General features: G+C 44.8%; 2 protein-coding genes across 4 annotated transcripts; one reads left to right on the forward strand and one right to left on the reverse strand.

Annotated features, from left to right (window-relative positions):
• Positions 1-677: 677 nt before the first annotated feature.
• Positions 678-13,990, reverse strand: ZAR1L (zygote arrest 1 like). The gene is made up of 4 exons (XM_068265024.1): positions 13,299-13,990; positions 10,705-10,797; positions 4,688-4,762; positions 678-906 (listed from the first exon to the last, which is right to left on the reverse strand). The coding sequence occupies exons 1-4, from the start codon at positions 13,854-13,856 to the stop codon at positions 763-765; spliced, it is 870 nt and encodes a 289-aa protein (XP_068121125.1). The 5' UTR covers positions 13,857-13,990; the 3' UTR covers positions 678-762.
• An 8,906-nt stretch (positions 13,991-22,896) lies between these two features.
• Positions 22,897-113,755, forward strand: BRCA2 (BRCA2 DNA repair associated). 3 transcript variants are annotated; one of them, XM_068267048.1, is made up of 27 exons: positions 22,991-23,079; positions 27,062-27,257; positions 30,991-31,242; positions 37,409-37,508; positions 55,717-55,802; positions 55,886-55,926; positions 59,520-59,625; positions 61,111-61,166; positions 62,381-62,498; positions 67,249-68,385; positions 71,382-76,523; positions 79,925-80,023; positions 83,200-83,269; positions 84,017-84,303; positions 85,997-86,187; positions 87,272-87,459; positions 91,325-91,495; positions 91,869-92,208; positions 95,257-95,412; positions 96,920-97,064; positions 100,150-100,274; positions 103,876-104,077; positions 105,704-105,870; positions 108,195-108,333; positions 108,417-108,673; positions 110,809-110,946; positions 113,125-113,755. In XM_068267048.1, exons 2-27 carry the CDS (start codon positions 27,122-27,124, stop codon positions 113,656-113,658), a joined length of 10,383 nt encoding a protein of 3,460 aa, XP_068123149.1. In that variant the 5' UTR covers positions 22,991-23,079; positions 27,062-27,121; the 3' UTR covers positions 113,659-113,755. The 3 variants fall into 3 exon arrangements, with proteins under 3 accessions (XP_068123151.1, XP_068123149.1, XP_068123150.1); XM_068267049.1 differs by having other exon boundaries at positions 37,412-37,508; XM_068267050.1 differs by lacking the exon at positions 27,062-27,257 and having other exon boundaries at positions 22,897-23,079.
• The last annotated feature ends 4,264 nt before the right edge of the window (positions 113,756-118,019 follow it).

The following is a 118,019-nucleotide window of genomic DNA, read 5'->3' on the forward strand; positions in this document are numbered from 1 at the left end:
AAGCTTCTTAAAAACGAAAGATTGGTATTCAAAGTTTTCCAGTGAAAAAAAATGATAATGGAGTCTGCCCCCTACTGGGAGTCAGACTTTTGGGGGGAGGGGGGGGGGGTCTTACCCACTCCAAATGGATGCAGATGAACTGAGGGATTGGCTTTTAATCTTGTTTCCAAAAAGGGAAATATCCAGATATTCTCCAGTTGTCCTCCATGATGCCTGGAGAAATACTGTATGAATGAGGCACGCAGTTCTTTGATCACCATAATTTACATTTCAGCCAAATCTCTGAAAAACTATAGTATGCAGCCCAATGCACACCACATCGGAAACAAGACACTTGTCCAGTGGACAATGCTAAAGGCTACAAGCATTTGGCAAAAAAAAAAAAAAAAAAAAAAAAAGGGGGGGGGGGATTGGGGAAGGGGCCATGAAAGTGAAGTTACTTAAAAAATGTTATGGCCAGGGTTGAGTGGTGGGCAGGCATCATGAGAGGTCTATAGGACCAATTAATAGGCATTATTGAGGTCCATTGTTCTCACTAAGCACTATCCAGACTTTTTAAATGGAATCTTTAGCTGGGTGAAAAAGTACTGTCCTTTTGAGTAAACTGTCAAAGAATCTTTATTTACAATGTACACAAAAAATTGCAACAGTACAAAAACAGATACAAAAACATTCCAGAAGCCAGTGCCAGGTCATAAGCCAGATTTCAACGCCGAGTAACTCCAAAGTGCAACGTGTTTAGTTATGAAGCAGTGCTCCACATCAGACAATATACTTAAAGCTGTAGGAATTGTCACATGCCAGCCGTTTGTCTTTGCAGCGGCCACACAGTTCCTGGCGGTGGGGCCTCTTCAGATCTATGTGCCTTTTCTTTTGTGGACAGGAGCAGCGAGTCTTTGCACAAACCTGTAAAAATAAATGCAGGATGAGAAGGAATAACTCTGTAGCATAACATTCTGTAGCAGAGACTGTGCATGCAATTAAGTTACTTCCCAAAGTGGACAAAAAAAAAAAAAAAAAAAAAAAGACTGAATACTGAAATCAAGTGGTGCAAGTGTTGACGTAAACTTGAGGTAGATGCTAATAAAAATAAAGAAGTTTTCCAATAAAAAAAAAAAAAAAAAAAGGGGAGGGGCAGCCTCCAAATCCTCCAAGGCCACCACTGCAGCCTGGGACCCTCTGGAAGTTTGGAATCAGGCGTTGCACCAGTACACCAGCCAATAAGTTCAGTGGATAAGTTCCAGGGGTCCGTGCACAGCAATGATGGGGCAACAAGGACATGGGAAGTCTCTGGAAGATCCAGAAGCTTCCCTTTTCATACACGATTTTTGTTTCAATCTCTTGGCTAGACGTTAAAGACACTGAAGCGAAAAAAAAAAATGATGATATGATTTGTATGTGTAGTATAGCTAAGAAAAAAAACATTAAGATCAGATACATCAGTCTAATTGTTTCCAGTACAGGAAGAGTTGAGAAACTCGAGTTATCTCTATGCAAAAAAGCTATTAAGCTCTCCGACTAACTTAGTCGTGGAGAGGGCTGTTATCTGACTTTTATTATCTCAACTGTAATTGAACTGTTTACTTTTCCTCTGCTAGAGGAGAGTTTATTACTTCACAGACTGCTCTGAAAGACTCATTTTGAATGCTGAGTGTTGTGTAATCTGCACATATTATAGAATGCAATGTTAGAAAAAACACTATAATAATATTTTCTTTGCTGCTAATCTTCTAGTAATTATTCATAGTACACAACCAATTCATTATAGCATATTTTTCTCCGCTTCAGTGTCTCTTTAAAGAGGAACTTTAATGAACGTCATTCCAATAAGTAGCTGATACCCCTTTTCTCAAACAGATGAGACATCTGTATGGCTGATATTGTGGCAAAAAACCCTCCCACAGTAGTTGTCTATGAACTTTGTTGCATTGTAGGAAATAGCCATTTCCAACAGCACAACAGTGTCCAAAAGCATAGTTCACTCCAGGGCCAGTTTTAGCCTTTTTACTGCCTGAAGCCAGGGCCAGATTTGTACTCTGCCACACAAGGTCACTGTCACCAACCGCCCCCCCTTCAGTATAGGTAGCAAGATGAACCCCTCCCCCAGTATAGGTAGACGGATGCCCCCCCCCCCCCTTTGCTCTAGTATAGGTAGCTAGATTACCCCTCCCCCCCTCTTTCCCTCCTGTATAGGTAGCCAGATAACTCCCTTAATCCCTCCTTTTTCGACTCATCCTTTCAGTATGGGTAGCCAGCTCACCTTCACACCGCAGCAGCCATCAGCTCATCTCTAGCGTAGAAGCTTCCTCTTTCTGTCTCCAATGCTCCATAGTCGTGGCCAAAATGCAAACGTGCACAGATAGCAAGGTGGTGGCTAGCAGCAGAGTACCATGGTCAGGCACTCGCCTGATTTCCCTGCATTGCAGCATTTGCAAGCTTGCAAATGCTGCACCAGTTAATCTGCTCCTGTGGTGCCCTAGGCCATGGCCTAGGTGGCCTTGGCCTAAATCCAGCCCTGCCTGAAGCAAACTTGTAATGAAGTGCGCACACCGTTTTAGATTGCTCAGCACCTGACAATTTGCACCGTGTGTTATAGCTGCAGTGTGAAAGCAAAATCCCTCGGTACAGGTAGCTAGGTATAGGTGCCCCCAGTTTATCTTGACAGCAGTTTGTCAGAAACATCTGCATGCTTGTTCAGAGTCTATGGCTATACAAGTATGCTGGGAATACACAATGGGCTCTATTCACAAAACTCATACCACCCAGTTAATAAAAACAAATCTTTCAGCACATTTACAAGCTAAATACACAAAGCAAGTTGTTCCTGGTTAACTTTCAATATTACTTTTACCTTAATTATATTTTTGCTCTTTGGGAGCTTTAACATGTAACAAATAAGGTGAAAACAGGTGAAAAAGCTTTGTGAATCAAGCCCAATGAGTGTTTCCGGCAGATTTACTGGACGATCAATTTGCATTCGCTTATGAGAAAATTTATCTTAAAACGATCTAAATCAGATTGGACCTCTTGGATATCAAGCCATCTATCTGCCAAGAAAAAAAACTCAGTGTATTCGCAGCATTAGAGGCAGAGGAACAGCAGCACAGCAAGACAATGTGCATGGTTTAAAATAAAATAAGTTATGTCTGCCCCATAGGTCTTGCCACAGGTTCCCTTTACACCAACAGGTTCTAAAAAACTTCAGGATAGAGAATTTCCATAATTGCAGTTGTTGACCAAGAACTTATCAGTTTTGTCATTTGTGAGAAAATTCTCTCAACAAGTCTCAAGAGAGCAATACACGATAAAATCCAAACACTAATTTGGGGTGGAGGTGGAGTCTTCCAAATGTTAGAAATCCCAACCAATGGAAGCTGTGCAGTAGTTTAATAAATGTAAAGTGTACTTGAGGTGACATGGCAGGATTAGACAGAAGTGAATCTACTGTACCAAGCATATTAATACAAGGCTGGACAACCGCTGGCAGGACATGCAAGAGCCTTGCTACCAATACCCAGGGGAGAATTTCAATAGATTTTGCATTTAGTGTGTGGGCAGCTATAGATATGATCAGATAGGGATCTGATGGTCAATCTGGTGACCATCTTAAGGTTGCCATACACTAGGCAACCAACTTTATTATTACAATCGAATTGGATGAAAATTAGTGCTGCAGAGTCCACGCTCTAACAATAAAGTGACCAATTTCGGGACAGAAATTTGCCGCACGGTCGATCACACATGGTCGGAAAATTTTGGGCCGTGGTTGGTCAGGTGCACGGCAGTATGGCGCCCAAATTGCTAACGAGCGACAAGACAACGAAACCCGATGCTGCCGCAGTGTATTAAATGTAGTGCATTTATACATTACTTGTCTGGTGTCTGCCTCCTCGCAGTTTCCCTGCATATCCGGGTTTCTGCATACACGCAGGCGCTATGTCTGACGTCACGAAGGAGCATAGTGGCTGACGTCAGACACTATGCGCCGCTAGCGTGTATGTGGCTTACCCAGCGAGATGGATGGATCTGGCGAGCTGCTACAGGACAGGTAATGTATAAATGCACTACACTACATATATTTATACATTTTGGGGGCCGTGGCAGGGCGGACAGCGGCGGCTCGGACGATTCCCTGATTTCATGTGGGAATCGGCCTGTAGTGTATGGGCAGATTCGATTAGAGACAAATTTATCTAATCAGATTCGATCAGAGATAATTTTGTCTCGGTCAAATCTGCCCATATTCGTTCTAATGTATGGGCACCTTTAAAGGCCCATACACAACGAGATTTTTCTCAAAAAAAAAAAAATTTGCAACAAAATTTTCTTCTGCAATATCATGCAACATTGTTTAATTAAAATTCATGAAAACGTTTCACAATGCATGCCACCAGCAGCAATCGTTCATTTTGAACGACTGCCTTATTGTATTAAATCTCATTGACCTGGGTTTTGCCGTGATCCTTTTCGCTCATGACGGCACAAATGCTGCTTGCAGGATTTGGCCAGGTGGCTCAGGGAAGGATTGTTCGTTGGTTGAGATCCCTCATCCATCTGGCTGTGATCTACCCGTGGGCACTTCACAACATTCTGCAGCTTTAGAATTCAGCACCTCAAAGTGTTACGCATCACAAGAGACCATCAAACACTACAAACCCAGCATGCAAAGCATGGAGGAGATAGTTACCTGGCATTGGATTGCTTCCACTCTGTACGGATTGAATTCTTTTTGGCATTTGCGGCAAAGCTGTTTAAAATAAACCTGAAGATTTAATGGCAACAATGTCAGTACAGTGACTAAACTGCACAATCCTTATTAACCACTTGAGGACCGCGGTGTTAAACTCCCCTAGTGACCAGGTAATTTTGTACTAATTGCACCACTGCAGCTTTAAGGCCTAGCTGCAGGGCCGCACAACTCACACAAGTGATTTCCTCCTCCCCCTCCCCATTTCTACCCACCAACAGAGCTCTGTTGGTGGGGTCTGATCGCTCCCCAGTTTTTATAAACATTAATTTTTGAATACATTTTACCATTTTATATCCCTCTCCCTGCCAGCTGATCACTTTTGTGCCTGCCAGGGGGACAGCCGAGTCACATGGTTGTCCCCAGTAGAGCACTGCTGTAGATCGCAGCACTGTACAATGTTTATAGATGGCGGTTTCACCATCTAACAGTCTCCGAGCGGCGATCGCCACTGGGAAACTGAAGGTGGAGTGGAGCTCTGCCTCCCAAGGAGAGATGCATGCGCAATCTCCTGCTAGCCCCATTCCCAGTCATTTTTGCCAATTGGCGTGGAGTGGTCCTGGGGCTGCCACTGCATTCACACCAATTGGCATGGCGCAGGCAGCAAGTAATTAAAGGAATTCTGAGGTGAAAAACTTGAGGATTTGAATGTGTAGTACAGCTAAGAAATAGAACATTAGGAGTAGACACATGTCTAATACTGTTTCCAGTACAGGAAGAGTTAAGAAACTCCAGTTATCGATGCAAAAGCCATTGAGCTCCACGCTTTCAAAGTCGCAGTAAGCTCTGTCTGAAGCTTGTTATCTCAACTGTTGCAATTTATTTTTCTCTGCAGAGGACAGTTCTAAAGTTCACTAGCCGGCTTTGTAAAATCATTCAGAATGCTGAGTAGTGTGTAAACTGCAAATATTGGAGAATGATGCAATGTTATTCAAAAAAAAAAAAAAAACTAACTGAAAATGAGAATATTTTCTTTGCTACTAATGTAGTAATTATCTGTACTACACAACGAATTTGTTACATCAATTTTTCACTTAAGTGTTTTTAAAGTAATAGTTCTGGTGCCACAAGAATTCCATCCACAGAGATGAAGTTTCCTTGTGGTCCTGGCCCTATTGAACAGAACACCCGAAGTGAGATGTATATGGAGGCTGCCATATTTCCTTTAAAACAATACCAGTTGCCTGGCAGTCTTGCATGCATTAGGTGTCTAGGGGCCCGTTTACACTATCGCGAATCTGCATGCGTTTCCTGCATGCAGATTCGCACAGCCAATACAAGTGGATGGGCCTGTTTCCACTTGTCAGTTTTCCTGAGCATTTTCTGTGCAGGATTTTTCTGCACGGCAGAGCCCTCAGAATTCGCCTGCGTGTGGAATGCATGCGAATCGCCGATATGTATTTAATAGGGAAATCGCCTGCGGCTTTGGTATGCAAATTTTCATGCGAATACGCATGGAGATCAATGGAAATGCACACCAGCACTGCCATGGTTAAATTTGCATACAGCATCATTCACGAAAATTCGCATACACCCGCATGCGAAATTCGCACCCGCATGCGAATTTTTACCACGGCAATTCGCACGGCACAAGTGGAAACGGGCCCTGAATCACACCTGAAACAAGCATGCAGCTAATCTAGTCAAACCTCTGATCTGCATGCTTGTTCAGGGTCTATGGCTCCGGATATTAGAGGCAGAGGATCAGCAGGACAGCCAGGCAATCATGTATAAGGAAATGGGTATGTCAGTCTCCATATCCCTCAGTTCATGTGTGCTTCAATCTTTTGATGCTACAGTAGAATCTCCTTGCATTGAAAGACATCCATAGTTATAATTACAGTAGGATCTCATAGTAAACCTCTGGATATAGTAAACTCAGTCCTCAGCAACTGCATTTGTATAAATATACAAATGTATGACCAACTCTGATATAGTAAACTACTTTGCCTGATCCCTTGGAGTTTCCCGATAAAGGGATTCTACTGTAAAGCTGTGTACACGTCCAACTTTATGATTGTCAGTTAAACTGGTCGTTTGAACGACTTGAAGTGCAAACCAGTCATTCAGATGTCATGTACACACTGAACACCACAGCGGCTGATATGCTAATTTACATGTCATTTAACCAATTTGATAACGGACAATGAACTGGATAGAACAATGGACTAGATTAAACGACTGATCAAACAACTGTTTGAATGTCTATTAGTTGGACAAACGATTAGAAGTCGTTTGACTGTCAGGTCCATAAATGTGTACAAACAGTTGGTCCAACAGATCTGCTGAGAGGATCGGGCAAACCGGCTGTTCTCAATCGCTCGACTGCGCGTGCTCATGTCCAACTTGCTGTTCAAACGACAAGTCGGAAGACAAGTTGGTTAAAAAAAAAAAAAAAAAAAAAAAAAAAAAAAAAAAAAAAGTTGGATGTACAGGATCTTCTCAAAAATTAGCATATTGTGATAAAGTTCATTATTTTCTGTAATGTACTGATAGACTTATATTTTAGATTCAAATACACACAACTGAAGTAGTTCAAGCCTTTTATTGTTTTAATATTGATGATTTTGACATACAGCTCATGAAAACCCAAATTTCCTATCTCAAAAAATTAGCATATTTCAGCCGACCAATAAAAGAAAAGGGTTTTTAAAACAAAAAAAGAAGGTCAACCTTCAAATAATTATGTTCAGTTATGCACTCAATACTTGGTCGGTAATCCTTTTGCAGAAATGACTGCTTCAATGTGGCGTGGCATGGAGGCAATCAGTCTGTGGCACTGCTCAGGTGTTATCGAAGCATCCTGGGCCTTCATAGCAGCCTTAAGCTCATCCAGAGTGTTGGCTCTTGCGCCTCAACTTTCTCTTCACAATATTCCACAGATTCTCTATGGGGTTCAGGTCAGGAGAGTTGGCAGGCCAATAGAGCACAGTAATACCATGGTCAGTAAACCATTTACCAGTGGTTTTGGCACTGTGAGTAGGTGCCAGGTCGTGTTGAAAAATGAAATCTTCATCTCCATAAAGCTTTTCAGCAGATGGAAGCATGAACCCACTTTTGAACCAGAAACAGCAGCAGAAGCACCTGACCTGGGATACAGAGAAGCAGCACTGGACTGTTGCTCAGTGGTCCAAAGTACTTTTTTCGGAAGAAAGCAACTTTTACATGTCATTCAGAAATCAAGGTGCCAGAGTCTGGAGGAAGACTGGGGAGAGGGAAATGCCAAAATGCCTGAAGTCCAGTGTCAAGTACCCACAGTCAGTGATGGTCTGGGGTGCCATGTCAGCTGCTGGTGTTGGTCCACTGTGTTTTATCAAGGGTAGGGTCAATGCAGCTAGCTATCAGGAGATTTGGGAGCACTTCATGCTTCCTACTGCTGAAAAGCTTTATGGAGATGAAGATTTCATTTTTCAGCACGGCCTGGCACCTGCTCACAGTGCCAAAACCACTGGTAAATGGTTTACTGACCATGGTATTACTGTGCTCAATTAGCCTGCCAACTCTCCTGACCTAACCCCCATAGAGAATCTGTGGGATATTGTGAAGAGAAAGTTGAAAGACGCAAGACCCAACACTCTGGATGAGGGGAGGAGGGGGGGGGGGGGGGGGGGGGGGGTCGGGGGAAAATGAGTTAAACTTACCAGGGGCTTCTAATGGTCCCCCGCAGACATCCTGTGCCCGCGCGGCCACTCACCGATGCTTCAGCCCCACCTCCAGTTCACTTCTAGAATTTCAGACTTAAGGTCTGAAAACCACTGTGCCTGCGTTGCCCTGTCCTCGCTCCCACTGACATCACCAGGAGTGTAGAGCACAAGCCCAGTATGGTCTGTGCCTGTGTAGTACGCTCCCGATTACATCAGTGGGAGCGAGGACATGGCAACGCAGGCGCAGTGGTTTTCGGACTTTAAAGTCTGAAATCCTAGAAGTGAACCGGAGGCGGGGACCGGAACATCAGTGAGTGGCTGTGTGGGCACAGGACGTCTGCAGGGGACCCTTAGAAGCCCCGGGTAAGTTCAACTCATTTTCCCCCGACCCCCCCCCCCCCCCCTACAGTACTCCTTTAAGGCCGCTATCGAAGCATCCTAGGCCTCAACACCTAAGCAGTGCCACAGGCTGATTGCCTCCATGCCACGCCGCATTGAAGCAGTCATTTCTGCAAAATAATTCCTGACCAAGTATTGAGTGCATAACTGAACATAATTTGAAGGTTGACTTTTTTTAAAAACATTTGTATTGGTCGGATGAAATATGCTAATTTTTTGAGATTGGTAATTTGGGTTTTTTATGAGCTGTATGCCAAAATCATCAATATTAAAACAATAAAAGGCTTGAACTACTTCAGTTGTGTGTATTTGAATCTAAAATATATGAAAGTCTAATGTTTATCAGTACATTACAGAAAAAAAATGAACTTTATCACAATATGCTAATTTTTTAAGATCCTGTATGTACGTACCTTAAAACTAAATTTTGTTGACAGAAGTATGACACTAATCTGAATTATGACACTACACTTCTCACCTATTAATTCTTTATGGTATGCATGACTAGGTGTATATAGGGGTGCCGCTGAGGCATGGAGGACCTAGCTTAAAAGTCTCCCTCTTATCGAAAAGTTGGGAGGTATGGGAACAAAGTCTAAAGGTTCGTATACACGTCCGATAAAGATCGTTCGTTACGAACGATTCGTGACGTTTACACGATATTCAAATTAGACTGAAAAGATCGTTCGTAATGAACGATTGTGTACACACGTGAACGATATAAGTATAAAGTACTGAACGACGAACGATAAAAAAATGCGTGCGCAAACGGAAGTGACGTTATGACAGGCAATAAGAACATGCGTTATCGGACGATCTTTGTACACACTGCAACGATTGAACGATTATCTTTCGAAAAAATCCGCCGGGTTGGATCGGTCCGATTGAACGATAACGATCGTTATCGTTCACAAAAACGATCGTTCACACTTTTTGAACGCACGATTATCGTTCCGATTGTCATCGTTCGTTTTTGAACGATCGTTATCGTACGTGTGTACTCAGCTTAATACTATGGAGGCCTGTGTTAGATTTGGACAGATTGGGCAAAACTTCTGTGAAGCTGTCCCTGCCAATGGGGACACAGTGCTAGTTTGGTGGGCTGGGGAACAATCACATCTAACCCTGACAGCCAATCCCCCTGCCTACCTTACTAGGGATGGGCATGCAGATCTTACAACGGGCTCTATTCACAATGGGCAGTTTGGTAAAATAATTTTGGACGGTAATATACCTCATTCGGTATTTTACACTTTCAATTCACTATTTTTAGCTTTTTCCGCATGAGGCAGAAGTTCGGTAATTTATCGAACAAACCTGCCTCAATTCACTAAGCCCTGGTAGGTAAGTATCACTTACCAGCCTTCTAGCAGGGCAGTAGGCAGGGAGCTTTAGATATGCTGCATCCCGGTCGCATCCAATCTGAGAAGCAGGCTGTGTGGCTCTCCCTAAAGGCTGTCAAATCTACCACACAGACAGCATGGGGAGAGCGAGTTATCAGCTGCTGTGAGCTGGAGAAAATTACCAAACACTTTTTGCTGTTAAATGAAGTGCGGAAATCTTTGTGAATTGAGATTTGACATTTCCTGAGGTAATTACTGCACAAGTCGGTAATTTACCTCACTAGTTGGAAACTGATTGTGTGCGGTGATAGGTTAAGTGAATTGTAACTTGGAAGGAGTTTGGTAAAATCAGCTGTTTTCAGCATTACCGAATGCGGTAACACTTTGTGAATAGAGCCCAATGACTGCCTTATCAAGCTGTGTTCAAAGAGTCATATGAGTACCTCAGGGAGATGTGGCAGACCTAGTTACACCGTCCATGTACAGTTATCTCAGGGAGATGCAGCAGACCCAGTTGGTGCATGCTGCATCTGACATGATTTTTCTACTGCATACATTCTTGTTTCCTCACCTTATTGCTCCCGGAAATACACCAGACATAAGCACTCTCCCATCGGGTTTTACATTCTTTGCAGTGGAAGTAACCATATTTCTGTTCTAGGAACTGAAAGAAAATGGATGCAAAATGTTTACCACCAGTAACTGGAATGCATTCTAAAGGTGCATATGCATTCAATTTGGATTGGCCAATTACTGCCCAATTTTACCACCATGTAGTATGAGAGAGTTTGCCTAGTATTCAAAATCTATTGGTCCTACTTCATGGAAATTGTAAAAGTAGTCAAAATTAGATGTGTGTACATATCCTATAACTATTCAAGTCAGACCCTGCATGCTTTTGTGGGCGGAGCATATTCTACCATGTACAAACCACACAGTTGTAAAGTACCACCCAAAGCTTTTTTTCCTCATAGCCCGAGTAACTTGTGCTCAGAGGAAGGGAGGGGCCCAGCAGCCAGAATAGGCATCCTGAGAAATTTTCCCAGTTTGACTCAAAGCAGTGACCCTGCCAACAGCTCCAGCTTGGAGATAAAATACCAAGCAGCTCACTTGTTTTAACGCATGCTCTATTCAAAAATTTACATTTATGAGGCATTCATCTCAGGAGTCAGTAATTTTAGTTTTCAAATGTGGTAAAAATCTTTGTGAATTGACATTCACAAAGGCCATCATTCAGAAAAGTATGTTCTGTGAAAAAAAAAAAATCCGGGCGGGAAAATACCACATTCTGTATTTTAGACTGTGCTAATTGATAAAAAATTTTACAGTTGCAATAGAAGTTCGGTGATTTCCCAAACTAAGCTGGCGGTAAGATGAGAAGCTGCCTGAGTTGATACATTTTCTCCGTGCAGAGACAGCATTACAATAAAAGAAACATCCCCAACTTCCCTTTAGATGTGCATTTTTTTAAACTGCCCGTTTGCCCTGAATCTCCGCTGAACCTGTCTATTAGTCTTTCTAAACAATCTATTTAATTGCCACAGCTTGGAAGAATTTCTAGAAATGTTACACATGCAGGCTTTTTGATGTATAAAAAAAAATATATATGAAAACATGTATCCAAGAGGTTAAAAACAGCCTGGGGTATTCTGGAAAGCCTTTTTATTCTGCTCTTGCTGCTGCCGCCTGGGAGATCTGTCCCCATTAACTTTGCTGTTATCCACACCCTTATCACTTGTTCAAAGCAAGCAGTATTCTCCGTCCCAATACCACCTGCTTTAATCTATGAATTGACATTTAGTGACATGTGTTGAGATAATCACCGCACAAGGTGGCAATTTACCTCACTGCTCAGGAATTTCAGCTTTTCCTGTGGTAACAGCTTTTATGAATTGACACTTTGCTAATTGTTTGGTAAAGTCAGCTGGTTTCAGGCAGGGAACACACTTGACTTTCAGTTTTCCGCGCGCGTTTTTCTGCATAGTTTATCTGCGCACCAAGTGTGTTTCCATGCAGGAAAACGCGCACGTTTTTTCACAGCAACTGATATAAATGATAGAGGAAACTGCCAAAATGTGCAGAATCAGGATGCAGAATGTCATTTTTTTTCTGCGTGCGAACAACACAGTAAGTGTGGACTAGCCCATTGATTAACATGAGTTCTCAGTTTTTCTGTGCAGAAAACGCGCACGAAAACAGTCAAGTGTGTTCCCTGCCTCAGCATTACCTCATGCAGGAATGCTTTATGAATGATAGCCAATGTGTATGGCTTTCAAAGGTGCATATAATTTGCATTGTGCAAGACTGAATTAGCACCTCATTAACCATTATAGTCTCATGCAAAAGTCAATGGTTGGATACACACCAATTTTAGTACTTCCATATAGTATGAGAGATTACCTACACAATGTAAATATGTAAAAGTTTGTCTTTCTAAAGTCCCACAAACAGCTGAAAAGGCTCCATACTACAAGTAATTTTTTCATCATGAATTACTTTTTTTGTAGAATGTACACTATTGCATTCTTTACACAAGCTAAATTAAAAAAATAAAAAAATAGTGAATGTTAACAGTCTTTCCGCAATTGATAGTTTACTGATATATGGCCATTCTGTTAATATTCAAACTATTTGCCCGCATACTGCACAGAAGTGGTAAAATGTGCTAGTCAGCAGAGCTAGGACAAGGTCCTCCAGCACCCAAGGCTGAGACACCAAAGTGCGCCCCTCCATCCCTCCCCCCCAGCCATCACACACTGATTGCTACTAGACTAAGAGGCGCCCCATGGCCCCCAACCTCCCTAATACCTTAATCTCTAGTTATCTGACTTGCAGTCACTGCCATGTATCCCCTTTTCTTATTTATTTCTGCTTCAAACACAATTGGGAATGACAACTGAATGAATTGTGCGCCCCCTCCTACACTGCGCCCTGAGGTTGGAGCCTCTCCAGCCTCGGCCCGGCCCTGCTAGTCAGAATTGGATGTGTGTATGTACCCTATTGCATATATCTTAACATTAACAGCCTCTGCCTAATGGATCCACCAATGAGCAGGTCTGCACAGCAGCTTCCCAAACTGGCACCCAGAACAATTCCAAACAGCTGTTTCAGGTGAGATTTATTTGGAACATGGCTAGGCACTATTACTGTTCTTTGAAGTCATACCTGGAAGGCAGCTTTCTTGAGATCCTCCCTGCTGTTTTCTTGGTCTAGGGCATCTTCACAGTTCCCCACAGTCATCGCTTTCCTACTTCCCCGGTCCTGGCTCGTCTCCCGAGTCTGGCCACTTCTGAAGCCAGGGTTGCCTGGAGGGGCACCTTGTGGCAAGGATAGGAGGCGGCGTTCCACCACTGGGGAATAGACAGTCAGTGGGCGGCCAAAGCGCACAGACTCTGGCTTGACTGGACTGGATACAGAAGAAGGGGGTCTGCGCAGGATTCTGGGTCCTAAGGAACACTGCACCCCAGAGTCCACCCGTGGGTTCACCTGGACTCCAATATCCTTGGTATTGGCTTTACGCAGGCGTGGGGTGAGATTGGGATTCACCTGGGACAGGATGGCCTTCAGCTGGGCTCGCTGCAGATTATCCAAGTACTCTGCAGGTTCAGATTTCTTCCCAGACTTCCAGGCAGCCTGCTTTGTCCTACTGGGAGGCTGTGGAGCCAAAGAAGTCTGCCCATAGTTCTGATATGTGTTGTAGGGAGAATACATAAACCCAGCCATATCTAAATGTATCTAGCTGCAGGAGAAGGGTGGAGACTCAGCTTTATCCACTCCAGCAGCATGGAACTGGGCCAATCAATTGCATTTCCTGGCAATTAAGAGTGTCCCAATTCTAATCAGCATTTATTAGGCCTCTTTTCCACGAGCTGTTGAGCTGTGTGCTCAGCAAGCAGTTGCCAGGCAGCAGCAAGCAGTTGCCAGGCAGCAGCAAGCAGTTGCCAGGCAGCAGCAAGCAGTTGCCAGGCAGCAGCAAGCAGTTGCCAGGCAGCAGCAAGCAGTTACCAGGCAGCAGCAAGCAGTTACCAGGCAGCAGCAAGCAGTTACCAGGCAGCAGCAAGCAGTTACCAGGCAGCAGCAAGCAGTTGTGAGAGTTTTAGAGGCATTTCACTGCCTGTAAACAGTTCATGGAAAAGAGGCCTTAGAATCTCATTGACCATGTCTAGTGCTGACCAGAGTTGATCAAAGAGATGCAAATTTTCCTGAGTTTATGCAAATATATGTAATTTTTGTATGCAAATATATGCAGCTTTCAAATGGACCAATGTATTTAAACCCAGATTTAGGCCCAGTGCACACCAAAAGCCTCTAGCAGATCTGCAAAACACTAGAGGTTTTTGAAGCAGATTTTCAGAGCGACTCTAGGCATGTGTAGAGTCCAAAACACGCCTAGCGGTTTTTCCAGTGTTTTTGGGTATCATTCATAAAAGTGTTGTCGGTAATGAGAATCAGTGCGGGAAAACACCGCTGTCAGTATTTTAGACTTCTGTGTGGTCATTCATGAAAAAGTGCAATGTTGCGATAGCATTGCGGAGATTTCCCGAACTAGGCAGGCGGTAGGCAGTCGGTAGGCTTGCGGAAACACAGGAAGCTGCCGAGTTGATACATTTCTCCGTGTTCCGCTCTACTGCAGCTGCCTGGGAGGTCTGTGTCTCCATGAACTCAGCATGGTTATCCAAGGGAGCGGTATTTCCCGTCCTCATACCGCTTGCGATAATATTTATGAATTGACATTTTGTTACATTTTTTTACGATTATCACCGCACAAGGCGGTGATTTATCGCTCTGCTCGGTAATGTCAGCTTTTCATGCGGAAAGAGCCTTTATGAATGGAGATTTTGCTATGTGCTCGGTAAAGTTGGCTGTTTGCATTTCCGCATGCAGAAATGCTTTATGAATGATAGCCTTTGTGTAGCAGATTACAAATATTGTTACAGTAAAGCTGTTACTGAACAGCTTCTGTAACAAAAACGCCTGGAAAACCGCTGTGATCTAGCCTTTTTCAGAGACGTTTGAGCTTTTCCTATACTTTACATCAGGCATGTCAAACCGGTCCTGCGAGAGCCGAGGTCCTCACACATTTTTGACACAGCTCACATAAATTGATGGGTCTGAATCAGGAAAGGTGTGGTCCATTAGGTAGAACATGTTACTCTCTTTCTCGGTCCATCCTAAACACTGGCATGGATCTGGCCCTCTAGGCCTGGAGTTCGACACCTGTGCTTTACATTGAGGCATAAACTTAGAATTTGCATCTCTTTGATCATCCGTAGTGCTGACTAGAGATTAGGGATGATTAATGAGATGCAAATTCTTCTAAAACTATGCACATGTTTATGCAAATGTAGGTTTAAATTGAGTGTTCCATTTTCAAGCCGCATATATTTGTATAAAAATTTGCATAAATTTGCATCAACTCTGAGAAAATTGCATCTCTTTGTTCATCCCTAGTGCTGACTAGAGATGATCTAAAGTGATGGTGATATAATTCCAAAATGATACAGGATTATGCAAATTTTGTATGCAAATATATGCAGATTCAAAATGGACCAATGGAATCCTGCTGAGGTGGGTTTCAATAGGTCTTTTTTTGAAGATGCAGAAACAATTTGCATAATCCAGTTTCAACTCATATTTATTTGAATCTCATTGACCGTTGCTAATGATCAAGAGAGATGACCAATGACATGTTCATTTTCTGAGTTTGTTGCAACTTGCATGAAAGTTGAAACTGAGCCAATCAAAATCAGGTTTGATTATATGGTGTGTGTATATATAGTAGACATGTATAGTGTAAAATTGCATATACATATCCACTTCCATGAAGTATGAGAGTTTACCTTCACTATCTTTTCATAGTATTCAAAGGGCTCTATTCATAAAAGGTTACCGCAAGTTTTCCGCTCAAAACAGCGGATTTTCCCGTCCATTTAGCAAAGTGGGCATTCATAAAAGCTGTTCCCGCATGAAAATCTACAATCCCCCAGCAGAGCGAGAAATTTCCGCCCTCTCCAGTGTTTTTCTAGATTTATCTAGAAAAAAGTAACAAAATGGCCATTCATGAAGTTTAGAGGAAGCGGTATGTGGACGGGAAATACCGCTTCCTCTGATTTTGCGGATTACATACAAGTGAATGGGACAGACCTCCCAGAGAGAGCAGTGCACGGAGGGACTCTGCCGGCTGAAGTGTTTCCGCATGTCTTCCGACAGCTTACCGCCAGCCTTCAGCGGGAGATCTCCGCACTTGCATCGCAGCTGGCAACATTTTTTTGAATGACCACCCAGAAGTGTAAAATACCGCTGCGGTATTTTCCCTCCAGGAGTTTTTTCGCCACAACTTTTTTATGAATAGAGCCCAAAGTCTTAGTCCTCATAACACATAAGGCTACTTGCACACTAAGACGTTGCGTTAGGTGCCACGTTAAGGTCGCATAACGTGCACCTAACGCGACGCCTGGTGCTCTTCCTTGTGGACGTCAGAGTGAGCCGTGTTGTGCAGCTCACTCTGGCGTCCGTGATGCGTACTCTTGTGCGCATGCGGCATCACGTGGTCCCGCCGGCCAATCACCGCACAGAGCGGCCGCTCCAGGAAGTAAATACTGCACGTCACAACGTGCAGTGAATATTAATTAGCCATGTGCCTGGCCGCTCTCCGCTCCTCCCCAACATGACTGCGCATGTGCAGATAGTCTAACGCGGCTTAAGCCGCTCTAATGCCGTAGCATGCTGCACTTTCGGGAGAACGTGCAGCGTTACCTGTGTGAACAGCCCACTTGTGTTACATTGCTGTGCGTTGGGGGAGCGTTACAGGCGCACTAACGTGCGCCTGTAACGTCCCTGTGTGTAAGCAGCCTAAAAGTAATAAAATTCACCAATCAAGATTGGATGTGTGTGCCAGGCTTTAGAATAGTCAATGGCTATCATTCATAAAGCGTTCCCGCATGCGGAAATGCTAAAAACAGCCGACTTTACCGACCACTGAGCAAAATGTGTATTCATAAAGGCTGTTTCCGCATGCGGAGCTGACTTTCCCGAGCAGAGCGATAAATTACCGCATTGTGCTGTGATTCTATGCCGAAATGTAACAAAATGTAAATTCATAAAAAGTAACGCAAGCGGTATGCGGACGGGGATTACCGCTCCCCTGGATGTAGCGATAGGCATGCGGAGTATATGTAAGTGAATGGGACAGACCTCCCAAGCAGCAGCAGAGAGAACACCGCATGGAGGGACTCGGCCAGCTTCTCCTGTTTCCGCATGCCTACCGACAGCCTAACGCTAGCCTACAGCGGGATATCTCCGCACTCCTATCACAACTAGAAACATTTTTATGAATGACCACCCAGAAGGCTGAAATACCAGCAGCGGTGTTTCCCCGCACGGATTTAATTTACCGACAGCACTTTTATGAATGATAGCCAATAAGAGTTGATGCAGAATGTTGCAATTTTTATGCAAATATATGCAGCTTGAGCACTGACAAATCAAATGAAGCCAAGGGGGGTTTATGTTGGTCTATTTTCAAGCTGCATATATGTGTACAAATCTTGCATTGTTCTGCATCAACTCCTAGCACAGTACAGTATATATAGTACTAGTACAGTATATATAGTAGACATGTATAGTCTAGTACAGTACAGTGAGCAGATGAGCTCATACTACAGTGAGCAGATATGACTAGCACAGTATAGTATAAATATGTACGAGTTACCACATTCGGTAAACATATGTCGGTAAATTATTTTGGTACTTATCCGTTAGCCGGGCGCATCCGGCAGGTGGCGCTAATTACTATTCCCCCTCCAGGCCGACATGGATAGTAGGGAAAGATGTAACTCTGGTGGAGTTTTGTCGCCACCTGCCGGATGCGCCCGGCTAACGGATAAGTACCATTATTTTTATTATTTTAGAATTTATATAGCACCGACATTTTCCGCAGCGCTGTACAGAGTATATCGTCTTGTCACTTAAAGGACATCTGAGGTGAAAATAAACTGTTGAGAAAAACAATTGTATCTATCCTTCTTCTCCTAAAAATGACTTTTTTTTTTTTTTAGATATCCCACAGTTTTATTTTATATTTAAAATAAAATATTTCAATCTAGTTTTTACTGTTTCATTGTCTCTGCTCAATGACACCTTGAGGGCTCGTTTCCACTAGTGCGGCGTGCGTCTCGTAGACGCACGCCGGCACTGAGCGGGTGGGCGGGATCGCAGGCGATTCCCATCAGCCGTGCCATGCACGGCTATGGGAATCGCAGCCTCCGCCGCGAATTCTGTGGGGGTTTCCGGCCGAATCGCTACTGCAAGCGATTCGGCCGGCGGCGCCGTTGTCCCCTATGGCAGAGTTTCCCCGCGCGATTTGCCTGCGGGGAAACTCTGCGGATTCGCGGCCGTTTCCGCGAGAGTGGAAACGGGCCCTCACAGAAGTATGCCAGAGCTCAAATCAATAAATGATTGACCCTTTTTCTTTCCTGCTCTCAGAAGCCATTTACTGACAGGAAAGTGTTTTATGGCTGTAATTACTTAGCAGTGAAGGTTATGCTACAGTTTGACCCAGTCCGACCCGGTCCCGACACAGGCAGAATCTGTCACTTGCATACCTGATGTTTAACTCTTTCAGGCAGAGAAAGAAAAAAAGGAACACGGCCTATAGCGGAGCTGAAATCTCCAGTGCTGTTTTTGACTGGTCCGTGGAGCATAGGCGTCCCAAGTGGTAACTGATGTGTTTCTCCACCCTCTTACATTCAATATCATTCATAAACCTGTTGTCAGTAAGGAGAATCAGTGCGGGAAAACCCCGCTGTCGGTATTTTAGACTTCTGGGTGAGCATTCATGAAAAAGTGTTCACATGCGATAGTAGTGCAGAGATTTCCCGAACTAGGCTCTCGGTAGGGAGGCGGTAGGCTTGCGGAAGCACAGTAAGCTGCCAAGTTGATACATTTCTCTGTGTTCCGCTCTACTGCAGCTGCCTGGGAGGTCTGTGTGTCTCCATTCACTTACATTGTTATCGCCACATCAGAGGGAGCGGTACTTCCCGACCTCACACCGCTTGCTGTGATCTTTATGAATTAACATTTTGCTACATTTTTTACAATAATCACCGCACAAGGCGGTGATTTATCGCTCTGCTTGGTAAGGTCAGCTTTTCATGCGGAAGGAGCCTTTTATGAATGCTGAATTTGCTACGTGGTCGGTAAAGTCAGCTGTTTTAAGCATTTCCGCATGCAGAAATGCTTTATGAATGATACCCCAAGTCTAAAATACCAGCAGCAGTGTTTTTCCGCACTGAGTCTCATCACCGACAACACCTTTATGAATGATACTCACTGGGCTCTATTCTCAATGAGTTACCGCATGAGTTAAATTAGGTAGTGATAAACACCGACCAAAATATCTCCATTTTGAAATTCACCATTTTTTTTACCTCATGCGGTAAAAGTGAGGTAAAAGTGTGGTAATTACCTCAACATTTATCTCCAATTTGAGATTCTCAACTGAAAAGTTGGTGTTAATTAAGGATTTTTTTATCACCTACAAATGGTAGGTGATAATTATCACTTCTCTGCTTTTGGCCTTCAGGATGGAGCCTTTTGAGCTTTGTTTGCTCAAGTTTATGTCAATTTTACATAGAAGGCAGAAAAGACGAGTGTGTCTAATTTCAGACCTTGTACAGTCTTTTAGATGATTTAATAGATGCCGAGGAGAAAATTCTTCTCTGTTCTAAAAGATAAGCAACAGCATAATTACCTTTAAAGAAAAACATTTCTTTGTTACAGCTGATACAAATCCAGCAAAAAATCTCCAGTGTATGTACTTTCTGCTTTCATGGAAGCAGACATAGGGCTTGATTCACAAAAGAGTGCTAACTGTTAGCACGGCCGTTTTTGTGCAAATTTTCACATTGCGCGCGATTGTGAATTTTCGTGCGAAACTATAACGGATTTTGCGTGCAAACGCGAATTTTCGCACAAAATCGATATCGTTTTCACGCACAAATTCGCGTTTGCACGCAAATGCAAAAATTCGCGCAAAAAACGGCCGTGCTAACAGTTAGCACTCTTTTGTGAATCAAGCCCATAGGGCTCTATTCTCAAAGACTTCCCGCATGCGGTAAAGTACATGCGGGAAGTTTGCACCCAAAATACCGGCAAGTTGGGATTCTCAAAATGTTCCGCATGTTTTTTCCGCATGCGGAAAAAGTGTGATAAAAGTGCGGGATTCATGCGGTAAAATTTCCGCAAAAGTCGGTATTTTCCGCAATAAAAGATCAATTCTCAAAGATGTTCAGGCGCATCATTTCTTCGTTAATTACCGAATTTTTATCACCTACAAGTAGTAGGTGATATATTCCGCATCCCATTGACTTTAATGAAGTGTGGAGGCTTAAGGGCTGTGCTTGGTGGACTTTAACTTTTTTTTTTTTTTTTAAACACTTTTTCATGCAACCTTTTTACCGCATGATTCCCGCATGAATAATGCCTGTTTCCGCATCTTTTTTCTCGCATGCGGAAAACATGCGGAAAATATTAGTGAATGTGGAAAAAATGCGGAGTTTACCGCTGGCGGGAATATAGCGGTAACATTTTGCGGAAAATTTGGCTCTTTGAGAATAGAGCCCATAGTGTTAACCTCCTGTGTTTACACATTGGCTGCTCTGCTGAGGCAGCAAGCTGGCACAGCTGAGAGCTAAAATTACAGTTGTGATTATTCACAGATGAGGGGGAATTAGACAGGCTAAATTATATACACACAGGGTGCATTTCTATATGTTTTCCTTCTGTCCTGTGCAAGACTTGAGGTCCCACTTTAAATGTGACAGGCTTTCCTGGGTCGTCTCTGTGTAATAAGTGGCAAGTATATGGGCTGCCCTACAGGGCTCTATTCATAAAACCTTACCGCAAGTTTTCCGCTCAAAACAGCGGATTTTCCCGTCCATTTAGCAAAGTGGGCATTCATAAAAGCTGTTCCCGCATGAAAATCTACAATCCCCCAGCAGAGCGAGAAATTTCCGCCTTCTCCAGTGTTTTTCTAGATTTATCTAGAAAAAAGTAACAAAATGGCCATTCATAAAGATTAGAGGAAGCGGTATGTGGACGGGAAATACCGCTTCCTCTGATTTTGCGGATTACATACAAGTGAATGGGACAGACCTCCCAAAGAGAGCAGCGCATGGAGGGACTCTGCCGGCTGAAGTGTTTCCGCATGCCTTCCGACAGCTTACCGCCAGCTTTCAGCGGGAGATCTCCGCTCTTGCATCGCAGCTTTCAAGATTTCTTTGAATGACCACCCAGAAGTGTAAAATACCGCTGCGGTATTTTCCCTCCAGGAGTTTTCTCGCAACAACTTTTTTATGAATAGAGCCCCCAGTGGTCAAAAAAGCTTTATTTCCTTACATATTACTGACAGTTTTATCACCTGTTTTACCGCAGTTTTATCAAACATTTATCACACTTGGTACATTTTTAGTGAATACTCACTATTTTCACTATTTTTAGTGAATTATCACTGGAGGTAATTTTTCACCCAAAAGAGTTACCACACATGGTTTTGTGAATAGAGCCCAATATCTCAGACTGTGGGCTCTATTCATAAAACCTTACCGCAAGTTTTCCGCTCAAAACTGCGGATTTTCCCGTCCATTTAGCAAAGTGGGCATTCATAAAAGCTGTTCCCGCATGAAAATCTACAATCCCCCAGCAGAGCGAGAAATTTCCGCCTTCTCCAGTGTTTTTCTAGATTTATCTAGAAAAAAGTAACAAAATAGCCATTCATAAAGATTAGAGGAAGCGGTATGTGGACGGGAAATACCGCTTCCTCTGATTTTGCGGATTACATACAAGTGAATGGGACAGACCTCCCAGAGAGAGCAGTGCACGGAGGGACTCTGCCGGCTGAAGTGTTTCCGCATGCCTTCCGACAGCTTACCGCCAGCTTTCAGCGGGAGATCTCCGCTCTTGCATCGCAGCTTTCAAGATTTCTTTGAATGACCACCCAGAAGTGTAAAATACCGCTGCGGTATTTTCCCTCCAGGAGTTTTCTCGCAACAACTTTTTTTATGAATAGAGCCCTGAGTGGCGTAGCTAGAGAGCTGTGGGCCCTAATGCAAGTTTTACATTGGGGCCCCCTAAGCACTCTATACATTACAACTGATATGGTGCACCAAAACCTGCCAATGGCAACTACAGTGTCAGAGGTGCAAGAAGGGGATGGGGAGCAGTTTGTTAATGATTACCACTATTCAAAGTATCTATAGAAGTGATTATTACCAGCACAGGACCAATAGAGAGCTAATATAGCAGTTGAGGAAGGGCCCAGGGCCCTCTAGCCCAATGCGGTTGCAACCTCTGCACCCCCTATTGCTAGCCCCTGCTCAGACTGTTTGCAGTTTACACTGCAGAGGAATGTTCATCACCCTGTAAACTCATATCCCATAGGGTAGGGGCAGGTGGCATTGCTCAAGAGTGCCTAGGTCTGATGGCACCATCAACATTCTGCTATAGGGTCCCAGAATCTCTAGCTACGCCTCCAAGTAGACATGCATAGCCCCGTACAGTACACGTTGTAGCCATACATAGTACACTATAGTACTGTACATTATTATTACTCGTATAGCATACACAGCAACTGCGCCTAACTTTTTGCTAGTCAGACGTCAGACAGCCAATGACAGTTCACGTGTCATCTGCGGCACGGTAGCTGTTGGATGTGAGACGCGCAGTGATTGGTTGCTGTGTGTGTTGGGCGGGGCTGGGGACGGGAGCTCTGGGAGTCGCGGGAAGTTGAACAGTTCAGGCAGCTGTGGCGATGCCTGGGCTTCCAGCAATAGGTGGAGGATAGGAGTCTGTGTGATCCCGGAGGTGACAGGAGCGATGGCCTCCGTACAGCTGGAGGGAAGCTCGGTGTTCCTGCAGCTGCTCCGCCGCACACCCGGCGCGTACACAGGTACTGATCCCGCCTGCCTGTGGCTACAGAGGGGTACTGATCTGGCCTGCCTGTGTGTGCAGAGGGGTACTGATCTGGCCTGCCTATGTGTGCAGAGAGGTACTGATCTTGCCTGCCTGTGTGTGCAGTGGGGTGCTGATCTTGCCTGCCTGTGCTTGCAAAGGAGTGGTGATCTTGCACGCCTATGCATGCGGAGGGGTGCTGATCTTGCCTGTCTATGCATGCAAAGGAGTGCTGATCTTGCCTGCTTGTGCATGCAGAGGGGTGCTGATCTTGCCTGCCTGTGCATACAGTGGGGTGCTGATCTTGCCTGCCTGCGTGTGCGTACCGGTGCTGCGCCCCGCCTGCCCATGCGGAGGGGTGCTGCGGCACGCCTGCCCATGCGGAGGGGTGCTGCGGCACGCCTGCCCGTGCGGAGCGGCGCTGCGGCACGCCTGCCCGTGCGGAGCGGCGCTGCGGCACGCCTGCCCGTGCGGAGCGGCGCTGCGGCACGCCTGCCCGTGCGGAGCGGCGCTGCGGCACGCCTGCCCGTGCGGAGCGGCGCTGCGGCACGCCTGCCCGTGCGGAGCGGCGCTGCGGCACGCCTGCCCGTGCGGAGCATCGCTGCGGCACGCCTGCCCGTGCGGAGCGGCGCTGCGGCACGCCTGCCCGTGCGGAGCGGCGCTGCGGCACGCCTGCCCGTGCGGAGCATCGCTGCGGCACGCCTGCCCGTGCGGAGCGGCGCTGCGGCACGCCTGCCCGTGCGGAGGAGTGCTGCTCCCTGTCTGCGCGTGCGGAGGGGTGCTGTTTCACACGTGGGTGTGCGGAAGGGGGCTGCACCCCGCCTGGGTGTGAGGAAGGGGACTGCACCCCGCCTGCGTGTGCATAGGGGTTGCTGCACCCCGCCTGCCCGCGCGGAGGGGTGCTGCTCCCCGCCTGGGTGTGAGGAAGGGGACTGCACCCCGCCTGGGTGTGAGGAAGGGGACTGCACCCCGCCTGGGTGTGAGGAAGGGGACTGCACCCCGCCTGGGTGTGAGGAAGGGGACTGCACCCCGCCTGGGTGTGAGGAAGGGGACTGCACCCCGCCTGCGTGTGAGGAAGGGGACTGCACCCCGCCTGCGTGTGCGGAGGGGGGTTGGTGAGCCACGCGTGCGGAGGGGGGGGGGGGGGGGTTGCTGAGCTGTGCGTGCGGAGGGTGTTGCTGAGCCGCGGAGGGGGGGAGGAGGTGTGGCCTGCCGAGCCGTGTGTGTGTGTGTGTGTGTGTGTGTGGGGGGGGGGGGGGGGGGGAGGAGGTGTGGCCTGCTGAGCTGTGTGTGTGGGTGTGTGTGTGGGTGGGGGTGGGTTGCTGACCTGTGCGGGGGGGTTGCTGACCTGCACGTGCGGAGGGGATTGCTGACACGCGCGCGCGTGGAGAGAGGGAGAGTTGCAGCGCGCGCGGAGAGGGGGGGGGGGGGGGGTTGCAGCGCCGCGAGGGTTGCAGAGCCGTGCGTGTGCGAAAAGGGGGTTGCAGAGCCCTGTGTGTGGGGCGGGGTTGCTGAGCTGCACGTGTGGGGGTGTTTCTGAGCCCCGCCTGCATGTGCGGAGGGGTTGCTGCTCCTCGCTTGCATGTGTGGAGGGGTTGCTGAGCCCTGCCTGCGCGTGCGGAGGGGTAGCCTGGGGGGGTTGCTGAGCCCTGCCTGTGCGTGCGGTGGGGTTGCCTGGGGGGGGGGGGGGGGGGGTTGCTGAGCCCCACCTGCGGATGTGCTTTTCCTCTGAACCAATCAGAGCCTTCCAACTAGTGAGGTAAGTATCTAACTTTTCATCTTCCTTAGTTTTCACATGTACTTTAATCATTCATTCCCCAATCAGTTGAGATCTGATATCTTAACAGGGAACTATGGCAAGTGATCAACTGCTATATACTGCTCCTTTGAGCTGGATCTAAAAAACTACTTGCGTATCAGCCTGTAGACCTAATGCTGGGCATACACGGCTCGTTTTTGCGCCGGTATCGAACCAGCGGCTCGATGCCGCTCGTCTGCTGTTCTCGTCTGAGCCGGGAATCGATCCCCCGTGTGATCGGACATGTCGGAAATTATCAATCGAGCCATCAGCGGCTTGATTGATAAGAAGAATCTGGGCCGTGTATGCCCAGCATAACAGCTTATTTGATGCAGATAACAAACAGGTGTCGAATTCCAGACCTGGAGGGCCAGATCCATGCCAGTGTTTATGATGGACTAATGCTGGGTTTACACCATACAATTTTCTGTTAGATTTAAGGTCCGTACACACGCCGGACTGCAGGCAACGACGGGTCTGTCGTCACCTCCCGCTGGGCGGGTTTTCAGCAGACAGTCCGGCGTGTGTACAGTCTGTCGGCGGACTGATACGGCTGTTTCTGAGCGATCTGCCGGGCGCCCACCCAGCGGGAGGTGACGACAGACCCGTCGTTGCCTGCAGTCCGGCGTGTGTACGGACCTTTACCTGCCAGATAAATTTCAACATTTATTTATCTATCTTACGATCTATCTGCCGAGCAATTAGGCATTGTCCTACTCAGCAGGAGATAAACAGAAGACAATGTCCATTGACCATTCTCTACAGAAAATAATCTAATTATGCATTCTTATGCTGGGCATACACGGAGCATTCCGGCAGCTCGATTAGCCGCCGGATCGACTCCCGCGCGTCCCCGCGGGTGCTTCCTTATCTTCCGCTCGATTCTGTCCATTGTCCGCCCGCGGGGATTGAGCGGCGAATCGATCCGCGCGATGATCGGACCTGTCGGAAACTATCAATCGAGCCATCAGCGGCTCGATTGATAAGGAAAAACTGACCGTGTATGCCCAGCATAACAGAAAATCAGAAAAATCTAACAGAAAATTGTATGGTGTAAACCCAGCATTAGAAAGGGCCAGTGCACACCAAAAACCTCTAGCTGTTTTTCAGAGCGATTCTAGGCATGTTTAGAGCGACTTTCTAAAGATGCCTAGTGTTTTGTTTTTTTGGGGGTTTTTTGGAGCGTATTTGTGTAGTGTTTTTATATTCTGTTACAGTACAGCTGTAACTGAAGAGCAGCTAACAAAAATGCTTCCACTTTACTATACTTAAAATTGAGGCAGAATCGCCTCAGAAATGAGCAAAAACAATGCAGAACCCAAGTTTGCGTTTGGGGAAAAAAAAAACGAACCGCTCTGGTGTGCACCCGCCCATTGCAATAAATTAGCCAAGTGGTTTTCCCCCCACAAGCGTTTAAAAAAAACAAACAAACAAAAAAAACGCTTAGAACTGCTCTTGGTGTGCACTGGCCCAAAGAGAGGTTATTGCTCTTCTGATTTAGTTCTTTAGTCAATCAGCTGTTAGGTGGATGGACAAATACTTAAAGAGACACTGAAGCGAGAATAAATCTCGCTTCAGTGCTTATATTCAGCAGGGGCATGTGTGCCCCTGCTAAAACGCCGCTATTCCGCGGCTAAACAGGGGTCCCTTACCTCCCAAATCCCCTCCGTGCATTGGGGGATCACTTCCGCATTGAGGCATGGCTAATGGCCGCAGCCCTGCCTCACGCGCGTCTGTCAGCGCGTATCTCCGCCTCTCCCCCGCCCCTCTGTCTTCCTTCGCTGAGTGGGGCGGGGGAGAGGCGGCGATGCGCCGCTGATAGATGGCACTGAAAGGCAGGGCTGCAGCCGTTAGCCCTGCCTCAACAGCAGCAAAATCTACGACCAAGTTGGTCGTAGATTTTGCAGGGGGGGATTTGGGGGGTAAGGGACCCCCGTTTAGCCGCGGGATAGCGGCGTTTTAGCAGGGGCACACATGCCCCTGCTGAATATAGGCACTGAAGCGAGTTTTATTCTCGCTTCAGTGTCTCTTTAAAGGATACAAAGAGGTGAACGTATCGGATACCACACCAAAATTCCGCTGTTCTCCAGGCTGCCACTGTCCCCTCCATAAGATCCCGACCTGCGGCTAGGATGTGATTTTCTGCGCATGCTCACCACGCATCTCCCATGCACTTTCACAGTTATCAAAGACTTCAACTGCGTAGAGCGCCCCCAGCTATTGGAGCACAGTCACAAGAAGCATGCACAGAAGATCACATCCCAGTCTCAGGATCTTATGGAGGGGACAGCGGCAGCCAGAAGCACAGCAGAAACCTTTGGCGCTGGACAGAGAGACTTCTAAGGACTGGAAGAAGCAAATGAAGTTTTCTTTTGCAGGTTTGCCTCATGTATCCTTTAAGTACCAAAAAGTGTCTGGCCACCCCTAAGCTACATATACACCGTCAATCTCTGCTGCCTGGAGGGATAGGAACTTGATCACTCATGTGACAGTACAGGGCCTAATGTTGTACAGGCCTGGTCTTCCCAGGGCCCTTAAGGTACATACTCACGGGGGACCTTTGTGGCTACCCGCTAGCGCACAGGGGACGCGCGCGCGACAGCCCGGCGACAGCTCCGCCCGTGCGACAGCAGTCCACACGTCTCTGCCCAAAGGCAGAGACACGGCGGAAGCTGTCGCCGAAGGAAACTCCCCCCCCCCCCCCCCCCAAACCCCATCCCCCATGCCAAACCCCCCCCCCCCCCCCCCGCGCGCCGGAAGCTCCGCTCATTGTGTGCGTGTTGCTGTCGCTAGTCCGCATTCACACGGCGGACTAGCAACAGTTGCGGCGACAGCTGTAGCAGGCGAATCGCCTGGCGACCGCTCTATGTAGCGACGGTTCGGGGCGCGTGCAACATACACACGGGCGACCTGTCGCCGCAACACGCGCGTGCCACGTGGTTGCGGCGACAGTTGTAGCCCGTGTGTATGGGCCATTACAGCCATAGTTCTCTTGTGATGATAGAAAGGACTAAGGCCTGGAACCCACTTGAGCTTTTTTTGAGCCTTTAGGGAGCGCTTTCAATCGCTAGAGATTCCCCTAAACGCTCTGCCATTGTAAATGGATGGGACAGATTCCATTAGAGCAATTGCGATTAAGGAGATCGCAGGACATGCAGCATTTTGGGAGCGTTTCCATCCTAATGAATTGTACAGGAGCAGGGAAATCGCTTGCAAACGCTATTACAAATCGCTAGCAATAGCGTTTTGCGTTTTTCTTTTCGGTTCCAGGCCTCAAGATGATTAGGAGGGGGATACTCTTTCGAAGTGATGCACATTTTGTTGCAGTTCTTATGCAGGTTGATATCAGCCAATCAAATCAATTTGCTGCCTATTTGGATTGGCTCTGTTCCAAGCTGCATACAAGTTGCAATATCATTATTTTTACTGTATCCAGGTAGTCCCTGATAAACGAGATGGGGACTGTATGTTTGATTTTAACCTGAATCTGTCCATAAGTCAAAAGGCTGTACCACCTTGTGCCTCCAGTGTCCCCTCTGTGCTTCATCTGCCCCCCCCCCAACCCACTGTCACCTCTGTTCTCCTGTGCCAGTGATCTGCAAACTTGGCTCTCCAGCTGTTAAAGGGAACCTAAACTTAGAAGCATATGGATTTTTCCTTATCAAATAATACCAGTTGCCCGACTCTCCTGCTGATCCTGTGTTTCTAAAGGTGCATACACACATCAGACCATAGTCTTTGGAAAATGAAAGATCACAGACCAATCTTACCACCCTTAATGTAGTATGAGAGCCATACCTGCACAGTCTTTTCTATGGAGCTGAACTCCCCATCAGACAGAAATCATTGCAAGATGCTGCACACACAGATGCTGTACAGACACAAAAGATCTGTAGCTGCAAAAGATCTGTTCCTGCCAAAAATCCATTCCTGCAAATTGCATTCATAGTCTATGAGATCTGCAGATCGTCATACACACATGATTTCACTGACATTCATCTGCAGATCAGATCCACCAGGATGGATTTTCAGATCTGCGGATGATTGCTTGATCTGCAGATGAATGTCAGTTAAATCATGTGTGTATGATGATCTGCAGATCTCATAGACTATTATTGCAATTTGCAGGAATGGATTTTTGGCAGGAACAGATCTTTTGCAGCTACAGATCTTTTGTGTCTGTACAGCATCTGTGTGTGCAGCATCTTGCCAAGATTTCTGTCTGATGGGGAGTTCAGCTCCATAGAATAGACTGTGTAGGTATGGCTCTCATACTACATGAAGGGTGGTAAGATTGGTCTGTGATCTTTCAGTTTCCAAAGACTATAGTCTGATGTGTGTATGAGCCTTAATACTTTTAGCCACAGCCCCTCAACAAGCATGCAGATCAGGTGCTCTAACTGAAGTCAGACTGGATTAGCTGCATGCCTGTTTCAGGTGTGAGATGCAGATACTACTGCAGCAAATTCATCAGCAGGAGAGTCAGGCAACTGGTATTGTTTAAAAGGAAACCTCCATATCCCTCTCAGTTTAGGTTCCCTTTAAGGAACTACAAGTCCCACAATCCATTTGCCTTTATGAATCACGACTGTGGCTGTCAGATTCCCACAATGCGTTGTGGGACTTGTAGTTCCTTAACAGCTGGAGAGCCAAGTTTGCAGATCACTGCCCTGTGCCCTCAGCGGCCCTCTCTGCACACCCCACCATGTCACCTCAGCCCCCTGTGCCCTCAGCATTCTTTAATAAAAATGTAATTTTACCAGTTTAAAAAAACATGTTTTTCTTAGATTTTTTTTTTTTAAATAGATTTTCTCAACTTTTCAAAAACCTTTTTTTCACTTGTTTCCACAATCAAATTTTACGTTTTCGGGTTTTTTGTATCAGTGCGTCGTTTGTAAGTCGGGGGGATTACCTGTACTTACACAGTGCAACATGCTTTAACTTACAGGCATGCAGTAAATATGATGAACAAAAAAGGATCCGCAAACCAGGCCGGATTGAAGTAAAAGGCTGATATATTTATTGCAAAAATCCAGACAGTGCAATAAAATCACAGGATTGATTGAGTTGATCCTGTGATTTTATTGCACTGTCTGTGGATTTTTTCAATAAATATATCAGCCTTTTCTACTTCAATCCGGCCTGGTTTGCGGATCCTTTTTTTGTTCATCTACTTCGTTATGGCTTGGCTGACCTGATCCTGCACCGACTGGTATGATGCCTGGGGGTATAGAGCATTTATGAACTTTCCTTGTTGCATGTAGTAAATATATAGTACCGCTCAGCCAACTCCACAATACTTATTGCATTTTACATTTGCCCTGCCCCATCCCCCACCACCACCGGTCTGCGCAGTCCATTCCAGCAGCCGTGACAGTGAATATCCTGGGCCTGCACAGTTTGGAAAGAATCAGGATGCTTCCTGTGTAGGATGCTATGCACAGGGGTGCGGGGATGACCACAGAGAGGGCGCGGATGAACAGTGCATGAGCCTTGGAGAACCCACCAGCACCCCAAAGCGGGGAGCACAGCGGCAAGTTGGAGGGGAGGCCAGACGCAATAAGGAGCCTGGAGGCTCTAGATCAGCAAGGAAAGTGTGTTTAAACACTTCTCCTTGTTCTAATAAAAACTATTTCTCCCAGTGTTCTCCCCAGGATTTTTTTCCAGCCGGGTGGCATGAAATGGTAGCCGGGTGGCCTGAAAAAGCAGCCGGGTGGGGCGAGATGAAAATGCAGGGCAACTCTGCTTACAGCATAGGAGGAGGTGAGCCGATGACAGCCGGGTGGTCACCAAATCTAGCCGGGTGGAGCACCCAGCTAAAAGAGCCTGGGGAGAACACTGTCTCCATCAAACAGGAGTTTAGCATGATACTTTGCCATCAGAAGCCACCTCATTTATCATTTTACTGTTGTTTTAAACTCTGTTTTATAAACCCCGGGGTGCTTCTTTATCCTCAATGTGGTCAGACAGAATTGTGGGACACATGGTAGAACACACACTACTCTATCTATTTTAATAATTAATTATATTTATTTTTGAAATATTCATAAGTCGGTGTTTCTGCTGGTCTCTGCTTGGATTGTCATCTTGTTGGTGTGATCATCTTTCCAGATTTAGGGCCCATTAGTGTGAACTGGTTTGAGGAGCTCAGTGCAGAAGCTGTAAGAGCGCAGCCCAGTCTGGGGGAAGATGAAGAGAAGAAAGTGGGTGGCCAGGATGACTTTGTCTTCAAGACCCCCAAATGCAAGCAGCCAAACTACAGTCAGCTGGACTCCACACCATCTATATTCAGAGAACAAAGTCTGTGCTCACCGCTCTTCCTTCCTCCAAATGTGGAGGTGTGCAGGAATCAGCCTGGGTCAGGTATGATGCTCATGCTCTCTACTTCCTATACTGAACACCCAGAGAAGTGCAGATACAAGAGAGTCTTGGTTATCCGGCACTGACTGGGATCGGCTGATGCAAGATAAGTGTGCTTTCTGGTTGCCTGAGACTCAATGTTAATAATGGGCCTAGCTAATACAGTACTATACCCCACTCTATATACATACCATTAACTCTGTAGTAAATGCTAAAATGCAGTCAGGACTGGCGCACACCAAGCGTGTTTGATAGCATTTTCAAAACTGCTGCTGCCTGTGAAAACGCTTGGCTAATGTATCTCAATGGGATGGTGCACACCAGCAGTTTGAGGTTTTTAGCAAACGTGGGTCCTGCAGCATTTTTGCGGTTTGCAGAGGCGTTTCTGCCTCAATATAAAGTAAAGGAAAAGCTCAAACCGCTCTGAAAAACGCTAGATCAGAGCGGTTTTCCAGGCGTTTTTTTTTTTTTACAGAAGCTGTTTAGTAACAGATTTACTGTAACTATTTGTAATCTGATACACAAAAACGCTCCAAAAAATGCTAGGCATGTTTAGAAAACCTCTCTATACATGCCTAGAATCGCTCTGAAATCTGCTCCAAAAACATCTAGTGGTTTTTGGTGTGCACTGGGCCTAAATGAAAGTACCGTATTTTCCGCCATATAATACGCACTTTTTCTCCCCAAAAAGTGGGGAGAAAAAGTCCCTGCGTCTTATACGGCAAAGGCAAGGAATCCCGGACTTACGAGCGCCCGACGATACGAACCGCCGACCTGCTGCCATCGGGGATTCCCTGCCTTTGTCCCCGCTGTGCCTGGCTTCCCCCTGCCTGCGTCTCCTCCCTTCCCCTTGTGTCTCGCCGACCCTAGAAGCCCGACACTAGAGGGAGAAGCCGGATGTCTTCAATCGCCGCGGGCATGGTGGAGGAGGTAAGCTACTGCCGCTGCTCGCACAGGGGGGCCCGAGACACGAGGGAGGGAGGAGACACAGGCAGGGGGAAGCCAGGCACAGTGAGGACACGGGGGCTGACAGGAGAACGCACGGGGACTGCCAGGAGGATGCAGGGGACTGACAAGAAGACAGGGGGCTGACGAGGGAGTCCAGGACATGGGAGGACAAGGGGGTCACACCAGAGGACACGGGGGAGACATATGGCATACAGGGGGGGGCATGGGGCATACAGGAGGACACATGAGGAACATAGGAGGGCACCATTTGGGGGAGGACATGTACAAGACGCTCCTGATGTATGGACGCTCCAGACCAGGTTTCGTTTATTTTTTTTCCTGATTTTTGCCTTCTAAACCTGAGTGCGTCTTACATGCCGGAGCGTCTTATACGGCGAAAAATACAGTATATTAACCTTGGGGGAGTTGTGGAAGCCAGTCTTTAACCACTTCGCCATATCTGGACGCATATATCCGTCCAGATAGGCAGTGGTGCTGCAGCCGTGTGGTGCGCGCGATCGGGCGCGTGCCCGCGCGCGCCCCCGCTGCCTCCCGCTGCCCCCCCGATCAGTGAATGGGAATATAATTCCCATTCACCGATCCAAGTCCCCGGCAGAAATACCGACGCTTTCTCATCAGAGAGCGTGGTATTTCTGCCCCCAGGAAACAACTTCTCTTCATTTTAGTTCCTAGATGCGACATCGTTCGCATCTAGGAACTTTTTGAATGTGGCCATCTTGTGGCCAAATAATAAACTGCACCCACATACCTGTATTAAATAAAAAATACATTATTTTACATCTAAAATTGGCTATTTACCTCCCAAACTAAAATTACCCAAATACATTTTTGTATTAAAAAAAATAATAAAAAAAATTACAATTAAAAAAAAAAAAACTACATAAATAGTTACCTAAGGGTCTGAACTTTTTAAATATACATGTCAAGAGAGTATCTTATTACATTTTTTAAAATTATAAGCTTGTAAATAGTGATCGACGCAAATTGAAAAAATGCACCTTTATTTCTAAATAAAATATCGACGCCATAAATTGTGATAGGGACGTAATTTAAATGGTGTAATAAGCGGGACAAATGGGCACATAAAATGCATGGGTTTTAATTACTGTAGCATGTATTAATTTTAAACTATAATGGCTAAAAACTGAGAAATAATGTTTTTTTTCCATTTCTATCTTAATCTTCCTGTTAAAATGTATTTACAGTAAAGTGGCTCTTAGCAAAATGTACTACCTAAAGAAAGCCTAATTAGTGGCGGAAAAAACGAGATATAGATCAATTAATTTTGATAAGTAGCGATAAAGTTATTAGCGAATGAATGGGAGGTGAACATTGCTTGGATGCATAAGATTTTCGAAGCTGTAGGCTGAAGTGGTTAAAGGGAAGGTTCAGGGAGGGTGGGTAAAAAATAAAAATCAATTTCCACTTACCTGGGGCTTCCTCCAGCCCGTGGCAGGCAGGAGGTGCCCTCGCCGCCGCTCCGCAGGCTCCCCGTGGTCTCCGGTGGCCGACCCGACCTGGCCAGGCCGGTTGCCAGGTCGGGCTCTTCTGCGATCCAAGGCCCGGAACTTCTGCGTCCCACGCCGGCGCTCTGACGTCATCGGACGTCCTCCGGGCTCTACTGGGTCCTATAGAGCCTTCCCGGTCTCCTCACAGTGCCCGCATTCTCCCACAGGCTCCCCCATTAGCAGTCCACGACCCATGGGTTGTAGACTGCTCTCTTCCGCTTCTGGGGTGCTTCGGGAGACTTCAGAAGCACACGGGCTTCTGAAGACTGTCCGCTCTGTACTGCGCATTTGCACGTGCGCACTACAGAGCCGCCTGTCTTCAGGAGCCCAAGTGCTTCCGATCACTGCTGAAGTCTCCCGCGGCTGGAGATTTGAACCGGGATCCAGCGTTAAAACGCAGAGACTGTAAGACCAGGAAGGCTCTGTAGGGCCCAGAGCTCCCTCCCTGTTTTTTTTAATAACGCTTCAGACTTGCTTTAAACAATATTTGGCTGCAGTAGTGTCTGAATTAAGCCAGAAACAAGCATGCAGCTAATCTTGTCAGATCTGACAATAACGTCAGATATACCTTTATCTGCAGCATGCTTGTTCAGGGTCTATAGATGAAAGTATTAGAGGCAGAGGATCAGCAGGCCCGCCAGGCAACTGGTATTGCTTAAAGGACACATCCGAGGACTTCAAAAATAAAAAATCCACTTACCTGGGGCTTCCTCTAGCCCCTGCCAGCCGTCCTATGCCCACGCAGCAGCTCCTCTCCACGCTGGTGGTCCTGGGAACCCTCTGGTGCAAGATGCTGACTGTGCCTGTGCAAGCGGCTCTCGGTGTTGCACTGACATCATCCGGACTGTACTGCTCAGGCACAGTAGTTCTGCCGGATGACGTCAGTGCGACTCAGTGAGGCGCACAGTGGAACGCAGGAACATGCCAACCTGGCGAGGTCGGCATCTGCACCGGAGGGGACTGGGGGCCAACGGAGCTGCGGCGAGGGCACAGGATAGCTGCCAGTGGCTGGAGGAAGCCCCAAGTAAGTGGATTTCTTTTTTTTTGTATTTTCTCGGACCTTCCCTTTTAAAAGGAAATAAATATGGCAGCCTCCATATTACTCTCACCTCGGGTTCACTTTATAGGGAACCTAAACTGAGAGGGATATGGATGTTTTCTTTTAAACAATACCAGTTGCCTGACTCACCTGCTGATCAATTTTCTGCAGTAGTATCTGGATCTCACACCTGAAACAAGCATGCAGCTAATCCAGTCTGACTTCAGTCAGAGCACCTGATCTGCATGTTGAGAGTCAGGCAACTGGTATTATTTTAAAAGGAAAACTCCATATCCTTCTCAGTTTAGGTTCCGACAATAAGCCTAAGAAGTTGGCCTTCACCGCTATGAGTACTGCCGACGATTTATGCTGGATGGTTGAGACTGCTAAGTACTTGAGCTCCAGATAACCGGGACTGTAATACTGTAACTGTATTGTCATTGCCTAAGATATAATTGTTTGTTTAGAAGTCGCCACAAATTTTTATTTCAGTTTCCTACACTGTATCTCCTCTTTGATTATGATAAAGGTCAAGGCCAGAAGTGCACCATGGGCCCGGATTCACCAAAGTGCAGTAAGATTGCCATGCACAGACAGCACACGCAATGTTACCCGTACTAGCTCTGGGGAAACACAGTGTGCTACCTTATTACTCTTCGACGTTCCCGGGATAATGTGCTAATGCGTTAACAGGGCTGTGCTGCCACGGGGATAATACGGGTAAAATTGCCATGTGCTCCCTGCTTACGGCACTCTTACCGCAATATGGTGAATCAGGGCCATGGTCATTAAACAATTCAAATACCTCTAAAGCCAAAAACTGTATTGTTACTAAAGCCCATGGTGAACTGAATTACCTGCGATTAACCATCCTACAGCACTTGACTTTGGGGTCTCTTCTGTTCCCCATTCTCAAACTGTTCGACTACCCACTCCCCCCCCCCCCCCCCCCCCCAGTTCTGCACACAAACTCCTTTGAACTCATGCATGCCCAGTATTGAATCGCTTGTTCACCGCATGGTGAACATACAGGAGCCCGTGGGGGTTCCTAGAACGGGAGGGGCCCCTAAAGATGACACGCAGAAGGAGGACGGTCAGTAGTGCATACTCTAGCCCACCATGGTTCTAAGTTCTAGCACACTTCAGGCATGATTTAACTACTTACTGAATCGTGTGCAGTATATTCATGGCCCAACAAAACTTCAATTGAAGTACCAGGGCCGCGAAAAAGTCTTCAGCGGCGGGCGGCCGTCGTGCGTTCCTGTCGTCGCCCATTAGCGGAGAGATGAATGAATGGGAACGCAGCTCCCATTCATTAATCTAAGTTCCTGGTGTAATGAACGCCGGCGTCTGAGATGCCTGCATTCATTGTATCTTACTGTTGTTACACTGCTACGCATTACTTCCGATTCACGTACTTGCGTAGGTGAATCGGAAATAATGACTGATGGTAAATTACCGCAAAATCCACTTTTATTTAAAGGACTTACGAGGTGAAAAAAAAAAAAGTTCAGTACCTGCATCAATTTAGAATCCACGGAGGACGCCACCCGCGCCCTCCTTGTAGTTCCGCCGGGTCCGTGCTGTTTAATTTCCCCCCGGGCTGGCTCCCGACCCCACAGCCCGGGTCGGGCTCTCATGCCGCCAGTAAAAGGGTTGCCGCGGCTGCGCAGTCCGCATAGACATGAGTGTGGCTGCGCAGCTCTAGGGCTCCTCCCGCCGCATCCTTGCTACAGGCTGTGTTCTGTGCGTGGATCAGGGGGGAGGCCCTAGTGCTGCGCAGCCGCACTTGCGTCTATGCGGACTGTGCAGCCGCGGCAAGGTCCGGCGGCCATTTTACTGGAGGCATAAGAGCCCGATCCGGGCTGTGAGGTCGGAAGCCAACCCAGAGGGAGATTAAACAGCGGGCACCCGGCGTAACTACACGGAGGGCGCGGGTGGCTTTTTTTTTGTGTGTGTGTATAGAAAATAAAATTTACATTAAAAAAATATACTTAAGTAATTTCCTTAGGGACTCAACTTTTTTAAAATTTATGTCAAGAAGGTATATTACTGTTAATTTTTAATTTACTGGCTTGTAATTAGTGATGGATGCAAAACTGAAAAAAATGCACCTTTATTTCGAAATAAAATATTGGTGCCATACTGTGTACTAGGAAAATGTTTTAAACGTTGCAATAACCGGGACAAATGGGCAAATAAAATGTGTGGCTTTTATCCACAGTAGAACTTTTTATTTTAACACTATAATGGCCAAAAACTCAGAAATTTTTTTTTCTTATTATTCCAATTAAAATGCATTTAGAATCAAATAATTGTTAGCATAACCAAAGAAAGCCTAGTTATTGGCGAAAGAATGGGAGGAGCACTGACAGGTGAAAATTTCTCTGGTCCTAATGGGGTAAAAACCCCTCAGTGGTCAAGTGTTTAATCCAAGTGAAATTCCATTTTTGTTAAAAATTGCTGTGTAATATTTGCCAGGGCCGTCCTAATCTTTTTCTGTAATTTTAAAGCAGATCTGTACTTTCCAGTACAGCACAGTATATTATTAGTCCATGATCATTAATAATGCTTTTACTCATACCTCACATGATTCACTCCCTCCATCCCTCTCTATTGTAAACCTGTTTTATAAGTATTTGTCTTTGTATAGCAGAGCACTACAGAAGCATTAATAAGCCAGAAAGAAGCCCTGGAGACACAACACCGACTCCCCGAAATGAAGTTTTTGGCTCTTTGTACCTCCATGACAGGTACACTTACTGTTTACGTGAATTGAGTCACTGCTCTCTGTGGGTATGAATTGCTATAGGAAAGGATCAGTAAAGTGACCCTGGCCTCACTCCCAACATCCAATCATGTGCAAAGCAATTGCTATTTTTTTCAGTTTCAATCTTCACAGTTGGATGTTTTGACATGAATACTGCTACAAAAAAATTCAAGTTAAAAAAAAATCTTTATTGGCTGGACAAAGTACGTTTAGCGTTGCCAAAGCAAAACAGAGTAATGCATTTCCTTGTCTGTATCCTTTGATCTAGTTTTGGTTCAGAGGTCAGTATTGCCCCGTGCAATGGGCAGTTTGCCTGAGGCAAACTTGTGAGAATGTGCTTCTCCCCCCCCCCCCCCCCTCCCCATTTGGAGTTATCACACAGCACCTGACCATTAACTCTGCTTCATTTAATGTTCTCACATGACATGCTGCAGCTCAATACAATAGAACACTGGCTGGCTGTGGGTCTGAGACAAACTGCCCTTCCTCAGCCAGTCGGCCATCCTCCATTCCTCCTAATTCAGGACAGCAGTGCCACTTCCTCCCTTCTGCTGTGCAAGTCAGATCAAACACTGCTCTCCTGTTTGCCTCCTCATCACGCACTATCAGACTCCTCACACAGCACAAGCTGCTTTTCACCAATGATGACATCTTCACCTCGCTCTCCTCTCACTTTTCCTCCTACTCTGACTGCATGCTATTAGTGTAAACACAGTACAAACATGCTGCCCCTGTAACCTCTGTGCCTAATGCAAATGTTTCACCTTGCTTCATGAGAGAACCGGCCCTGACCGGCAGGATGCCGAGGGAGCTAACAAACCACCTGGGGCTGTAGGAAGCACCAGGTAAGTATAAATCCTTTTGCTTGTATTATCTCAGTTACACCTTAAAGGGAACCTAAAATGACAGGGCTATGGATGTTTCCTTTTAAACAGTACCAGTTGTCTGGCAGTCCTGCTGATCTCTTTGGCTGCAGTAGTGGCTGACTCACACACCTGAAACGCATGCAGCTAATCCAGTCTGACTTCAGTCAGAGCACCTGATCCATATGCTTGTTGAGGGTGTGTGGCTGAAAGTATTAGAAACACAGGATCAACAGGAGAGTCAGACAACTGGTATTATTTTAAAAGGAAAATCCCTATCCTTCTCAGTTTAGGTTCCCTTTTAAAAAAAAAATGATTCTAGTGATTTTTCTATAGTAAAAAACAGTGAAAATCCTTCGTAGGATTCTCCATTTTAACTGTGTCTATCTTGAAGCAAATCCTGATGTAATTTCCTCCCTTAGGTTTCATTTACAGTTGGTACGAGTTTTTTTTTTCTTCTCCATAGCAGTGCATCATGAAAAGTTTTTCAGTTAAAATGTGTATAGTGGGAATTGAGCCATCGAAAAACATGGGCATTACTTTGTAAATCAGTTGGCCTTTCAGTTATAACTGAGAGCAACTGATTGAGCGCAAATGGGGCCTTTCTTTCCTGCCTGATTGTGTATTTATTACCTGCCCTCCTACCAGTCTTCAGGCACTCCCACACAGTTCTGCAGTAGAAAGTACATTGTCTCAGCGTGAGAAATATTTGCCAGTCAAAGAGGAACAGAGGTGTGGCAGGGGAATACGGGTGGAAGAGGCTTCAGCCAATCAGTCTGCATTAGTTCAGTCTTGAGAGCAAAGTAAAGAAGCAAAAAAAAAAAAAGACAACCCAGCATGCCCTGCAACTTCCTTTGTGTGGCAATGTACCAAATAAGAGTCAGGTAAACTGAGGAATGATCATTTATCAACAAGAAAAGTAATAGTGATTGTAGCCTTCCTGGCGGTATGGTGAAAGTGGTATTGATGAGCTGAGCTCGTCAATACTGCAAGGGAGATTTCCTGTTTGTCTGCCCCGCCGGCTTCACTTTTCCCTCATCAGAGACTGGATGCCTGACTGCACGCTGTGGGTAGCGATCTGTGCTACCCCCAGTGTTCAGAACTAGCATCCAGCCACCTTGCTGAATCCCTGGGCAGCGGGGCAGAGTTCTGCAGGGCTGGCGGGGGCTCCCCCTTCTATGCGGTGGGCGGGGGGGTCCCTTTCTGTATGGGAGTTGTCACCCTTCTGTGCGGGCTGATGGCCGGGCGGGGGCTCCCCCTCTATGTGGTGGGCGGGGGGTCCCTTCTGTACGGGCTGGTGGCCGGGCGGGGACTCCCCTTCTATGCGTGCGGGCTGTGGGTGGCCTCTCTCCCTCCCTCGTACCATCCCCTCTCCCTCCCGATCCCCTCTTCTTCAAACCCCCCCCCCCCCCCCCCCCCCCCCCCTGATCTGAAGCCTTTTGAGGTCTACTCACCCGAGGGCTCCCTCCAGCGGCGGCAGCAGCACTTCCTCCTCCATCGCCGAAGTCCCGGTCTGTGTAGTTACAGTACGAGGCTTGGTGACGTCACCAAGCCTCGTACTGTAATTACACAGAGAACGAGACTTTGGCGATGGATGAGGATGTGCTGCTGCCGCCGTTGGAGGGAGCCCTCGGGTGAGTAGACCTCAAAGGGCTTCAGATCGGGGTGGTTTGAAGAAGAGATGGTACGAGGGAAGGAGAGAGGCCACCCCATAGAGGGGGGAGTCCCCGCCCGGCCACCAGTCCATACAGAAGGGACCCCTCCGCCCACCGCATAGAGGGAGAGCCCCCCATAGAGGGGCTTCAGACGGGGGAGCAGGGAATCGGGGGGGGGGGGGGGGGGGGGGAAGCGACGACGACACATCTGGCTACCAATAACTGGCTACACACCTGACTACCCTTACATCTGGCTCCCTATACATCTGGCTATACATCTGACTACCCTTACATCTGGCTCCCTATACATCTGGCTATACATCTGACTACCCTGACATCTGGCTCCCTATACATCTGGCTATACATCTGACTACCCTTACATCTGGCTCCCTATACATCTGGCTATACATCTGACTACCCTTACATCTGGCTCCCTATACATCTGGCTATACACCTGACTACCCTTACATCTGGCTCCCTATACATCTGGCTATACACCTGACTACCCTTACATCTGACTCCCTATACATCTGGCTATACACCTGACTACCCTTACATCTGGCTCCCTATACATCTGGCTATACATCTGACTACCCTTACATCTGACTACCCTTACATCTGGCTCCCTATACATCTGGCTATACACCTGACTACCCTTACATCTGGCTCCCTATACATCTGGCTATACACCTGACTACCCTTACATCTGACTCCCTATACATCTGGCTACCTATATACCTGGCTACACATCTGGGTCTTATACTCACCATTGGCGTGCTGATCCCTCGTCGCGTACCTCTGATTGCTTACCCAGTGCCTTCTTCCATGTCCCTTGGCGGATTTTGCTTCTCCCTCGGCGATGACATGTCCCCCACCGATCGGCGTTGATGACACCAGGGTCACACAGTGTCATCAACTTCTTGCATCAAACTCCTTTTTTTTTTTTTTTTTTTTTTTTTTATTGAATTCAATACAATAACCTGTATTGCATTCAATATTAAAAAAATAATAATTTTGATTTAAAAAAAAATGGTTGAAAATTATTGGAAATTAATTGAAACAATTTTTGCACGGAATCCTGGGGAAATTGAACGCCAGGGTGGTTAACTTTTGGAATGCCTGCTTAGCATCCTTATTACTTGTTTACCAGATAAAAGTAAAGAATTTATTTTATGCCCGACAGTTACACTTTAAAAAAGGAAAAGGCAATAACAAGTAAACTTTCCCCTTTTTCAAACTCAAAAGGGTGACATAGTTCAATAGAAACATTGCTGGCTGTTGTGTTTTTTGTCTTGTTTTATTTTTATGGTTCTCTTTTACTAATGAAGTTGGCATTGCATGCCCCCTAGTGCTGTTTTTTGTTTTGTATTTAAATTTTTATTCAATAAAGAATAAGTTGCATATAAAATATACATACTGTTCAATAACCAAAAACAATCCGCTGGGCAAGTATATTCTATGGAGTACTCCAAGAAGTCATGCACATACTTATACTACATCCACACTCAGCTGGATCGGCCGATCCTAAATCTTTGTGTGTAGCTGTTAAAGGATACCCGAGGTGACATGTGACATGATGAGATAGACATGTGTATGTACAGTGCCTAGCACACAAATAACTATGCTGTGTTCCTTTTTTTCTTTCTATGCCTGAAAATGTTAAATATCAGGTATGTAAGTGGCTGACTCAGTCCTGACAGGAAGTGACTACAGTGTGACCCTCACTGATAAGAAATTCCCCTTTTACCTCTTTCTTGCTCTCAGAAGCCATTTTCTGCTAGGAAAGTGGTTTATAGTTGGAATTTCTCATCAGCGGGGGTCACACTGTAGTCACTTCCTGTCTGAGTCAGGACTGAGTCAGCCACTTGCATACCTGATATTTCACGCTTTCAGGCAGAGAAAGTAAAAAAGGAACACAGCATAGTTATTTGTGTGCTAGGCACTGCACATACACGTCTATCTCATCATGTCACATGTCACTTCGGGTATCCTTTAAGTGCACTATGCTGGACATTGAAGCACTAATCATTTTAAGTATTAACTGGTTAGATCTAGCGGTCCAGGGAACTCTCAGTAGCTTTCTCCATACCTACACCTTAAAAGCATCAGTTTTTCTGCGCATTACCTTATTTATAGTCCAACTTTGACAGCCATATGTTACTGGGAAGCCAATAGCTTCAACTATCCTGATCTTTGTTGGTAAAGTGACATCTCTATCTTGTAGTATTGTGTCCAAATTTGCAATAGTTTCCTCTCTACACAATTTGGGCCCTGGATACACGAAGGACTCGCTGAAACGACTCCACACCTCTCACAACCTCAGATGAGAAGGTTCCATAAACTCAGTCAATTCCAGAGTGCACTTTAAAAACTTTTGGAGGCAGAGCTTTCTGTCGTGCTGTCATGATACCCTTTGGAACACCCTACCACAACCAGTAAAGACAGCCCTATGCCAATATGGCTGCAGCTACTATCTGCAGAGATCTTCGATCCCAGGAAGATTAAATCTTTTACAACTTCTACTTTTTTCTCCATATATTTCTAGATGGTTAATTGGAGCAGATGACATTCAAGTTCAAGCACTGTATTGTCATTGTGTGACGCCACGAAATTACTTTTCATGACAGTCCCACAGTGCATAAAAGGAACATAGTGATAGTAACAAAGGTAGAAATAGAAGAATTATACAAGTATGCCAGGTATTTCAAATATTTAAACTATGTGTACACAGTGTTAAAGCGGATCCGAGATGAAAAACTAAGTATAACAATAACGTGTGTGTGTGTGTATGTATATCTCTATCTCATCTAAAGTTAGGATAGTTTACACAGCAAATCTAACTGCAAACGGCTTCAACATTATGGCCTGGTGCACACCAAAACACGCTAGCAGATCCGCAAAATGCTAGCAGATTTTGAAACGCTTTTTCTTATTTTTCTGTAGCGTTTCAGCTAGCGTTTTGCGGTTTTGTGTAGCGGTTTTGGTGTAGTAGATTTCATATATTGTTACAGTAAAGCTGTTACTGAACAGCTTCTGTAACAAAAAACGCCGGCAAAACCGCTCTGAACAGGCGTTTTTCAGAGCGGTTTGCTTTTTTCCTATACTTAACATTGAGGCAGAAACGCATCCGCAATCCAAAAAAATGCCTCACCCCGGGAGGATTCGTTTCTGCAAAACGCCTCCCGCTCTGGTGTGAACCACCCCATTGAGATACATTGACCAAGCATATCCGCAGCCGCAAGCGGCTGCAGAAACGCTGAAAAAGCCGCTCGGAGTGCACCAGCCCTTAATGATGATTTCTTCCTGTGATACAATGAGAACGGCCATGTGCTGTTTGTCATCATTACACAGGTAATCTGCAACTGCATCTCCACCCCTCAGCCTGGGAAAGATTCACTCCCCCCGCCCCTTTGCCTCTGAAATCTCTGGCTAGTAACCTCCTCCTGCCCAGACTGAGCTCCCATAAGCCCTTGCTGCATGTGTCTGAGTGCCTTGGCATTTTGAAGAAGCAGTGGGCGAGGCTTGTTTAGTTTATAGGGAATTTAGAGTATTAAAACAAAACAAAAAAAGTATTTGGCTTGAGGAATGCCCTATAAACTATATGTAAGGAACAAAATTATGCAATGAATAAAAGTTCATCTCTGATCCACTTTAATTATTTCAGGTAGGATTCAGAGTTTATCATTTTTATGGCAGAAGGGAGTCTGGTTGTTTGTATGCGGATTGATCTAAAATGTTTGTCATAGAGAACAGAAAGCGTGCATCTTCCATCCAGCCATTCGGTTTATTGCAAGTGAATATCAACAATTGTGGTACAGTGAATGATACAATCCGTATATATATCTACCTTAATTTGTAAAGATGTACAGAGGCTCCAAAAGTATAAAATGCGCTAAAAACGCTTAACGTTCAGGGGGCGGTGGTGGACCAGCCACTCCAAAACAGACTCGATCGATGCTGTCAATTGAGGTAGTAACAATTTATTTACATACTCCTAGAAACAACTGGCAACGCGTTTCGCAGGCATAGTCCCGCTTCTTCAGGCAATAAACAGGAGTATCGCACTGAAATTGACAAAGATAAGAAGCAAAATCAGATCGCTGTGTGTGGCATTATTGTAACATATACGTGTGGTTGTGTAGTGAAAGTTTAGTACTGAGGGACACGACTGAAAGGAATTGGACCTCTACCAGTCACCCAGACATAGTCACCGTGGTTCACCCAAGAGTGGCAGATGCATCTGGAGACAACTCTTTGTAGAAATGACACGCACACACAAGGAGTATCAAAGAATTGTCTGAAAGCTTTAATGGACACAGGGTTTATATAGCCAAAATTAGGTGAGGTAACCATGATTCTACTGCGCAAGTGCAAAATGGTTATACAAGTATAAGCATACATATATGGTAGTATATTTCCTGTAGACCAGGTGCTATATTTAAGGAAAAGACAACTTTCTACTAATTGCTCATTAGCAGAGAGTATTCATGATAAATGAGCATGTTTATAATAAACAAAACTAAAATACATTCTGCGGTTTGGGACGTTTAGGGCGTCATGACATTTTATGCTGCTAGATATCAAAACATAGGCCACTGAAAGTCAAAACATCAAGAGGGGAATTTCCACAGAGTCTGAGAATAAAACTAGTATTAAACCATGTATATTAGACATTGAATATAGACCATTTAACTAACACAAATGAATGAAGAGACAAAATGGATGCCGTGTAACTAGATGGGCAGACAAAATGGATCTCACATACCCTTCAATCCCCTCTTAAGTCATGGAACATTCATGACTTCATATAACTGATCTGCTTTGTCCATTTTGTCACTCAACTCCCTCATTCCAATCATTTCAGGTGTTCCCTTTAATCTTGCTTCAGAGTGCAAAGTCAAGTATTTAGTGTAATCCTGAATTCTTACAGAAGTTGATACTCGGGACACACAACATAGGATGAGTTTTACCACTATGTATATAACCAAGCCTAGAAGTAATAGCATGACAATAGTCAATACTGCATCTTTTAACCAACTAAACATCCAGGTAAAGTATTGGTCCCATGGATGTTCCACACCTGAATTCCTCTTTAACTCTATGGATAAATCTTCAAGTTTCTGAATGGCAACAGTGACTTTCCCAGTAGGGCCCGTATTATCAGGGATGTAAGTACAACAACTACCAGTATTCCCTAAGAATTTACAGACTCCGCCTTTTTCTGCAAGCATCATGTCTAAGGACATACGGTTTTGGAAGGACATGGATGCAGTAGGGGCTAGTTGTTCAGCAAGTCCCTGCAAGGCATCTCTTGTGTAATTTACAAAACGTTGCTGATTGTAAAATATGTAATTTATCCAATCCACATTTTTATTGATCGTAATGATGGGAATGAGTGATTCAAAACCTGCTTTTACCTGGTCCCTGGCTTTAAACTCATCTGGGACCCCTCTTGGGACCCCTATGGCATCTAAATATACATGTGGGTCAAAACTTCCAGGTACTGTTGACCTTTTTGTCCTCTTATACATTGAGGTACTTTTACCAGTATCCTCTGGGATAATATGTAATGGCATTATGACCTTTGCTAGGGCACACTCCCCAGTCCATACACCTGAGAGTCTTGTACGTATCTTTAAATCCGCACAAATCCAAAAAATGTCTCCCAGTGCACGTGTGTGGTTTTGTAAAAGATTGAGAGGAACTTTGTGATATGATGAACAATAGCCTTCAGTAAAATTTCCCATTGGTTTTCCAGGACCATTATAATTAGTGTAACAAGTATAATTTCCTGGATATATAGTGATCAATTCAGTAGGTTTGATCCCTTTATTCAATATTGGGTATTCCCTTTTCCAATCTTCACACAGACTATGATTAGTGGAGGAGTTAACAAAAAGACTTAATAAACACTGTTCCACATTTTGGGGAAGATTTAGGGGAACAGTACCCAAATGGGGTCTTGCTCCACCACACACATAGCAATTTGACATATTGTGTTTATTGGCACTATACTTCATCCATTCTAACCATAGGTTAGTGTCAGAGTACCCAGTCTCTATGGCCATGGTGTCTTCAAAGGATGGGTTGGATACTGCTAACATGTCCTTCAAGGTACTAGAATGTGGAATCAGAGGGTTATTGGAAGGGGGTGAGTCTATGTTCTGTTGGTATTCTGGATTATTGAACATATCTTTAATAGTAAAGGTTCTAAGCCAGGAAGAGTAGCCCTTTCCCCAGTACAATCCAAATATATAATGTCCACTATCACCAGGGCTTGGGTTTTCAATATTCAGAACATAATTGGCTTGTCCCTTGCATGTTAATGTCATCCTAGTAATTAAAGATTTCCCATTTGTATCTTTCCTAGCTAAGGCACTCTGTGGTTTGTAACCCCAATCATCTCCAGTGTTCCATCCCACAGCACCCCAATAGCTACATTCATTTCCCCAATAGCTGTCAACAACACATATATATCCAGTCCCATAACAACTCTGAAACCATTGCCATCTATTGTGTCTGGTGGGACACTTTATGATTTGACATATTTGAAAAGAGTAGGTAGCCACCTGAGTGCTGGAAGAGTTAAACCAGAAAGTAATGCCTTTGTAATCATTGGCTTCTGTGATGTCTACCTGTCCCCTTTTTCCCCCGTACCTATTGTCAGATCTCTTCGCGACCTAATCTTTACCTCATGAGGATTTGTCATGCCCGTGACAGGAATGGAGCTCCGGGCCCTCACGGGCAGAGGGGAACCTTTTACTTTGTCATTACTTTCATTTGTACCGCAGATACCTTGGAGGAAACCTAAATCAGCAGGGGAATACACACAGTTCACCACTATCCATATCGGAGAAAAGATTACTGCATTAATCATTGCAAGTAGGCAAAACATTTTTCCAGAATGCAGAAAAGAAAACAGCTGCATTTTCAGTCTTCTTTTCTTCAGGCCTTGGCATGCCACTCTTCGAGGACTTACCACCTGCTTCACCTCTGTTCAGGGCCTGGCTACCCTCTTTCTTGAGACAGTCAACAGGAAGTAGGTTATCCTGGTGGACCTTTTTCACTCTGCTGGCATGGATCCAAGTTGGGGTCTCCTCGGTAAGGACAGCCGTCCTGGTTACCGCCACGACCTTGGTTGGAGGTCCAAAAGGGAAGTCAGGTTGCTTCTTTCCCTTGGTCAGTCGCTGGACAACCACCACATCTCCTGGCTGGAACAGGTGCGTAGGATCCTGTGAAGAAGAAGGAGAGGCACGAGCAACGTTTCTTTCAATCTTATCAAGAGTCTCAATCAGTTTCTTTACATATTCTGCCTGTATAACCTCCAAGTCTCCTTGTTCTAAACATGGGGTTCTAGGACCCCAAGGGGTTGGAAAGGGTCTTCCCATTAAGATCTCAAACGGTGAGTAACCAGTACTCTTATTTGGCTGCATCCTAATCTCAGCTAGCACTATGGGCAGGAACTTTCTCCAATTGGTGAACGAGCCACCCGTGATCTTTTTCATCTTTTCCTTTATGGTCCTGTTCATCCTTTCCACCACTCCTGAACTTTGGGGGTGATATGGGAGATGGAATCTCCACTGGATCTTAAGAGCATGTGCTAGTTCCTTACAAACTTTGGATGCAAAAGCCAGTCCATTATCTGAATTGATCTGGACAGGACATCCCCACCTAGGGATGATCTCTTGTAGCAGTATTTTTACCACTACCTGCGTGGTCTCATTGGTTGTGGGAAACACTTCTGGCCACCTTGAAAACATATCAACAATGACAAGGGCATATTCCTGTTTAATTCCTGTCTTTGGTATGTGTGTGAAATCAACTTTCAAATGAGTGAAAGGAGATGTTGGGTAGTCCAGGTGTTCATGTTGGGCTTTCTTTGGGTTATTAGGATTGCTCCTAAGGCATATAATACACCTTGAGACATACCTTTGGACACTGGACCTCAGTCCAGGAATGAAGAAATCTTTCCTAATCAATTCATGTGTGGCTGATGTACCCCTATGACTGAGACCATGGTATTGGGCAATGAGGATTGGGGCGCTTGCTGCAGGTACACATGGTTTCCCCTCTTTGCACACCAGACCCGTGATAGGGTCTTGTTGTGCACCTGCATCTATCCAACACTGACGATCGTCATCAGTGGCAGTCTGCTGAAGACTTAACAAAAGATTTTCAGTAAGGGTAATTTCAGGGGCTAGGACAGGCATTTGGTAAAGTGCTTCTCTTCTGAGGGCAGCCTCTTTTGCTACTCTGTCTGCTAGAGCATTCCCCCTAGCTATGTCTGTCTGAGCACCCGTGTGAGCTCTACAATGTAAGATAGCAACTTTACTAGGGACCTGGATGGCAGCTAACAGATCCTGGACAAGGGTAGAATGTGAGATCTGTTTTCCGTCTGCAGCAATGAAACCCCGCCTCTGCCATATGACCCCGTGATCATGGACAATCCCAAAGGCATATTTAGAATCCGTGTAAATATTTACCTGCTTTCCCGCGAAGAGTCGGCAGGCTCTGGTTAGAGCAATCAGTTCAGCAGCCTGGGCTGATTGAAAGGGGATAGGATTGGCCTCTAGAACAGTATCAGGCAACTGTACAACTGCATAGCCCGCATGGTACGTGTTGTCATTGGGACGGGAGCATGAGCCATCGACAAAAACATCTGGGGCTCCTTCAATGGGCGTGGTCTGCATGTCGGGCCTAGGAGAAGTGTGCTCATGAATGAGCTCAGTACACTCATGGGGAGGAGCCAAATCATCCTGTTCACCCTTCAGGCCAAGCAGAGCATTCAGGATGCTGGCTGGGCCAAAAGTTAGAGCTGAGTATTTGATCTTAAGCTGAGGATTGGATAGGAGGAGTACCTCATAACCACTCAGTCTTTGGGCTGACATATGTTGAGTGTGAATGTTCCTGAGAAGTGCTTGAACATTATGTGATGTATGAAGGGTAGTGGGATGTCCCAAGGTAATTGGGGTGGCCATCTCTACAACCATAGCACACGCTGCTAAACTCCTGAGACACGCAGGCATGCCTTGCACCTGTACTGGAACCACTTTCGAAAAAAAAGCTACAGGGCGAAATTTGCCTCCGTGCTCCTGTGCTAGGACTCCTGCCAAGGTTTTACAATTGTCCCTGGCAAATAAGTGAAACATCACGCCATAGTCAGGAAGGCCTAGGCCAGGGCTTGTTACCATTGCACATTTTAAGTGATTAAATGCTTGCAACATCTCATCTGTCCATTTAACAAAGTCTGGCATATCTGTCAAAGTGGCTTGTCTCAGTATATTGTCATAAAAAGAGCAGTCTGCTATCCATTGGCGGCAGTAACCAATCATACCAAGGAAGGTTAGCATGTCCTTCTTGGTTTATGGGCGGGGCAGACCCACTAGGGCAGTGATGCGAGCATGACTGATCTTTCTCTCTCCCTTACTGAGAACAAAACCCAAGTACTCAACACTTTTTGTACACCATTGTAATTTTTTCTTTGACACTTTGTGACCACAGTTATGTAACCATTGCAAGAGACTCACAGTATCTGCCTGGCAGGCCTGCTGAGTATCACTACAAATCAACAGATCATCACAATATTGTAGTAGGACTGATCCAAGAGCAGGAGTCCAGGGGCGCAGGGTGGCTTGAAGCACAATCGAGTAAACTGCAGGAGAGTCTACAAAACCCTGGGGCATTCTACACCAGGTGTACTGGCGATGTTTAAAAGTGAAAGCGAAGAGAGGTCGTGTCTCCTTGTCCACTGGGACGCTGAAAAATGCATTTTTTAAATCCACCACGGAGAAGAACTCCGCGTGCGCAGGTATGGATGACAACAGAGATGGCACATCCGGCATTACCGGGGCAATGGGAATGATCTGAGTATTTACTGCACGCAGATCCTGCACAAATCTGTACGAGGTATCTACCTTCCTCACAGGGTTCACTGGCGTGTTGTAAGGTGATATGGTCTCTTCAATAACACCTGCTGTCAAGAAGGACTCCAGGAGGGGTTCAATACCCTTCTCCTTTTCTGGGGACAGAGGGTATTGTTTGATGTATACTGGAGATGAACCAGGTTTGAGCATGGCCTTGTACGGAGTACAAGGAATGAAGCCCACGTCCTGATCAGTGGTTGCCCACACCTCAGGAGGTATTGCATCCATGCTCGGATCAGGAGGTTCACACTGCAGGTACAAAAAACACCTCGAGGGTGGCACATGAATAGGCATGACAGAAGAGGTGACATGCAGGGCTCCTGATTTATCCACACCCATTTGGAGTCTGAGTGGTGCAAAAAGATCTCGTCCTAACAGGTTAACAGGGCAATTAGGAATGATCCTAAAATTGTGCTGCAACAATGGTTGGCGATGGAGTGAATGCTCTACAGTAAGAGGAGGAGTTTTATAGGACTTGGTTAGTATCCCATTGATTCCCATGGAGGGCTCAGCATTTTCTCTCGGGCCATTATAATAGTCCTCACATAAGGTACTACAAGTAGCACCAGAATCTACAAGGAAAGGAATGGGCTTTCCTTCAACAGTTAGAACAATCAAGGGTGAATCTTTATAATGGCTAGAGATCAAAGTAAATGCTGGGATACTGTCCCCTGGGCAGCTTCATTGTGTCTGGTGTTGTCCCCATTGTACTGGGAAGCGTGGGGCATTATCTGTAGGCTGGGAACGGTGTTGTGTATTGGCCTCTGGGGGTGTCTGTTCCTGTTGCCTATCTTGTCTAGGTGGGTAAGGGCAGTGGCTGACCCAATGGTCGGTCTTACCACAATTGAAGCAACCATTTGTTCTGTTTCTGTTTCCCCCTCTTCCCCTGAAACCCCCACGGCCTCTACCCTTAAAATGTCCCTTGTTGTTGGGCCTACCCCTTTGTTGTTGAGGGTTTGGGTTGGGCTGGTCCTGGAAATGGGCCTGGAAATGGGCCTCTTTAGCCTCTTTAGGCTTGGGTAGCTCAAAGCAACCTGCTGCGTCTTTTTCCAATAATTTGGTTTGAAAGGTCTTCTTATCTAGAGATGGCCATTCTGAAATCTGCTGTTTTACTGTTAATTGAAGGCTGGACTTCAAGTTATTCAGAAATGTCTGGATAAGAAGGTGGTGTGTATTACCCTGTGCTTCCATCCCTGCCTCCTGTGTCCACACCTCGTTGAATCTTTTCCAGAACTCCACTACAGTCTCCCCTGGTTTTTGTTTACAGGCCATGGCTACAGGAAGGGATGATCTAGCCTTAAAACATCTCTCCAATTCTGTCTTTATCTCTGCCCACATGGTGTCTAACCCATTCTGTGTGTTTAGGGCATAAGCAGTAGCAGTGGTGGTGGGAGCTTCAATGACACTAATGGACTTGACCTGTTCCCAATTCCATGAGGAGTTTGTTCCCATTATTCCATCTATAATCAAACGCATGTCCTCTTGTGTAAAACACCGACCTTTACAGGCACGCTGCAGATAATGATAGGTACCTATTGGGGCCACAGTGGGTTTAGGGCAGTGTTTGACAATTCTGTTAATATCCTCTAGTTCTATGGGTTTCTTGAGGAGTGTATCACCCACTGTGAAAAAGGGTAGTTGTAACAGGGCTGTATCAACATGGTCCTCATCCAGCTGTGCCTGTTCCCCTTCTAGTTTCTGTCCCTGTTTCACTTTATATTGTTGATAAGCTTTGCCTTGACGGGTTTCCATAGGGGTGGTGTCTTTTACCAAAGTCACCTTTAGGGATTTGGAGGGAGTACTGGTTTTAGTGGTCTCAGGGGCCCCACCTACAGCTCCTGCTTCTGTGTCTTGACTATCAACTTGAATACCCTGTGGTGGTTGATTGACGGGTGGCATGTCAGGGCTGGGAGGTGCAAGAGAAGGAGGAGGTGCAGTGGCTGTAGTTGCAGTGTAACCTGCTAATAAATCAAGGTCATCTTTGGAAAGAGATGGGTAAATCTGAGGGATGGATGAACCTGAGTAAGGGGGTGGCCCCGGCCAGTGTACCACCAATTCCTTCTCTAATTTATGCTTATTCTTATAGTGAGAAGGGTTTTCTGGAGCCTGTCTCTTCATCTTTTTATTCTCCCTGTGAAACCAGTATGGGGCATATGTGAGCCAGTTTTCCCCTCCTGACCTCATGTACTTCATATCCCATTGAGGATCTGGTGGATAGTAGGGCCAGGCTGAAGTATCTCCAAGACATAGTCCTTTGACCATATCTATATGAAATGTACTATTTCCTCCATCACGGGGGAAGGGCTCTACACTCTTCATGGATTCTGTCCATCCTGCCAAATTATCCACCCATGGGTTAATCAGATAGTAATCTGTCCCACAAACTCTAGCTACATAATCTTTACATGTCTCACCTATATTGGGAGGGGGAGGTGGTTTAGAACTGTTCTGACCCATTAGTCTGACTAGATTGTATTGGACTCTATAATAAAGCTTTTGAGCCGTTCTGGATTCTTTGGAGGTAGAATATGGTTAAATAGGGTGTAGAGTGATATGTATCAGATGACTACTCCAAGCCTATACCGGGTGGTAATAGGTCAACTGACAATGGCCACAGTGCCCCTCTTACCTCACTAGGACGCTAGTGAGAGAGTCGCCAAAACGTGGCACAGACTTTGAACCGTTTTAAGTCTGTACAGTTGGAGAAGTATCTGTGCGTGATTGGATGCGGACTAACAATAACATACAGTGGAGGCAGACCACCCGTACCTGTTAGTAGGCTGCGCTTGAATTTCCACACAACAGATAAAACTTATAACTCTACGCGATAGTAAGAAAAGCAAAGAGTGAAAACACAAGGCGAACCACGTGACCCCTTATATGCAATATGCCCCTTAAGTCTCTATGATTTCTTCCCCAAAGAAATCTATCACTTGTGAGTTGATCAGACTCACTGAACCAGACTTGCCAAAAGCCTGTTCTACTTCTATAGTTTGTCCTGCCAAAGGACAGAGACTACCTTTCAGTATCACCAAACCCAAATTCAGGATAGAAGCTACAGAAGTCTCGGAAGTATTAGGGTACCCTTAAAGGAGGATAATAGCCCGTTACTTACCGAGGGCTGTATGCTCTATTCCCGGCCAATGCACCAGCTGAAAGGAATTGGACCTCTACCAGTCACCCAGACATAGTCACCGTGGTTCACCCAAGAGTGGCAGATGCATCTGGAGACAACTCTTTGTAGAAATGACACGCACACACAAGGAGTATCAAAGAATTGTCTGAAAGCTTTAATGGACACAGGGTTTATATAGCCAAAATTAGGTAACCATGATTCTACTGCGCAAGTGCAAAATGGTTATACAAGTATAAGCATACATATATGGTAGTATATTTCCTGTAGACCAGGTGCTATATTTAAGGAAAAGACAACTTTCTACTAATTGCTCATTAGCAGAGAGTATTCATGATAAATGAGCATGTTTATAATAAACAAAACTAAAATACATTCTGCGGTTTGGGACGTTTAGGGCGTCATGACATTTTATGCTGCTAGATATCAAAACATAGGCCACTGAAAGTCAAAACATCAAGAGGGGAATTTCCACAGAGTCTGAGAATAAAACTAGTATTAAACCATGTATATTAGACATTGAATATAGACCATTTAACTAACACAAATGAATGAAGAGACAAAATGGATGCCGTGTAACTAGATGGGCAGACAAAATGGATCTCACATACCCTTCAACGACTACACGTGGAGATACTTGCTGTGTGGTAATTTGCATATAAAGAGATAATATATGAACAATTGCAAATAAAGGTATACATTTGACATTGTGCTCTACGACCATAATTATTAACAATTGGTGACAAAGCATATTTAGTAAACATGTATAAATATACACACATATACATGCAACTATATAAAACCTGTATGTGCATATATGTATATAGAGAGACAATCCACGGCACAATTGTGCACAGTGGTGGAGAGGATAAGGATAAAGGAGTGTTGAGTATTGCTAGGGGAGAGTGAGGTCAGGACTAATAATACAGGACTATTGGGAATAACAAGAAATGGTGTGTAGTGTAAATATAGGGTAGTAGGTACAAATTTGTGCAGATAGAAGGGTCAGTTAAAGAAAAGTGACTCTTACCAGCTAGGGGTCCAATATCAGCTTGGCACCTCTGTGCTGGTGTGTCTAATTCAGCGTGTTATATAAGTGAGAAAAGTACCAATGATTCAATCAGTGACGTCAATGGGGCTGGGGCAGTGATGGAATGGGTGTGGGTACTAACTCTCATGTGACCAATGGGAGACCTGTGGGCGGGGATCGCCCAGTTAAGCAGCGAGGAGTGTGACGATAATGTTGCATCACTTGGATGGGGCGGGAGTAGTGGGCGGTGCAACGATAACGTTGCACCCCTAGAACTGTTTGCGCATGTGCGGGGGACGGAATCCCCGCGCGTGTTATGTAAAATGCTGGTTGGGCTTTTCCATCCAGTGTGCACCGGCGTGCCTGTATATCCGGTTTTGATTCAACCATGTTAGTTAAGGGAAGAACCGGAGAGGTTTATTATCACCTGCGAGTCTAAACTTTCACTACACAACCACACGTATATGTTACAATAATGCCACACACAGCGATCTGATTTTGCTTCTTATCTCTGTCAATTTCAGTGCGATACTCCTGTTGTTTTTTTGCCTGAAGAAGTGGGACTATGCCTGCGAAACGCGCTGCCAGTTGTTTCTAGGAGTATGTAAATAATTTTACTACCTCAATTTACAGCATCGTGTCTGTTTTGGAGTGGCTGGTCCACCACCACTCCTCCTGAACTTTTTAAACATTTTTAGCGCATTGTATACTTTTGGCGCCTCTGTACGTCTTTACAAATTAAGATGTCCACCCATGGTGGAAGGGTGGTACACCCTCTTCTTCTATCCACAGAGTGCGACATCTTAGTCCTGAGTGGGGACAGGCCTAAACTCCCCACCTGCCTCTACAGTGGTTGCCTTAGCGGTAACCCTGGTTTGTGAGTATAATACTTAGGATTCACTATTTCTCCTCTATTCCAATACTTACTACACTATATTGGGCTCTCGGTTTTCTGCTTTATATCTACCTTGATTGTAGTTTTCTGTGCAGTTTGGTTACATGCAGAGGTGGGAGTGAGGGACGCAGCGTGACCAAGCGTCCTGTAGGACGCGAAACGGCCTTTGCTAGGCCCATGTTTGTCCCTCACTCCCACTTCTGCATGTAACCAGACTGCACAGAAAACTACAATCAATGTAGCTATATATACGGATTGTATCATTCACTGTACCACAATTGTAGATATTGATTTGCAATAAGCCGAATGGCTGGATGGAAGATGCACGCTTTCTGTTCTCTATGACATCAGTTTGCTCTACTTTCTTCTCACACATTACAACCGGAGCACACATCCAATGCAAGTAGTGGGAATGAGTGCATTCTGTTGCAGGATATTTGGCCACCAGTTTTCAATTTTTCACGTGCTGGACAATATCCCTTAAAGGGGAAGTGCCACACCAACCTTTTCTATTTGACATGATCTAAAATGTTTACCTGATGGAAGGAGCTCAAACAAGGCATTTCCAGGGTGAGTGTTGTCCTTGATGATGTTTTTGGCCCTTCTCATACAGCGAGTCTTATACAACAGTTGCATATAGTGACCCTGGTCTAGCATCTCTTCATTTCTGATAGTTATTCTCATGTTTTCAGCCCTGACATTATAAAGGAGATGTTTAAGACTCCTCCTTGGGCTAAAAGGTCCACAGTCTGGTCACCCCAAAGAGATGGAGAGAAAGGTAAGTTAATATGCTTGTTGTTTTGATACCGTAATAAAAGCCAAGATAATTTTGCTGGGTGTAATCATTCTTATGCCTTTCAGATTTTTGTGATAGTCTGTTTTGCACACCAAAGCTGGTCAGGGTAAGTTTATACGCCTTATTCTTTATTCGCTTTCTCTACTTTCAGCTTGTGTTATTTTTGCTGTGTACCAGCCATAGAAGCATTTTAGGTTTTTTATTTCGATGCATTGCCATCTTCAGGAGTTATTTTTTTTTTTTTTTTTTTGTATTTAACATTTGTATAAGTTTTTTTTTTTTATTCTTGTAAATTTTTAATCAATGGTGATCATTTACTGTTTGCAAATAGGTGCCAAATATTACATGTGAAGAGAAGTACCATTTAGGGATGTAAAATGCATTATTGACCAGAGGGCAATCATTTAGCACTGATGCCATAAGTTAGTGTATCCTCTCAATGACAATAGGTGTAGTTACACCTCCAGCTGTGTTGGGGCCTTTATACCACTGCACATGTTCCTGGTGTTCACAATGCTCGGCTGATCACACCGCCACTGCCGGAATATTAGAAATCAAAGACAAACACTTATATCACACTTTTCTCCTGGCGGACTCAAAGCGCCAGAGCTGCAGCCACTAGGGTGCGCTCTCTAGGCAATAGCAGTGTTGGGGAGACTTGCCTAAGGTCTTCTGCTGAATAGGTGCTGGCTTACTGAACAGGCAGAGCTGAGATTCGAACCCTGGTCTCCCATGTCAGAGGCAGAGCCCTTAACCATTACACTATCACAGTGCGTCATTACATTCGACCGCTATGCCAGGGGTGTAACAATAGCCCACATAGGCTAAGGGGGCCGGGTGAAATGCAGAGTGTGGCGGTGGCATACATTACCTGTCAGTGGAGCTGGTGATGCGTCCTCTACACTTCTCTACAGCCGTACTGTGTAACGCCTTGCAGCTCCTGTCCCTGCATATCCAGGAGTTACACTATGAAGAGATCAGTGAAGAGGTAATGCATGCGACTACTGCTACCAAGCTCTGCTAGCTTTGGGGGGGGGGGGCGGAACACAGGGTGGTTGGAGGGGATTGCCAGGGAGTCGCAAGCGGCTCGGTTTTGCTGGGGGGACCGCTGGGCTCTAGGGAAGCCCCTATTATTATTATTATTATTTATTGTATTTATAAAGCGCCAACATATTACGCAGTGCTGGACATTAGTTTAGATTACAGACAATATTTAGGGGTGACAAACAGCAATATGACAATACAGGAATACAAGAAAGACCAGATCAGGCAGCACAGTATGAGTACATAGGTAATGCTTAGTCACTGGATGGAGCATGGAGATTAGGCAAGTTAGGTTCACTCAGATGCATAGCATGGGTTCACAGTAATGGAGGTGCATGATCAGGTAGGACACAAAAGCAGGACGACCCTGCCCAAAGGCTTACAATCTATGATATTAAGATGCGACTCCAAATCCTGTCGCTGCTTCATTTTTTTTTTTCTGCAATAAGATTTAGGTTAAGGGCCCGTTTCCACCTTTGCAGTGGGAATAGCCGCGGAAAAAAAATTGCATGTGGATGCGAATTTCGCATGCAGTTGTATGTGAATTTTCATGCGAATTTGCATACGATTTCGCATGGATGACTATGTATGCGAATTTAACCATGGCAGTGCCTGTGTGCTTTTCCATTGTTTCTGTGCGAAATCGTATGCGAATTCGCATGAAAATTCTCACACCAAAACCGCATGCGAATTTCCTATTAAATACATTGTATGCGAATCGCATAGCGGTATGCGAATTCTGATGGCTCTGCCGTGCAGATTTTTTTCTGCACAGAAAACCGCTCAGAAATCCTGACAAGTGGAAACAGTCCCATCCAATTGTATTGTCTATGTGAATCTGCATGCAGGAAACGCATGCAGATTCTCTCTAGTGGAAACGGGCCCCAAGTCAATGGGAGTGGAAAAAAGGAATTGCATATTAACAGAACTAAGTGATTTTTATTTTTTGGTTTCTGATAGCATATTAAATTAGCATAATACAAATGACAAGTTGGGTAAACACAGTGTACATTTTTTTATGCTCATTTTACTTATTGGGGAAAAAAGTACACCTTTTGGAATGCTTCGCACTGTGGGTGCACTATTTTTCTTCCCAAACCACCATGACATTGCCAGTTGGTAGAATGGTTGTTAGGTATGTAGGACTTTGCCAGTTTGGCTATCATTCATAAAGGAGCTGTCGGTAAGGGGAATCAATGCGGGAAAACACCGCTGCCGGTATTTTAGACTTCTGGGTGGGCATTCATAGAAATGTATCCATGTGCGGTAGCAGTGCGGAGATTCCCCGAACTAGGCTGGCGGTAGGCAGGCGGAGACACGGAAGCTGCAGAGTTGATACATTTCACCGTGTTCCGCTCTGCTGCAGCTGCCTGGGAGGTCTGTGTGTCTCCATTCACTTACATTGGTATCGCCACAGCAGAGGGAGCGGTACTTCCCGACCTCACACCGCTTGCCGTGATCTTTATGAATTAACATTTTGCTACATTTGTTCCGATAATCACCACACAAGGCGGTGATTTATCACTCTGCTCGGTAGTGTCATTTTTTTCATGCGGAAAGAGCCTTTATGAATGCTGACTTTGCCGAGTGTTCGGTAAAGTCAGCTGTTTTTAAGCATTTCCGCATGCGGAAAGATAGCCTATGTAGGGTAGGAGGTTGGTAAGTAGTTAAAAAAATATAGGCTAAAAAACCTAGAATTCGCAAAAGTGTAACGCTTTGATTGTGAATAATATGAACTTAAAATTGATACAGTTGCAACCTCAGATTCTATTCCTCACACTAAAGGTGTATATACTAGAAACTGGGTGTCTGAGGTGCGCTTCTGTACCAATAAACAGCAAATCGGTGTAAAATGCAATCAGTTTATTCTAAAAGGGAAGAATACGTACAAAATGATGATAAAACAAATATAAGTGTGCTACAAGCCCATATAGTCACCTCCTACACTCAACTCTCCTGCAGAGAGAGAAACATTTGCAAAAACTGGATTGGCAGAGGACAGGCGCTATAGCCAAAATATCACTGGCCAGGTCAATACAAAGATGTTCAGTATTAGCAAATGGAGCTCGTTGGGTATATGTCACTCTAGGTAGAATTCACAATTAGTGCAAATAGAGCCAGTAGATTATATCAGCAGTAGCGGCATGTGGCAAACCCGCGTATGAAATGACTATGTAGTTGAAAGCCAATTACTCCGTACCTTAATGGGGGGGACATATATGAGCTAGTGCCAGTTTCTACCATTGACTCTTCTACTCCTGTGGAACAGCAAATACCAGGATGTTCTTCCAGGCATTAGACCTCATACCTAAATCTGAAGCTATGTACACAGATTCAGTGGGTTATGTGGTGTAGGAACTCTGTACTAACACCTCCCATGGCTCCAGGCCAGTAACGTGAGGTTAGGAGAGGAACAATGGTCTCAAGCATCACTGCTGTTTAATTCGGCGTAACCTCAGGGACACTTGCACAGATTCTGCCCACGTGCTACAGACTCAGTTGAGACTACTGAACGACCACCTTGACAAACTGTTACTGGTGCTCCAGGCTTCATGTTTCAGTCTAACTCCACTACATGTGCCACAGTATTTCCTATGTAGTGAAATGTACTCAGGACAAACCTGTTAATTTATTTATTTGGTTGACTCTCTTAAGAGCACAAAAGCAAAATATATTATGGAAAGTCTTGGTGCAGAAACGGATCCTGAGATGTCCTGGTCAAGCTCTCTAGCAACACCCCCCTCTCCTACAGTGATCATTGGTGAGTAAAAAAAGTCATCTGTAAAAGTTTGAGTAAAAAGTACTGAGGGGGAATTTTTATCATTGTTCTATTTTGTCCTTTGTGGCAAATTAACATCTAGCTGCCCCTCGTGGCAGGGCTGTTGCAGCCGGCTAAACTCAGGCGGCCTCCGCCAGGCTAATGAAGGCAGCCCATGATCTTTAAATGATCTGATCTGATATACTTGTAAAAGGCAGGCTCGTGGAGGCTTCATGTACCTACAATATGGAAAATAATGTCTTAAGATACATACTCACCTGGAGATGGATGGAGGAACCCAGGGCAATGCGACCTAACGAACGAGCATTCCCTAATCCATCTTCCTACTGCTGGTGCGTGTGACGGCACACGACGGGCGTAAACAAGAGTTCAAATGATTGCTGCACTTTGCGCGGGAGTCGCCAAGGATCTATACAAGGTGATCCACTGTGACTGTTGTAATATCCACACCTCGACGAGATCGCTCCTCTAATCATGTAAATGTACTCGAGCTGCAAGATCGTGGTAAAAATCGCTGCAAAAATCACCTCATGGGTACCGGTCTTAACCTCCCTGGTGGTATGATTATTTTAGGGTCTAGAAGTGGTGCAAGGAAAAAAAAAATACTTTCAGGGCTAGTGCTGACTAGCTCACCTATATTCTGCATGTCTTGCTGTCCCCTGATGCAATTTTATGGGCATAGTACCTCGACATAGATATGCACTAAGTGGCTTCCGCCTGTGTGCTCACAACTTAGTGGATGCATGCTTGGACCGGCAGAAATGAGAAGAGCTGCAGCCTTTGCTCCGACATAAGACAGGCAGCCCCCTCCCTCCCCCATCTCTATGCTGCTATATCCAATTTGTGTGGCTGCTATGTCCCCAGTCTGTGTGGCTGCTGTGTCCCCCATTTGTGAGGCCTCTATGTTCTCTGTTTGTGCAGCTGTGTGGCTGCTGTTTCCCAATTCCCCCCCCCCACCACCACCACCTCTTGTTTGTGTGGCCATATTTCCAATAAAATCATTGGTGTCCGTGTGAAAGAAAAATCATACTTACCATCAGATATCCTTTCCTCCTTGAAGCTGGGATCCTTTTTGAAGTCCTGTGCGTGACGGAACTATAGACCTGGCTTTGGGTGATGCGGCTGCTTTACAGATCCATCCGCCACATCACTCGTAGCAGAATGAAGGAATCCCTCCGCCGCTGCTGCAGATGGATGCAGAAATGGGGAAAGAGGGACTGTTGTGTGAAGTGTCAAATTGACATGGAACCCCTGGAGGGTTCTCGCGGTACCCTAGAGTTGAGCGGAACCCCAGTTGGAAATAACTTATCTAGAGTAATAGAAATAAGGCAATAAGTGGTTTGCTGAGTTATAGAATGGAGCATTCAAAACTATACCATGTCACATGAATCATATGTATTCTCTTCTTGCACATCATTTTGTAGGTTTTTTATCTTTATTTTCCTCTTTCTCATTGTCTGTTGTAAGCCCAGGGAAATGATGAGCCTTCTAGAATAAAGACCTTTGACAACAAAGATGCAGTGGTAAGTTCAATGACTTCTGTATGTGATTTTCAGCAATGATTATACCAGGTCCATCTTAGTTGCAGCCAAAGACCTGCTTTACCACACATCCTTTCTCAGTGTCTCGGCCTCTTTCCCACGAGCAGCGTGCTCTTGGCGCATTCCAACATCTGTCAACTGTTCCTGGGGATCTGCCAGCTGCCTGCCAACAGCTTCAGACATTCAGCACAGGAAGTGGGGTGGTGTTCATCCTGTGCATAAACATCTGAGCTGGGGGCTGCTGCCCCCAAGATGTCGCATGCCGCAGTAACTGCCCCATGTGTCAACCACTGACACCCTACCATTCATTTGCATTACACAGTATCGGGATGACACTTGTTCCCCAGCACATCTGACTGAACTGTACAACAAGCACGCTGTTCAGCCATTTGTTTGAAAGGGACTTGAGTTAGAAAAAAAAATAAAAACACTTGGCTTGTTTCAATTCAACTAATGTGTCGACTTTGTAGAAATTTCTATACGGCAAAACCTTAGTTTGTGAGCATAATTTGTAACAGAAAAATGCCTGTAATCCAAAGTATTGAGAATTAATGGATTTTCAGATGATTCGTTCTACAACTCAAAAGCATTTATATCATGCAGTGAAGCAACGACAGACTGCTGTTTCGGCCATAACTAGCCTTTGTCAAGTTGCTTCTGTGCAACTTGACAGAGGCCAGTTATGGCCGAAACAGCAGTCTGTCGTTGCTTCATTGCATGATATGTTAAATTTATTAGAGCTATAATATTTCAGTGTGGTGTTGGTCCTTTGTGGAGATTGACTACTGTGACCCCATAGTACAAGGGTGGGACCAAGGTACACATCGAATCCATTTTTCCTAAGATTGGTGCTCCTGGGTCTGCTTGTTTCCAAAAGCATTTACAGAAAAATATTTAATACAAAGTACTGAACAAAGTAAAAATGCATACAGTAAAGCAAATTAACCTGCACTTTACTGTTGAAGCAGATGGTCGATCGGCCATCAAGTTGAGATGTATGTCCACCTTTGAGTTCACTGATTCTGTGCTTCAAAGTTGAGTGCAGTGAACATAATGCAATACTCAGGCACACATACTAAGATCTTCAAAGTGTAAAGAAATGTGTTTTTCTGTATTTTGGTAGTATTGAATGATTTGTCATTGTTATCTTTTCTCACTATGATGTTGATAAACCTAACTCCAGTCATTCTTGACAGATCGTACGGAGTCTTTTTTCTGAGCTTCGTAAAGATGTAGAAACAAATCCCACCACTGCTCCACCATCTGACGTAGACCTTGAAACTGACCGCTGTGTAAAGGCTACTGAGAGCTTGGGTATGTTACAAGTTTCCAGATTTGCAAATGGTGAACCATACCAGAACTATAAAGAACAAAAGCTAATTATTAATATATTTATATAGGACTGACCTCTTTGCAGTGCTTTACAGAACACTGTCGTATAGCTAACTGTCCCTCAGAGAAGCTCACAATCTAATATCCTCTATAGTCTTGGGGTACGTAAACACGCTTAATTTGTGCCTGCTAAGATGGAGCTCAATCCTGTGGTTGACACTGCTGGGCCTCAGTGCTGTACAGACTGAACTCAAGGGAACAGTTCTGTTTCTGGGAGGGAGGGATGGCGGTGCAGGGAAGAATAGTGCAGCTTCCATGGGCACGGTAAGAAGGAAAAATGGTCCGGCCACAGATTATTGCTTAAATATCCACCATGCTGGATCTTTAAAGCATACATGAGGTGATGTGACATGATGAGATAAACATTTTTATGTACAGTACCAAGCAAACAAATACCTAGGCTACGTTCCTTTTTGTCTTTCTTTGCCCGAAATAGTTAATATTCAAGTATGCAAGAGACAGTTTCTGTCCAGGTCGAACTACAGTGTAACGGTCACTGATTAGGAATCTCACACTTCCTGGTATCTTCCAGGAAAGTGCTTAGTGCCACCTAGTGGCCAAAAAGTTAAATTTTAAAGTAGAAATAAATTTCTTAAAGTTTTAAAAAATACACATTCAATAAAAACCTTTATTTCCAAATAAAATATTGGCGGCATACATTATACTAGGGAAATATTTTAACCGTTACAATAACCGGGACAAATGGGCAGATAAAATGTGTGGGTTTATGCACAGTCGAACGTTTTATTTTAAAACTATAATCGCCTAAAACTGAGATATAATGCATTTTTTTTTCCATTTATTTCTTATTATTCCATTAAAATGCATTTAGGATAAAATAATTTTTAACCAAATGTACCACCTAAAGAAAGCCTAATTGGTGGCGAAAAAAACAAGCTATAGATCATTTACATGTTGTGAGTAGTGATAAAGTTATTGGCGAATGAATGGAAGGAGCGCTGGCGGGAAAATGGCTTCTGTCCTAGAGGTGAAAACACCTGCGGGCTGAAGTTTTAAATTTAAAATAAAACTGTGGCATATCTTAAGTCATTTTAGGAGAAGAAATATAGATACAATTGTTTCTCATCAGTTTATTTTCAATTCCTGTTTCCTTTAAAGGGACACTTAAGCCAGAAAAAAAAATGCGTTTTACTCACCTGGGGCTTCTACCAGCCCCCTGCAGCAGTCCTGTGCCCTCGCAGCCACTCACTAATCCTCTGGTCCCCCGCTGCCAGCTAGTTTCGTTTTTGCCGACAGACCCGTCAGGACTGGCCACGCTAGGCCTGAACGATTTTAGGAAAAGATTGAATCGCACGATTTCTGTCAAAAATTGCGATTTCGATTCTATTCACGATTTTCTTCAAATCCAGCTTTAGCACTAAATTCACAATGTACACAGTAACATTTACAAACATGCAGTGACAGAAAAGAACATCATACTATCAAATTGGTAGTATAATGTCATTGTCTGTCATGTTTGTAAACCTTACTGCATTATGTGAATTTAAGGTGAGAGACTAGAGGAAAAAAGGTGGAGACTAGGGAACACGTGATCACAACGTGATTGCCGCAAGACTACAGGCGGCAGGCCCTAACACAACAGAACCACAAAATATATATATATATATATATATATATAATGCATACTCTGTGTGCATACTCTGTGTATGCATGTGATATACTATACTGTATACACAGTCCAGCACTGTCACCTCAGCTCAAATGCACAGTGCCCACTGCCCAGCACACATCATCTTGCATACACACAGAGTGGATGAGGCACATACAGGGTGTCAGCGTGATCTAACTGATGTACAAACTCTTGCCTGACAGTACTGCCACCCGCCCAGCTGATAACACGCTAGGCTAGGCGGAGGGAAACAGAGCGAGAGCCTGTGGGCGGAGTTTGCCACCCGCTCAGCTGTTGAAGTATTAGGCTGGGCGGAGCGAAAGAGAGTGAGCCTGCTGCGGCCGCCCGCCCTCCCAGCCAATGACGTGCTTGGCAAGGTGGAGGGTGATGACGTAGGTGGTGGAGGTGGCCGCAAGGAAGGAGATAGTGAGAGCCGCTAAGTCGCCACTACGGAGCGGCAAGCGGGAGATAGACTGCCGGCCTGAAATGGTACACTGCTGCACAGCAGGAGGGGCAATCGTGAGAAATCGACACGTTCGCGATCACGGAATCGTCATTTCCGTGATCGCGATTTCGGTCTAAAAACGATAATCGTTCAGGCCTAGGCCACGCATAGCTTTCTTTGCATTCCCGACTGTAATTAGCACTATTGCGCGTAGATAGCGGCAACGCGTATTTTTGTACGCGTTGCGGGACGCAATAGCGCTAATTACAGTCGGGAATGAGGAGAAAGCTACGCGTGGCCAGTCCTGACGGGCCTGTCGGCAAAAATGAAACTAGCTGGCAGCGGGGGACCAGAGGATTAGTGAGTGGCTGCGAGAGCACAGGACTGCTGCAGGGGGCTGGTAGAAGCCCCAGGTGAGTAAAACTTTTTTTTTTTTCTGGCTTAAGTGTCCCTTTAAGCAACTGTGGCAGACTGCAGGGGACACCTGTACATGATGGATTCTTGGCTGAGGCATGTGTACTAGGCTATAATATTGTGTCCCTATCACAGTCTGTAGGCCAATTTTAGGATTAACCAGTGAACTTGGTTGTGGGAGGAAACCAGAGTATTAGGAGTAAACACATGGAGAACATACAAAAATACAAAATATTTGAAGATAGCGTCCTTAAACTCTGGATTAAAACCATTTCAAGCATACTACGCCACTGCACCATCCTGTTGGTGAGATCTAGTTCAAGAGAACATTATATTTCTGCAATTTTCTGATTCATATTTATTTTATTTAAGTGGGGGAAAAGTACACAGTTTAATTTACCTTGGGCTTCTTCTAGCCCCCTGTAATCTTTCTGGTCCCTCCTTGTCGTTCTGATCTCATCTGTGCAGCAGCTGGGCTCCTCCAAAAACGTACTGACTGTGCTGATGCATGCGTGCCTCCTACACGCTCCCGTGGTTGGGTGGGAATGTTTGGCGCATGGGAAGATGCAATTCTTTCAAACTGCGCAAGCGCAGAACCCGGCCATGGGAGCATAATCGAGGCGCGCATGGCTCGAAGCTGGGCATATAGCTTTCGGGCGGTCCCAGTGGCCGAAGGGAGCAACACGGAGTGATGGCGAGGGACCAGGATGACTGCAGGGGGCTGGAAGAAGCCCCAGGTAAATTAACCTATGCACTTTTTTACACTTTTAATTTCCTTTTAAGGAAACAAGTTTAATCAATGAATGTGTAATCCCCTGTTTGAGGAACAAAAAAAGTTTTTTAGAAACAACTAAACTCCATTGTAGTTTATTAGAAGATATATATATATGATTAGAATATATATGTATGTGTGTGTATATATGTATGCGTATGTATGTATGTATGTCACACCTTTTCACATATTTAAGGGACTCCGAGCTGAACTGAAGGAAACGTTTTATACATACCTCAGGCTTCCTCCAGCCCCATACGCTGTGATCGCTCCTATGCCGCCGCCGTCCTCCTCTGCTTGCAGCTCCGATACCGGGTCCCCGCACTTCCGTCAGTCGGGACCAGTCTACACCGGAGAATTTAAAGTGTACCAGAGCTGTTCTAAATAAAACTTTTTATACATACCTGAGGCTTCCTCCAGCCCCATACTCGCGGATCACTCCCACACTGCCGTGCTCAGTCTTCCCGCAGCTCCAATAACGGGTCACCACACTCCTGTCAGTCAGAGCCAGTTTGACACAAGTGAAGCAGCCGCTGGAGAGATACGTAGAAGACACGCTTTACTTGCGTAGTCTATCCCGACTGACGGCTGTGCGTGGACCCGGTATCAGAGCTGCAAAGACTGGGGACGGCGGCATGGGAGTGATCCGTGCATATGGGACTGGAGGGAGCCCCGGATATGTATAAAAAGTTTTATTTAATCCAGCTGAGTCCCTTTAACCATTCTAAACAAAACATTAAAGAGGAATTGTAAGGAGAAAGGATTGAAACTTGTATATGAGAGTGATTTAAGTGTACAGATGAGGAAAAGCAGCCAATAAATCTCCTTACGCTGCCAGAGAGGTGCTGTAAAAAATGCCAAATGCAGTGTGGGAGGATTCACGTTTAGCACTGGCAGCATGGAACACGGAGCAGTTGACGCTGTGCCGCTGAAAGGTTCTCCTCAAAGCTTCTCTCTCCTGCTCCGCATGTGCAGGAGGAATTTATAAGCTGATTCTCACACAGGCAGCTCGGGCAGTCTGACACTGACCTCGGCTTTTTTTTGTTCCCTAACACGGTAAGAGATTTTTGTGACCTTTCCAAATGTCACTACCTATAAGGCAATGCGGACAAGGGCTATTTAATATACAGTCGCGGATAAACGTCATCTGGTGGGCGGGGCTGGCATCTTAAAGGGGGGGGGGGGACAAAGTAATCTTGATTCAATGCAAAGTAATACCTGGTTTTCCCCTATAAAGTGGGTGTGATCTACACACAGATGGTGAGTAGTTTAGAACCTTACAGTTCCTCTTTAACTGTTCCAAATACAACAGTTATCTTGATACTTTATAGAGATGTCATTGTAAATACTGTTGCTGTATATCCTGTGCTGAGACAATTGACCTTACATCTTTTTGTTTGCTATGCTGCAGGTGATCCGAGCCATCCTGAGCCTAGTAAGATAGACAGCGATACAGTCCCTTCTAATTCTGTGAAGATGCAACCTCTGTTAGATGCTGTGAAGGATGAAGAAGCTTTCCGAATGGCTGAAAATGTTCATGAGGGCATGGATGACATCTTATCCATATTTTTTACCAGTAATAAACCTCTTGCACTGAGAAAAGTGAAAGTGGACAGTCGAGCTAAAAGAAGAAATAGAGTGGAAAGTAGTGTAGTTCTGGAATCTACTGATGGCCAGAGTGCATTCATCCCTTCGGAGAATGATCTTGGCATTAGGAACCAGAGTAAGGATGAGAATTCTGAATTGGGAAGAAATCCTGCTCTGAATCAGGACACTTCTTCTATACCTTCATCCTATCAGTGGTCTCCATTAACCCTGCCTGAGCTAAATGTTACACAGTTAGATGGCCAAGTGTCCACAGGCACAGATTATGCGATATTTGCAAGCGAAAGGGAGAGGGATCCTATAATGTCAAATGATTCACCACACCGAGACCCTGGCAAATGCAGTGCACCCGATGCTGGGGGTCCTGCTCTGAATCAGGACACTTCTTCTATACCTTCATCATATCAGTGGTCTCCATTAACCCTACGTGAGCTAAATGCTACACAATTAGATGACCAAGTGCCCACAGGCACAGATAATGGGATATTTGCAAGCGAAAGGGAGATGGATCCTTTAATGTCAAATTATTCACCACACCAAGACCCTGGAAAATGCAGTCCACCCCATGGTCCACCTCGAATTCAGGAAGTAGCCAAAACCCATGTTCTGGATAGAGACTCTTCTGACACACTACATCCACAAAATGCTGAAGTTATGTCTACTGTGGGCCTCAGTCACAACACTACAAATACTACATATACAGAACAAATTACTTCAGAGGATCGGGGTTGGAGACTTGTGAAACAGTCAGTTCTTCCTGAAATGAATGAGAAAATGCCTCAGACGTCTAATCGCAGTACTAAATCCATTCTTTCTACATTGAAAAGACCTTCAAAATTTCTGTATTACTTAAATGATATGAAAAACGGACCAGCTAGAGATTTAATCAGTGACGCCAACAAAATACCAGAAATAAATGATGCCAAAACTGAAGGGAATCAAGGCAGGTTTTGTCCATTTATTCCTACATTTTATTGATATGGATAGCAGTATATAAATGAGTACTAATGTGGGCTTTCTTTTCCTGGATAGGCTAGCCACTAGTGACTGAGTTTGAGGACTGTTTATTAAGACTACTCTGTTGCTCAAGATATTTTTATAGAAGGTTCCATGCCAAATGCTTTTTGTTGGCTGCAATTAATAGGGGAGCTATCACCAAAATTAGGGAGGAAGAAGTCGGGAACACAGCACAATGTTTCCTTTAGTTTCATACTGCGTCAGGCTGGGTGGGATCTAAAGGTATGTGGGGGGATGGTGGGGTAGGTACTGAAGGTAGGGGGGGATGGTGGCTAGGGTCTGAAGGAAGAGAGGAGGTGGGTGAGATCTGAAGGAAGTAGGGTAGGTGAGTGAGATGTAAAGGTAGAGAGCTAGTGGGTGAGATCTGAAGGAAGGGGATTGTGGGGTGAGCTCTGAAAGGAAAGGGATGATGCTGCGGTGAGCTCTGAAGGAATTGGATGTTGCTGGGGTGATCTCTGAAGGAAGGGGATGTTGCTGGGGTGAGCTCTGAAGGAATTGGATGCTGCTGGGGTGAGCTCTGAAGGAAGGGGATGCTGCTGGGGTGAGCTCTGAAGGAAGGGGATGATGCTGGTGTGAACTCTGATGGAAGAGGATGCTGCTGGGGTGAGCTCCGAAGGAATTGGATGCTGCTGGGGTGAGCTCTGAAGGAAGTGGGGTAAGCTGGGGTGGGATCTGAAGGAAGGGGATGCTAGGAGGAATCTAAAGGAAGTGTGTGTGGGGGGCGGGAGGAATACTGGGTGGGATGTTAAGAAAGGGAATGCTGGGTCGGATCTGAAGGAAGGAAGGAATGCTAAGTCTGTTGTGTAGGACGAGTATGTTAGGTTCCCGTTCTGCTTTAATCTGCAGGTCTCCATACTTCCCCCATTGCTGTGGATGTGCAACAAGTATCCCAGTATCTGAAAGGCCATCAACTCCACCATGTCTGGCCAGAAGAAATGAGGAGAGTGGACCAGTCAGGGAAAGCTAAATCCCTTATCTGGACTTGATGCATTAAAGGGGAACTGAAGAGAGAGGTATATGAGGGTGTCATGTTTATTTCCTTTTAGACAATACCAGTTGCCTGGCAGCCCTGCTGATCCTCTGCCTCTAATACTATTAGCCATAGCCCCTGAACAAGCATGCAGCAGATCAGGTGTTTCAGTGGTTCAGACTTATAAGTCTGATCTGACAAGACTAGCTGCATGCTTGTTTCTGGTTTTAATCAGATACTACTGCAGAGAAATAGACCAGCAGGGCTGCCAGGCAACTGGTATTGATTAAAAGGAAATAAACATGACAGCCTCCATATACCTCTCTCTTCAGTTCCCCTTTAAGTCCAGATAAGGCTGTGTGTGTGTTCGGACCTGCAGAGTAGAGAATAGGGACAGGGACCCTCTTGCTGGAGCCTTTATTGGAGAGGTGAACTGGTTCTCTCCCTTCAAGTTAGTTTTGTACCCAGGGATGAATTCCACTTCAAGCTCATTTTACAAATGGCCAGACCGACATATTTAAAGTTGAATTCCAGACATATTGTTATCCTGAATTCCTATGAAAAAAAAGATAACTCAGTAGTGAGATGCGTCTGGATATTGTCAAACACTGTACCATTTCAGCGCCGGGTCCCTCTAAACCTATTAGACCCTGTGCAGTCGTGCTCAAGTTTTTACTGTGTGCATGAGTGCAGTGGTTCTACTAGGCCTGCGACGTCATACTCGTGTATACACTTTACGGTCAGGCTCGTCCACACTCGCACTCTGAAGACATGGGGGGACCAGGCACTGGAATGGTACGGTGTATGAAGATGCTGGACAGTATTACCGTTACTCCCAACAGCATTGTACCGCGAGTTATGATATAAGTGTGCCCCACAGTATTCTAGTACAAAGCGGGTCATTTCGGTGTGTGCTCACTGCCACCCTCGTCTGACCTGGGCGCTGCTATAGACATAATGTTATTACGTCTATAGCGGCGCATCCGGACCCTGAATTGCTTCTCCCACAGAGTTGCAAAGACTTGGAGGGGGAATAGTATTTAAAGCTGATCCGAGATGAAAAACTACTGTAACTATAACCAGTATAACTTGCCTATGAATCTTATGTAAAGATAGTTTAAACAGCAAATCTAGCTGCAAACAGCTTTAATAGAATATGGTTATTTCTTCCTGTGATACAATGACAGCAGCCATGTTGTTTGTAAACATTACACAGAGGCAGGCTTATCTGCACCATCAGCACTCAGACTGTGAAAAAAAACCTAATTCCCCCCCCCCCCCCCTCCTCCTCCCTTCTCCCCTCTGCCTCTGAAATATCTGGCTAGTAATACCTCCCCCTCCTCCTGCCCAGACTGAGCTCCCATGAGCCCTTGCTACTGCCAAGGCTCTCTGAAAAACTGTGGGCGGGGCTTGTTTAGTTTATAGGGAATTAGAGTATTAAAACAAAAACAAAAAAGTATTTGGCTTGAGAAATTCCCTATAAACAATAGGAAAGGAACACAATTATGCAATGAGTAAAAGTTCATCTCGGATCCACTTTAACGCCACCTGGAATTTCAGCGGCAGCAAGGGAAGCTGTCATTTGGCTCACTTTGCGCTCAACTGACCAGGAGGGCAAACAATACCGTAGCAACACTCGCACTATGTCATTATGCTTCCATCCCATTTTGTAAGCAAGCGTCTGTTAGAAGTACAACACTGTGCAGTTCAGCAGGGCATGATTGACTCGCAGTGCTCCCACCCTCCGACCGGTAATTACATACTTTTTGCTGTAGTTAAAATGTGCTTAATAATTCAAAAATACCAATAAGCCAGTTTTTGTTCTAAACTTTCCTAAAGTTCAGCCTCCAGCCATCTAGAATTTTTGTCTATATAATCAACATTGTTAAATGTTTGCATTGTAGTATTTTATTAATTGAATTAATTTGTGAATATTATTTTCTTTTTTTTAGAAACGTCTAATTCATTGAAAGCAGTATATAAACCTGTCCAAGCAGATGAGCAGCTGGCTGCTAAAGAAGGTCCTGGGTGTTTGAAGACTAACAATGTGGATCTACAAGAAACGAAGGAATGTTCACTAAGCATGGACCTTGCAGACTCAGAACTACCAGCATCTGGTGAAATCTTCTGTCTGGAAGCAGCTGCTCCTACCATAGCAACAACCACTAAAACTGAATCGCATATACAGAGGAAGGCCACCACTAAAGCTGGGGATCTTGTTAGGAGATCCTTACAGGAATCCAGTATGTGTTTCAGGAAGGAAGTTCCCAAGGGAAACCCTGTGGAAACAAGTGAACCTACATCAACTGAAACCAAACAACCTATCCTAGACATGAGTAACCAGAGGGAACTATTAGAAAACCACAAAATTAGTGCATCTATTTGCTCAGAACAGAGTAACACTTGCATTGACATTCTTCCTGTCTGTAGAGATTTTAAAGCTAGTACTAAATCACTTGATGCACCTTTGTGTAATGCAAACCTTCAATCCTTTGGCGGTTTTAAAACCGCATCTGACAAGCAAATTCATATTTCAGAAGACAATCTAAAGAAGGCAGAGCTTTTGTTCAGAGATGAAGATCAAGCGCCTCTTGTATTTCAACCTATGCCTCGGCCTGGAGATGTCACCAGCTATCTAAAGGATCCTGATGATTCAGCATCTACATTCAGAGGATTCAGAACGGCAGCCCACAAGGAAATAATAGTCACAGAGAGTAAAATAACTAAAGGAAGACTCCTTTTCAAAGATCTTGAGGAAGGTGGCGAAAACATAGGTGGCAAAGACACCAGCTTCGTACCAACCACTTTTGCTAAACCAAAAGTTAAACTAATGCCTTGCAAGGAGAAAGTATCAAGGGGAATAGATGAAAACGTGTTGGGTACTCTGAGGAAAGACTCTTCAGAAGAAACAAAGGAACAAAACCAAAATGTAGATGTTGTAATATCAAATGCACAGTCTTTCATAGACACTAGATCTACGATGAAGCATGACCAAAGTAATCTTTCATTTTCATGCCACACAAATTGCCGCAATGATGAGATCTCCCACAAGAAAATGCCAATGTTATTTATTGAGAAACAGCCTCGTGTTTGTGAGATGTTGACCGAAAGTCAGAAAGCTGAAGTCATTGAGCTGTCTTCTATCCTGGAAAATGTAGATAGTCAGTTTGACTTTACACAGTTGAGGAAGACAAGTGTTGTGACGTTAGACAAAGAAAACCTGCAGACTACAGAATATGGCATTGGTGAATCTCAGAATCTCAATAATTCTGATGTTTGGAAGGATGTTGACTTCAACGACAGCTTTGCTGCTGGGGCAGATAGTGTGGAAAATGTCAAATCTGAAAGTGACCAGAACACAACTGGAGCAACTACAGGCGATTCTGGTGTTGTTTTGATCTCAGCAAACACTTCTAAAGAGTGTAAGAATCACTTTGGTGGCTTTAGCTTAGCAAGTGGTAAATCCATTAACATTAGTGATGAAGATATGATCAAAGCTATTGAACGCTTTGGTGATCTAGAAGATGTCACGTTTCCAGTAAAGTGCTCTTCAAATAATTTAGATAAATGGTCTTTGCAAACAAATTCTTCATCAATCCCCGTTCTTCAAAATCCAAAATATTGCAGTACTAATCAAAATAATGGTAAAGAGCCACACAGTAAAGGCCCTGAAATGGAAGAGCCCTCTTTGAAATTTGAGGAAAATGCTTCTATCAGTGAATGTTCAAACAAGAAAGGAAACCGTGTGTCAAACACAGAAAATGTGACTTTAAAGACTAGCTTGATAACTGAAGATGCATCTACTGCTAGTGAAGTTGGATTTTCTAAAGCAGATTGTGAACAGAATTTTAACGTTTCATCTAGTGGAAGTCTTTCATTTACTTCACGTCCAGCTGTTTTTTTAACTGCAAAAGGCAAAGTCATAAATGTTAACACATCTTTAGCAAAGGCAAAAAACTTGTTTAATGATATATTAGATCCAAAAGACATTGCTATTAGAAGTGGACAACCTAGTCTGCCTACTGAAGATACTACAAAAATGTTAAATCCAAGTGAAGATAGAAAGGTAATGCCCGGTCTGACTGTGGAGCAATCTGTAGTTGAATTTAGTACAGCTGTGGATGTTCACGATTCTCTCCTCAAACAAAGTCCGATGTCTGAGATTATTTCTGGTAAAGTTAAAGCTGAAAATGTTGACATGACTAAGAAAAATATTCCTGCAGCAAACATGGTGAAGTTTAGCACTGCAGGTGGTAAACCTGTTCAGCTTTCTGATGAATCATTGAAGAAAGCTCAACAGATGTTTTCTGATATAGACAACCAACAGCTGGAAACGGTCTGTGAAAATGTTGTCGGTCTTCCCAAAGAAATGAAGACCAACATCGGGTCACTGAATTACAATGTAAAAAAAGTACAAAGTGTTTGTTTACAGGAAACAGAACCTTTTACTGATGTTCCTCCTTTAGGCTTCAGTACAGCTAGTGGGAAGTCTGTAGCCATCTCTCATGATTGTCTACAAAAAGCAAGAATGGTATTTTCCGAAGTTGATGGGTTTCAGGATTTTCAGTCTAAGCCAGTGAAAGATGAAGAAGGTTCTAAACCAGCTAAAACGAATAAGGGGAAACGGGATTGTGGAGTTGCTGTGTTTTCAGTAGAGCATGCACAAGGGACAACCAATTTACCCCCACTTGGCTTTAGTACAGCAAGTGGAAAAACTGTTGCAGTCTCCAGTGATTCTCTGCAAAAAGCAAGATTGCTGTTTGCGGACACTGACAGTAGTAATGTGGAACACGAGTTTCATTCAACTCCGGCTACATCTGGGATAGGAAGTCTGAAAATAGGCATGGATCAGGGTTTCTCGGGCATGTTGCTGCAATCAAACGTTCAGCAACCACAGCCATGTCTTGGGGAAACCAACACTCATTCCTTTTCCATACCAGCAAAGGCCAACGTGAAGCCTTTACTACAGGAGAACACACCTACTCCAACAACATCATTGTTTAGCACTGCGGGTGGTAAGCCCGTTCATGTGGCAGAGGAAGCCTTAAAAGCTCAGGAAATGTTTGCTGAATTAGATAAAGGAAATACCAAGTTAAACATCCAGAGTGGCGGCAACATGGAGAACATATCTTCACCGGCTTTACCAATAATGACTAAATTGGACCTCACTCTTCCACCTCCAGGTTTCAGCACAGCAAGTGGAAAGGCTGTAGCAATATCTCATGACGCTTTGCAAAAAGCCAAGTTGCTGTTTTCCTGCACTGATGATGTTCAATATCCCGATGGAGTAGTTGAACATAAAAATAGAGCTGGTGTTGAAGAACATCTACACACGTCAGAGCCTGATGCATGTCAGTCAGCCTGTACAGAAAATGTTACTTTTATGCCATCTATAAATCAGGAGATTGATAACTGTCTATTTTCTGAAGGTAAAGCATCAGGAAGCATGTGCAAAGTACAAGTTGGTAACACGTTCAAGCCTGGGATGTCCTTTTTCAGCACTGCTGGTGGTAAAGCTGTCACTTTATCAGATAAAGCTTTGAAGAAAGCTCGGGAGATGTTTGCTGAATTAGATGAAGGTGATCCCAAGTTAAACATCCAGGGTGGTAGCAGCATGGAGAATATACCTTCACCAGCTCTTCCACCTCCAGGTTTCAGCACAGCAAGTGGAAAAACTGTAGCAGTATCTCATGATGCTTTACAAAAAGCCAAGCTGCTGTTTTCCTCCACTGATGATGTACAATATCCCGACAGAGTTGCTGAATGTAAAAGTAGAGTTGGTGTTGAAGAACATCTACACATGGAGTCATCTATGAAACAGGAGACTGGTAACCGTACATTTTCTGAAGGTAAAACAGCAGGAAGCGTGTCTAAGCCCGAGATACCATTTTTCAGCACTGCCGGTGGTAAAGCAGTCACTTTATCAGACGATGCTTTGAAGAAAGCTCGGGAGGTGTTTGCTGAATTAGACGAAGGAGATGCCAAGTTAAACGTCCAGGGTCGTAGCAGCATGGAGAATATAACTTCACCGGCTCGACCAGCAATGACAAAATTGGACCTCACCTTTCCACCTCCAGGTTTCAGCACAGCAAGTGGAAAAACTGTAGCAGTTTCACATGATGCTTTGCAAAAAGCCAAGCTTCTGTTTTCCTCTACTGATGATGTGCAATATCCCGATAGAGTAGCTGAATGTAAAAGTATAGGTGGTGTTGAAGAACATCTACACTTGTTGGAGTCCTCTAAAAAACAAGAGACTGGTTACCGTCCATTTTCTGAAGATAAAACGGCTGGAAGCATGTCCAAGCCTGGGATGCCATCTTTCAGCACTGCTGGTGGTAAAGCTGTCACTTTATCAGAAGATGCTTTGAAGAAAGCTCGGGAAATGTTCTCAGAAATAGATAAATGTTCTTTACATGAGGAAAGACCTGAAGACATTTTAGATAATGCTTTGTCTTCTGTGCCCAGAGAAAATGTAGTACCAAAAAAGGCAATAGGGCCGGCAACTTCAAACACTGAAAGACACTGTGTACCTACGGTAACTACAAATTCATCAGGATTCAGCATGGCAAGTGGCAAGAATGTTACTGTTTCAGAAGCTGCCCTACAGAAAGTTAAGGGCTTGTTTGAAGAGTCCGCAGATGCTGGACCTGTAGAGGATCATCAAAAGTGGAATTCTCCATATAATCCTAAGGTGAATAAGAATGGGACGACGCATAATCCATCTGCTATGAAACAGACTGCAGTGTCAAATAATAAATATAACAACTTGCAGGATAACCATACAAGAAGTGTAGAAAGTAATACTTCAGACAATGTGTCTTTTGAAAGCTCTTGTGCTGCCCAGCACCCAATGCTTAGACATTCCACCCCCTTTCACAATGCAGGAGTGTCGGGCAAGATGCAGTCTGCTCCTTTTATCACATCATCTCAGACACCTGAAAATTACATTGAAATTGAAGCTGTAGAGAGTGCAAAAGCCTTCATGGAAGATGAAGATCTGACTGATGCTGATATAAGGACAGACGAAATGGTCAGCAAGCCTTCAAACCTTAGGAATGGAAAAAGACAAAGGCCCGATGATAGAGCTTGTCATGGTATGTAACCTATATTTCTGTTTGCTTTGAATTGTGGCATATTTACCAATTTTTAATACAAACAATGTCGTCGTTAACAATGTTGTTGCCATCAGTTATCCTACCAACTCTTTCTTTGTGTTGCCAAACTTTCTTTTTGAGATGGCAAAAACATTCTTATTTGTAAAAAAATTGGTATTGCAAGTTTCCTTATGATCCTAGGAGATTTAAGCCACCACAGCAGATAGTGCTGGTTAGGGAAGAAATGTACATACATTTAATTTAAACAAAAAGTGCTAAAGTTAAAATTGTCCCTTGCTTATGACCTTTCCCTTACCCTGATTAATTCAACAAGACCCACACAGCAGAGTGAAGAAGGGAAATATACCACACAATACAATATTTGAGGGAGAGGAGGTGGAAAGTTGCAGTTGCCTATACATTCTTATATTAGCTATTCACATTAGTTTCATGAAGCTAAACAATGGATACCTGCTAAGTCATTTGGCATGAACAAAAAGTATTTGAGTTTTATTAGATTTGGAATGTATGCCATTATTTACCACATGGTAGGTGTGTGCACAGTCTTGGAGATATAGACACCCAGTCATTTATACGGGTTCTGGAGGAGCTAACAATACAGCTGTCGTATACATTCATTCAAAATAAAGCATCAGTTGACAGATTAAGGCTACGTTCATAGCGGCGTGTTGCAGTGTGGTTTAACAGCGGCTTTCCGCACTGAAATGCACCACCTGTACAACGTTTGCAGTTTAGTATAGCGGCATGTGACATCTCAGCTTACAGCACGTTACCACAAAAGGTGCATGTTAACAGTGATATGCAGGAGAACAGAGGCGCCAAAAGCTTAACAGGAAGCTAAATGAGCTTAAAAACCAAATTCTTGGTAAATAGGAGGTAGTGGTGGACTTACCTCCTCCAAGTAGACACACAACGACTGTAATAAAGACAGTCAATATATTTTATTTATGAACTCCAAATATGCAATGCGTTTCGCAGGTTTGATTCCGCTTCATCAAGCAATAACAACGGAGCAATAGCATGTGTGGTCAGTAGAAGAGCCAGGCACCTCTGTGTACAGAATTTGGTTTTTAAGCTCATTTAGCTTCCTTTTATCCTTTTTTGGCGCCTCTGTTCTCCTGCATAATATTAAGTCCACCCTGGGTGGAGGGTTGAACCCCCTTTTTCTCATCTACAGAGAGCGACTTCTTATTCCTGAGTGGGGTCAGGAAAATCTCCCCACCTGCCTTTACAGTGGTTGCCTAATGGTAACCCTGGTTTGTGAGTATTAATATTTACTCTATCTAGTAACCATTTACCAGTATATTTTACACTATTGGGGCTCTTGGTGTTCCTTTTTTTTATGTTAATAGTGAAGCCTACTTTTCATTGGCTGTATGTGATGTAATGACTTATTTTTTTTCTTCTAATACATTCATAATGATTAGACCCTGATGAACCCAGCAGAACTGCAATAAGTTCATCTGTAAGTGTACATTGATCAATATCCATTTTTGAGTAAAAATCCATTCTACCACACATCCAAAAACACTTTAAAACATGAAAGCCATAAAATAAGATTTGTGGGAGGAAGAAGCACAAGGCACAGGTGCCACCCATTGATTTTGTGCTCTGAAAGTGTGCTAATGGATTCTCAAGCAGTTGAATCAATACGGATCATCACATCAGTGATTATAGGAACAGTCAGGTCAGGAGTTTGAACTTGCATCATAAGGCTGGCCCAGAAAAACTAGCAACAATAATCATGGGTGGGCTCACCCCATACCGATTCACACTAATGTTTTGTTGTTGTTTTTCTTTAACCTCTTGAGGACCGTAGGCTTCAAGCAAAGATGCGCGCGCGATCTCCTGCAAAACCCCGCCCCAGGACTTGGCGCTAATTGGCGTAAGGCGGTCCTGGGACTGCCGCCGCGCTCACGCCCTTTGGCGCGAGGCGGTTGTTACAGAAATTAACCCTCTGGGCGATACAATTATATCGCCCAGGAGGTGGCGCAGCACTATTTTTTTAAATGTTTTATTTTTTAAATCATGTAGCGAGCCCAGGGCTCGCTACATGATAGCCGCAGCGCAGCGGCATCCCCCCACCCACTCCGATCGCCTTCGGCGATCAGAGTAAGCAGGAAATCCCGTTCAGAACGGGATTTCCTGCTGGGCTTCCCCGGTCGCCATGGCGACGGGGCGGGATGACATCACCGACGTCATGGACGTTGTGACGTCGGAGGGAGTCCCGATCCACCCCTCAGCGCTGCCTGGCACTGATTGGCCAGGCAGCGCAAGGGGTCGGGGAGGGGGGGGGCTGCACAGCACGGCGAGCGGCGGCGGATCGGCGGCGAGCGGCGGCGATCGGAAGTTACACGCAGCTAGCAAAGTGCTAGCTGCGTGTAACAAAAAAAAATTATGCAAATCGGCCCACCAGGGCCTGAGAAATCCTCCTGCGCGATATACCCCGAGCTCAGCTCGGGATTATCGCTCAGGAGGTTAAAGCACACTGGTTTCTTGACTAAGGCCCAGTTCACACTGTACTGAATAAATAGAAAATGGATCTGTTTTTACAGGATCAGTTTTTCAAACAGAACAGTATGTTACAATGGAATCCGTGTTTCATCTGGTTCTATTCCATTGTTCTCCACTCGGTACCTGCTGCTGGACATTCGGTTCCTCCACGCCACTGGCATCAATGCTTGGGTCCCTGCATGCTAGAAATGTCAGTTTTCCAATCTGAGTTCCAGCAGAAGCATCAGGCTCCCATTGGTTGGAAAAAGACCAATGGGAGTGAGCACCAGGGAGGATTTTAATTGATCCACTGCTTTGTGAACAATGAGAATCCTCTCTGGGAAGGGACGTTTCCTAATGGTCTATTGCAAACCACTTGTAGCCTGATGCTTCTGCTGGAGCTCTGGGATTGGTATACCAGGAATTTCCTCGGTGCAGCGACTGGCAGCTGTGGCAGCAGCACGGAGGACCCAAATAGGCAGCGGCAGGTAAGTATTTTGCTAAATATACGCGACGAGCAGCCTAGTGAGAGAGGACACCCTCCGTTCTCATAGGCTAGCATTGATTCTGTCGCCATCAGCTTTGTCCGGCGAATCCAGAAAAGTTGAACAGGATCACCATGCTTTGCATAGGATCCATTCTGGTTCGTCTTGTTAAATGGAACATTTTTTGTGCCATTGTGAACACGGCCTTAATCTGGATTTTACCATTATTTCGCTAATGAGGGTGGGAACCGTTCTCAGGGCATTCAAACTTTGCTAAATGTATTTTGCTTTTTATCATGTATACATTTTTCCTTTGATTACAAATTTACTTATGTTTGACATGTATACATTATTTGTACTAAATGTTTATATTTTGTGTTTGAACTCCCTTTGTATTTATAGGTGAACCACCAATCAAAAGACAGCTTTTACCAGAGTTTGACAGATCGTTACAGAATGAATCCAAGCTGACTTTGATGCCTGTGACAAGCAGCCCCAGCAGTAGGTTTTCGTTGCCATGGTTATTTTGTAATGACGTCTGCTGGTGATATTGTGTTATTTCAATAGGTAGTTCTCATAATTATCAGTAAAAGTTTAACCTTTAGACTGCCAGCTAATCTTTGACCGGGACAAAAACTCTACTTTTTTAAAGGCATGACATTTGACGCGTGGAAGCATCTTACACTGTGACACGTGTGTGTGAGTGCACAATAAATGTAAGATTTCTTTTGATCATTTATATGTGAGAACTACTCATCGAAGGTAGGATCTCTTTACTACCTTTTCTATACATGGTTCTACAGTATTTTGGGCACCTCCCAGGACACTATAACTTAATTTGAGAGCAAAGTTGGCACGATTATGGAAATGGATAGGCTGGGTCATATTATTTCTGACACTTTCCCAAAATATCAGTTTGTCTGGAGTGGTCTGATTTTAGTATAGTATAATTGGGAATTATTCCTTTTAGATAGATGAAGGAAAAAAACTTTTTAATCCTTTTTTAAGGTCATCCACTTGACCCATTGAGAACTGTTATATATAGAAAGGACCATAAATAGTTCATGCAAAGTCTTTTTGGTGCAAAAATTATCAAAAATACTTTGACACAAATTCATTAAAAAATTCCAGAAATACTCTCAATGAAAGGCTCCTTATGGATATACAATATCTTTCAAAACAGGACTTTAACCACTTAGTGCAATGAAAATCAGGCAACGACACGCTTGTTTCGGGCACAAAGCCCTTTGTCAGGCCCAATGCACAAAGCACTATCTATAAAAAAAAAAACCACACAAATATACATTAGCGACATATAATGTAAGAAGATAAATCCCGGCACCTCACAGAGGGATATTCCAGAAAAAGTGTATGGGCATGGTGTAAACACCAAGACTCATACAATGAGTCTTAACACCTGTCCAAGAAATAGAAAAAGTGTCAAAAAAGGAGGAGAAAGAAACAAATGAAGAACACCAGCTGACAGAAGGACCTACAGATTAGTAAATATCAATCTGCCGGTCACGCTTATGAATTATAGGAAATAAAGCATAAAGGCTGCTAACCCATAGTGGTGACTAACACACAAGACCTATAAATATTGGTCTCAATGTCACCATAGAAGAAACAAGTAACAGGACAAATAGAACAAAGAAAAGATAAAATATAATCTTAACAAACCTATTGATCCTGAGGGAAATGCAAAAACAGGAGCATCAGAAGATAAGAGGGACATCTGTAGCAACCAGATGTATAAAACACCTTAAAGGCATATAGTAAAGGTGGTAAATAGTCAGCAGACCAAGGCACTATGCCCAAACGAATAAAAACCCAAAATACAAAACCAAACCTTTACTATATGCCTTTTTTAAGGTGTTTTATACATCTGGTTGCTACAGATGTCCCTCTTATCTTCTGATGCTCCTGTTTTTGCATTTCCCTCAGGATCAATAGGTTTGTTAAGATTATATTTTATCTTTTCTTTGTTCTATTTGTCCTGTTACTTGTTTCTTCTATGGTGACATTAAGACCAATATTTATAGGTCTTGTGTGTTAGTCACCACTATGGGTTGGCAGCCTTTATGCTTTGTTTCCTACAATTCATAAGCGTGACCGGCAGATTGATATTTACTAATCTGTAGGTCTTTCTGTCAGCTGGTGTTCTTCATTTGTTTCTTTCTCCTCCTTTTTTGACACTTTTAGATATTTCTTGGACAGGTGTTAAGACCCATTGTATGAGTCTTGGTGTTTACACCATGCCCACACACTTTTTCTGGAATATCCCTCTGTGAGGTGCCGGGATTTATCTTCTTACATTATATTAATGTCGCTAATGTATATTTATTTGTGTGTTTTTTTATAGATAGTGCTTTGTGCATTGGGCCTGACGAAGGGCTTTGTGCCCGAAACGAGCGTGTCGTTGCCTGTTTTTCATTGCACTATGTGGGTATAGTCCTGTTTTGGAAGATATTGTATATTCATAAGGAGCATTTCATTGAGAGTATTTCTGTAATTTTTTTAATGAATTTGTGACAAAGTATTTTTGATAATTTTTGCACCAAAAAGACTTTGCATGAACTATTTATGGTCCTTTCTATATATAACAGTGGTCTGATTTTAGCCATCCCTCTTCTGGATCATAAGCCTCATCTACACGGTACAATTTTCCATCAGATAGATGGATCGATTTGATGGATTTAATAAGAAATTGCACCATGTGTAGATGTCCAAATTGTTTCAGATCAAGTTTGTGTTAGACTTTGCTTTGATAAGAACCCCAAATCTATTGCAAATCCTAATGCAATCCGATTGGACCTGTTGGAAATGTATCTAATAAATCCATCTAATAGATCCGATCTGACTTAAAGAGACTCTGTAACAAAAAATTCATCCTGTTTTCTACCATCCTACAAGTTCCTAAACCTATTCTAATGTGCTCTGGCTTACTGCAGCACTTTCTACTATCACCATCTCTGTAATAAATCCACTTACAGTATCTTTCCCCTGTCGGACTTGTCGCCCTGTGTGTGGAAGGCTGCCAACTCTTCAGTGTTGATCTGCTATGCACGCCCCCCCTCCAGGCCCCTCTATGCACACTTCCGTGTGTGTGTTATTTACATTAGCGAGCTTTTCTCTGCTCTCTTATCTTTTACAAGCTGGATAAATCCTCTGTTGTGAAAGGAGTCACATACTGAGTAATTACAGACATGGGGAGAGCTGTCTGCAGGAAGAAACAATCAGCCTGTAACTGTTCAGTGGGTGAGAGCTGCTGGGGGAAAGAAACTCACAAATGATCTATTGAGATTCAAAAGGAAAGCTGTATACAGCCTGCTTGAGTATGGATGTATTTTCTATGTGTGGACATACTGTACATCAACCTACTTCCTGTTTCAGTGGCCATTTTGTGTGTTTATAAACAAACTTTTTAAAACTGTTTTTGACTATTTTTAATGCGGCGGGGAGCGGCGAAATTGTGACAGAGGGGAATAGGAGATGTCCCCTAACGCACTGGTATGTTTACTTTTGTGCAATTTTAACAATACAGATTCTCTTTAAAATTGTACCGTGTAGATGAGGATAGGGTCAGGTTTGCTTTAAATTTAACATAGCAAAAGGTGCCCATACATACATCGATTCTGATTGCTTGTTCTTTGTTTGTTTGTTCATTTGTCTTTTAGGTACTTTGAAAGATAGAAGAAAATTTCTTTATGATATTTCCCTAAAGCCATCAACTTGTGATCCTGCCAGGTATTACAGCATGAGCTTTATTTTACACACTGTATAACACAGGGTTGAGGGATTATCAACAGAATGGTATGGTCTTCATTTCTTGTTGCAGCATCCCAGTGAATTAATTTGGACCAGTAAACTATGGGCAACAGCCCTGAATCCCCTTCCTATCAAAAACACATGTATAGATTTTAGGTTATCAGCATTACAGAGAAGATCCTATGTGATCATCTTGTACAAAAATGTACGTTCTGTACAGCTTTCCCATGATGCAGTTCAGCAATTCATTGTGACCAATCACTATATGATGACTGAGCACTATTTGTTTTGTACCAGTCTTCCTGCCGCTAGCTCGCCACATATCTTCTCCTCTGTATACAACAGAACAGGCTGTGCCGCTATATCTGAGCAGCATTTCTGGTTGCTGATAGAGCAGGTCATAAATTCCTAAAAGGCCCATACACATGCTCAATCGATGTCACCGGACGGGGGCCGGGATCCGATGCCATGGGCGACATTGCAAGGCTGTACAGACGCATTGCTTGCATGCAACTTAGAGGCGTGCTCTGTTCTATGGAGGAAGGGGCAAGAGTGATGTCACATGGTGGGCGGGGTAAGTGGGGAGAACAATGCTCTTGGCTCTTAGTCATATGTTAGCATCTCTTATGCTTAGTGTGCATTTTTCATAAAGTAACAAATATGTTGGAGTTTCTTATGCAGCACTTATACTATCGCAGAGTCTGGAACATTTTATTTCTCTTGTAGTTTTTCTGCAGGAAAGAATGCAGCCAGCATTTCCCATCTCGCTGCTCCAAGACTTTTTCCATCTGGGAAGCAGTCCCTGCCTGCAGATGTTTCCAGTGACCCCAGAAGCCACCCAGACAGGGAGCCCATGTCCAGATCAGTCTCCCCTTTCCAGGTGACCGTCCCTCTCCCATCAGAGGGGTGTGCACCCAGCCGCACTGATCCACAGCTGGGAAATCACAAACTGCAAGATAAACCGTGTGCCCAGGCTGCCTTGCCTGAGTGTGGAATGAAGAGTAATGAATCAGGTACACACAGTGCTATTACTGAATAGGGATATTTGTCTCTGCACCTGCTCTAAACTGCAATGGACCTCCGGTGCTCAGAACTAAATAACATTTTCCAGATGTGGCCTTACTAGGGATTTAAACAGAGGCAATATTATGCTAGCATCTAGAGTTTTAATTTCCTTTTAATGCATCACAATATTTTATTTGCTTTAGCTGCAGCTGTTTGCCGTTGAATACAGTAATTGGTAGTAGGATGAAGTATTGACACTTGTATTTCGTATGGTGTTAGACCATTGGTATGACCAAAATGCATGACTTTACATTTTTCAACATTAAATTTTCATTGAATTTCAACATTGAATTTGATCTGCCATGTATGTGCCCATATAGCCATCCTATCCAGAGCCTTCTGAAATATGTCATGATCTTCCTCAGATTTGATAATTCTGCACAATTTTGCATCATCTGCAAAAATAGGAACATTACTTTCTACTTCATCTACTAGGTCATTAATAAATGAACTTCAAAGAGGATAGGTAGGCACTCAGTAAAAACTGCAGATGTGAACGGTTCCGCCGAAAGGCAGTGCATAGGACTTCAGCAGCGGCTACGTGCTCACGACACATAAAGTTCAAACATTGTGACCATATCATGCAAAGAGGAGAGTAGAAGATGTCTGGCACTGTAGCTTTTAATACAACACAGCAGGTGTACAATTCATGTGGCAATAAACACACACAAGGACAAAGTCCGTGAAATGCTGGTACTTATCATGCTCTGCTGAAGGTGGGGAGGCAACTGTGGGCGCCAGAGGGTGCACGGCCTTACAGCCGTTTCACAATGGGGTGAGCCTTGCTTCTTCGGAGGCTTATCGTGCACTCCCCACCTTCAGCAGAGCACGATAAGTACCAGCATTTCACGGACTTTGTCCTTGTGTGTGTCTATTGCCACATGAATTGTACACCTGCTGTGTTGTATTAAAAGCTACAGTGCCAGACATCTTCTACTCTCCTCTTTGCATGATATGGTCATTAATAAATGAATTGAAGAGCACTGGACCCAGAACAGACCCCTGTGGTACCCCACTGCTAACAGTCACCCATTTTTAATATGATCCATTGACCACAACTCTTTTTTTCTTTCTGTCCATTAGCCAGTTCTCTATCAATGCACACAGATTCTTACCCAGTCTTATCCTCAACTTTTGCACCAAACTGTTGTGAGAAACAGTATTGAAGGCCTTTGCAATGTCCAAGTATATCACATCTACAGCATTTCCAATATCCACACTAGCGTTCACCATCTCATAACAGCTGAGCACTTTAGTCAAACAGGACCTGTCCTTAGTAAACCTATATAGATGCTGATAAATTAGGTTATACTCTGCTATGAAGTCTTGTATAGCATCTCTTAGGAACCACTTAGTTTGCACACAACTGAATGTTGAATTGATAAAAGTAAATGTTCCTTGTTGGCAATCAAATGTGACATGACTGTATGCTATAAAAGTTTACTAGGAAAAATGGAATAAAGCATCAGTTTGGTACAGACTTGTGAGAGCTGTGGGGCACACAAACATGATCTGACAGACCTGGCAGAGCCAGTGCCTGACAGAAAAAGCTATGAATATGCACACTTTGTTCAGGATAGCATGGAAAATAAATACTATAGCACTTTGCGAATCCTATTTGTGTTTTTTTTCTGTCAAAAGATTTTTCTCAGTTAGTTCCAAGCCTCCGCTGTGCCCGAGACATGCAGGAAATGAGAATAAGGAAGAAACAAAGACAGAGAATTAAACCTCACCCTGGATCGTTGTATCAGCTAAAAGCCTCTTCTGCAGCCAGAGTCCCACTGGTGGAGGCAGTACAAGGGATGCGGCCTACTGTGTATACCAAGACACAGGTAACAGCTTATACCACAGACTGTTTCACTATGTATCTGCAGCTATGTGCTGTTATGTACACACATTAGATGGAGCTCAGCCAAGGTCCCATGCCAGATGTGAAAGTGACAGCATCGGCTGAATGCATTCTTTCACTCTGTAGCCTGACTGCCAGAAGAAGATCTGCTGAGTTGTCTGAGCGGTCATAAAAGTGGCTTACTTGGTTCAAATGAATGGGGAGAACTGTCCGAGCACAGTTCATTTTAAAGGTTCATCTGCTACCTCAAAGTATTCTAAATCCTCTTTCTATGCTTAAATCTAATTTTTCCCCTTGCATGTACCTATTTCTAGCAAGACCCCCATTCCCACCACTAATCTTGTCTTCTTGCACTTCTCCATCACTTCCCTGCTATGTCTCTGACCTTACCCATGAACCTTTGCCTCACCTTAATCTCTGGGCTTTAGGCGATTCCTAACTGTAACTCATCTCCCAGAGTATCACTAATGGTGGCCACTAATGATCCAATCTTACCAAATCTATGTAGTATAAGGGTAAATTGAGTGAATATACTGAATGGATACTTCAGGCAGTTACCTTATATTACATAGAAATTGTAAGATTGGATGAAACAAAATTGAATCATTAGTGGCCACCTTTATCCTAACCTAACTAGCTACATTTCCCTAAAGGTGCCTAAAACCCTTGTCCATGTTCTAGTTCGATTCCCTGCAGTTTTGATCGATGTGCAGGAAATAGATTCCCCCCAAATGTCACATCCATCAACTTCCAATTGGTTTTGATCGAAAATCAACCGAAAGTATTGCTCAGTCAGGAGGAAAAAGAGCTAGGTCGACTGGGGGCGGGGCAGGAGCAGTGGCAGCTTGGCAGCCTATAGCATTGCACTGCATGGAAAAGGGCAACACTGCAGTTCAGTTGATTTTCAATCGAGAAAGATCTAAAATTGTCCATTATTACTCAATCTCAAGCTGAATAGCTGAATTCCCTTTATCTCTATTGGACATAGTGAGATATGGATAAATTAGAACTGCCACAAACATGAAGAGTTCTACTTGCATGATTTATTTTTTCTTTCGTCGATTCAGTTGTACAGGTTGGGTGTTGTGAAGAACCACATTGGAATGAATAGTGAATCTGCGAGGACATTTGATTTCCACTGCCTGGATTATTTCACAAGGGAGAGTTTCCTGCCAGAGGGTGGTGTGCAGATCGCAGATGGAGGCTGGCTGGTACCCTCGGATAAGCTCACTGCTGGCAGAGAGGAGCTGTACAGGTGAGACTCTCTGCTGTGTTTTCAGTTCTTTCCATATCACAGTGGTGGGAAACCTAAGCTGCACATTACATGGGTGCTTTTACTGGGTCTGCTTTGTTGGACTTGAAATTGCAATGCTGGAAACTTGTAACCTCTTACTCGCAGCTTTAACCACTTGAGGACCCACCCTTTACCCCCCCTTAAGGACCAGCGCTGTTTTAGGTGATCTGTGCTGGGTGGGCTCTGCAGCCCCCAGCACAGATCAAAGGGCACTCAGAGCGATCAGATCGCCCCCCTTTTTTCCCCACTAGGGGGATGATGTGCAGGGGGGGTCTGATCGCTCCTCCTGGCTGGCATTTTGCGGGGGGGGGGCACCTCAAAGCCCCCCTCCGCGGCGAAATCCTCCCCCTCCCTCTCCTACCTGCCCCCCCCTGGGAGATCTGGGCTGCACAGGACGCTATCCGTCCTGTGCAGCCAGTGACAGGACGTCCCCTGTCACATGGCGGCGATCCCCGGCCGCTGATTGGCCGGGGATCGCCGATCTGCCTTACGGCGCTGCTGCGCAGCAGCGCCGTACAATGTAAACAAAGCGGATTATTTCCGCTTGTGTTTACATTTAGCCTGCGTGCCGCCATCGGCGGCCCGCAGGCTATTCACGGAGCCCCCCGCCGTGATTTGACAGGAAGCAGCCGCTCGTACGAGCGGCTGCTTCCTGATTAATTAGGCTGCAGCTGGCGACGCAATACTGCGTCGCTGGTCCTGCAGCTGCCACTTTGCCGACGCGCGGTATGAGTGCGCGGTCGGCAAGTGGTTAAAGTGAACCTGAACTGAGCTCCAATTATAGAATGACACTGAGAGCCCGATATAGTGTAGTATGTACTGGTAATGGTGAATTGATGATAAAGTATTTTTATACTCACAAGCCAGGGTTACCACTCAGGCAACCACTGTAGGTGCAGGTGGGGAGATTAACCCTGTCCTCACTCAGGGTTAAGAAGTCGCTCTCCGTAGATCAGAAGAGAGAGGTAACACCCCTCCACCAGGGGTGGACTCGTATAGTACAAGGTGAACAGAGGCGCCAAGAGTAAAAATAGAGAAAACTTTTAAAACATGGGGAGGCAGTGGTGCAATTACCTCCTCCAAGTAGACACAAAAACGTATTAACGTTTAAAACATAGAAAATGTATTGATTCACTCCACTTGCAACGCGTTTCTCAGGTATTATCCTGCTTCATCAGGCAGGGGGGTAGGAGTGTATGGCAAATGCAGGTCTCAGTCTTGGCCAAGCGCTTCTGAGACGCCAGAGGCGCTTGACCCAGACTGAGATCTGCATTTGCCATATACTCCTACCCCATTGCCTGATGAAGCAGGGTCATACCTGAGAAACGCGTTGCAAAGAACGTTTTCTCTATTTTTACTCTTTTGGCGCCTCTTCACCTTGTACTGAACGGATACGAGTTTTGACTAAATCTAGTCACAGTCTTGTCTCTCAGGAAGCTGAAGGCCTTAGGGCCCTTTTTTAGTTGCTGTCCATTATAACTAAAAGGACAACTAATGTGCAAGGTAATGTCCATGTTTCCCTATGGCTCAAGCGATATTACTGTTTAACGGAGTGCTGACCTGGAAGCTGTTACAAGGTCATCGCCATTTTTACAATGAAGGACAGAAAAATACTAATATATTAGAATTTTCTATAATCCTGAAATTGTATGACGATAATTATCATTTTCTTGTCTAAAACATTCCATGCCATCCTTGTCACTTGTGTCTGATAAACCTTCAGTATAATTAAAGTGGATCCGAGGTGAACTTTTACTCATTGCATAATTGTGTTCCTTTCCTATTGTTTATAGAGCATTCCTCAAGCCAAATACTTTTTTGTTTTTGTTTTAACCTGCTGGGCGGTCTGGACGAGCTCAGCTCGTCCAGTACCGCCGGAGCCTGCCGCTCAGGCCCTGCTGGGCCGATTTGGCTCAAATAAAAAGCAGCACACGCAGCCGGCGAAAGAGGGTCCCCCCAGCCGCCTGAGCCCAGCGTAGCCGGAACAAAAAGTTCCGGCCAGCGCTAAGGGCTGGATCGGAGGCGGCTGACGTCAGGACGTCGGCTGACGTCGATGACGTCACTCCGCTCGTCGCTATGGCGACGATGTAAGCAAAACAAGGAAGGCTGCTCATTGCGGCCTTCCTTGTTTATTCTGGGCGCCGGAGGCGATCGGAAGAACGCCTCCGGAGCGCCCTCTAGTGGGCTTTCATGCAGCCAACTTTCAGTTGGCTGCATGAAATAGTTTTTTTTTAATTTGAAAAAAACCCTCCCGCAGCCTCCCTGGCGATCTTAATAGAACGCCAGGCAGGTTAATACTCTAATTCCCTATAAACTAAATAAACCACGCTCACAGGTTTTCAGAGAGCCTTGGCAGTAGCAAGGGCTCATGGGAGCTCAGTCTGGGCAGGAGGAGGAGAAGGTGTTACTAGCCATTGATTTCAGAGGCAGAGGGGAGGAGGGGGGGATTAGGTTTTTTCACAGGCTTAGTGATCAAGATACAGATACGCCTGCCTCTGTGTAATCTTTACAAACAACATGGCTGCTGTCATTGTATCACAGGAAGACATAATAATTTTCTATTAAAGCTGTTTGCAGCTAGATTTGCTGTGTAAACTATCTAAACTTTAGATAAGATATATAGACAAATTACTTGTTGTTATATAGTTAGTTTTTCATCTCGGATCTCCTTTAAGGGTTCTTGTAAGCTGCGATGGGGGTTTGGTGAGTGTTCAGGACTTTTTTTTTTTTTATGTAGCTGTGTTCTGTTTTTTGCCAAGCTAATGAAATGGTGATTTTTTTTCAATGACATAAAATTGTATTATAACCTCAGATATATTCTCTATTGTATGTGTAGTGGTGGGCAAAACAAAGGTAGAAAAACTATTAAACTCTCCATATGCTATTAAAGCAAAACCTGAGGTGGGGAAAAATAAAATAGACACTTAAGAAGAGGAAAGCCTCTGGATCCTTGACCCCATCACCGCTGGCTCAGCCTCTTCTAGTTCCTGGTTCTGCTCCCCTTTGCATATGAACGAGGCTGTACTCACACAAATCCAGTGCGACTGCGCAGTACACAACCGGGAGTGTGGCCACAAGAGCATAAAGGAAAAGCTATTGTTGGATATGTTCACCAGTCGAGTCCATTTGTGGCAATGGTCATGGAGGACACTGTAAGCCTCTGGACTACCCAGACACTACCCTCTGGCTATGTGCACACTCAGCAGAAATGCTAGCATTGCGGAAAACGCTGCGTTTTTGCTGCTGCATATGCGTTTTGTATGCATGCGTTTTTAAAAACGCTGGGTTTGTTGCATAATGTGCAAAAATACACATAATGAAAGTCAATGGAAATGCAATGGTGTTTTACATGCGTTTTTATATGCTTTTTTAATTATTGTTTTCTGATATATTTCCGCTTCCTGTTGTCTTCCTAGTGATGATTTGCATAAAACGCAATTGAAGAACGCATACAAAACGCATATGTGTTTTGTATATGCGAAACGCATTAACCCTTGAAAAACGCATCTGCGGTAAAAAAAAAAACTGCAAACCCACCAAAAACGCACACACAAAAAACCCCGCACATGACATAAAATGTGACCTTTCACGTTATATTATGAGTGCACCTACCCTCTGACTAGGGAAGTATCTGATTTTTTTTTTTTTTTTTTTTTTTTTTTTTTTAATCTTTTGCCACCTCAAGTAGCAATACTATTTGTTTACTAAATTGTGTTTGGAGAATATCTGTAGATAGGTGGGTACAGCTCTAGATTGTGTAAAAGTTTTAAAAGTCAATATAAAAGGTTACTGCATATTTTTGACCAAAGTGCTGATCTTCCCACAGGGCTTTATGTGACACCCCTGGGGTGGATCCCAAGCTCATCTCTCCAGACTGGGTGTACAATCACTACAGGTGGATTGTGTGGAAGCTGGCTGCAATGGAGGTGATGTTTCCTGAGGTGTTTGCTAGCAGATGCCTGACACCAGAGAGAGTTCTCTTACAGCTCAAGTACAGGTCCGTAACGTTATCTGGGTTGTATTCTTGTAGCAGATCATTCAGAGCGAATGGTGCTCAATGACTATTCTGCTTATTATCATTCAGTATTTGTATAGCGCTGACATCTTCTGCAGCACTGTACAGAGTATATAGTCTTGTAGCTGCATAGTCATATAGTGCATCCGGAAAGTGTTCACAGCGCATTACCTTATCTGCATTTTGTTATGTTACACATATGGCACAGTCCACAATAATCCCAGCTACAATTCGCTGGGATTATTACCACATGCTATTTCAAACTGTGTAACTTAATTTTAAACAATCGCACAGCCTCCCCATGGCTGCTCAATCTTGATCATATCTGTGGACAGTGAACTCTTTCCAACTTCAGGTACGATGTGGAAGTTGATAAAAGCCAGAGATCGGCTCTGAGGAAGATCATGGAGAGAGATGACACCGCAACAAAGACGCTGGTCCTTTGTGTTTCTAAAATCATTTCCTGGGCAGGCAGTGACAAAAATGAGTCTGGTGACGCCAAGCAGGCGTTTTCTGTCATTGAGGTGAGCGATGGCTGGTACGGCATCAAGGCCTTGCTGGACGCTGCGCTCACCACACTTCTGCACAGAGGACGACTCTTCATCGGTCAGAAGATCATAGTACACGGGGCGGAACTGGTGGGCTCAGAAAATGCCTGCACACCTCTTGAAGCTCCAGAATCTCTCATGTTAAAGGTAAACAATATCATCATACGTTTCCTAGGCTTTTCTGGAAGGCAGCGAATTCTGAACAGTGTTCTCCCCAGGCTCTTTTAACCCGGGTGCACCACCCGGCTAGTTTGGGTGAGCACCCGGCTGTTATCAGCTAACCCCCCCTGCACATCATCCCCATAGGGGGAAAAAAGGGGGGCGAACTGATCGCTCTGCATGCACCCTGATCTGTGCTGGGGGCTGCAGAGCCCACCCAGCACAGATCATAAAAACCAGCGCTGGTCCTTAAGGGGGGGATAAAGGCTGGGTCATCAAGTGGTTAATGGGTGAATTTTATACCTATGTGGGCTTCCCCCAGCCCCATGAGGTGCATGGGCTCCCTCTCCGGCCGCTCCGTTCACTTGTTATCCCCCCGGTAATCTGTCCGGGCGTGCTCTTCTGTGCATGTGTGGCTCGGTCGCATGTGCACCCCCATCATGCTCCTGGGCATGGGAACACAGAAGGGGCGCACACACAGCTGTGCCACGCATGTACTGGAGCGTGCGACTGACCAGATTACTGAGCATCCAGAGAGGGAGCCCACGCACCTCATGGGGCTGAAATAAATACACACATTATTCACATCCTAGGTACACTTTAAAGTGTACCAGAGCTGGATTAAGTAAAGCGTTTTATACATCCTGGGGCTTCCTCCAGCCCCATTCCCACCGATCACTGCCACGCTGCCGTCCTCAGCCTTCCCGCAGCTTCGATACCGGACCCCCGCACTTCCGTCAGTCGGAGCCAGTCTGAGGTAAGTGAAGTGCGTGTTTGCGTATCTCTCAAGCAGCCGCTGGCGAGATACGCTGAGAGCGCACTTCTCCTGTGTACACTGGCCAGACTGACGGAAGTGCGGGGACCCGGTATCGCCGCTGCGGGAAGGCTGAGGACGGCAGCGTGGCAGTGATCGGTGGGAATGGGGCTGGAGGAAGCCCCAGGATGTATAAAAAGTTTTACTTAATCCAGCTCTGGTACACTTTAAGGTTCCAAATAGTGCCCATTTGTTCTGTTCCTAAAATTGGATGTTTGCTCCCTGACTTCAAGTGTACCTGAGAGGAAGGGATGTAAAGAATTGATACTTACCTCGGGCTTCCTCCCGCCCGATGGACACTGTTGCCTCCTTCGCCGTCCTCCACGGCCGCTCTGTTGTTCTGTAATCTCTTCCGGCATTAGTGCTCCAATTGGCTCCACTATCCTTGTGCAGCCCGGCAACGGTGTCCATGAGGCTGGAGGAAGCCCCAGGTAAGTATCAGTTCTTTACCTCCATTCCTTTCAGGTTCAGTTTAATGGTTAGAGGGATATGGGAACTGCTATGTTATGTTATAAAAATGCCATTTTCCCAGTTCGTTTGCTGGCCTTTGGGCTTCAGTCTTGTTTGAATCACACATTTGCAACAAGCATGCAGGATAGCTGTACTAGTAATGGTAGATAAAGGATACTATTTCTGGGACATTGACATGCTAGAAGCAGAATATCGGTGCCTCAGCATTCCTAAAGTGACGTCAGCAGTGATACCTTCCTCATGCCTCTCTCTTCAGCTCTTCAGTTTCCTTTATATTGAAGACTAATATCAGGTGCTGATTTTATGGTTATTGCTTTTTAGTGAAAAGAAATCCTATAGGTCGGCACCGCTGTAGGGAAGTATTGCTCTTTATTTCATGAGGAGTTAGGCAGCAGTGACAGACCGCTGTTTCCGGCCTAAGGCTGGATCCACACTATAAGCGGTTTTTTTGAGTGCTTGCTGAGCGCTTGTGATTGTTGAGCGGTTTCTGAGCGCTTTTTAAAAACCATTCCCATTCACTTTTATTAAAATCACGGTAAAAATCGCCATATATGCAATTTGCGCGATGGCGGGGATTTTTACCGTGATTTTAATGAAAGTGAATGGGAGTGATTTTTTTTTTTAGTAAACGCTCAGCAATCACAAACGCTCAGAAAAGTGCTTACAGTGTGGATCCAGTCTAAGTGATCTTTATCAAACTGCATCGGCTATAAAAATGAGGTGTTACAAGCTCTACTCCATAAAGCCAAATTAATCCATGCCATGCACTGATGAGGATCAAACAATCCGAAACAGTCTGTATGCATGTTGGATTAGTATGGCTCTGTACAAATAAACAAGCTGACACATCATTGCATTCCAGCGGTTCTGGAGGTGTGTTTAGCTTCTAAGGGTAGAATGGTTAATTTGCATATATTCAGCAGTGATGCACTGGGAGAAATCTCAAGCTCACTCCAACCTGAATTATCGCAAATTCTTTCTGTTTTAAGAAAGCAAACTTTTGTTTTTCCTATAAAAATGAAGTGAATACAGCACATTTAAATACCCCCTCCCACCAAGGTAGGCGGGGCCAATGGCGGACTTGATGGAGAGTTTGATAAAGAGCCCTCAAGCCGGAAACAGCGGTCTGTCACTGCTGCCTAACTCTTTATGAAATAAAGAGCTATATTTACCTACAGCGGTGCCGACCCATAGGATTTCTTTGAGGTGTTGTACTCCAAGGGACACTGGGGTAGAGGTCTGGGCACACTATCTACTTTTCATTGGTTTTCCCTACCCTTACTATTGCTTTCTTAGTGATGCGCATAGATTATTGCAGTGATGTTTCTACTTGCATGAAGAAAAAAAACTTCAAAGCGGACCTGAACTCAGAACTTCCTCTCTGCTCTAAAAGATAAGAAACAGCATAATACCCTTTTAAATCCTGCAATAAATCTGCAGTTTTTCTACTTCCTGCTTTCATGGAAGCAGACACATTGTTAACATCCTGTGTTTACCTGTTAACTCTCTGCTGTGGCAGTCAGCTGACACAACTGAGGGATCAAATTACAACTTATGATTAGACAGAATTAGACAGGCTAAACTCTGTAAATACATACAGGATACATTTCTCTGTGTTTTCCTTCTGTCCTGTGCAAGCGTTCAGGTCCACTTTAAACAAAGTATTATATTCACCATGTTACTTATATGGACCATAGTGTAATATTTATGAATGTGCTGTTAGCTTTTCATATTTTATGCTATTTTTCCAGCTTTCAGCAAATAGTACTCGCCCCGCTCTCTGGTATACTCGGCTTGGGTATTACTGCGACCCCCGACCGTTCAGCCTGCCTCTGTCCTCGCTGTTTGCTGAAGGTGGGGTGGTAGGATGCGTTGATGTTGTCATACAAAGGATCTATCCCATACAGGTGAGTTTGGGACTTGAGACTCCATTCACAAAACATGCGGCAAAGCACAAAACAACTGATTTTTACCAAACAGTTTGTCAAATCTCCATTCCACTGAAGTGAAAAAAAAATTATGATTTAATGAATTGGTTGTGTAGTATGGATAATTACTAGAAGATTAGTAGCAAAGAAAATATTCTCATATTTTTATTTTCAGTTATATAGTGTTTTTTATAACATTGCATCATTCTCTAATATTTGCAGTTTACACGCTACTCAGCATTCTAAGGGCCTGATTCACAAAGCGGTGCTAACCTAGTTAGCACGTCTAAAGACTTTGGGCGTGCTAACTAGGGTGCTAAGTAGTTAGCACGCACCAATCGAAATCAGTTTGCAAGCTAAGTTTCGCGTTCGCGCGTTTTGGGCGCATCGGGTGCTCGGTTTTCGCGAGCCCTAATTAGCGCACGCAAAGTATGTTTAGGTGTGCTAAGGGGTTTTTCACAAGAGTGCTAACAGTCAGCACCACTTTGTGAATCAAGCCCTAAATGTTTTTACAGAGCAGTCTAGTGAACGACTGACCTGAGAAAAATAAATTACAATGACTGACAGTTGAGATGATAAGCATCAGAAGACAGTCGTGGAGCCCCCCCCCCCCCCCCCACGTATACATTACCTGATGCTGGCTTCTCCGCGCTGCATCTTCTCCGCGCTGCACGGCTCTGTTCCGGCTCCATCCCGGCGCTTCCTGTGTCACTCCGTGACCAGGAAGTTCAAATAGAGCGCCCTCTATTTGAACTTCCTGGTCACTGCAGTGACACAGGAAGTGCCGGGATGGAGCCGGAACAGAGCCGTGCAGCGCGGAGAAGATGCCCGGGAGCCAGCATCAGGTAATATATACCTGATCGGCCGCCGCTAGCGACGCGCTCCCTACCCGCGGGCGATCGAGGGTAATTTCCCGCACGGCGCGATCGACGGACCGATCCGATTTCGGGAGGAAATCGGATCGGCGGGTGCATTTACCGCGAACGATTGGCAGCAGATTCCATCCCAGGATCGAATCTGCTGTCGAAACGGCCAGAATCGGGCCAGTGTATGGCCACCTTTATGCCTCTGCTCCTAATGTTTTATTTCTTAGTTGTACTACACATACAAATATATCATAATTTTTTTTCCGCTTCAGTGTCTCTTTAATGGAAAGCTAAAACGACCAAATTTGTAAAAGTTTCAAGTGGGCAATACATATCAGCACAGTACAGTGTTCAATATATATGGAGATAACACAAAGAACTAAACCAAGTCACATGTGAAAGTACGTAGCAAAAACATTGCATCTACACTGATGTTACACGTGAAACATGCACAAAGTTTAGAGGTGAAGAAACTTGTGCATAATAGTACATGAGTAAGTTAGGGAGGATGACCAGAAATGGGCTAAAAACATGTGTTCTACGTTACGGTTCATTAACTAGTGGTTCCAGATTGTGACACAGCTGATATTTAATACATTTTCATATTTTAACTTTTTCAGTGGATGGAAAAAATGGCGAATGGTACGTACATGTTTCGGAATGACCGAGCCGAAGAAAGAGAGGCAGAGCGGCACTCTGCAAAGCAACAAAAGCATCTTGAAAGCTTGTTCCACAAGATTCAGAAGGACTTTGAGCAGCAAGAAGGTAGGGGACCTGAAGATTGACTGCAGATAACAAGAAGGTAGAGGACCCGCATACTGACTGCAGGTAACAAGAAGGTAGGGGACCTGCATACTGACTGCAGGTAACAAGAAGGTAGGGGACCTGCATACTGACTGCAGGTAACAAGAAGGTAGGGGACCTGCATACTGACTGCAGGTAACAAGAAGGTAGGGGACCTGCATACTGGCTGCAGGTAACAAGAAGGTAGGGGACCTGCATACTGACTGCAGGTAACAAGAAGGTAGGGGACCTGCATACTGGCTGCAGGTAACAAGAAGGTAGGGGACCTGCATATTGACTGCAAGTAACAAGAAGGTAGGGGACCTGCATACTGACTGCAAGTAACAAGAAGGTAGGGGACCTGCATACTGACTGCAAGTAACAAGAAGGTAGAGGACCCGCATACTGACTGCAGGTAACAAGAAGGTAGGGGACCTGTATACTGACTGCAGGTAACAAGAAGGTAGGGGACCTGCATACTGACTGCAAGTAACATGAAGGTAGGGGACCTGCATACTGACTGCAAGTAACATGAAGGTAGGGGACCTGAACATTGACTGCAGGTAACAAAGTAGGGGACCTGCATACTGGCTGCAGGTAACAAGAAGGTAGGGGACCTGCATACTGGCTGCAGGTAACAAGAAGGTAGGGGACCTGCATACTGGCTGCAGGTAACAAGAAGGTAGGGGACCTGCATACTGGCTGCAGGTAACAAGAAGGTAGGGGACCTGCATACTGACTGCAGGTAACAAGAAGGTAGGGGACCTGCATATTGACTGCAAGTAACAAGAAGGTAGGGGACCTGCATACTGGCTGCAGGTAACAAGAAGGTAGGGGACCTGCATACTGACTGCAGGTAACAAGAAGGTAGGGGACCTGCATACTGACTGCAGGTAACAAGAAGGTAGGGGACCTGCATACTGACTGCAGGTAACAAGAAGGTAGGGGACCTGCATACTGACTGCTGGTAACAAGAAGGTAGGGGACCTGTATACTGACTGCAGGTAACAAGAAGGTAGGGGACCTGCATACTGGCTGCAGGTAACAAGAAGGTAGGGGACCTGCATACTGACTGCAGGTAACAAGAAGGTAGGGGACCTGCATACTGACTGCAAGTAACAAGAAGGTAGGGGACCTGCATACTGACTGCAAGTAACAAGAAGGTAGGGGACCTGCATACTGACTGCAAGTAACAAGAAGGTAGGGGACCTGCATACTGACTGCAGGTAACAAGAAGGTAGGGGACCTGCATACTGACTGCAGGTAACAAGAAGGTAGGGGACCTGCATACTGACTGCAGGTAACAAGAAGGTAGGGGACCTGCATACTGACTGCTGGTAACAAGAAGGTAGGGGACCTGTATACTGACTGCAGGTAACAAGAAGGTAGGGGACCTGCATACTGGCTGCAGGTAACAAGAAGGTAGGGGACCTGCATACTGACTGCAGGTAACAAGAAGGTAGGGGACCTGCATACTGACTGCAAGTAACAAGAAGGTAGGGGACCTGCATACTGACTGCAAGTAACAAGAAGGTAGGGGACCTGCATACTGACTGCAAGTAACAAGAAGGTAGAGGACCCGCATACTGACTGCAGGTAACAAGAAGGTAGGGGACCTGTATACTGACTGCAGGTAACAAGAAGGTAGGGGACCTGCATACTGACTGCAAGTAACATGAAGGTAGGGGACCTGCATACTGACTGCAAATAACATGAAGGTAGGGGACCTGAACATTGACTGCAGGTAACAAAGTAGGGGACCTGCATACTGGCTGCAGGTAACAAGAAGGTAGGGGACCTGCATAATGGCTGCAGGTAACAAGAAGGTAGGGGACCTGCATACTGGCTGCAGGTAACAAGAAGGTAGGGGACCTGCATACTGGCTGCAGGTAACAAGAAGGTAGGGGACCTGCATATTGACTGCAAGTAACAAGAAGGTAGGGGACCTGCATACTGGCTGCAGGTAACAAGAAGGTAGGGGACCTGCATACTGACTGCAGATAACAAGAAGGTAGGGGACCTGCATACTGACTGCAGGTAACAAGAAGGTAGGGGACCTGCATACTGACTGCAGGTAACAAGAAGGTAGGGGACCTGCATACTGACTGCAGGTAACAAGAAGGTAGGGGACCTGCATACTGACTGCAGGTAACAAGAAGGTAGGGGACCTGCGTATTGACTGCAAGTATTGAGTCTTGGTGCGTGAAGCAATGTTTGCTTGCTAATAAAAGGCTATGGGCTTTTCCTACTAAGGGGGTAAGAACATCCTGTGTGCGCTTCAATTGATACTGTACCAAAAAGTGGGTAAAAAAGTACTGTAAAAATATTTTTTTCTTTTTGCGGTCGGTTAAAATTTTATTGGCAAAATGTGAAAATATCACCTAGGGGACAACTCAGGAGAAACCGTTAATTGTATATGGGTCCTGAGTTTTCTCCAAGGTGAAATTTTTTAAACTTGTCAATAAAATGCCTTTTAAACCACCAGCAAGCAAGAAAGTGCTAAAAATTATTTTGATAGTACTTTTTCACCCACTTTTGGATACGGTTTCAATTGCAAAATGTTGAAAAGTTACTTTAAATAGTAGATGAAAAATGATCTAATAAAACTGAGGTGAAAAATGTAATTGCATATGGGCCCTGGAGTTGTAGCCTAATCTCCACACTCCACACATGTGCTATTCGGTAGTACACAGTTCATTCGCTGTAGCAAATAGCCGCACACTGGCACCCACATCAAACACCTGGCACTGCCGAGATGCAAACTCACATTAGCTCTAAGGTGACTCCCATGTCACCACCAAAATACTGGCATACATTTCACCTGCTTCCACTGAGCAGCATGTCTGTATAGAGGTCATTCCTCAACTAGAATGCTCACAAAAGATTATTTGGTCACAAAACTTTACCAGGTGTAAGAGGCATTCCAGGGAATAAGATGCAGAATAAAGAGAGCTCAGGCTCTGTTGTCAGCATTCAATATTAATGGTGGTCTCTACAAAGTGTTGGTATTGTCAGTGGTTTTATAATAGGACTTGCAGTTTACCCACAAGTGTCATCCTTTCTTTAGCATGTGAAAAGAAATTTAAAGGTGGGAAGCGCCACTCATTGAGCATATCTGAAATCACATCTCTTCAAGATGCAGCCGAGATCTACGAAGCCCTTCAGAATGAGCCTGACCCTGGATACATTGAGGTACGACGACCCTCAAGTAGTTTGTGCCCAGTTTCTATTATGCTGGATACACACCATGCGTTTCCGCATTCGATGCATCCGTCGATACGCGTAGATTCGATTATTTCCGACATGTCCGATTCAAGCTTCGATGGATCGTTAGGTCGATTTGCCATATTTTACATGGCAATCGACCTAAAAATCATCGAAATTCGTTCGGAAATGCTCGGAAATAATCGAATCGCCGCGTATCGACGGACGCATTCGACGCGGAAACTCATGGTGTGTATCCAGCATTGCATCACTCATTTCTCTGAGGCTTTATCCAGGTCATAGTATATCCAATGACGATTAAGTAGCTGTACCTGGACACCTTTCCTGTTCTAACAGCTCCTTCATTTCTGATTGGGTAATCCACGTATGTCATCCAGACACCTTTTTATGTTGCACTCCTGCATGCTAACTTCTTTAGCACCATTTATCGTCCAATCCACATCCTGTTTCCCTGCACACCTTCAGCCAGGCACCAGATCTGCGTGATCTTGTAAATTAGCTAGACATCTGTCGGAAGTACCGTAAGTGGATTACCTGTACTTATGAAATGCTGGTAACCTCCTTCATACACTGGAAATGAAGAGGCCCCTTTTTATGGGGGGTTCCTGGCTTGTAGTGGTTGATTCCATATTAAAATGGTCCAAAGAAAGACAACCATGGAACCAGTGATTGTGTCCTGGCCATCCAATGCTCATTGATGCATGTGGAACATGGTTTGTTCCTACAGAAGAGCTACTGCAGAACAAATTGCTGAAAAAACATAATGTTACCTATGCGTGAGATGTCCATATGCAGCTTGCTGCATATGGGGCTAGGTAGCTGAAGACAAGTCCATGTTGACCCCTGTCCACCTAAAGGACCTACAGTAGACATGTGAGCATTAAACTTGAGCCATTTACCAATAAAAGAAGGTGGCCTGGTCTGCTGAATCATGTACAATTTGGTCTCCATATTTTCATATCTCAATCCAACTGAGTATCTGTAGGCTGTACACACAACTTACAGGTCTAAGGCCCGTAGACGCTGGATTAATGTCGCCCGGCCAGGATTGGGACCCAATCCCTCAGGCGACATGGCTGGGTCGAGGCTGTTCAGATGCAGAGTCAGCTGCCCTGCTGGCAACTTGTTCTGTAGTAATTTGGGGAGGCAAAGGGCCAACAGAGCAGTGCAGACGTGAGATCACCTAGCAGGTGGGGCAATTGTGAACAACCCGTCACTCGGCCAAGTTGATCCGCCTGGAAGATCGCTTGCTGGTCAGGGGCTGCTGTACACATGCCAGATTATTGACTGAAGCGTCTTTTAGCAACCACTTCTGCAGACTTTAATCTAGCATGTGTACAGGGCTTTAAAGGATAACCTTAGCATGAGGTATATGCAGGCTACCATAATTCTTTCCTTGTAAAGGACAACTGAAGTGAGAAATCTATGGAGGAGGCCATATTTATTTCCTTTTATACAATACCAGTTGCCTGGTAGTCCTACTGGTCTATCTGCATTCAGTAGTGTATGAATAATGTCAGAAACAAGCATGAAGCTAATCTTTCAGATTTGACAATAATGTCAGAAACACCTGATCTGCGGCATGCTTGTTCAGGGTTTATGGCTAAAAGTGTAAAAGGCAGAGGATTATCTGGATAGCCAGGCAACTAGTATTGCTCAAGAGGAAATAAATATGGCAGCCTGCATATCTCTCTCTTCAGTTGCCCTTTAAACAATACCAGTTGCCTGGCTTTCCTGCTGATCCTCTGCCCCTAATACTTTTAGCCATAAACCCTGAACAAGCATATGTAGATCAGGTGTTCCTGACATTATTGTCAGATCTGACAAGATTAGCTACATGCTTGTTTCAGGTCTTATTCAGACACTACTACAACCAAATAGACCAGTAGGGCTGCCAGGAAACTGGTATTGGTTAAAAGGAAACAAATCCCTCTCACTTTAGTTGCCCTTTAAAGCATCTCTTGCTGATGCTGATAAGAGACTATAGGAAACCTTCAGAGGACTTGTGAAGACCATGGGGGTTGATTCACAAAAGAGTGCTAACTGATAGCAAGGGCGTGCTATGCAGTTAGCACACAAAGTGCCCGGCGTGCTCTTTTGCGCCCGTGCGATAATTAACGTTTGCGCGCGGTCACGCGCAAAAGTCCGCATTATTGCGCGCAAACATTAGGTATTACTCGGGCGCAAAACTTTATGCGCGCAAAAGTGCACGCGCGGCACTTCGTGTGCTAACTGCATAGCACGCCCGTGCTATCAGTTAGCACTCTTTTGTGAATCAACCCCAATGCCTCAATCTGTTGTTTTGTTTGTTAGTTGTTTTGCAGCAGCACAATGGAACCCAGCATATGGTTTTTATGTTTTTTTTTTTTTCTGATTAGGATATAGGTTTTTAACCATTTCAGTCCGCGGGTGTTTTTCACTTTATGCAACGAGCAATTTTCACCTCCCACTTATTCGCCAATAACTTTATCACTAATTATCACAATGAATTGATCTATATCTTGTTTATTCCGCCACCAATTAGGCTTTCTTTTGGTGGTACAATTTGCTTAGAATCATTTTTTTCTAAATGCATTTTAACAGCAATATTAAGAAAAAATGGGAAAAACTCATTTTCTCAGTTTTCAGCCATTATAGCTTTATTAAAACCTATGTATTTTATTTCACCATTTGTCCTGGTTATTGCACCCTATCACAATGTAAGGCGCCAATATTTTATTTGGAAATAAAGATGCATTTTTTTCAGTTTTGTGTCCATCACTATTTACAAGCTTATAATTTAAATTTTTTTGCAATATACCCTCTTCACATGCATATTAAAAAAAAGTTCAGACCCTTAGGTAACTATTTGTGTTTTTTTTGTTTTTTTCATGAAACATTTTATTGGGGTAATTTTTGATGTGGGAGGTAAACCGTTATTTATTTATTTTTCCAAATAAGTTTTTATTGGAAATTTTGAGATTATAACAACATATAAGTAACAGAAGAAAAAAGGAGGAACTACAGATCATACATGAGTTGCATAAGATCTCAAAAACAAGGTGAATTCTGAGTCTTGGGCAAATACCCATTAAAAGTCCTCAAAGATGCTGCCAAAAGTCTGTAGTCTTGAGATGATCCAAGGATTCGCCCAACCTATAAGCTGGGAATTCAAACAGTTAATTTTAAATGTAATAATGTGGGTTTATTTTATTAAAAAATGTATTTAGATGTAGTTTTACTATTTGGCCACAAGATGGCCACAGTGAGATATATTTTTATTTTTGTTTCTGGAAGCGCACTGATCGCTTCCAGGAAGCATATAGGGGAAGACGGGAAACTTTTTTTATGTCAGAAAGACCGTGGCCTCTGATGAGAAGCCATCTCTTTTTCTGCCGGGGACTTAGATCAATGAAAGGGAACAATGTTCCCATTCATTGATCTCCGGGCTACCGGGGGCGCGCACCAGCTCTAGAGCCGCCTGGACTTGACAATCACATCCAGGCGGCATAAATGGTTAATTATTTACCCTTCTACGTATAATGTCTCTTTTATCCAGCAGGTATTACTTTTTCATTTTCTTTCACAGTCCTGTCTAAGCAGTGAGCAGCTGAGGGCCTTGAACCATCACAGACAGGCGCTGAATGATAAAAAACAAGCTGAGATCCAGGCAGAGTTCAGAAAAGCCATGGAGTCTGCTGATTCTGGATCTGGAGGCTGCACCAGAAGAGAGGTGACACCTGTGTGGAAGATGCGCATTGTAGGTTACAAGGAGCAGGATCCACTTTCAGGTCTGCTTACAGTACTAAGAACAGTTACATGTTTGTGTACATTGAACAAAGGAAATCTTTATTCCCATTTAATAATCTGGAATCCTGCTGATAGACCTTGTGCAGATCTTGTGGCCTCTGCAGTCAGATATTCCATCTGTCAGCTGAGTAAGCAGTGTGTACACATTTTGAGGCTTGTACACATTGGGGGATTTCTGTCGGCAGGGACTGGTACGCGATTCAATTTTCACCATCACTGGCTCATAAAAATCTCTATGTACTTAATTGAGGTTTACAGAAAACTTTCTCCTTTTGATAGTTGTCCTTTAAATCTTACATCCGCAACATGAAGAATTGAAGACTGTGTGTGCATGATGTGCTCCTGAATCAGTAATCCTGTCATTTGTTTGAGTAGCTGAGCCATGTCACGTCCTCATGATTTGAGTGAGGGCTCAAACCCACTAGCAGCATTTTTTGCTAGCATTATGAAAATGCTTTGTCATTCACTTAAATGAGAATCACTGCAAAATGGTTGCAAGCAATTTTACTGCAATTCTAAATTCAAGCTGGCATAAAATGCTGCTAGTGGGTTTGAGCTCCAAAGCCGGGCAGTGTACATCAGCTTCTCCTGCTCCACCCACCTGTGGTGGCTGGATGGTGTAATGGTTAAGGGCTCTGCCTCTGACACAGGAGACCAGAGTTCGAATCTTGGCTCTGCCTGTACCTATTCAGTAGGAGACTTTAGACAAGCCTCCCTAACACTGCCACTGCTTAGAGAGCGCATCCTAGTGGCTGCAGCTCTGGTGCTTTGAGTCAGCCAGGAGAAAAGCGCAATATAAATGTTCTGTGTCTTGTCATTCACTCCTTCTATGACTGATTAGCAGTGGAAAGTGAAGAGAAGGCTGCGAGAGAGAATTAAGCTCCCAACCCTCAGACCAGTAACATATTATTGCATCATTTACTGGGGTTATTTTCTAGTAAGTGGGAACAACGTCATACATGGTTCAGTTGTCATCTGGATTGAATACTGAGAAAATTACGTCTTGATTTTTTTCCAAGCGGCGTTGTCCCCATAAAAATCTAATTTTATCAGCACTGGTCTGAGTGTATTAAGTGATAAAGATGCTAATCCTGAAATCAAAACTTTTTCTGCTGTTATGGTTTTGAGTTATCAATTACCTTAGGAGTACTGGCCCTTTAAATGCCATAGCCAAACAGTTGCAAGGGGGGGGATGATGGGGGACAGGTAACGCATACACAATTGGCAAGAGCAGAAAAAGAGTGAGGCAGGAAATGTCAGGAGGTCAAAGGTGACCAAGATGGAAACTGTCTAGAATAGGATTCTCTGTTTTTCCTTTTATAAAATTCACAGGAATCATAAGGTGGGACAGTACAATACATCTGTTATGTAAGTAGAACTAGTATTTATCTACTTATATATGTGTTTTTTTAATTTCTAGGTTAGCATGAGTGTCACTTGTTCTTTAAGAACTGCTTTGACTGATCAGTAATCATGTTACTAGTGTCCTGTTAGTGAAATGTCTGAAAATAATGCAAGTCAATAAAGAAACTGGCATTTGACACATTTGGATTAATAGACGCAAAATGTCCACTGTGATAACTTACTCTCTGTTTTGCTTCCCAAAGGATATACCTTGAATATATGGCGTCCTTTGCCCGATGTTGTGTCCCTTCTGAAAGAGGGATCTCGATTCAAGATGTATCATTTGTCCGCTTCCCAGTCCAAAAGCAAAGCGGACACCGCAGCGGTGCAGCTGTCCGCCACAAAGAAGACTCAGTTCCAGCAGCTGCAGGTGAGGCTGACTGATGAGGAGCGGCGGACATTTGTCATACATTCCATACACATACAATCCAATCTGGACTCGACCCTTACTGGAAGAAATTTTCAACACTTTATTTCCATATCACAGTAACCAAGCAGCTGGGGGTGACCCAAAACCACAAGGAAAATATAGTAGACTAAAAGAGACCGAAAAGCCCTCCTACTTAAAAGCAATGCTTAGTGTGCTATGCCGCCTTTAATGTTTTAAGAAAGAAAACCACACTTATTTCCATATGTAAGCGGTGATGCAGCAAAACAGGAGATCACAACATTTCAGGTTACACGCTCTTTGTCAAGACCTCACATACATGTGGCTACACTAGAAAAAATAACCTTTTGGAGATACTTTACTATATTACTACCTTAAGGCTCATACACACGTCTGATGAAAGGTCCGTCGGCACCTCCCGCTGGGCGGGTTTTCAGCAGACAGTACAGCGTGTGTACAGTCTGTCGGTGGACTGATAAGGCTGTTTCTGAGCGAAGGCTGTTTCTGAGCGATCCGCCCGGCGGATTGATCAGAAACAGCCTTATCAGTCCAGCGACAGACTGTACACACGCTGTACTGTCTGCTGAAAACCCGCCCAGCAGGAGGTGACGACGGACGCGTCTGTGCCTTTCATTAGACGTGTGTATGAGCCTTTAGTGTATTAGGTAAGGATTCTATCTTATGCTGGATACACATGGTGCGTTCGCGCACTCGATTTTCCCGTCGATTCCCGTTGATTCGTTTATTTCCAACATGTCTGATTTGGATTTCGATGGATCGTTAGGTCGATTCGCATGCAAAGTATGCCGAATCGACCTAACGATCCATCGAAATCCAAATCGGACATGTTGGAAATAAACAAATCAACGGGAATCGACGGGAAAATCGAGTGCGCGAACGCACCGTGCGTATCCAGCATTTGAGTTGTAACGCAAATTACAGAGATCCAGTGTTTACAGAGTTCTTGTACTGTGTCTGGACCCCAGGCCATAAACACTGTTCATTACGGATTCCAAAAATACTTAAATGGAACCTGAAGTGAGAGGGATGTGGAGGCTGACATATTTATTGCTTTATTTTCCAATGCAAGCTGCCCCCTGATCCTGTGCCCGTGGTGATACTTTTAACCGTAGACTCTGGACAAGTATATAGATTAGATTTTTCTGACTGGAGTCTCTCTCACACACTGGGCTTCATTCTCTAAAGCGTGATAACTGCTATCACAGCAATTATCACGCGCTCTGCTGCCCGCAGAGGTTTTCATGTGAACAGTATAGTTCACGTGATAAGCGAAGGATTGCGCGCGATCGCGGGGACGTTTCACGTAAAACACGCACGTGATTGCGTGCAAACCTTCTCTTATCACGTGAACTAACTCTGTTCACGTGAAAATCTCTGCGGGCGGCAGAGGGCGTGATCACTGCTGTGATAGCAGTTATCACGCTTTACAGAATCGAGCCCACTCTGTGTGCCTATAAATCTGCATGACAAACATGGCGGCCTCGGTACTCCTTACACTTCAAATTTCCTTGCATTAAAACTTGCATAACCACATAAGTGTTGGGTGGAAAAAGAATAGTAATAAAACAAGAAATGGAATTTCCGTCTCCCAATAATTACCCTTGTGGCCACTTCCTCATAAGAAGATATATTGACCTCTGTAGTTTGGATATGTGCAAGACTCCCATGTATCATTACTAGAATGCAGCAGTGTCACCACATTATTTCACTGGTCAGGGGAAATTATGTCAAAACAAATTGGAAATGGAAACTTCCTCCTTTATTTACAAATGCCCAACTCTTCAAAAGCTTTTAAAAGCATTATATGTACTTTTAGATAACCCCACCCAGCGCTAGTCTACTTTAGGGGAAACTACACCCAAACTATTCAGCCAATCACAAAAATGTTTTGTGCTGTAGAAGGTGCTGTGATTGGAGAGCTGTTCCCTATGAGGTTTGCTGCTGGTTCCTCTAAACTAGACTAGGTCCCCATCCCCACTCTTCATTAGATGTTCACTTGTCCATTAGAAAAGGAAACCTGGACATCAAGTCTTCAATGTTTTCCACATCATGCTGCATGTAGAGGGAAAGCAGTTTCTGCCATATCTGGTTTTCTGAGGCCGTGATTGGCTGTTGGGTTCACATAAAGCCTCTGCAAGGTTAACAGTATGTTGTACCACTTTACCCACCAGGTTTGTTCACTTGTTATTGTGTTCATAGAGAGATGTCGTACATGTAATTGTGAATGGCCATGGACATCGGGCCCTTTTCTATACTCGCTCTAATTGGTAATCTGCGTTTTTCAGCCCTCACAGGACATTTTGGATCAGATTTACACAGCGAGACAAGTGACAGAATTCAGCCAGTTGCTGCAGGCTGACCTTGCTGTACAGTATGGAGAGGTGGACCTTGTGGGGATGGTGATAGCCACACACCAAAAACTAGGTACAGTCTATGGAAATATGTATGTGTATGGGACACCTCATAGGGTACAAGTGCTTCACAGTGCAGGTCCTTGTATCTTCCAGGTGCTCCTCCGGTGGTGTATTTGTCTGATGAAACCCATAACCTTGTAGCAGTGAAGTTCTGGGCAGATCTCTCTCAGCTGGCCTTGGAAGAACTCACCAAGCCATGCACATTCATTGCTGCCAGTAATCTGCGTTGGAGGTCAGAATACACTGCCACAGTTCCCATAGTGACTTCTGGAGACTTGTCCTATGTTGCTGCAAATCCCAAAGAGCACCACCTACAAAAGGCCATCCACAAGCTACGCCAGTCTGTCCAGGTACTGCTGTGGAGGAGGAGACTGATAATACTTCTTATGAACCCTACTCCATTTCTATCTTCTGCGGTGGTTTTTTATCGCTCGCTGTGTTATCGGTTGCTGCATGAATGGTTATGAGTGTAAGGGATTAACATTGGTTTCTATTTGGGAGTAGTGGTGTACACACCAAGTAGCTATGAGTACATTCAATTGAAATTAGACATCACTGCCTGCAGCAGAAGGGGGGTTAACTTACCCATACCGCCACCTTAGCCGATGCTCTCCACTCTCTTTCCACGTCGCTCCAAACACAGAACATTTATATCTCGCTTTTCTCCTGGCGGACTCAAACTGCCAGAGCTGCAGCCACTAGGACGCGCTCTATAGGCAGTAACAGTGTTAGGGAGTCTTGCCTAAGGTTTCCTACTGAATATAGCTAGCTAGCTTACTGAACAGGAGGAGCCGAGATTCGAACCCTGGTCTCCTGTGTCAGAGGCAGGGCCCTTAAAGAGACACTGAAGTGAAAAAAAAATTATGATATTATGATTTGTATGTGTAGTACAGCTAAGAAATAAAACATTAAGATCAGATACATCAGTCTAATTGTTTCCAGTACAGGAAGAGTTAAGAAACTCCAGTTGTTATCTCTATGCAAAAAAGTCATTAAGCTCTACGACTTTCAAAGTCATGGAGAGGGCTGTCTTCTGACTTTTATTATCTCAACTGTTAGTGAACAATTTTCTTTTTCTCTGCCAGAGGAGAGGTCATTAGTTCACAGACTGCTCTGAAAGAATCATTTCGAATGCTGAGTGTTGTGTAATCTGCACATATTATAGAATGATGCAATGTTAGAAAAAACACTATATACCTGAAAATAAAAATATGAGAATATTTTCTTTGCTGCTAATCTTCTAGTATTTATTCATAGTACACAACCAATTCATTATATCATATATATTTTTTTCGCTTCAGTGTCTCTTTAACCAGTACACTATCCAGCCACTCCCATGCTTTCTTCTTCCGGGTTTAAGGAGGAAGTATAGGAGCGACGTGTAACGTGAGTGGGACGCATCAGCTAAGGCGGAGGCGTGTGTAAGTTAACACCCCCACCACCACCTGCCGCGTGCAGCATTGTCTAATTTAAATTTCGATTACAAGTAGGTACGTATTCGTAGCTACTCTGTGTGCACACCACTATTTAGGAGTAATACCATAACTACAACTGTTTATCTCCTCAGTTTATTTTCACTTCAACTTTCCTGCAAGTCTGTATGGATAGGTAGTCAGATCCGGTACACGGTGGCTTATTAAACTTGAAAAGTTCCGAGCTACTGCTAATATTTTAACTATAATTTCAGAACTTCTCTTGATCAATTTTGGGGTTAGTTGAACTTTAAAGCAATACTAAAGCGACCTTAACCAAAAAAAAACAACCTAGATAACCACCTATGGATCCCATAGAGCCTTCCTGGTCCTCTCTCCATGGCCTTGGTTCACCGCTGTCTCTGCGTGAAAGTTATTCAACAAACTGGTCGAATACACCTTCGGGAGTCCTCGTGAAGGCTTCAAAAGTACTTGTGTTCCAAAGTACCTCTAAAGACAAGTCCATACTACGCATGCACGAGTGAGTGCATGTGCCGTACAAATGCACCTGTCTTCAGAGGGACGCGGGGCTTCTGACAACTTCCAAAGATGTGGACTTTTGGTGGTGGTGGTGCAGGCAGGGATGACAGTTTTTTGGTTTTTTTCAGGTTTGCTTTAGATTTGCTTTAAAGGGAACCTAAACTGAGAGGGATATGTATGTTTCTTTTTAAACAATACCAGTTGCCTGTCAGTCCTGCTGATCTCTTTAGCTGCAGTAGTATCTGGATCTCATACCTGAAACAAGCATGCAGCTAATCCAGTCTGACTTCAGCCAGAGCACCTGATCTGCATGCTTGTTGAGGGGCTGTGGCTAAAAGTATTAGAGACACAGCATCAGCGGGGAAGTCAGGCAACTGGTATTATTTTAAAAGGAAAAATCCATATGCTTCTCAGTTTAGGTTCTCTTTAAACATAAAGTAATCGCCTTTGTGGGGGCTGCATGTGACAGCAGTCATACAACTGTGCAGATGGGTATTTCTTCCTGTATTAACCTAAAAATGTTCTGTACACAGCATGTCCAGAGGTTCCACCATGAAGCAGAGCTGAAGTTACAGAACACGCTGAAAGTTCTCTATCCTGAGGCGAGGAGGTCACTGGCTCCACACACCTTAGATCCGCACACTATGGGACCTCCCAGGAATACCTTCTCAGTAAGTTCTCTGTATAGCTTGTGCCCAATGCTTACCACCCTGCAGCTACATGCCTCCCAGCTATGCAGGTTCTGATGCTGCAGGTTTCCACCGCTGCAGCTTCTCTTGTATTCCCTTCACGCCTTGCACATCCTGAAGCTGGTGATACCGTGTAGTTTAGCCCAGCTGGAGCACATTTCCCCTGCTGCTGGCTGCAGCACAACAGTCCAGCTGGCCTGGAGCACTGTTTCCTTCCACTGCTGCTGGCTACAGCTCCTGCACAGCGCGTTTCTACTGATGCAGGCTACAGTTTTTGCACATCGCCTTTCCCCTGCTGCCGGCTACAGCTCCCGCACAACACCTTTCCCCTGCTGCCGGCTACAGCTCCCGCACAACACCTTCTCCCTGCTGCCGGCTACAGCTCCCGCACAACACCTTTACCCTGCTGCCGGCTACAGCTCCCGCACAACACCTTTACCCTGCTGCCGGCTACAGCTCCCGCACAACACCTTCTCCCTGCTGCCGGCTACAGCTCCCGCACAACACCTTTACCCTGCTGCCAGCTACAGATCCCAAACAGTGCGTTTCCCCTGCTGTCAGCTACAGCTCCTGCACAGCTGCTGGCTACAGCTCATGCTCAGCGCGTTTCTCTGCTGCCGGCTACAGCTCCTGCACAGCATGACAGCTCAAAGCTGGAGGTAAAATACCTAACATCCCACTTGTTTTATTGAATGCTGTAATTTTTGTGAATGTACATTTATTTATCGCAGTCTGGTAATTTACCTCAAAAGTTTGATAATTTACCTCACTAGACAGCAATTTTAGTTTTCCTTGTGGTAAAAGCCTTTGTGAATTGATAATTGACAAAATGTTTGGTAAAATCCAGTTTTGCGGTAATGCTTTGTGAATTGAGCCTGAAGTAGATGAATTCTCCTGGAGTCGGAGCAGTGCTTTTCAGCGCTGCTAGATTTGGGTGCAGCCGGCGCCTCCATAGAGGGTGCAGCCGGCGCCTCCATAATAGGAATCATTCCTATTGAAGTGCTCAGTGAGTAACGTCGGCTCCGTCAGAAGACAGAGCCGAAGTTGCTTAAAAACATAATAATTTGGCCTCCAGCAATCGCTGGAAGCCGAATTATTTCATTCCCCCACTATCCATGTCGGCCTGGAGGGGGAATAGTAATTAAATCGGCCCGGACTTGTGCAGAAGCAGGATCAGCTATATAACGCTGTATCCTGCGCCCAAGTCTACCGGCGCCGATTTCAAATGTACGCCCTGGAGTTGGGGTGTGGTGCAGTTTATTCAGCATGGGGATAGGAAGGGGAGAACTTGCAATCTTTATGCAGACGGTTGAATCTGATGCTCTAGCGATGTAAGGCTTGTGTTCCCACTTGTAGCCAGATCAAATGCTGGTGCGGACAGCGTAGTGTCTGCTCCGATGGTCTGCCGTGGTCTAGCTTTAGCCAGGGGCAGATGTTTTACCCCCATAGGCTATATGGGGGAAACACATCCGCCTAGCCCAGGATTATTGCGGATTGCACAGAAGTGCGGCTCGCTTACCGAAACACAACTCACAGAGCCGGTACAGACTGACAAGTGTGACCAGCTAGCTCCTAAGGGCTGGTACACATGAGCTTCTGCTGAGCATCTTGTTCAAACGCCATAGTGTTTTTTAATTATTTTCAAGAACGCCAGCGTTTAACAGCTAAGCTTTTAGGACTCGTTCACACTACAAGAGCTTTTCAAAGCACTTTGGGATTTTAAAAGCTCCAGCTAATGTTATCCTATGTGTGTGTTCACAACTGGAGCGATGTGATTTTGTAAAAATCCCCCATAGCATTGCATTAGCAAGAGCTTTTAAAATCTGTCGCGTTTTAAAAGCTCTTGTAGTGTGAATCAGCCCTAAATGTCTTTTGAATGCTTTTAATGGAATTTTCTGGGCTTTTGTGGCTTTTGCCGGAAAGGGCTGGGATTTGTGTCTGCAGGAAGTGGAAATACGGGCTCTTGTTAGCTTTCATTGGCTTTCAGTGGGTTTTGCTGGCATTCACACGCAACGCAACAGCAAACAACTTCTAGAAGCTGCATGTTGCTTTTGAGACGAGACGTCGGGATCTATTGCCAGCTTGTGAATTTAGTTTCATTGTAACATTCTATGAAGTCTTGTGTGCTCCTTAATATTGTTTTTATTAATTTACTTTTAGACCCCTATGGCAAAAACTGGAAGACACCTGGTGAGTCCTGTGAGCACCCCCAGCAATAATCATTTAAACATCAGCTCTAGCAGTGAAATGGACCCAAAGACCTGCAAGAAGATGAAAGGCCTGGACTTCCTGAGCCGGATCCCCTCTCCTCAGCCATTGACTCCAGTACAGGCGCTTGTGTCACCGTCCCTGCATAGGGCCTTCCGTCCTCCCCGGAGCATGCAAAGCAATGTGCAGAGCAGCGAGCAGCCCCTTCTGAAGAGTAAGGGGGGATTTGTGGCCGATGAAGAACTGGCCATGATTAATACACAAGCTCTTGTATCTGAGGAAGGACAGAGGACTATACAGCCAATAGGTGCAGAACCATCGGATCAGCTACAGAAAACTGAGATCCCGCCCAGCCATGCAGAGAGAAGCGCCGCGCCTTCACACAGTGTCAGTCTAACAGGTGAGGACACCGATGCCAGGAAGACGGAAGATGCACAGCTCTCTTATCAAGGAAAACTCCGCAAGAGGAGGAGGCAAAGACTCTGATCAATCTCCCTTATTTACTCCTAGACACTGGAATGTGTACATATGTTTAAAATGTTAATATATTGTACATATTAAAATGGTTCTGTTCTGTACAAAAGAGGAATTTGTATGTTGGAATGTATATATATATGGGCACATTTATAACCTTTTTTTTTTAAAATAGAGGTCAGATTGTGCATGTGGGTTTGGTTGCAGGGGCGTAAAAATTGCCCCCACCGTCACAGGAGGGGCCTGCTTTTATGAGATGCAGAGCGTGGCAGCAGAAGCAGCCTAGATAACCTGTTGTCAGCAGAGCTAGTGACATGTCCTTTTTACTCCTCTCTTTAGCCATACAGTGTCCATCCCTCCTGTCTCTGTCATGTGACTTGCATCAGGGAGCCATAAGGAGGTACACTGTATGGTGGGGTTGAAGAGGGGAGGCATGTAGCTAGCTCCACTGACAACAGGTAATGTATGGCACAGCCTGCATAAGCTAGCGCTGGGGCCCCAGCCAAAGTTTTGATCGGGAGGGGAGTATTGGGGTTAGGGCCTGCAGTTTTTTTTTTTTTTGGGGGGGGGGTGCTGCCAGGTTCTAGGTAACCCCCATTTAGTTATCAGGTTAATGTGGAGTCAGATGTATACTCCTGGGTGCCCTGAGCCTTCCAGTCTGCAGCACTGGGGATCATCCAGCACCTTCCATCCTGTGTGTCCTGAATCTTCCAGCACCTGGCTTCCTGTGTGTCCTGAGTATTCCAGCCCCTGGCTTCCTGAATCTTCCAGCACCTGCCATCCTGTGTGTCCTGAGTATTCCAGCCCCTGGCTTCCTGTGTGTCCTGAATCTTCCAGCACCTGCCATCCTGTGTGTCCTGAGTATTCCAGCACCTGGCTTCCTGTGTGTCCTGAATCTTCCAGCACCTTCCATCCTGTGTGTCCTGAATCTTCCAGCACCGGCCATTCTGTGTGTCCTGAATCTTCCAGCACCGGCCATTCTGTGTGTCCTGAATCTTCCAGCACCGGCCATCCTGTGTGTCCTGAATCTTCCAGCACCTTCCATCCTGTGTGTCCTGAATCTTCCAGCACCGGCCATTCTGTGTGTTCTGAATCTTCCAGCACCGGCCTTCCTGTGTGTGCTGAGTCTTCCAGCACCTTCCATTCTGTGTCCTGAATCTTCCAGCACCGGCCATCCTGTGTGTCCTGAATCTTCCAGCACCTTCCTTTCTGTGTGTCCTGAAACTTCCAGCACCTTCCATCCTGTGTGTCCTGAATCTTCCAGCACCTGCAATCCTGTGTGTCCTGAATCTGCCATCACCTTCCATTCTGTGTCCTGAATCTTCCAGCACCGGCCATCCTATGTGTCCTGAATCTTCCAGCACCTTCCATTTTGTGTGTCCTGAATCTTCCACCACCTGCAATCCTGTGTGTCCTGAATCTTCCATTCTGTGTGTCCTGAATCTTCCATCACCTTCCATCCTGTGTGTCCTGAATCTTCCAGCACCTTCCATTCTGTGTGTCCTGAATCTTCCAGCACAAGGGATGGAAGGTGATGGAAGACTCAGGACACACAGAATGGAGGATGCTGGAAGATTCAGAACACAGGATGGAAGGTGCTGGAAGATTCAGGACACACATGATGGAAGGTCCACACCCTCCTGTCTGTCCCTGATTCTTCTAACACCCGCCCTCTGCTGTTCACAGGTATCACACCCTCCTGTCTGTACTGATTCATCCAACACCTGCCCTCTGCTGGTCACAGGGATCAGACCCACCTGATTCCAAAATTGCAGTCCCTGAAATCACTTTGAAAATCACTTGGTTTTTTTTGTTTTTTAACCACTTGAGGACCGCAGTGTTAAACTCCCCTAAAGACTAGGCAATTTTTTATTAAATTGGTCACTGCAGCTTTAAGGCCAAGCTGCAGGGCCACACGACACAGAACACAAGTGATTCCCCCCCCCCCCCCCCTTTCTCCCCACCAACAGAGCTCTCTGTTGGTGGGGTCAGATCGCCCCCCCCCCCCAGATGTTTGTTTTTGTTTATGTATTTTTTTTTGGTACTCTTCCGTTAGCCGGGCACATCCACTAGGTGGCGATAAAACTCCACCAGAATTACATCTTTCCCTACTATCCATGGCGGTCTGGAGGAGGAGTAGTAATTAACGCCACCTAGTGGATGTCACACGGTTGTCTCCAGTACAGCGCTGCTGTAGATTGCAGCACTGTACCAGTAATTAGATGGCGATTACACCGCCTAACAGTCTCCCAAATGGCAACCGCCGCTCGGAGGCTGAAGGCGGAGAAGCAGGAGATGCCTGCAAAACAGGGCCCCAGGACTTTACGCCGGTCGGCGTTAGGTGGTCCTGGGGCTGCGGCCACGCCCATCGGCGTGATGCGGTCGACTAGAAGTTAAAGAACATTTTGCAATCGCCAGTGAGAGCGAGGACTCATATCTTCCTATCTGTCCTAATTCTTTCAACACATGGTGGCTGATTGAGAGATGTATGGGCACCTTAAGGACATTTTAGGTGGACCAATTAACCTATCTATATAATTTTAGGAGGCAACCGATGTGCCTGGGGGAAACCCATGCAGACGCAGGGAGAACATACAAACTCCATGCAGATACTTACCTGGCCTAGTATAAAATAGAGGGCCCTTGGGCTCGAAGGTGAGAGTGCTATGCTTTATGCCACTCAGCAGATTCTCATCTGGATGAGTGGACTGATAAAGACAAGATTCCTAGTCTATAATGGCTTTTGAGTATATTATAGTAACACTTCACATATCAGCCATGACACTAACTTCACAAAGCAAGCTGGCTGGTTCATTTCCTGATAGTTGTGTCCCTCCTGTGTGAGCTGCACTGGGGTGCAATCTGATCTCAGAGCAGCAGCAGCAGCTGGTCTCCATTCTTTGGAACCTGTTGCTAATAAATATGCCATATAGGTATGAAACATTTCACACTGAACGAGACTTAAAAAAAAATAATTTTTATTTCTTGACATAAAAAAGCACAACTTACAAAAGTTTGCAATAAAATCCCCATGCTTGGTCTTCTGTGGCGGAATTTCAGAATGGCCCATGGCTTGATTATTGTGGTTATGAGCAGCTGCTCTGATATTGTCTACATGTTCAGGTCCTGGACTGATACCATTGCTGATGGATGTGGAAAGCTGTGAAATGCTAGCTATACAATGCAGGGGTGATGTGTTACTGCTACAGCATTGTACACAGGAGGGGCAGCACAGTGTACAGCATGTGCTCAGAGTGTGTGAGGAGGAAAATATAAAAATGACTTGTGGTGGAATGTTCTAACTCGTGCCCGGTTTTTGTCACAGTGGTGAGACAGAAATATGAGTCACACACAGCGCAGCGAGGTAGGAAACACCATGAGGCCTCTTTATAAATTTAAATTAAAGGGAACCTAAACTGAGAAGGATATGGATTTTTCCTTTCAAAATAATACCAGTTGCCTGACTCTCCTGCTGATCCTGTGTCTCTAATACTTTCAGCCACAGCCCCTCAACAAGCATGCAGATCAGGTGCTCTGACTGAAGTCAGACTAGATAAGCTGCATGCTTGTTTCAGGTCTGTGATTCAGCCACTACTGCAGCCAAAGAGATCAGCAGGACTGCCAGGCAACTGGTATTGTTTAAAAGGAAACATCCATATCCCTCTCAGTTAAGGAGGTTCCCTTTAACGGCAACAATGCCTTCACTCTGCACCAACTTCTCATCTTTACTGCTGTGCATGGGATGTAACTGGACCCTTTCCAAGGATTGCTTTTCTAAAGAATAAAGGAGATTCTAAGAATCCCCCATGAGGAGATGGACTAGTCGAAAACCTGTCAGATATTTACTGCCTACTGCAAGTGACAGCAACAGGTGAAAAGTAACAGTGCACCATACTCTGGGAGAAATGTACCTGTTATAATTGTGTACACAAAGTTTACATTTTACAATGTTTTGCAATAGTGGTCCTTTAACCACTTCCCCTTCCCTGGGACAAGAAACGATGTATCTGAAAAATCCCATATCCGTGCAGAGACGTAGCTACTATGTCCCTTCCCGCTCACGCCCTCCCACGATCGTTACCACCGCCAATCGTTAGCCAGGAGATCAATGAATGGTAACGGTTCTCATTCATTGATCTATGCCCCCGTGTAAATGACTGCAGCCATCTAGCCGTGAAAGCAGACGTCTAGATGTTGCAATAACCGGGACAAATGGGCAAATAAAATGTGTGGGTTTTAATTACGGTAGCATATATTATTTTAAAACTAATAAAAAAAAAACATTCTTTCTCATTTTTTTCTTTTTCCTGTTAAAATGCAGTTGGGATAAAAACATTCTTAGCAAAAAGTACTGCCCCAAAGAAAACCTAATT

This window comes from Hyperolius riggenbachi, chromosome 2 (assembly GCF_040937935.1).
Source record: "Hyperolius riggenbachi isolate aHypRig1 chromosome 2, aHypRig1.pri, whole genome shotgun sequence".
Classification (NCBI taxonomy): Eukaryota; Metazoa; Chordata; class Amphibia; order Anura; family Hyperoliidae; genus Hyperolius; species Hyperolius riggenbachi.

Coding starts and splice junctions, on each gene's coding strand:
- ZAR1L (XM_068265024.1), bottom strand. CDS start 13,856: ATGGCTGGGTTTATGTATTCTCCCTACAACACATATCAGAACTATGGG. Junction 4,763..10,704: donor GTATTTCCGGGAGCAATAAG/GTGAGGAAACAA, acceptor TTAAATCTTCAG/GTTTATTTTAAACAGCTTTG. Junction 907..4,687: donor TGGAAGCAATCCAATGCCAG/GTAACTATCTCC, acceptor TTATTTTTACAG/GTTTGTGCAAAGACTCGCTG.
- BRCA2 (XM_068267048.1), top strand. CDS start 27,122: ATGCACAGAAGATCACATCCCAGTCTCAGGATCTTATGGAGGGGACAG. Junction 84,304..85,996: donor AATGAAGAGTAATGAATCAG/GTACACACAGTG, acceptor TTCTGTCAAAAG/ATTTTTCTCAGTTAGTTCCA. Junction 87,460..91,324: donor GGCAGAGAGGAGCTGTACAG/GTGAGACTCTCT, acceptor ATCTTCCCACAG/GGCTTTATGTGACACCCCTG.